Raw genomic sequence first — 119,130 nt, forward strand, 5'->3', positions numbered from 1 at the left:
CATTCTCCCCTAGGTAACGACCAGCGTGGTATAGCTTTGGCAAAGCAGATTGAAAGCTCCACCTTTTGCACGGTGAATGAGGATGTCCCCACTAGGATTACGAGGAGGTGCAGCAGCTCGCCAGACATTTCCATTGCATCCTCTGATCTCCTGAGTGATGTATCCTGGCAAGCCGTCATCTCTTAGGGATCAGACCACCACTCCATAATGCTCACCATCGACAGACCACCCGACTTCATAACCTCTGAGCGCCGGACGTTTATCAATCAGAAGAAGGCCGATTGGGCTGGCTTTAGAGAGTATACCAATCGCCGCTTCACAGAACTGCCATCCCCTCGGATGTGCTTGTGGCCGAGAGGAAATTCCGAGACATCATTAACGCAGCAGCCGCTCGCTTTATACCAGCCGGTCGAATACCCCAAGTGCGGCCCAATTTCCCGGCGCAGGCAGTGGTACTCGCAGACGAGCGTGATGGGATTTGTGGTATGGACCCCACTAACCCCAAAATCAGCGAGCTGAATCTGGAAATAAACAGGATAGTCAACGAACATAAGCGGAATATGTGGCTGGAACACTTGGAGCAATGTAACTTAGGCATCGGTGTAGGCTACTGTTAAGTCGCTCTCGAACTCCGGTAGACGGGATGACAGGACCTTAGTCACTTTTGGCGAAATAACCGTGACTCATCCGAAGAGATTCGCCAGGTTGTTCAACCGTCAATTTATTGTGCATCCCGACAGTGACAGGGCAAGGAGGAGAACCATTTGGCGTATTCGTGGTCTCCGAGCCGATGAACAGCCATCACAATTTACTGTGGGCGAAGTTACGTATGTCATCCGTGCCGCCAAATCATCTAAGGCGTTGGGCCCCGACGGAATCTCTACATTGATGTTGAAGAATCTGGATTCACCTGGAGTTGAGTACCTTACTTCTGTCCTTAACCTGCCTTTGAACACTCCTATAGTTTCCGATGTCTGGAAAATGGGCAGAGTTACCGGGTACTGAAGCCTGGAAAGGACCCGATTTTGGGGGAGTCGTACAGACCGATCTGCCTTCTCTCACCAGTAGCAAAGACGCTTGAGGCATTACTCCTCCCAAGCCTCGTAGGAGAATTTCTATTCGCCGAGCATCAACATGGATTGCATAGTATTTACAACAACAGTTTTGCATGCCATCACCGCATACATTTGCCGTGGCTTCAATCAGCCCAGGTCATGTCAGCCATGTCAAATTATTTGAGGACATCGCCAACACGTCCCTCCAGCCAGGCCTAAAACGCTGGGAGGTATTTGGGGATAAGAAGTCGAAGCACCTTAGAGTGAAACAGGGAGTTCCCCAAGGTGGGGTGTTATCACCGGCACTGTTTAACCTCTACCTATCCTACATTCCACCCCCTACAGACGGCATAGAGATCGTATCATATGCGGACGATTGTACGATCATGGCAACAGTCCCCCACCCATTGTTGACATCTGCGATAGGTTGAACGTCTACCTCAACGAATCTGCATCATATTTTGCTGCAAGAAATCTGAAGAAATCTGCCACCAAATCTTCAGCCACATTGTTCACTACAACTACAGATGTATGTCCCAGGGAACGCAAGATACACGTCACCTGATTAACTGCCCAGCCAGACGCACTCGACTCAGACCAAGTCCCCTGTGAACGCACCCCATCTTAGTAGCAGTGTTCCTGGGTCTTGACACTCAACAGAATCAAGCACATGAAAGATAGTACACAACAAACTGCTACAACAACAACAACAAGGACATACATCTAAGTCAGTAATCGGCATGGTGTGCGCTCTAAATACTAAAAAATATCCTTAAAACAAGTAAAAGTGTGCTAAGTTCGGCCGGGCCCGGTAGCTCTTTATAGGCAAAATAAGTAAAAAGGCATTTAGTTCGGCCGGACCGAACTTTGGATATTCACCACCTCGTATATATATATTAACCACCTTTCGTCATAATACGGTGAAAAATGCATCATTTATAAACCCATGGCAACTATATCGAAATATAGCCCGATCTTGACCATATTCGGTACGTATGTCGTAGGGCCTAACGGAACTCATTGTGTTAAATTTGAACGAAATCCGGTTATAATTTATGGGCTTAAAACCTTAAATCGGGAGATCCCTAAATATGAGCCATATTGAATTGGGATGTCGAGGAGCCTATGACATTTCTATATGCCTAGTTTTGGCGAAGTCGAACAGTAAATACGCCTATTATGAGCTCAAGACAAAAAAATCAGATTTCGGTCCATATAGCAGTTATATCAAAATATAGACCGGCAGCCCCTGGGTTTTCAAATTAGATCCCTAGGCGCACTCTGTCATCTAGCTTTGATCCATACGTGTAGCATGCACTTCTAGATGGCAATACTAGATTTCCGGCAGTCCAAGGCTGTGCCGAAAGCAGCAGTGCTTCAAATGTTGTCCCAAGCATCCGATCCTACTTCTCTTCCATTCCCTCCAGGTTTCCTATCGTCGCACAGTGGGATAAAACCAAAAAGCTAGTAAAAAAGATGCTGTGTGAAAACGGGTAGGGATATGTAAAAATATCAAGGACCTAGGCTGTCCGGGCAGCTTTTGGCAAACCGCTAAAGTTTGTACCTCGGTATTTCAAACATTTTTGCCAAAGATTCTAATTTTTTGTGCCTGGCCAACGCTTGAGGCCTACAATATATCTCTGTCCGTTCTCACTCGGCAAATTTTTACTAGTTTTTTTTTCTCCTATCCTCTATCTATTTCCGCATCACCTTAAGATTCATAGCAGCAGTGGCTCCCTCACACTTAATCTGTATGTGTATGGGTCAGATATCTAGAATAGTCTCCAGTGCCCTAATGAGTGAGGTCCTCATCTTCTTGCCTATGCCAAGACAACATGTTCTCCGAACCTGTCCGGGCGGCTTTTGGCAATCCCCTAAAGTTGGTTACCTCGGTATTTCAAATAATTTTGGGGCTGCAAAATATTTGTTTATGGTCCGATTTCCATTTTTCCATTGGCCTACGCTTGAGGCCTACAATATATCTCTGCCCGTTCTCACCCGGTAAATTTTTACTATTTTTTTTCGGTCCTACCTCACTGTGCATCGCCTCGTTTTCACCTCGTTTTCCGCATCGCCTTAAGTTTCATAGCAGCAGTGGCTCCCTCACACTTAATCTGTATGTGAATGGGTAACATATCTAGAATAGTGTCCAGTGCCTTAGTGGGCGTGGTCCTCATCGCTCTGCCTATGTTCTCTGAACCGGTTGTATTATCCTTACGTTGCACTTTTTATCCATCGCAGTCCACCAAACTACTGAGGCATAAGTAAGTATTGGTCTAACAACGCTCCTATGGAGTCAGTGGACTATCCTCGGAGTCAGGCTCCATTTCGAGCTTACGGCCCATGTACATAGTGCCCGACATCTGTGAGCCCTCTAGGTAAGCTCCCGAATGTGCCAATGTGACACATCCAGTTCAGTTTCCTATCCAATATCACTCCTTAGTAATTGATATTGTCAGATATCGAAATCGAGGAAGCGTGGCGCGTCAAATTTTCCCAGCTTCTTCTTCCTTGTGAACTAACAGATTTCAGTCTTCTCTAGGTTAACATTCAGATCCCTAGGTCTAGCTCAGTCGTATGCCATATCAAAAATATTTTCGGCCTTTCTGCATAGCTAATTCGCATCCCTACCACCCTACCCAACCCTACCTGCCCCCTGTGTCGTGTTCTGTGCCACTTCTTTGTTCATCTTTATGTCATGCGACCCACAATTTATCCACCTGTTCGTTAGCTTATGGTTTATCACGTCTCTAAGGTCCAGATCCACCTGGTACTGGTCTAAGAATTGGATCAGCGTGTCGGTACCTACATTGACAAAAGGCTACTCGATGCCATTACATACCATCAAAGTGTACGTCTTTACATTGAATTATTCTTCTTTTTTATGCCCAGGACAGTCTCCACCGACCTTTCCTTGACATAGGCGTGTTGTTTGTATCTGATCAGTTCGATGGATGTCCTACTCTTTATCATGGTATTCACAATACGTTCCATGCTATTGTTGTCGACCTGTTCGCAGAGAAGCTTTCAGGAGGCACGTTTCGCGGCATTTTGATTGCCATTGCGCTGCTATATTAATTTTGTATGCAAACATGTTATCTTGCGGAACAGTGTAGTTAAGATAAACAAGTAAAGGTGTGCTTAGTTCGGCCGGGCCGAACTTTACATACCCTCCACCATGGACCGCATTGTCAAGTTCTTTGCCCGGTATCTCTTTGTAGGCAAATAAAGGATAATGGATGAGAATTGCTATGCTATTAGAACTATATCGGACTATGAACCGATTCGCGCCTTGGCTTGAAGCACCATCTAGGTGCTCAAGAAGTAAAATCGGTAGATTGGTTTATATGGAAGCTACAATATGTCAGCTTATGGACCGATTCAGACCATATTTGGCGCATATCTTTAAGACCACAGAAAAAGTTCCTGCGCAAAATTACAGCCAAATCGAAGAAGCAATATACTCTTTAGAGGCTCAAGAAATAAAATCGGGAAATTGGTTTATCAGCTTATGGACCGTTTCAAACCATATTTGGCACGTATGTTGAAGTGAAGTGGTGGTGCAAAATTTCAGCCAAATCGAATAATATTTGCGTTCTCTAGAGGCTAAAGGAGTCAAGATCTGAGATCGGTTTACGTAGGGAGGCTATATCTAAATATGGACCGATATGGCCAATTTACATTCCCAACTGACCTACATTAATATGAAGTATTTGTGCAAAATTTCAAGCGCCTAGCTTTACTCATTCGAAAGTTAGCGTGCTTTCCACAGACGGACAGACGGATGGACATGGCTGGACTGACTTAAAATGTCATGGCGATACATTTCGATGGGTTGCAAACTGAATGACGAAGTTAGTATATCCCCACCCCATGGTGGAGGGTATAAAAATTTTGTTTTTATAGGTTATTGCAAGTGTTAATCTGTTGGTATCAAATGGAAGTATTAACTGGGATTATGTTGACTATGATATATTTTTCTTTTGACATCTATTTTGCCTTTATTGACTTGTTTTTCATACTTAATGAGACTTTACTTTGATCTTTGTGCAGAGATTTTAGTTCTGTTTTATGAGAGCTAATAATATGACAAATCTTGATGGCAATGAGTAAAGTCAGCATATCGTCATGGCTGATAATATAATGCTACTGGGGTAGTGGTAATAATATTGCGCCTTTATGACCCCAAGACTTGAAATCGGGAGATCGATATATATGAAAGCTATATCCGAATATAGGCCGATCTGGATCATATAGGGCACGCATAAAAGCCTAACACAAATCACTGTGCCGAAAAAACTTTTCCGAGAGATGCTAAGTCCAAACCCATAAATCTTTCTACGCTGGCAATATATATATATATATTCCAATATGGTCCGATCTATGCCATATCTAACAGGTATGTTGATGAGCCTTAGACAGCTGTGCCAAATTTCAGCAGAATCGGTTAATAAATGCGACTTTTTTGGGCTCAAGAACTTAAATCGGAAGATTGATATACATTAAAGCTATTTCCAAATATAACCCGATCTGAATCATATTCAGTACGAACGTCGAGGGGCCTAACACAACGCATTGGGCCAAACTTCAGCGAAATGGCATAATAAATGTGGCTTGAATGGGCCCAAGACCTTAAATCGAGAGATCGGTCTACATGACAATAGGTTAGGCGGGGTTTAAAAGAGGTTGCGGATATTAATCCGCCCCATACCACTATGGACTTGTACCTAATAGGCTTGTTGTGTGCTGTCAATACTATAAAGTAATCTTGAGAAAATATCTAAGCAAGGAATTCCGTACAATTAACAAAATCCATAGTTATTCTTCATTCCACGCCCCTAAGTCGGTTTAAGTCTAGTATTGTGTTCCCACCTAAGTGTTGTTGTTTGCCGCGAAAACTGTTAATGACTTAGGAAATGCTCCAGCATTTCATCATCTTCTCCACATGCCAGAACTTGCCGCACCTATTCTGCATAAGTGAGCTCTTTGTCCTATGTATCCCTACCAAAAACTATACTGATCCCTTTCACTTCAGTATTAATTTCGCCTTGTCAATCTCTCCATAAGGTTTTCATCGCCCCACCAACAGTTTCACTGTCCCACAGTGCTACATGCGAGTGGGCGACGAACTCCCTTAACTCGGATTTCGCGGCCCGGAAGGTTTCGGATTCACCAAGTTTACTGATGACAATCCACTGAACTTCACGGCAAAATCGTCTGCTATTTCATTGCCCATTAATCTGCACACAAACAATGCGGATCGTGACATCCTTAGAGAGGGCGTTGATCTCATTCGCACTCTCAAGGAAAGTTCGTGAGCTTACCGTCCCAGTTGTTTTTATCCTGATGGGCAGTTTACTGTTCGTAATGATGTTCGCACTAGTCATTCTCGCATTAACACCATTCCACCAGACCACCTCACGCATTCCGTGATCGCCGGAACTCCGCCTGCAGGACCGTTTTATAGTCAGACAATCGAAAATAGATCTCTGTCCCTCTGTTCTCAATGTAGACCGCTAGGCCAACTCTGTCCTCTAGCTTTGATCCATCCGTGTAGCATTGACTTCCAGATGGCAATATAAGACTGTGCCGCTGGCAGCAGTGCCCCACACTCGACTTTAAGTGCCTTCTCAGTTATCTGTTTGGAAATCTCTTCCATTCCTTACAGGTTTCTCATCGTCGCCTCGATTATACCGCGATGATGGGATTAGCTCCTATCCTCAATTCACTCTTCCATTAAGTTTCGTAGCCGCAGTGGCTGCCTCACACTTGATCTGCATTTCTAGGAGACTTATGTTGGAGTCACCTAGATGTACCTAGAGGACAGGGTGAGATTCAAATGAATCATATACGGGTCATACGAGAGGAGACTATCGAGATATGGCAACAAAGGTGAACGAATGAGAATCGGGCAAGGTGGACGCGACGACTAATATCCGATGTACAGATGTGGAGAGATACGGCGACAGATACGCACGGCGACGTCAATTATTACGTCACACAGCTGTTGACAGGCCATGGTTACTTCCGGAAATGCCTGCATCGGATGGGCAAATTCTCCTCAAGCAGGTGCATTTATGACGAGTTAGAAGTTGCATACAATGTGGAACACATATTCTTTCACTGTGAGCGCTGGCCTGAAAGACGCAGGGAATTGGAAACAGCGATTTGTGGCGTTTTGCCTGAGACAATAGTTCAGAGGATGCTGGAAGACGACAGGAAGACGGAGGCGGTGATGAGATAAGCCGAACAAGCATTGCGCAGGAAGAAGGTAGACCTAGGCGCAGTGGCGTAGAGTATGAATGCGGAGGTCTGGACGCAGGCACAATGAATATGATATGGCTAATCCCCAGATATGGGGTCCACCTAGAAGTAATGCGAAAGCGGTCCCGGAATTATTCCCCAGCGAAGACACAGGGTGGGTTTTTAGCCGGTACCTTTGATAACGAAGTCCGGCATAAGGCGACAGACGTAGTCGTCACATGTGTAAAGCATTTACTCATCCTTAACCGCAAAAAAAAAAAACAAAAACTAGTAAAAGCGTGCTAAGTTCGGCCGGTCCGAATCTTATATACCCTCCACCATTGATAGCATTTGTCGAGTTCTTTCCCGGTATCTCTTTTTAGACAAACAAAGGATACAAGAAAAGAATTGCTATGCTATTTGAATTGAGTATTGGAGACCACAGTATGTGTAAAATTTCAGCTAAATCGAATAAGAATTGGGCCTATTAGGGGCTCAAGAAGTAAAATTGGGAGATCGGCTTATAGGGGAGCTATGTCAGTCTGAAGACCGATTCAGACCATATTGGACTCGTATATTGAAGGTCATGGGAGAAGTCGTTGCACTAAATTTAAGCCCAATCGGATATAATTACGGCTCCTTGAGGGCCAAGAAGTCAAGATCCCAGATCGGTTTATATGGCAGCTATATCAGGTTATGAACCGATTTGAACCATATTTGACACAGTTGTTGGAAGTCATAACAGAACACCTCATGCAAAATTTCAGCTAAATCGGATAGGAATTGCGCCCTCTAGTGGGTCAAGAAGTCAAAATCCAAGATCGGTTTATATGACAGCTATATCAGGTTATGGACCGATTGAAACCGCACTTGGTACAGTTGTTGGACGTCATAACAAAACACGTCGTGCAAAAATTCAGCCAAATCGGATAGGAATTGCGCCATCTAGAGGCTCAAGGATAGCTTTACTCCTTCGAAAGTTAGCGTACTTTCGACAGACAGATGGACGGACATGGCTAGATCGACTTAAATTATCATGACGATCAAAAATATGTATACCTTATGGGGTCTAAGACAAATATTTCGAGGAGTTACAAACAGAATGACGAAATTATGCCCAAAAAGTAATTGCGAATTTTTTTAAAGAAAGTAAATGCATTTTTAATAAAACTTAGAATGAACGTTAGTCAAATATACTTTTATTACACTTTTTTTCTAAAGCAAGCTAAAAGTAACAGCTGATAACTGACAGAAGAAAGAATGCAATTACAGAGTCACATGCGGTGAAAAAATTTGTCAACGCCGACTATATGAAAAATCCGCAATTACTTTTTGGGGTACCCAATAGTATACCCCCATCCTATTGTGGAGGCTTTAAAACGCAGCAAACTTATCTGCTTATAGTCAGTAGACAGTGTTTGCTATTTTCAGCAGCCTTTTTTCTTAACGTGTTGCAATATTAGTTCAAATCGGACGAGCAGATATATGGGAGCTATATCCAAATATGAACCGATTTTCAATAGACTTCGTCTCTAGGCCGAAAAACATGCCTGAACAAATTTTAAGACGATCGGACGAAAATTGCGACCTGTACTTTGTACATAAATTAACATAGACAAACAGATGGACGGACAGGCAGACGGACATAGCTAAATCGAATCAGAAAGTAATTCTGAGTCGATCGGTATACTTATTAATGGGTCTAGCTCTTTTCCTTCTGGGTGTTACAAACAAATGCACTAAGTTATAATACCCTGTATCTGTAGAGGTGTAAGTTTTAAATAGTTACTATAAAAATATAACTAATAAAACCGACTTGTTTTCCGGAAAAATATTTCAAACGTTTTATTTTTCACGTGTGTGGCAATAGTCGGGGGGGTGGCTTTGATATCAGTGTTCCTAACGTCCTTTCTTGCATTCTCAGTAACGATTACCAACTTAAAATATTGAATGAAATAATCACTTCCTTGTTTCAATAACCCATGTCCATCTGTCTGTCTGGTTGTCCGTCTGTTAGTTCAAGTATTCTTGTGATCAAGGTACGTGTCGTATTTCTTTGTCGGAATGTTATGAAACTTGGGAGCTATTACTACGAACGCCCTAATTTCATCGAAATTGCTTGAAAGTGTACCCTCTTTGAGCACAAGAAGTTAAATCGGAAAAAAATCTTAAAGGGGGTTATATTGTCGTAGGGGCTTATATCATATTCCATTAAATTGTTTCGTAAATTTTTTTATAAAGATAATAGACAGAAGTCCAGAAAGAGAAACTGATATCGCTAAATCTTCTTACAATAAGAAGAAACATACATACTGCATTGAGTGCGAGATGAATATGTTCATTCATTACAAACGGAATGACGACATCGAAAAACTCCCTCATAGTTTGTGGGTAAAAATATACTGCTATTACCAAATTTATGGACTTTTGTCCTTGAAAACCCTTCGACCCTGAATCCTATTAACATAACAAATATTATTATTTTGACGGCGGCCATATCTCTGGTTGTGCAAGCGTGAACATAGCTTAATGCAAAAGATTTGTTTTGGTAAATTACGTAAAAATCACTGTTATCAAAAAGTTGCGTCTCAAACATTCTACAGTATACAAAAAGTTCTCATAAAATTTCGTAGCCTAATCTTTACTGTTTAGAGGTAACTAAAACAATAAAGAGCTTCTACAATTGTTTGTGAATGATACACCTCCTACAGTTGGTTTAGACACATTTTATTAATGCAGACAAGAAGGTGTGATGATAAGAAAATGCACTTAGCAAAAAATTGTCCTTATCTCATATATAAAAGTCAAAGTGTTGAGCTTTGTTTGTATGTATGTAACCTATAGTTCAGCGATGCCCAAAATGAAATTGAGATTGTATGTGTGAAATACTCTCTTTTTTTATACCCTCCATGGTGGAGGGTATAAAAAATTCCGTTTGTAACTCCTCAAAATATTTGTCTAAGCCCCATAAACCATGTGGACTGAAAGGAACAATAGGCTATATAACTTCATATCGAAAGCGCCATCTACTGGTTGTTTTCAATTAGATTTAGTTTATCCAATTGTAAATAGCCAGTAGATGGTGCTAATTTGAAGAAGCCAACATGAACTGAGAGAGTGCAGAGTGGTCAAAATTGATCATACAGCATTTATCATTGTTATGACAACCTATCGTTCCTTTGAATAAAGAGAAATAAAATATAGGAATTTCGTTGCGGTATTATTTTTTAACTTTCCCAACCTAAGACGGGCCTTAACAATAGGTCTTGAAAGTAGTTTGAGTGTCAATCTTGCCAAAGATAAAAATAGTTAGAAATACAAACAATTTCTATTGAAAAAAGAATTTTGGAAAAAAAAACCTTATTAGTTAAGATGTTGTCAAAATTTTAGAAAAGGAAACAAATTTTTTTAAAACAAAAATTTGGTATCAAAATCTGGGATGAGGTGCCTGGGTCGCCAAACGGATTTATAGACCTATCACTACAATATGGGAATCAAGTTAAAGGGATTTGAGAGTTGAAACCGAATCTGATGTCGAATTGTGGCACCAAGTATTTCATGGGTCAGCCCACTTCCAATCCTCAAATTGGACATATTTATCGACCATGGCAATATGAATCTTAAATGTAAGATCTTTAGGAGTAGAGCAGGAAACTGTCTTTCGCTTTTGGGGCCAAGTCTCTTGGGGTCCATCGCACTCTCAAACAGGACTTTTACTGACCATTGCAATGTGGGGTTTAGAATTTGCTACACGGCACGAGATAGCTGTGAGCACCACACAGGCTGGAACATTGAGGTCCGATCTGTGTGGTGTTACGGATGCGGATAGTGGAATGCTGCATACGGAGTAGGTGCAACGGCAGTCGCGGACAATCAGCGATATCGAGCGGAGAGTTTCAGTGAGAGGCCGGACGGCACCGGCTCTTTCACAAATATTGAGTGCCTACGATGCTTAATATGACAATGCTGGTTATTGGCGCCTTTAAATAACCAATGGCCACGTTGTTCCCGTGGGCGTCGGTCCTTTGGACCGGGACGAGCTTGCTTCACATCCACATGGAAATATGGCTACAACAACAACAACAAAAATTTTTTCCCATACAAAATTCTTTTTTGGTATGTCCCAGATTACAATTTAGGATGCAATTTTCCCTTGATTTTTGAAATTGAGTTAAAATTTTTTTTTTCAACTGGTTGTAAGGAAAAATGTGTTAGCAAATTTACATACCCACTTTAAATATATGAACTAATGCAATTTCTTTGATAACAGGATATGTACCCGTAAATTAGAAAATTTTTATAGTAGAAGAGAAAATCTGTATAAAGCGTAATAAAATTTTTTAACATATTTGAGTACATATTTTACTACATAATACGATACTCTTTTTCAGTGTAGTTTCTTTCTCCTACACGTCTTCACAGCTCCTGCAAAAGTCATTACAGTCTGTCACCATGTTTTCCGATCACACAGTGTACTGTCATGACACACACAATGACTAAGACATCTGTTCCAGCCAGCTACAGTAAGGATAAATTAGGGCACATAATGTTGGAGTGTGTACAACCCTCACTTTGTGATCATCTGACATACGTTGCCCTTCGGGCTAGATCCTGAAGGCTTAGCTTACATGTCGTTAGATGTATACCCACAGACCCCAGTTCCCCTGGGATGTGTAAGATAGTTCATTAGTCTTACAAAGTCGTCTGCGTTACAATTCCTTGGGATATCTCTGTAGCTCGGCACCCAGAACATATGAATTTTGAACTGTTCAGCCGTCTAGTTGAGAACTCTGGGACAGTTTTCGAATTCAGAAACATGTTCCCCAGAGATTTAATGGCTGCCTAGCTATCTAAGAAGATTTTTATGGCAATCGTCGTTATGACATTGTGTCTTAGCCATTCCATCACTTCTTTTTTTGCAAGGATCTCCGCTTGATACACACTACAGTGGTTCGGGTAAACTTCTTGATACGACCAGAGTACTCATAGCACACTGCAATGCCCACCTTGTTATCTAGTTTGGAACCATCCGTATAAAAGTCTATGTAACTTATATTACCGGGGATATCGTAGTTCCAATCTGTTCCATCCGGCATAGTAGTACAGTACTTTTAATCAAAAAGCGGCTCAGGCAATGTGTAATCCACACTGCATGGAACATCGGGCTTTTTATCAAGTATAACATAATGTCCGTAGCCGCCGTATGGCCAAAGAGAAAGTTCCCTTAGTTTTACAACAGTGGTGGCAGCAATTTGTCTAACCACAATGTCCAGCGGTATTAGGTGTAGCATTACATTCAGTGCATCGGATAGACTCATCCTGAGGATGAGTACTGCTTTCATGTAAAAGCAAGCCATCCTTTGGATCCGACTGAGTATTGAAGAGTGGGTGGATTTTTGACGCTACGTGCAACAGACCACAATACCATATAGCATTATAGTAGGATAATAGCAGTATATACCCAGAGCATGAGAGGCGGTTTAAAATCCCCAACTTTTGCTAATCTCTCTCTTGCAGGTGTAAAGGGCATGGTTTGCTTTTCTTTCCCTTTCAAAAATGTTTGATTTAAAGTTCAATTTCTCGTCCACCTAAATACCCATGTATTTTGCACTTTCAGTAAATGGAACATTCTTTCCTGCCAAGGAGACATACTGTGCCAATGTGGGTAACTTATATTTCCAGCCTTAGTACTTTAGTTTAAATTTCAATTCATTTCAAAATATGTTTTGATTAAAAATTTTGGGTTGGAAAACTTTCCTCGACACATAAACTATGCAGAATTATTCATATCTGAAAATCTCTTTTAACGATTTATGTCCGTTGCAATATTTTTAAGCACATTTTGCATAACAATTACGGTTGGCTGTTAGTTATGACTTCATTTGAATGACGTGAGATACTATAATTCGGTCACTTCCCCTAGCAACACCGCAGCTCTTCTGCGTATTTAAGCGCATCTGATGAAATTGAAGAATTCACTTTATAGACGGTGTTAAATTACATGTTATCTAAATTTCATTGAAGATAATAAAATCTGAGAGAAAAACAATTGTGTGATAACATCCAGTAAAAGAGATTACCCTGACATTGGGCGAAGGAGATTTGCCCTCTGAGCTGTGATGCGTAATCGCTTAGAACATATAAAGGGACCGTGTTAGTTTGGGAACATAATCAGTCTTCGACTGAGTTGAAATAGTTCAAACTGTGCGCTCCAATTGTAAAATCAGAGCCGGTACTCCTTAAGTCGGATTGCAAAACAGCTACATTTGAAGTAAGGAATACAAAGGATTTTCTATCGCCGGCAAAATGTTCGCTCGCCCACTACAAAAGCCAACAGGAAAAGGCAAAAGCTTCCACGATAGCGAAGCACCACATCAGTATTCGATATCCGATTATGGATATGGCAAAGATGCTGTCAAAATTTTGCATGTTCAGAGGAATGGCGCAGTGCATTCGATAAAGGAATTTGAAGTTGGAAGCCATTTGAAGTTGTATAGCAAAAAGGATTATTTCCATGGTAAGTAGAGGTCGTATGTTACTGGCTGAAAATTCACCACTAGAATCAAAATGTTGGACTTGAATTTCATTTCGGGAGCCCTGTCTCCTGTACCTTGTGAAAATTGTGAAATTTTTTGTTACAATTGTGGAATTTTAATGTTTTTACTTACTCTTTCATTTCATCAGGTGATAACTCCGATATCGTGGCCACCGATTCGCAAAAGAACACCGTTTATATATTAGCCAAGAAATATGGTGTTGAGAATCCTGAAAAATTTGCTTTGCTTCTTGCCAGGCATTTCCTACAAAAATATGCCCATGTTGAGGAAGCGCACATTCATGTAGAGGAATATCCCTGGCAAAGAGTCAGCGCCGAACAAATGGGTTGTGTTGGATCCAACGGTCAAGATTGCAATTTTACCAAGGCCAAACACAATCATGCATTTGTGTTCACTCCCACCGAAATCCGCTATTGTGATGTGGTCCTAAGGAGAACTGGTAGGACAATAAGTTTTCTATTGAAGAATTTGTAGGCTAACATTATCTATTCCTTTCTATAGAACCCAAACAGACTGTCATAAGTGGCATTCGTGGCTTGCGGGTCCTGAAAACCACCAAATCATCATTTGTTAACTTTGTGGATGATGAATTCCGTTCCTTGCCCGATCAACATGATCGCATTTTCAGCACAGTTGTCGATTGTTCCTGGGAGTACTCCTATACTGATAATGTGAAATTCTGTCATTCATGGAATGTGGTTAGGAATACCATCATGAGGAAATTTGCTGGCGATACAGAAGTGGGCGTTGCATCACCCTCTGTCCAACATACCCTTTATTTGACGGAGAAAGAGGTTTTAGACACACTGCCCCATGTATCGGTCATTTCAATGACTATGCCCAACAAGCATTATTTCAATTTCGATACTAAACCCTTCCAGACTGTGGTACCCGGTGACAACAACGAAGTCTTTATTCCCGTAGACAAGCCACATGGCACCATTTATGCTCAATTGGCTCGCAAAGATCTTGTCAGCCATTTGTAGATGGTTTGGTTGGCATTATGTGATGGAGTTGATGAATTGTCTTCCTCGTTAGCAAGAGAAATATTTAAGTATTATTTTGGTTATGAGTAAGAAATGATTGTTAGTCTCTGGGTTGAGGAGTATACAATAAAGAAGTCTTTAATGGTATGTAAAGGTTCTTTCATTTGCTGGGTAATGTTGTTCGTTTGCAAATTAGCACCTTTTTGAAGTGGACTTGAATTAAATGCTAGTTGAACGAACTTTTCTATGAATAGTAATTCTATGACAGTTGCCATTGTACGTTGCCATCAGTGAGAAATTCTGGCAATGAATTGCACAACAACAACAATTAAAAATTAAAATTTTTTAATACAGTTTAAAATATAAGAAAAAAAATAATAAGAAGAGACCATGATAAATGAAATTAAAAAAAAAACACTCATATAAATGCAGTATAAAAAAAATTACAGATTAAAGTTTAAAATTTAAGGCTAGGAGCTAAGAACAAAAAGTACAACTCAAAATATAAAGTGAACAGCTCGGGACAATATGGGACTCAAATGAAAGGTATTTTAAAGTAGAATACGACATTTGTATGAAAATATGGGGTCAGGTCTTAGGGATCTGCCTCAAAAAAGGAACAATATGAGACTCAAATAGGAGGGTATTGGGAGTAGAATACGAATTTAATCTCAAAATTCGCCGCAAGGTCTCGGGAGGGCCGACCTTTCTCAAAAAACTCGTCAAAGGGGGCAGGTTTCGGGGATCTGCTGCTTAAAAATCCTCCTCGCCTAAAATTCCTCATCACCAAAAAGCAAATAAACTTAGCTAAGGCCAAATTTATAAGGGTACCTATCCTCACTATAAACGGAACGAAACGTTCTGATTCGATTTAGCCATGTCCGTCTGTCCATGTTAATTTGTGTACAAAGTACAGGTAGCAGTTTTCATCCGATCGTTTTGAAATTTGGTGCAGACATGTTTTTCGGCCAACACTTGAACTTGGAAAAAATCGGTTCAGACTTGGATATAGGTCCCATATATATTTACGTTCAATTTGCAGTAATAATGCAATAAAATGGTCATTTGTAAACCGCTTCTCTTGAAATTTGGCACGAAGGATTTTCTCTCGACTCTCGACATTACTAGTGCATTTCATGAAAATCGGTTAAGATTTAGATGTAGCTCCCATGTATATATATCGCTCTTTTTATTTTAACTTTTGGAGTCACAGCAAGCGCATTTATTGACCAATCTTGCTAACATTTTGCACAACGGTTTCATCGACGACTACTACAATATCTGAGAAGTTTGCTCGAAATCGGTTCAGATTTAGGTATAGCTCCCATATATATGGTCGTCCGATTTTAAGAAATATTTGTTCCCCGATTCTCTCGTGATTTGGCAGGAGGAATTTCCTCCTGACTCTCGACATTACTGGTTAGTTTTATAGAAATCGGCCCAGATTTAGATATAGCTGCCATATATGTATATCGGCCGATTTTCACTCCAAGAACCACTGCAAGCGCATTTATTGACCAATCTTGCCAATCTTGCACAACGCTTTCCTCGACGACTACCACAATATCTGATGCTCGAAATCGGTTCAGAATTAGATATAGCTCCCATATATATATTCGTCAGATTTTGGCTGATTTGCCTTAATGTTCTCATTTGTCAACCGTAGTTATTACAGTTTGAACATATTTGCTCGAAATTTGATACGGATTGTTTAATAAACCATCTGAATTGTTTAATAACCCATCTGAAAATTGGTTCAGAATTGGATATAGCTCCCACATTGTACTTATAGGGTAGGTGTAGGGTATTATACAGTCGGCACCGCCCGCCTTTTGTCCTTCCCTACTTGTTTTGTAATATATTTACGATTATTATCCTTCTTCAATTGCATAGTAGCTTCTCTACTCTGCATGTCCTCATCCATCACCAAGATCAGGTTTCTATGAAAGTTGGTGTAGAAGAAATGTCCGTCCTTTCTAAGAATTAAAAAAAAAAAGAAATTACCCTTTTTGTATATGATTTGTAAACATTTTAAAACATTAGTTCAGCCGTTTTTAAACCTGTAAGAGGACACAAAAAAATAAAATTATTTGCAAAATTCACACAAATTTATAGAAAATTGTGTTGAAATTTTAAATTCTACAATTTGTTTCCATGTTAGCTTTTTTCTTAAATATTGCTCCTCGCTTGAATGACTCTCCACCTATAACATTGATCATAAAATCTGATCACTCTAATCATCACACTGTAGTTAGTTAATTTTCTTAAATTTTTCGTTGAACTGTAGCTTATTAATTGGCATTATTGTAAAATGTATTGTCCATTAAATATGATAATCTTGCATAATACTAATATGGTAATAAGTTGTTCTCCAATTTAGTTTATCAATCTTTCAATGTGTCTCATTTTGTTTTAAATAAAACTCAGTCAATATATTACTTAACAAAAAAATAAAACAGCAACAAAAAATCAACAAAAGAATCACCAAACAAATTATTCAACGGATATTGCAGTCAACAACATGTACATACATCTGAAGTGCATACAAATTGTCAATGGGCCAAAAGCGAAAGTGTTTATTTGTTTGTAATTGTGGGATGGATCATGACTCCTCCGTGACTAATAAACCAATGGCGCTTGGCTGATTAATTGCATGACGCTGAGAAATTCAAGAGCTGCTGGAACACTTGAGGAGAGGCGGAAAAGCTGTAACATTTGTGATCAATTCGGTGAAGATCATTGATTACTATTATTCAATACAGTAAAAAAAGTGTCGGTGTGAGTATTTATAATGCTGTTAAAATCCCAGGCTAATAAAATCACCAATCTACTGAAAATAAGCAGACCTTGCTTATTGAACTTGTTGGAAATAGTTAGATGGTAAGAACGTTCAACCTCACAAATCCCAAAAACAAAAGGTTGGGGCTTTCATTTAGATCTCCAAATATTTTGTATTATTTTGAAGATATGTATAACTATGTGTTATGCTACAACTTGGTAACCAGCACCACTGGAATGATGCACACAAACCTAGTCATTTCGACTGTAACACGATATAATCAATATATGATTCTACCATGGACTGTAACAACTCGAAGTATTGACATTAGACCTTATTCAGTAAATACAGTTATTAGGTTGCTTAAATATCATACTGTCCGCCCTTCGGTCAGCGGATCTTGTATATATTCTTCTTGTTGGTTAGGAGCAATGAAGAATACAATGAGGCCAACTCAAATTTCCCATGTTCCATTTTACAATTTTTAATCCTCTAGCAAATCGCTCTTCAGATTAAGTGGAAAGTCTGCACATACATTTTCATAATGAATTTCAGAATTTTGTCTCTTGGACTCGTAATCATTTGATCAAGGAAACAAATTGTATATTGTTTACACATTTTGTGGCTTAGATCAAATGGGTTCATTATTGGATATCCTCTATATTAACCCTTTTCTTACGATCCATTTAAACATCTTAACTACTTTAAATGCAAATCTTCATCAAAATTTTCCTTTATTTTGAAAGGGTGTACAAAATTCGGCCAGTTCAAACTAAGTGCCAATATTCTTGTTTAACTCTTAATTGGCCGGAAATATGAAGTTGTTATAAGGCAAGTAATTGTTAAGTTTCATTTCATAAAACGTGCAATATTGGAGATGAATCGAAGCATTGTTGTCAACGCACAGTGGGTATGGCTTCAATAAGTACGGAATAACGTGTCGATCAATTGCATTTTACTAAAACTAGTAAAAAGGCAATCAGTTCGGCCGGCCGAACTTTACACCATCTCGAGTATTTATATAAAAATCATTTCGTCAAAGTCTGGTGATATATGCTTCATTTATTAACTCCGTAGTAGTTAAATCGTAATATGCACTGTTCCAAGTTCTATTGAAGTCCACCGTAGCGCATAGGTTAGCATGTCCGCCTATGACGCTGAAATTGAATCCTGGCGAAACCATAAAAAAAATTCATCGGTGGTTTTCACTGCGCCACGCCCTTCGGACTTGGCCATAAAAAGGTGGCCCCTTATCATTAAGTTTAAACTTGAATCGGACTGCACTCATTGATATATGAGAAGTTTTGTTAATGGGCAAAATTAGCAAGTTCCATTGAAATCGGGTAATTGATGGGTCTTACATAAGTTCAAGACCGTAAATAGGGAGATCGATATATATTTGACAGTTATATCCATACATGATCATATTTGCGCGATATTTGCGATGGATGTAAAGGGATTCAATATAGCTAAGTAATAGGCCACTTATGGGAGAAAGACCTTCAACCGGGATATCAGTTTATATGGGGGATATTCTCAAAAATGGTCCGCTCTTTACCATATTTGCCAAACAGCTCACTGTGTAGAATTTCAGCAAAACCGGGCAATAAATTTGACTTTGTGGGCCTAACATTTAAAATCTGGAGCTCGGTTTATATGGCGGCTCTGATTAGATATAGACCATATTCGACACCAACATTCGGATAACGCGGATCTTAACCCAACTCAATGTGCCAAATTTCAGCAAAATCGGGTAATAAATGTGGCTTATACGGTCCTTAGACATTAAATTGGGAGATCGCTATATCGAAATATACAATAGTTCAATCTGGAATATATTCGGCCTAAATTCAAGCGAAATCGTGTTATAAATGAGGTTTTTATGAACCTACGACCCTAAACCCGGAGATGGGTACATATCGGCTAAATCATGATATAGTACGATGTAGCCAATCTTCGATATAGCCAATCTATAGGCAAAAAAACCTGTGCAAAGTTTCAACTAAAAGTCTTCAGTTTTAAAGACTGTAGCAATATTTCAACAGATAGATGAACAGATGCATGAACGGATATGGCTAGATCATCTTAAACTTTTACGACGACAAAAAATATTTACTTTGTAAGATTGAAAATGAATATTCCGATGTGTTGGAAACAGAATGACAAAATAAATACAACCCTTCTTTCGGCCGGGCCCTCCACCAAGGATCGCATTTGATACGTTCTTTGACTTATTTTTTCAAATATATAGGAGATACATCTACAGATACAGATGGATAGTACTTGTCATTACTATTAGAAACCATAACAAGTAAAAGCGTGATAAGTTCGGCGGGGCCGAATCTTATGTACCCTTCACCATGGATATAATTTGTCAAGTTCTTTGTCCGGTATCTTTTTAAAGGCAAACAAAGGAAAATGGATAAGAATTGCTACGCTATCGGAGCTATATCAGTTTATGGACCAATTCGAGCTTACATGATTTGGATGATGGAGATCTTAGGAGAAGTCATTGTGCAAATATCAGGAAAGCGCTATAGAGGCTCAAGAAGTATAATCGAGAGATCGGTTTATATTGGATCTGTGGCAGATTATGGAGCGATGCAGACCGTTTTAGGAGAATAGGTTGAAGGTCATAGAAGAAGATGTTGCGCAAAATTTCAAAATTTCACCTCTAGTGGCTCAAGAATTGCATTACGTTAGGTTAGGTTTAAGAAGCAGTCTGCCATCAGACTCACTTAGACGTTTTCGTTCATTGTGATACCACAGAAATAGAAGAAGGAAGATGCCTTCTAGTTCATACCGTTGAACCATCCAGATCGTTTTAAAAAGCCCAATAACAGACAGGTTCTCAAAGAAATGAAAACCTTAAGTGGAACTCCTTCTGACTGCTAGTGCGGGACACACACATAGTCTCTTCTTCTTCGATGTTCTCACAGCTTCTGCAAAAGTCATTGCAGCCACCCTTCAGTCAGTCAGCATATTTTCCGATTAGACAATGATCTGTCATGACGGATACAATGACTTAGACGTCTGTTTTAGCCAATGACAGTGGACATTAAACCTCTTCAGGTCTAAATTAGGCCACATAGTTTTGCATTGCTCACAGGCCCCTCTTTGTTAAGAACTGCATAGGGAAATCGAGACCATACTTGGAGCGTATGTTGGAGATCATTGAAGAAGTCATTGTGACAACTTTCTACCAAATCGGATAAGAATTACACCCTACAGAGGCTCGAGTAATCAAATCGTAAGAACCCTTTATATGGGAGCAATATCAGGTTATGGACCATTTTAGATCATACCTGTCACTGTTTTTAGTCAAATAGGATAAGTATTGCGTCCCCTAGGGCCTCAAGAAGTCAAGATCCGAGATCGATTTATATGGTAGCTATACGAAAACATGAACCGATTTGGCCCGTTTACAATCTTTACCAACCTGCACTAATAAGAAGCATTTGTGCAAAATTTTAAGCACCTAGCTTTATTCCTTTGGAAGTTAACGTGCTTTCGACAAACGGACGGACGGACAAACGGACATGGCTAAATCGACTTAGAATGCCAAGACGATCAAGAAAATATACATATATACGTTGTTGGGTCCCAGATTAATATTTCGATGAGTTACAAACGGAATGGCGATTGGCCTCCATTCAATGGTGGAGGTTATAAAAAGCTCATTTGATGGGCTTCAGACCCTAATCGCAGATCTTTCTGTATTTAAAACATGCTTCCAGGAGGCTCGTTTTGCCGCTCTGGTAATCTTATTGTATTCCTTGAGCGGTGTGTAATACACATCCCAATAAACTTCCGTTTTTTTTACGACTTGCTCTCTTATAAAGACTGCTCTTACCCAATGTTGCAAATCTCCCCGGTCATGCAGGATTTTTCTTCGGCCGATTGCCTCGATTCTCGAATATGACAACTATCTTAGAAAGACCCCACAATTGCAGTTGTTTTCTGTTGACATTGCGTAGACATGTTAATGCATATACCTATCTTCGTGACACCGTCGGTCTTAAATACTTCACTCGGCAATCCATCGGCTCCTGTTGCCTTGTTGTACTTTAGCCATAGACCTCATTCTGAGTATGCAGAAGGAGGATACCAGCATAATCAGATATCAATCGCTGGGCACACAATTTGCATCTGTTTCCAGATTCTTTCTTGTGCAGTGACTTTTCCAAAGTAATCGGTTTGATGGCCTTAGAAATGGATTTCTCTGAATGGGCTCAAAATGTTGTAGGTATGACCTCTGAAACTTCTACTAAAAATTATCCACTTAAGTCCATAAGAATTATAGTCGTCTTATTAGGTATGGTGAAATAGTGGTGATAGGTGTAGAAGGTTTGGATTGAATTTAACCCAACCTATTGTGCGATATAAAATACATGAAAAATTGCGAACCAATGCATATGTTAGGGATGAACTTCTCACTACATTGCCACCTGAATAGATTTTGAATCAAGCTTGGTTGCAATTGTATTTTTTTTTCTCTTTATACTTTTTTTTTGAATACAAACAGCAATGCTTTCGCTTTCGTTTACAAGAAGGCTTATATTTCCAAGTTGACCTCTTAACGAAGTTCAAAGCCAATTCTTAATCATATCGAGAGATTCGTTTGCCATTTCCCCATGTGTTTGATGTGAATATCAAACACATGGGGAAATGGCAAACGAATCAATCAACTTTTATAGAAATCAGTCGTATAATAGATTCCATGGTGGCTCTTTTGATGCTTTGGAATTGCTTCCTACTGTGCCCAGTGTTCAGCAACATTTCTGTATCTGCCCTCGAGTATTTTTGAGCAGTTTTTTTTTGTTTTATTTTAGTAAAACAAAACCCTAAATTGTTTTCGAAGATGTTTTTTGATGGAATGTGTGCATGTATGCCTTGTTTTCTTTCTTAAACACAAAGGCAAACAAACAATTTCACACCTTAGTGGACAATATTGGCGCATGGAAAAAAGGCGGCTACACTCAATGACCCGAAAATTGAATGAAACTTTAGACCAGTCTCTTTCCGGAATTCAGAAACGAAACACTTGAAACATCGCAGCGCTTCTTCTTGTTTTTGTTTTACTTCTTTCTCAAAGTCCAGCGCTAAACTTTAAAAGTGAAATCTTGGCGAGAAAGAAAGGTTGAAAATGAAATTTTTGCTTTACCATTTGGCAAGCATATGGTGGATATCCTTAGCATGGGGCCATACCCATGATGAAATACCCAAATGTGCTCTCACGGGTGTCTACAAGACGCGACAAACCATTCTGGAGTCTCCCAATTATCCGGATAATTATCCAGCTGGCACCTGTTGGGATTACGTAATACGCTCTCCATTTCGCTGTCCCACCAAGTTTCATGTACAGTTCTTGGACTTCTATTTGGAGGCTTCCAAGGATTGCCAGAATGATTATTTAGCAGTGGGCTTGGAAAATGTCGATGATGATATGGATACTTTATGTGGCCAGGTGGTGGGCATTAAGAAATATCACACGCCTGATGGCATATTGCGTCTGCGTTTCTATGCTGATGAATCACCTTGGTCTACGGGCAAGGGCTTTAAGCTGTTGATTACACGACTGGCCTGCGAAAAAGAGGAGGTGCAGCGTCAACTGGACGACAATGAGGATGATGATGACACGGTGACGGTGACTGCCCCAATCAATCACCTAAGGCCACCTCAAACACAGATTATGGATTTATTCCGGAACTTTACAGGTCAGGAGCAACATCAAGTGTATCCTTTGCCTCCGGTATTTGCTATAAACTATGCCACACCCCTACCTTCGCCGCCTTATCCTGCAATAGGTGGCTACTATTTGCCCTCAGCGCCAGCAGTACAACAGCAAAATTATTTGGCCAATACACAAAACACATTGGAGAAACCCTGCACCACTAACAATGAACAAAAGCAGCTGCAGCAACAACAGCAGCAACAGCCACAATTGCTCTACCCCACTCAGCCTTCCTATGTAGTAGGCAGCAGCAACAATTACTTGCCCATTTCCAGAGATCAATATGTGGGTTCTTGGCCCACCAGCAGTTATCTGCGTGCCATTGATGGCAATGGCCGAGCTTTGGATGAATGCTGCACTTCGGCATTTCAGCAAAAACGGTTCTATCTTTCCAGTCCCGGATTTCCTCGCACCATTTTCAGCAATCTCTTGCCAGTGAATAGAAGAGATTGTGAATTCCGCATACAAAAGCATTCTGGCAATGTCTGCCGCCTTAGAGTGGAATTCAAATTTTTTGATTTTGGACAAAGTTACCATGGCACCGGTTCGGTGGAGGGCAATATTGGCCTACCGGCCATCGCATCTTCGCGCAACACTTGCACCGATGACTACATTGAAATTGACAATCAGCGTTTTTGTGGTTGCCATTCGGACAATGTTTACACGGGATTTTGGAATTATCATGGACACAAGAAGATACGCATGAGAATGGGTTACTCTGGCATACCATCCAGCGGTTTTCTTTTGGAATTGATACAAGAAGAATGTTCGGAGACACAATTTTCAACCTCCACCTTAAGGCCAACCAGGCCCATTGCCCCCACTCCCACTTTGCCCATTGAGAACGGTCACAATTATTTGGATCAACAACTGCAACATGGTGGTGGTCATTATACAGGAGGTCTGACACAACAACAATTCGGAGGCTTAGCTCAAAATATTGAGGGACAAAATCCATTTCCACTGCAACCCAACTATCAGGGCCAACCAGTATTGCAACCCTTCATAAATCCAGGAATTCCACAAAATCCTCTTTTCGGACAACCACAAATTTCTTTGCCCTCAAATGGAGGATTATATCAACCAGTGCCAGCCCAGCTAGGTGGTGGCTATCAATATACCAGCCCTAATCCTTTGCAGGTGAATCCCTTTGGTTTACCTCAAATACGTTACGCCCGTTCGTTTGGTGATCAACAGCAACCTGTGACAATTGTTGAGACAAATTCCACCCGAAAGGAGTACTATTTCAATGATAATGGTGATACTACCACCTCCGGCCCATATGCCTCCGCTCTCCGTGCCGAACCTCAACTCAGTATTGCCATGTCACGTTCAAGCAAGGCAGAAGGAGCCACCCGTTGGGAAGCCGAGGATTTGAGAGCAAATAAAAATCGCGCTCAGGTTCGACGAAAGTGCTCTTTCGATATGGGTGATATTTTGCGATTATCTGTTGATGTTTTATGGATAACTAAGCCAACATGTTATGCTCCGCAGAGAAATTGGTTTTCCAATTTACTAGGTTAGCACCGTTCGAAGTGAAATTAATGGTAATGTTAGTGAATTGTAAGCAAATAAGATCAAACAAAGCAATAAACGAGAGAAGTGTAAGAAAATTTATGGTATTTAAAAAAAAAATAAAGTAAAAAGGCATTAAGTTCGGTCGGGCCGAACTTTGAATTACCTGCTCTTCATTAACGCGGTTGATATCCTGATAGCAGCCGCATGTCCGAGGGCCAAAAGCAGAGCAAGGCCCTGTCCTATTTAATATCAACTTAGCAGATATACCCGTATTGGCAGAGGATGACCTATTCGTCATTTACGCGGATGACATCCTGATAGCAAACACACATTCAAGGGCTAAAGTGGCAGAGCGCCATTTGAACTCGTAACTCGAGGAACTGTCCGGCTATTTGAATAATGGCGACTAGATCTGAATGTCGGTAAATGCCGGTCAATCGTTTTCAAAGGCAATAAGAACGACATCAGCATCGACGATGACCATATCCACAGCACTGAAACTCTGAAGTAACTAGGGGTAGTATTTTAGGAAAATATGCAACATGTGGACGAGATCCTTCGAAAGGGTAGAGCCGCGCTCCACTTGGTGCTCTGGACGCTCGCTAAGAGAGGGGCCTGAGCAAAAAAGACAAACTTACAATTTACAATCAGATCTGGCTTCTTTGGCATATGCTTTTCCCGTTTGGTCCACGATATCGTCTCACCAGATGGAGAGAACCAGGGTGCTGGAGAAAAGGATACTGGTGTACTGCCAGGGTCCTAGGAGGCAGAGAACAGACGAGGGATATTTTAAGAGACAAAGTTGCCGCGCAGTCTATGATGGTGCCTGCGTGGCTCGCATTGACGGCTTTATGACGGCATAGGCCATCAATCACCTCCTGAGATATCAGGAACATCCGAATCGAATATTCCGGGCCTACCCGATGACGGAGGAGTATTCGTCACGACTTGAAGAGACCGACAGTCATCGGAGCCCTATGTGCCTTCTGCACCTGAGGCGGAATGGCATGGCAAATGACGACGGCGGTAATATGCTGGTGTAATATCCTCAGAGATCGCACTATACGATTTGGTGTAGATGAGTATACATTGACCGTGTGCCACAAGGCTCTGTCTTTTCCCCTTCCCTTTTTCTTATTTTCATTGACGATCTTTTAGGTCAGAATTCGAATCCAATCTACTCATTTGCAGATGACAGTAGTCTGTGTCATTCATATTCATTCGACCATAGTCCCAGTCCTCAAGAAATTGTGGACAAGAGGCGCATTATGGATGAGACCCCCCCCAGGATTTGTTGGCCATTTCCGAGTGGGGTAGAATGAACAGAGTAGACTTTAACACTCAGAAGACGCAGTGGTGTTTCTTGTCTCACAAGCGATTCACCGATCTACTTCAATCGACTTCAGTCGATATCTATCGACGGTATAGATATTGAGCAGTCAGATGCTCTTGATGTTCTGGGCATGAAGATACAATGTGATGTCCGTTGGTCAAAACACGTATTCGAAGTGTCGAAAGAAGCATTCAAGTGTTTGGGCTTTCTTAAGCGGTGCAAGAAATATTACACCCGTTCTGATCTTCTCAATATCTATACTACCTATATCAGGCCGAGGATGGAACATAACCCTCATATATGGGGAAAAATCATCCTTGGAGCTAGTTGACCAGGTTCAACGGAGAGCGATGGTGTTGATTGGGGACAGTAGGGTATCCAACTCTATTGCTTCCCTTGAACATCGTCGGAATATGGGTAGCGTTGTATTGCTCTATTGTTTTTTTCATGGCGTGTGTTCCAGGGATATTCGTCTTCTTATCCCTGACGTTAGGATGTTCACCAGAAGCTACTTGACCGGGTTCAACGGAGAGCGATGGTGTTGATTGCGGACAGTAGCGTATCCAACTCTATTGCCTCCCTTGAACATCGTCGGAATGTGGGTAGCGTTGTATTGCTCTATCGTTATTTTCATGACGTGTATTCCAGGGATATTCGTCTTCTTATCCCTGACGTTAGGATGTTCACCAGGAATACAAGACTTTCCAGGAACTCACACCCGTTTGTAATCGATTGGCCAGTCGACCGGACCATGCATTACCGAGAAAATTAATTTTTCGCCCGTACCATTCATATGTGGAATCGACTTCCGGCAAATGACGTTCAGCCGACCGACATTGGCGTTCAGAAATTTAAGACTAATATCAATAAACACTACTCCCTCTTTCCCCGCTCCAACCCTTAACTTTCCTAATTGCCAACGCAATGCACTGCATATATAGGGGACATCCCCTGCGTGTTGGTTACGTGAAAAAAAATATGCAACCGTAGGGGTTCGATAACTTGGTGTATAGTCTGGAAATTTGCCCATGAACATTCCATTAAGGAAATGGGGCAAACTTCTTACAAATCAATGAGTGCTTTCCGATTCAACTTTAAGCTCAATGATAAGGAACCTCCTTTTTATAGCCGAGTCCGAACGGACACCTCTTTGGGGAAAAGTTTTTACATGGCAAAGTACCTCACAAATTTCGCCAGCATTAGGAGGGGATAACCAACGCTGAAAATTTTTCTGATGGTCCCGCCAGGATTCGAACCCAGGCGTTCAGCATCATAGGCGGACATGCTAACCTCTGCGCTACGGTGGCCTCCACCGTAGGATGGGGTATACTAATCTAGTCATTCCGTTTGTAACACCTCGGAATATTGATCTAGGACCCCATAAGGTATATATATTCCGGATCGTCTCGACATCCTTAGACGATCTAGCCATGTCCGTCCGTCCGTCTGTTGAAATCACGATAGCGGTCGAAAGCGTAAAGCTAGCCGCTTGAAATTTTGGGCAGATGCTTGATATAGATGTAGGTCGTTGGGGACAGCAAATGGGTCATATCAGATTTGGATATAGCTGCCATATAAACCGATCTCCCGATTTGACTTCTTTATCCCATGGAAGCCGCAATTTTTGTCCGATTTGGTTAAAATTTTGCACATAGTGTTTTGTTATGACTTCCAACAACTGTACCAAGTACAGTCCAAATAGTTCTATAGGCTGATATAGCTCCAATTTAAACAGATCTCTTGATTTGACTTCTTGAGCCCCTGGAAGCCTCCATTTTCATCCGATTTGGCTGAAATTTTGCACATAGTGTTCTGTTATGGCTTCCAACAACTTTGCTAAGTATGGTTCAAATCGGTTTATAACCAGATATAGCTTCCATATAAACCGATCGATCGATTTGACTTCTTGAGTCCCTGGAATCCGAATTTGGCTGAAGGTTTGCATTGTTAGACAAAGAATAACTTGGGATATAAGAATGTAATATATTGGATAATACCAGAGTCCTATCCATCTGACATGGGACAAAGAATTGAATGAGTGTCTTGGTTCTTACATTGTAAATCGCCCGCCCCCTCAATTGCATCAACGTATCTATGTAATTCCAGATGCGGCACAGTTTCTTATGTTGCGTAGTGTATGGTGGCATAACATAACGTGATTAAGTAGTCTGTACTTGAGGAGCTACACTTTACAAGGGTGTCCTTAAATAACCTCAGATTAAACACATTTGATTTGATTGGTTACTGAAGTAAACATTTTATTTAAAAATATTATTTTATTCTGCAAATAAAAGTGTATAAAATTTTTGGGCAAACTACATTTCAAGCACATCGAGTAATCTGCAAATGGGTTTGTGTTACAAAAGCCAGATAGACTATGATTAGTTGTATCCTGCAAAGAAACGATAAAAGTAAGCAATTTGGTATATCATCCAAAGGAGTGGGTAGGATAATCTCAAGGGGAGAAGAGTGCAGGTGCTTATTTACAAGTGCCAAACAATAATGTACAAATGTAAGTGTAACCTATTTGATCAAATTTTAATATTAATTTTATATATCTAAGGGCATTAGCATATTTTAAGTGAGTTTTTGTTATAGAATATCAATTTAGTAGTTCCAATCGAAATAGAAGTATATAAGGGTAGTTAGAAGTGTTATTAGACCCATATTACCATACATATGACCACAACCACTGGCAACCTGAATGCCTGATGATTTAGAAATTATAGCTGATGTTTGTCTATTAACATAATAATCACCTGGCACTCTTATAATATCTGGCGCTGATGAGGGATTGTATGGTGCCAGAGCCACTGAGCCCTCTGGTACTGTAACGGGTGTAGTTTGAAGCGGAGCCAATGCTACACCTTGGGCCATGGGTTGTATTGGCGCCTCGGAGGCAAGTGGTGTGGCACTTGTGGGTATCGCACTGGTGGGTGCTGCAGTCGTGGGTGCATCTGTTACAGTAGCGGCAGCTGGAACTGGGGTTGCCTCTGGTGGAGGAGCATTATAGCAGGCAATTTGTTCAACCTCTATAGTTTTTGTGCTGTCTTTGGGATCGGGTTCGAGTGCTTTAATGGGAACGCAAATAATACCTCCAGTTGGAGGTGGTTGTTCACCAGCCGCAGGGGCACCTGGAGCAGCTGCGACTGCTGGGGCTGGCGTAGCTTCTGGTGTACCACTTGCAGCAGCTACTCCGGCAGCAGCAATGGCCCCAGCAGCAGCACCCACAGCTACAGGAGCACCTTCAGCTGGAGCGGGAGAATTAACCGGTGGCACATTCATGGCATTTATGGGCATTGTTCCTGGAGCAGGATTGTTAGGATCGGGATATGTGGGATTCAAAGGAGCCAGATTGGCAGCAGGCTGTTGATAATAGTTGGGTGCAGCTGCTGCTGGGGCTTGTGCTGGAGCCGGAGCTGCCGCAGGTGCTTGACCTCCACCAGTAGTTATAACAGTGGCGCCACCTACATCTGTGGTGGTAACCGAGCCTGGAGGACCATTATTGATAATGATAATCTTGTCATCGTTTTGTGGTGCAGATCCACCGCCACCGCCGCCGCCTCCATATCCGCCGCCACCGCCATAGCTTGGAACGTGTTCAACGACTTTGGTGTGAGTGGGTGTCAGGGCATGACCCAAAATGGCACCAGTTAAGCCGCCAGCAAGTAATCCGCTTCCTGAAATATACAACAAGAGAAAGAATATGATATGACAAAAACATAAAAAGTTAGATATAAAAGTAAGCAAGTAAAAGACCTTTAAGTTCAATAGGGCCGAATCTAATATACCCTCCAACATGGATCGCATTTGCCAAGTTCTTTGAATGAGGCTTTCATATATATAGATACAGGTACAGATGCGCCATATTTGCCATGACTATTAGAAGTCATAAAAAATACCAAGTATAAAATTTCAGCCAAATAACACACAAATCAGATAAGATTAGCGCCCCCTAGAGGTTGAAGAAGTCAAGATCCGAGATCTGTTTATATGCCAGCTACATCAGGTTATTAACCGATTTAGACCATTCCTGGGACAGTTATTGGAAGTCGGAACAAAACACCTCGTGCATAATTTCAGCCTAGCCTGATAAAAATTGCGTCCTCCGGTGGCTCAAGAAGTCAAGATCCGAAATCGGTGTAAATGGCAGTTACATCAGGTTATGAACCGATTTGGACCATTCTTAACAGAGTTATTGAAAGTCAAAATAAAACACTTTGGGAAAAATTTCAGCCAAATCGGTTAAGAATTGCGACCTCCAGAGGCTTGAAATGTCAAGATACAAGATAGGTAGCTATATTAGGTTATATGGCAGCTATATAAGGTTATAAACCGATTTGAACCATTCTTGGCATACTAAAACGATATGTTAAAAATTTCAGCGAAATCGGATAAAAATTGGGCCCTCTGAAGGCTCAAGAAGTCAGGATCGGAAATCGGTTTGTACATCAGGTTATGAGCCGATTTAGACCATACTTGGTTCAGTTATTAAAAGTCAAAACCAATCACATTATGAAGAATTTCAGCCGAGTCGAATAAGAATTGCGCTCTCCAGAGACTCAAGAAGTCAAGACCCAAGATCGGTAGCTTTATAAGGGGATATGGCGGCTATATTAGATTGTTAACCGATTTCTTGACACAGTTAGTGGAAGTCAAAACAAAAAAATCTCGAGCGAAATTTTAAGCCAAATCGTATAAAAATTGCGCCCTTTAGAGTCTGATATAGGTTTATATGGCAGCTATATCAGGTAATGAAGCGATTTTAACCATTCCTGTGACAGTTATTGAAAGTCAAAACAAAACACCTCGTTCAAAATTTCACCCAAATCGGATACCAATTGCGCCCTCTAGAGGCTCATGATGTATATATCCGTGATCACCTATAAGAGGTTATGAACCGAATCGAACCATTCTTGGCACGGTTATTTAAAGTAAAAACAAAACACCTTATTCGAAATATTAGCCAAATCGGAAATGAATTTTAGCCAAATCTGATATGAAAAGGCTCAAGAAGTCAGGATCCAAAGTCGGTATATATAGCAGCGACATCAGGTTATGAAAGTACTTGGACCATTCTTGGCACAGTTATTGGAAATCAAAACCAAATCACATTGTGCGAAATTTCAGCCAAATCAGGTAAGAATCGTGACCTTTGGAGGCTCAAGAAGTCACAACCCGATCAGCTATAAGACGTTATCAATTGATTTGAACCATTTTTTGCGCGGTTATTGGAAGTTAAAATAAAACAACTCATGCGAAATTTCAGCCAAATCGGATAAGAATGTCGCACTCTACAGGCTGAAAAAGTCAAGATCCGAGATCTGTTTATATGGCAGCTACATCAGGTTATGAACCGATTTAGACCATTCTTGGCACAGTTATTGGAAGTCAGAACAAAACTCTTCGTTCATAATTTCAGCCTAGCCGGATTAAAATTGCGTCCTCTGAAGGCTCAAGAAGTCAAGACCGAAGATCGGTAGCTATATTAGGCTTTATTAGGTTATAAACCTATCTGGACTGTTTTTGACACAGTTTTTGGAAGTCAAAACTAAACACCTGGAGCGAAATTTCAGGCAAATCGTATAAAAATCGCGCTCTCTAGAGGCTCAAGAAGTCAAGAAATGAGTAAGGTTTATATTGCAGCTATATCAGGTAATAAACCGATTTTAACCATTTCTGGGACAGTTATTGAAAGTCAAAACAAAACACCTCGTGCGAAATTTCACCCAAATCGGATACCAACTGCGCCCTCTAGAGGCTCAAGACGTATATATCCGTGATCACCTATAAGAGGTTACGAACCGAATCGAACCATTCTTGGCACGGTTATTGAAAGTAAAAAAAGTAGCCAAATCGGATATGAATTCCGCTCTCTAAAGGCTCAAGAAGTCAGGAACCACAGTCGCACTCTTGTATGAAAATTCAGACAAATCTGGTAAGAATCGTGACCTCTGCAGGCTCAAGAAGTCACAATCCGAGATCAGCTATAAGACGTTATGAATTGATTTGAACCATTCTTTGCGCGGTTATTGGAAGTCAAAACAAAACACCTCATGCGAAATTTCAGCCAAATCGGATATGAGGTTCAACAAGTCAGGATCCAAAATCGTCATATATATGCAGTGACATCAGATTATGAACCGATTTGGACCGTTCTTGGCACAAAGGAGGCGGAGGCTCACAAAGTCAAGATCCGAGATTGTTTTATATTGCAGCTATATCTCAACATGGACCCGTATGGCTCATTTACAATCCAAACCAAACTACACTAAAAGGAAGTATTTGTGAAAAATTTCGAGCGATTAGCCTTACCCCTTCAAAAGTTTGCGAGTTTTTGACAGACAGTATGGTGGATGGTATAAAAAATTTAAAAATCGACCATAGTTGGTAGATTTGCTGGCAACATTTGTGAGGTACTATGCCATGTAATACTTCTCTCCAAAGAGGTGTCACACTGCGGCACGCGTTCGGACTCGGCTATAAAAAGGAGGCCCCTTATCATTGAGCTTAAACTTGAATCGGACTGCACTCATTGATATGTGAGAAGCTTGCCCCTGTTCCTTACTGAAATGTTCATGGGCAAAATTCCGTTCCGTTTGTAACACATCGAAATATTGATCTAAGACCCGATAAAGTGAATACATTCTAGATCGTCTTGACATTCTTAGTTGATCTGGCCAGGTGCGTCTGTCTGTCAGTCGCAAGCACGCACTTTCGAACGAGTAAAGCTAGGTCCTTGAAATTTTGCACAAAGACTTCTCCTATAACCTTAAGCATATGTGGCAAGCATGGTCTTAGTCGGTCTGAGACCTCATATATTGGGTTGCCCAAAAAGTAATTGCGGATTTTTTAAAAGAAAGTAAATGCATTTTTAATAAAGCTTAGAATGAACTTTAATCAAATATACTTTTTTTACACTTTTTTTTCTAAAGCAAGCTAAAAGTAAAAGCTGATAACTGATAGAAGAAAGAATGCAATTACAGAGTCACAAGCTGTGAAAAAATTTGTCAACGCCGACTATATGAAAAATCCGCAATTACTTTTTGGGCAACCCAATAGCTCCCTTATAAACCGATCTCCTGATTGAGCCTCTAGAGGGCGCAGTTCTTGTCTGATTTGGCAGAAAACTTGCACACCAATCCTCCTGTGAGCTGTGACATAGGTGCCAAATATGGTCTGAATCAGTACTTAACCTGATATAGCTCCCATAGTTGACTGAAAATTTGCACAATGACTTCTCCTATTACCTTGAATATACGTGCCAAGTATGGGCTGAATCGGTCAAAATCGGTCAAAATCGTATATATCTCCCATAATAACCGATCTCGCGATTGCACTTCCTGAGCCCCTAGAAGCCGCAATTCTTATCCGATTTTGCTGAAATTTTGAGCAATGACCGATGACTATGGTCTCCAACATCCAAACCAAGTATGGCCGAATCGGTCCATAACCTGATATAGCTTCAATAGCATAGAAATTCTTATTCATTATCAGTTTTTTCATGGTGGTGGGTTTCCAAGATTCGGCCCGGCTGAACTTAGCACGCTTTTACTTGTTCTTGTTAAAGTTAAACAAAGTTTTAAAAATTATTATAGAAAACCCAAAATGAAAATTGTTTATGCTTTCTACTACGAAATAGAAAATTGTATGGCACTGTTTCATTCAAACCTTAGTGAAAATCAAAATAATTTATTTTCAATTATTTTTTTTAAATGCCTTTTTTTTTTGCTAATTTTAACAAAAACTTACCAAATCCTAGACCCGATGACGATTTCTGTGGCTGCTGTATGAAGGTGGCACCTGCCGGTATAGCAGAACCAGCTGGCAAGAAAGTAGCTCCAGCTGGCAAAGCAGCAGCTGATGGATAGTAAACCGGTGCTGGCGCTCCCATGGGAGGAGGTGCTGGGTAATAGGTAGCACCTGGAGGCAAAGCACCAGGGCTGTGGTAAGTAGCACCAGCAGGCAAAGCAGATTGCGAAGGATAGTAGCTAGCTCCCGCTGGTAAATGACCAGGCTGATGGTAAGTAGCCCCCGCAGGGAATTGTCCCGCCGGATGGTAAGTGGCACCGGCAGGAAACTGTCCAGCTGGATGATATGTAGCTCCGGCAGGCAATTGACCTGATGGATGATAAGTGGCACCAGCAGGTAATGAAGAGCTTGAAGGATAGTGTGTGACAACTCCTTGCTGTTGACGTGGATAGCTAGATTGCACATTATTGACATTGGTTGCCGTTATGGGGGTATGCATACCCCCTGAGCCAAAACTACCGGTGGAGTTATAACGATTGCGATTATAATTTGACGACTGCTGATTGTAGGTGGTCGCCGGTGTTATGGGTCTATTGTTTGTGTTGGTAGGAGTTTGCGGATAGCTTGGCCTATTATTTGTGTTGGTTGGTGATGAAGGGTAACTGGGTCTGTTATTCGTATTTGTGGCTTGAGAATAGCTGGGCGGTGCTGCATAGTTAGGATTATAGGCTGGCGACTTTTCATTAATATTGGTCCTGGCTCCACCCACAGTATTTGTTGGAGAATAAGCAGGTGGTGGCCCTTGAGGCTTGGGAGGAACATTCCAACCTACCGGTGTTACTGTAGGACGAGCTGGGGAGGCATGAGTGTTACTGACATGGGTGTTTGTCACATGGGTATTAGTAGAGCTGGGTCGCTTATTTGCCTGCTGATTGTAACCGGCATAGCTGAGGGAAGACAAACCCGTGTGGGACAGCGAGGGATTGGAATGCGTATTACTGCTACCTCCACTATACGAGCTAGGTCTACTGTTGTTATTGTTGCGTCTTACACTGGAAGATGATGAGCTCGAGGAACGCCTGCCACTGCTGGAACTGTAGATACGCTTGGCCTCTACACTAAGATCATGGCTAAGCAGCAGTATGACAATTGCAAATAACATGCAATTAATTTTATTTCTATCATTCGTAGCCATCGTGGCTGATGGGGTGTAATTCCCTGATCACCTTGTTGTGGTTGTTTTTGGTGTCTTCTGTCGCTTACTCTTCTAAAGAAAATAAAAAATTAATTCAATTATTTTCGTGTTTTTGTTTTTTTCTTTCTTTTTGGAAAACATTTTAAGACAAAGTGTATAAATCAGCCACCATGGAATTGACTCGATTGTCTACATCCGGTGGTTAAATTACAGAGTATATTTTGTCATAATTGACTTGAGATAGATTTACATGCCGTAGAAGAAATGGAATTTCTAGATGAGAAAATTAACACTGATAATAGAAAGAAATTGCGATGCAAACTATTTGCAAGTTTTATTTTATGTGTGTAAAGAAAAAGTTCCCAAGATATGGCGTTTAGTCATTCAAAAATCACATATTGGAAAGTGGATCTCCTCCAAGAGATGGGCAGCTTATATTACTAACCCCTTAACGCAGTAGTCCTTGCCAAAACTTAAATATGCCCCTTTTTTTGATATGATAACAGTGAAGTCATATGAAACTTGTTTGGTTTCAAAATCCAGCTCTAAGATCAACTGAGGTACCACGATGAACTAGTTATATTATTATATCAGGGAATCGGTATTTAAGGGGCCTTTATCAGTATGTAGACCGATTCGGATCATACTTGGCACGGACGCTGGAAGACATGGCAGAAGTTTCTGTGTCAATTTTCAGCCAAATCAGGTAAAAATTAAGGCCTCTAGAAGCTCAAGAAGTCAAATCCGGGGAGCGATTTGTATGGGGTCTATATCAGTATATAGACCGATTCTTATCATACTTAGAATGGATGTTGGCAATCGTAGTAGAAGTCTTTGTGCAAAATTTCAGCCAAATAACATGAAAATTGAGGTATTTAGGTGCTCAAGAAGTCAAATCCGGGGATCGGTTTATATGGGGGCTATATTAGTTTATACACCGATTCCGATCATACTCGAGGATGAGAATGTTGGAAGTCAAACCAGAAGTCCTTGTGCCAAATTGTATGAAAGGTCGAGGTCTCCAGGGGCTCAAGAAGTCAAAATTGGGGATCGGTTTATACGAGGGTTATACCAAAATCTGAACCGATATGGCCCATTTGCATTCCCCAATGAACTACAGCGATAATGAGTATTTGTGCAAAATTTCAAGTGGATATCCTTATTCGTTTGAACGCTATCGTAATTTCCACATACAGACAGATGGGCATGGTTAGATCGACTCAGAATTCCAATACAATCAGGAATATATATATTTTATAGGGTCTCAGGTCAATATTTCGAGGTGCTACAAACGGAAAGACTAAAACTAGACTAAGCCCCCATCTTATGGTGGTGGCTATACAAATATCGATTCGATGAGTCCATAAATTTTACCAAGTCGAACAGACCTGACTCCATTATCTCAACAGGGGCTTGAAGGTACGGGCGACATAGGCCTCCTCGTCTACGTTTCATTACTGCAGAGCAAAAACAGGGAAGATTCTCAACAGTATCCTTCTCCTCTTCATCATAACAACAAGGACCATCCATCACGAGTGTACGAAGGTGTAAGCATCGATTTGAGAGCTACCTCGAAATAAAATGAAATTGGTGTCGTTTTTCAGTCGGTAAGGCGGAATGCAGCGTCTAGCGACATCTACATATATAAAAATTAATTTGTGTTGGTTTGGTTGGTTGTTTTTTTGTTTGTTTAGTTTGGGAATGAACCTATGTTTGTTCCTTATAGACTCAAAAACGGTTGAACCGATTTCCTCGAAATTTTCACAAATTGTGGGCAGTGGTCTGGAAGGAACAATAGGCTACATATTTTTTATACCCTCCACCATAGGAAGGGGTATAAGTCGATCTAGCCATGTCCGTCCATGTCTGCAATTCTCATCCGATTTGGCTGAAAATTTGCATGAGGTGTTTTGTTATGACCTCCAATAATAACCGAACTGGGATTTTGACTTCTTGAGCCTCTATAGGGCGCAATTCTCGTTCGATTTGAATGAAATTTTGCACATGGTGTTTTGGTATCACTTTCAACAACTGCGCTAGGTATGGTTCAAATTGGACTTCATGAGCCTCTAGAGGGAGCAATTCTCGTCCGATTCGACTGAAATTTTGCATTAATATGATTCAAATCGGTTCATAATCTGGTATAGCTGTCATATAAAACGATTTGGATCTTGACTTCTTGAGCCAATAGAGCGCGCAATTCTCATCAGATTTGGCTGCAATTTTGCATGTGGTGTTTTGTTATGACTTCCAATAATTGTGCTAAGTATAGCGCAAATCGGCACATAACCTGATATAGCTGCCATATAAACCGATCTGGGTTCTTGACTTCTTGAGCCTCTAGGGGGCGTAATTCTCCTCCGATTTGGAAGAAGTTTTGTACATCGGCTTCTCTCATGACCTTCAACATACGTGTCCAATACGGTCTGAATCGATCAATAGCTTGATGCAGCTCTCATTTAAACCGATCTCCTGATTTTGCTTCTTGAGCCCCTTCCAAGTGCAATTCTTATCGGAATGAACTGAAATATTACACAATGACTTCTACAATGTTCAGCATTTATTTATGGTCCCAATTGGACTATGACTTGATATAGCTCCAATAGCATAACAGTTCTTATTCTATATTCTTTGTTTGCCTAAAAAGAGATACCGCGCATAGAACTCGACAAATGCGATCAATGGTGGAAGGTATATAAGATTCGGCCCGGCCGAACTTAGCACGCTTTTACTTGTTTTCTCCATCTTCTTCTCTTTTACTTTCTTCCAGTGTAAACACAATGGATCTTAGGTCTCCGAGTGTAGCGCCTAGTAGCCGAGGCTGCTGGTCGCGTGCCCTCCAACCAAAACTAATCTAACGTAACTTTGTCATTCCTGATTTTGCTTCTTGAGCCCCTTCCAAGTGCAATTCTTATCGGAATGAACTGAAATATTACACAATGACTTCTACAATGTTCAGCATTTATTTATGGTCCCAATTGGACTATGACTTGATATAGCTCCAATAGCATAACAGTTCTTATTCTATATTCTTTGTTTGCCTAAAAAGAGATACCGCGCATAGAACTCGACAAATGCGATCAATGGTGGAAGGTATATAAGATTCGGCCCGGCCGAACTTAGCACGCTTTTACTTGTTTTCTCCATCTTCTTCTCTTTTACTTTCTTCCAGTGTAAACACAATGGATCTTAGGTCTCCGAGTGTAGCGCCTAGTAGCCGAGGCTGCTGGTCGCGTGCCCTCCAACCAAAACTAATCTAACGTAACTTTGTCATTCCGTCTGTACTACCTCGAAATATCGGCTTAGTCTAATCAAGTTTTCAAATTCTCTTCTTAAAACACGAAGGGCTCCTTAATTGAATTTCTATGAAATTTAGAACGATAGTTTTATTGGTGCCCCACAAACAACCCAATATGCTAAATACTGTTTGTTTAACCCTACATATCCCTTTTATTCAATATTAGAACCCATAATGTTTTTTATGCCAAAGTTGGCCCGTTCAAATATAATTTCGTTTTTATGAATAGTTATTGATGAATGTTAAAAAAAAACATTTTTCAGAAATAAACCCAAAAACCATAATTTCTCGGAAATTCAAATATGATGACGTTCTTATTTGCATTACCGAGAAAATTCTATAAATGTTTACATTTTCTTATCTCTTATATGGACAGCAAAAACCAAGTGTTTGACATTTGATGACCGTGTCTGATAATTATGGCTGAAAAACAATCGATTAACAAACAAAATTTGCTGTACACACAACTGATGCGACTTTTAGGAATATGAGATGTGACTAATGACAAGTAAATTAATGCAAGAGCTCTATTGTGAACCTTAAAATTCGTATTTATAAGAGCTTATACGAAATGTATTTATTATTTATATAACATTATATAGATAAATAAAACCACACATAATTTGGTTTTATATGTGAAAACAAATGATTATGATTTGATGCGAGATGTCATTAAATCACAATGTTATATTTATAGAACTGAAGATGAACACCGGCTAATCGAAATATTGGTAAAAATTGCAATTATGATTACAAGTTAAAACACCAACACCTGCATTTATAATTATTCGAGCACCTGGAGCCAAATAAATCATAAAAACTTATAGACTTACATAAATTAAAACTTAAAACTTTATGTAGCTCCCATAACAAACGATCTGTTAGGTTCGATTTCTTGATCCCTTGAAGGTGCTCTTTTTCTGATTGAAAAGAACCTAGGCAAGTGTACTGTAATGACTTTCAATAACCATATTTTCAAAGCAGAATTTTTTGGGATTTTTCCGAACCAGTTCCATGGTGGGACCTGTATACGATTAGACCTTTCCAACTTAAAGTTTTTTTTATACTAATTTTGTGATTCTGTTTGTAACACCTCGAAATATGCGTCTATGACCCCACAAAGTATGTATATTCCGTCTGTCCGTCCGTCCGTCCGTCTGTCCGTCCGTCCGTCTGTCTGTGTGTCCGTCCGTCCGTCTGTCCGTCCGTCCGTCTGCCCGTCCGTCTGTCCGTCTGTCAAAAGCACGCTAACTTTCGAAGGAATAAAGCTAGGCGCTTGAAATTTTGCGCAAATACTTTTTATTAGAATAGGTCCGTTGGGATTGCACATGGGCCAAATCGCTCCATGTTTTGATATAGCTGGCATATAAACCGATCTGGGGTCTCGACTTCTTGAGCCTCTAGGGGGCGCAATTCTCATCCGATTTGACTAAAATTTTGCACGTGGTGTTTTGGTACCACTTCCGACAACTGTGTCAATTATGGTTGAAATTGGTTCATAACCAGATATAGCTGCCTTATAAACTGATTTTGGGTCTTATACTCTTGAGCCTCTAGAGGCGCAATTCTTATCCGATTTAACTAAAATTTTGCACGTGGTGTTTTGTTATGACTTCCAACAACTGTGCTAAGTATGGCGCAAATCGGTGCATAACCTGATATAGCTGCCATATAAACCGACTTGGGATCTTGACTTCTCAAGCCTCTAGAGGCCTCAATTTTCATCCGATTTGGCTGCAATTTTGTTTGAGATATTTTGTTATGACTTTTATAAGGGTAGGTCGATTGGAATTGTAAATGGGTTAAATCGGTCCATGTTTTGACATAGCTGCCATATAAACCGTTGTTGGGTCTTAATTTCTTGAGCCTCTAGGGGGCGCAGTTCTCATCCGATTTGACTGAAATTTTGCACGTGGTGTTTTGGTACCACTTCCAGCAACTGTGCTAAGTATGGTTCAAATCGGTTCATAACCTGGTATAGCTGCAATATAAAACGATCTTGGGTCTTAATTTCTTGAGCCTCTAGGGGACGCAATTCTCGTCCGATTTGACTAAAATTTTTCACGTGGTGTTGTGGTACCACTTCCAACAACTTTGCTAAGTATGGTTCAAATCGATTCATAATCTGATATAACTGCCATGTAAACCGATCTGGGATCTTAACTTCTTAAGCCTCTAGAGGCCTCAATTCTCATCCGATTTCGAAGCAATTTTGTACAACGGCTTCTCCCATTATCTTCAATATACCCGTCCAATATGGTCTGAATCGATCTATAGCTTGATGCAGCTCCCATATAAACCCATCTCCCGCTTTTGCTTCTACAGCCCCTACAAGCCCAATTCTTATTCGAATGGACTGAAATATTACCAAATGACCTCTACAATGGGCTTTAACGTTCAATTCATTTATGGTCCGAATCGAACTATAACTTGATATAGCTCCAATAGAATAACAGTTCTTTTTCATTATTCTTGGTTTACCTAAAAAGAGATACTGCGCAAAGAACTCGACAATCGTGATCTATGGTGGAGTGTATATAAGATTCGACCCGGCCAAACTTAGCACGCTCTTACATGTTTTTGCTGATTAATTCTGAATAAATTTCATATATATTGGTTTACATTTATTTATTGAGGCGGAGGCCACCGTAGCGCAGAGGTAAGCATGTCCGGCTATGACGCTGAACGCCAGGGTTCGAATCCTAGCGAGACCATCAGAAAAAAATTTCATCGGTGGCTTTCCCCTTCTAATGCTGGCAACATTTGTGAGGTACTATGCCATGTTAAACTTCTCTCCAAAGAGGTGTAGCACTGCGGCACGCCGTTCGGACTTGGCTATAAATAGGGGGCCCCTTATCATTGAGCTTAAACTTGAATCGGACTGCACTAATTGATCGGTGAGAAGTTTGCCCCTGTTCTTTAGTGGAATGTTCATGGGCAAAATTAGCATTTATTTATTAACTGAAGCTTTCCTTTAATGCAACCACATGTATAATTCTTAGAATATTGTAAAGAGTTTATATGAAGGGAGTTGAAGAATTATGCAAAAGCAGATAACCATTTACCTAAAGAAACGCTCAAATTTCTAAAGCCACACATATTTCTGATCTGAATTTATTTTAAGGTCATATTCCAAAGTCCGTTTTCCCTTTGCCGCAATCTTCTAAATACATTTAATCGACTGGGCTGTACAATAAATAAACGACGATTTTATTCGGTTTTCCGCGAAGCATTTAAAAACTCATCTGAATTATTCATTGAACTTGTATTAGTAATTCAACTTTTGCCAAAAACAAATGAAAAAAAAAAAATATTTTTGCATTGTTTTTAACAAAATTTTCGAAGAATGGATTTTGTTTTGTTGTTTGTCAACCAAGCGAATGAGATTTTATTTTGTATTTTTTCATTTGCTCTAAATGTAAATGACAATGTATTAGAATTCATCTGAGAGGAACGGTAAAAGATGACTCACATACAACAAACGAGTATTTTTTACAATAATAGTAGGTTAAAGATGGGGTAAAAACAAAAATTACATCTTTTCTTCTATTTCTAAATACATTTTGTACCGTATTATATGTAGGAGAAGAACTAAAATCATCAAGGACTCATACGCTCAAATTTGGAAGGGGAGCTGCCCCTGGCTTAATACAGTTGTAAGAGGTTTTCGGGAAATCGTTCGGTATAGTAACCGCGTGCCATGCACCGACTGTATACTGCAGTTGTCAGATCTTTAAAGCTATATGGTGTAGTGATCTGGTGGACGGCACTTTAAAAATTCTCCCCTTTGTTTAATACTCTGAGGCATCCATAGGATGGCTTGTTTTTGTATCACAGTTGAGGACGAAACACAGTGGGTTGGGGGAAAAAATAAGTGGGAATAAGTCTGCCATTTTTGAAGGAATGAAAATATCTTCCAGTTGACGTGTAAAATTTCAGGGCCCTAGAAGGCATGGGAGCTCATTGGTGGGCGTTCAAAGTTTGTTACCTCGGCTCTATAAAATTGTTGAGATGAAAAAAAGAAGACAAAGATAGCAACATTCACCAACCACTATGGGACTCGTTTGGTCTTTGGTTAGAAGACTTTTCAACCATATTAGATGTGATGGATGCATGGGCCGTGCGTTGGTATGTTGTATTTGAATCGTATTAATTGCGAAAACGCATCTATTATACAATTACCACATTAACCACGCTCGACAACCCTGTCTATTAGCTGTACTTTTTCCCAATGCATGCATTTTTGTGTAATGAAAGACTTTTTTTCTGGGGCTATTACACTTCTTCCGTACTACCCATGATTTTGTGCATCTGTTGGAAGTTGTATTGATGGCTTCGAAAGCTAGACAACGGCAACAGCTCTCGATGTGCGGAATATCTTTTATTATTCAAGAAATTCCGTAATCAATTTTTTTTTTTGGAAATTTTTGCTTAGGCATGTCCTTCATTTTTTTGCTTTTGAGGGTATTTCTGAACCGGTTTGGTTGATTATTCAGATATGGTAATATGATGCATCAAAATTATTGTAAATTTTGCAAGCAATCTAAATCTGCAAATCAATTTCAAAATCTTTTCACAAATTTCTTCGCAAATCACAAAATACGAAGTCAGCCTCGGTAAAAATTAGAAATATTTGGCCTAAATTAATGTGTTATAGGTCTTGAGAAATAGAAATAGAAGAAATGAGAAATGAACATTTCGTAGCCCGAACAACCCCCCAACCACCAAATTAAGGACCAGTATCTGCGAATCTGTACCTGCAATATCTAAACTCTAGACATATAAGGTGCAGTACACACACTATACACAGGCGAGTATGTTGAAAACTTACACATCCGAAATTACCGCAGTACACGGAGTGAGATGGATTATGAAAGGCAACAACATCGACAAGTGATGAGCTTGTTTACTGCGGTGGATGAGAAATTAGCCATCACCAGCATAAAAATCAATTTTTCATACCCACCACTAGGATGGTGGATGTACTAATTTAGTAGTTCCGTCCCGTGTAACACCCATTGACTTCAGACTCTATAAAGTGTATATGTATATTCTTGATCGTCTTGGCATTCCGAGTCGATTAAGCCATGTCCGTCCGTCGAAATCACGAAAGCGTTGGAACGATTAAATATATTGGCTTGAAATTGTGCACTGATACCACTTATAAAGTAGGTCGTTGTGGATTGCAAATTTGCTATATCGGTACAGATTTGGATATAGCAAAGATTAGAACCGATCCCCAGTTTTGACTTCTTGAACCCCTACAGACCTCAATTTTCATCCAATTTGGCTGAAAAGGTAAAACAGCCTTTTGCTAAGACTTCCAACGTTAGTGCCAAGTATGAACCGAATCGGTCTATAAACTGAAATATCCCCCATATAAACTGATCCCCGGATTTGACTTCTTGAGCACCTAGAATTCTTGGCTTTGGCTTAAATTTTACACAAAGACTTTTGCTGTGACTTCCAACATCCGTGCCAAGTATGATACGAATCGGTCTATATACTGATAAAGACCCCATATAAATCGTTCCCGGATTTGACTTCTTGAGCATCTAACGGCCTCAATTTTTACCTGATTTGGCTAAAATTTGACACAAAAATTTCTGTTTTGACTTCCAGCATCCGTGCCAAGTATGATCCGAATCGGTCTATATGCTGATATGGCCCCTTATACCGATTCCCCAATATGGCTACTCGAGACCACAGCAGCCGCAACCAATTCTGATTTGATTGTTGTAAAAAAATCAAATACGAACTGAATGTATAAATGCAAATTTTTAGCGGAATTCATGGTGGTGCAAAGACCAAGTGGGGAATGAAATCTTGAACTAGATGTCAGAAATTGAAGAAGGAGCATAGGAGATCGAGGTGCTCAGAAATATAGTCTTAGTTCGGCTAATGAAAACAAGTAAAAGCGTACTAAGTTCGACTAGGTTTGCATTGTCAAGTTCTTTGCCCAGTATCTCTTTATAGGCAACCAGGATAATGGATAAGAATTGCTAGGCTATTGGACCTATATAAAGTTATGGGTCGATTCGAACTACACTTGATTTGCGTGATGGAGAGCATAGCAGAAGTCATTATGCAAAATTTATGCCAAATCGGATAAGAATTGCACCCTCTAGAGGCTCAAAAAGTATAGTTGGGAGATCAGTTTATATGGGAGCTATATTAGCTATAAACCGATTTAGACCATACTTAGCATAGTTGTTGGAAGTCAAAACAAAACATATAAGGTACGGATGTCGAAAAGACTTACATTAGTCACTTTGTGAAATTTTGGAAATCGGATAATAAATACGCTTTTTATGGGCCCAAGACCTTTACTCGACAAATCGGTCTATATGACAGCTATATCAAAATCTGGACCAATCTGGGTCATCTGCAAGAAGCATATCGATGGACCTAAAACAATTCACTGTCCTAAATTTCAGCGAAATCGGACAATCAATGCGTCTTTTATGGGCCCAAGAACTTAAATCGGGAGATCGGTCCATATGACAGCTATATCCAAATCTTCACCGATCTGGGCCAAACTGAAAAAAGATGTCTGGTGGCCTAACACAACTCACTGTCTCAAATTTCAGCAAACTCAGGTAATAAATTGTCGTTTTTATGGGACTAAAACCTTAAATCAGCAGATCGATCTATATGGGGGCTATATCAATATCTAGTCCGATATAGCCCATCTTCGAACTTAACCTGCCTATACACTCAACGAAATTTTTTATTCAAAACAGCAAAAATATTTGCTAAAACAGCAGTTTTTTTCGCTGAAAAAGGGAAAGCAGGCATTAACGCTACATCTAACAAAATCTGCCGTCTTACACACAAATACAATACATTTACGACCGGTCATATGTTTTGATTACTTTTTTACGACAGGAGTCAAGCTAATGATTTTAATTTGTGGAATATTACTGAAGGATTTACCTGATCGGCAAATCCTTGTACACTTAGGGCATTGCTACGGCCATTGGTATACATTGGCGAAAACTCTCTCGTCATTTCTATTGCTCTGCCAATGCCCACATTGTGACAGCTACTGCCTTTGTTGCTCATTTCTATTTATATCGATATTTTATGAAAAACCATATGGAATGTAAACAGTTCCTAAGACGCATATCTCCATTTGCCTACTGGCCAATGACTCACAAGCACTTCCTTAAATCTAAAACGGCAACTTTTTTTTGGTCTACCTATGGGAGACTCACATTAAAAATTGCCCACTGGTCAATATCTCATTTAAGAAACTTTCTTAAATCTGAATGTGCCAACATTTTTGGGTTACCTACATATTGTCCCTTCTTAATCTTCGTTTTTGCTACGAAACCCCTTTTGCCAGTTGTGTTAAACAACAACAACAATCTATATCTCAATATCAATATAGTAGAACAACAACAGTGGAAATGTATTTTAAACAGGGGAATGCAGCATAAGCGCTCCATAACTATTTGAAACTTATGACGCAGGAGTGCTGTGTATTGCTTACAATAACGATGACCCGTTTAACTATACTATAAAACGTACGCCTGCGCACAAAACATCTTTTACAAACAGCGTGTGCAATAAACAACAAAAGGATAACATCAGTGTGGATGTGTGATCAAAACCTTCTTTCCAAAAATGTATCTTCCATTTCTTTTAAAAAACCCATTATAAGTTATGCAGCAGTAATTTTCAGCAAACAACAAACTTTTTAGCAGTACGCCGGCTGTTCTGAAATTGCAGAACTACAGCTGTAATAGCAGCAACATTTACTACTAACAGCCAGCAGACAGCGTTTGCTGTTTTCAGCAAACTTTTATCTATGAGTGTATAAAAATCTCTACTTTTAAAGAATATAGCGTAATATCAACATACAGCCGGACAGTTGGACGGATGAAAAGACGTACGGACGGACATGGCCAGATCGTCTTAGATTTTTACGACGATCAAGAATATATTCTATATTGTGTTGGAAATGGATATTTCGATGTGTTGCAAATGGAATGACAAAATGAATATACCCCATCCTCCGGTGGTGGGTATAAACACTATTAGGGAACTCCCAAAAAACCACTTGTACAAACGCCCCAACAAATATGAACCTATAAAATTATGATTTATGACTTATCATTTTGTAGAGTTGAACTGTTGATACTCGTATCTGGCACTTCATATGCCTTAAGGCAAATTCCACCACAAAATAGTACATTTGGTTTGAGTAATGACTCAAATAACTTTCACCACACATCGAACAGATGTTAACGCAGTGATGTGATGATTGAATGAACAACTTTACATATCAATCTATTTATTAATTTTTTTTTAGATTTTGTCTTTACGTGGGATGTTCGAATGAAACCGGTTTTTAAGGTCCCAACAAAGCCGGCTTTATTCAGAGTTAAATAGATGTTTGGTATTTTGGTTTATTCTAGAGTATTGCAGTATATAAAGCAAAATACGAGGTTTCTTATTGAATAAGATTGAGGAGGGATTGAATTTTTGTAGATTAAATTTTATTTTTAAGGCCGCTTAACGGTTTTATTGGGATTTTTGATGGGAAAAAAGGGTTATTGTGTTCACTGGAAGTTTGTAGTTAGGATGATTGGTAGTATTTGGTCAGATACTTTGGTCAGACAGTATTTGGTCTGGCAGTATGGGGTCAGGTTGTATTATCCCCAAGGTAGGAAAAAACCCTCAGCACAACAAAGCATTACATACCCCTGGCGGGTATATCTGCCATCGTTTCTATTCAAAACACTTAAAAGACTGATAGACGTAAAGGTGAGGAATTGATTGACTCCGAATGCATACTCATACCTCAAGAGAAGGTGTTTGAAAGTCGTACTACAATCTGGGACGATAACCGCCGCACTGGACGGGAGTAATAATCTCAGGAGGAATGTTCCCGCCGATTCTATGAAATCTCGATATAAACGAAGTTCTATTATATCTCGGCGCAGATGGTACGAAATTTATTGAATATGGGGATGATGTCGAGAGGCTGATCCGTATCAAGCTTCAGTTGACGATGTGCGAGATCAATGAAATGCCACCGAAGAGACTGTCGAGATGTAGGTTTTTTTACTGCACTGGAACCCTTTGCAGTTGCCGAAGTAGGTGAAATACCTAGGCCAAGACCTTAAATCGGAAGGTAGCTGTATTCGGCGGTACATAATGCCGACGGATCTATTGCAAATTTCTCCGAAGTCGGATCAAAAATACGACTTTTTTGAGCTCTTTTAGGATTTTCTTATCAAGAGAGTTTTTTCCAGATGGTACCATATTTAGATATAGCTGCCATGTAGACCGATCTCCCGGTATGGGACCTTAAGCCCATAAAAGCTGCAGTTACTGGCCGATTTCGCCAAAACTTGGAAAAGGGTGTTGCACTGGGACATCCAAACGGGATATGGTTCAAATTGAGCCATGTTTTGGGTATAGTTGTCATATAGACCGATTTCCGATTTTGGGTCTTAGTCCCATAGAACCCGCATTTGTTGTCCGATTTCGCTGAAATTTGGAACAGTTAGTTTTATTAGGCCCATCAACAGCCGAACCGGATATGGTTCAGATCGGATGATATTTGGATATGGTTGCCATATAGATGATCTGCCTATTTAGGTCCCTAAGCCCATAATAGGCGCATTTACTGCCTGTTTTTTTATGAAAATCGGAAAAATGAATTTTATTAGGCCAGTCGACATCCGAACCGAATATGGTTCATATCAGATCATATTTACATATAACTGCCGTATAAACTGGTATAGGGTCCTAAGTCCATAAAAGCCGCATTTACTGGCAGATTTGTTAAAATTTAGAAAAATGAGTATGATTAGGTCCCACGTTGTAAGAACCGAATATGGTGTAGATCGGACCTTATTTTGATATAGCTCGCATATAGAGCGATATACCGATTTAGAATCCTTAGTCCATAAAAGTCACATTAATCAAACCCCCCCCCCCCATAACACAATTTTCAAAAACGCCAGATCTCGGAGATACGTGCACCGATTTAGGCGAAAATTTGTATGACTTATGGTACCCCAAAAACACGAAATTGGTAAAAAATTTTTAGGTCAAATAATCTGGGGGGACGCCATATCCCACAACCCACCCGAACGGACATGTGTACCGATTGGGACAATATGGGTATCAAATGAAAGGGATTTAAGAGTAGAGTACGAACTGTTATACAAATTTCACTCTTAAATTTCACTCTTAAAACTCGCAAAAAAGCCCAAAGAGGACACTTTCAACACTTTGAGCAATGTGGGTACAATTGAAAGGTATTTTACTTTGCACTAAAATGTAACCGCAAAAACGACACCCAACCGGACACTTTAACCGCTATGATTAATATGGGTATCAAATAAAAGGTATTTAAAAGTAGAGTACAAATCTGAAACAATATTTTTTTCTTTGTGTCTGAGGGCCCTCCCCACCCCCGGAACCCCCCGGCAGGACAAATTTACCGATTGGAAAAATATGGATATCAAATGAAGGCTATTTAAAGGTAGAGTCTAATGCTGATATAAACATTTATTCTAAGGCGCCTCACCACCCCCCCAAAAATCGTCAACAGGACATGTTTACCGATTGGGACAATATGGGTATCAAACGAAAGATATTTGGAAGCTGTGTACACATCTGTTATAAGAATTTGGTCCAAGGTGTCTACGGGGTCTCCCCAACCCAAAAAACCCCCAAAACAGGCATAAATGTCTAACGGCACAAAATGAGTATCGAATGAAAGGTCTTTGACACTTGACTACGAATCTGGCATGCACAATTAGGACAGAGTGTAGTTCGATCGGGATAATATGTCAATTAAAAGAAAAGTCTATGACAGTATATTTCGAATCTAATGTTGGTATAAGGATTCAAGTATCTGGGTCACGTCCCACCGTTTGCAGGACAATATATCGCGACAATAAAAGACTCAAATAAATTGTCGTTTGTTTCTTAGCGTCGGGGGGAGCGACCCTCTCCTCCCAATTATTGCAACGCTAAACTGTCATGTAGGATGACGGAGAAAATATTGTACACAAATGAAAGGATTTGTCAGAGGGCAATCCCCCTCCTACCCAAAAAAAGGAATTAAAAATAATATATGAATAATATGAAATATATATGTAGGCCGACAGAAATAAAAGGTCTTTGGTAGTAGAGTACAATTTTTACCCTCAAATTGGGATGGACACAGGAGGACACCCGGATCTTTAAGAATGTAGTATCCCAAGTGGTTGCTTTGAAATATGATTTTGAATGTAGGTAGCCAATACAAAAAATTTAACTGGCGCGAATCTGAACGAGACCCGTATCCCTGAATATCTTGATAGCCTCCTTCAAAATGCTTGACATTAAGGGGGTCAAACAAAATCGTGGTGTAGCACGATGCTGATATTACTTCAGGGTCCGCTTCTATGGCGATAAATAATAGTTTTTTTTTGATAGTAGAACACGAATTTGATATCCAAGTGTGAGGCCAAATGTTTGGGGGTCATGCCAACCCATAAACTCCCTCTAAAGCAATGGCAATTGGGCCTCAAAGAAATTTGAGAGTAGATCACGACGCTGATATTTTTTCAGGCCTAAGTACTGGCTAATGCTGGCAACATTTGTGAGATACTATGCCATGTAAAAAATCTCTCCAAAGAGGTGTTGCACTGCGGCACGCCGTTCGGACTCGGCCATAAAAAGGAGGCCCCTTATCATTGAGTTTTAAACTTGAATCGGACTCATTGATATGTGACTCATTCCTTAGTGGAATGTCTATGGGAAAATTTTTTTGTTTGTTTGTAAGTACGTGAGTGGCCGCCCGACCCTGCAAACCCCTCAAACTGGACATATTTGTGGATTATGGCTCAAATCTGTATCTGTTTCGTTGCCAAGAGTTTCAGGGATGCCTCATCTCATAAACTCCCCCTAAATCACACATATATACCGACTATAGCAATATGTAGCTACAATGTGATTTTCGGGAGTGGAGTATGAATCCGATATCCAATTTTGGGATAAAGAAGTATATCTAACATCCAAACCTTTACGGGCGGACCCTCCCCTCTCCTCATTTCCAAAAAGGTCAGATCTCAGAGATGGGTGGGATATTTAGGGGGTCGCCCCGACTCCAAAGCCACAAGCTAAATGGAATATAAACAAATAATGGCAATATGGGACTGAAATGAAAGGTATTTGAGACCAGAGCACGAATCTGTTATATGGGGATCCGCTCACTCTCAAAAACACCCCCATACAGGACATATTTACCGACCATAGCCATATATGGCTCCAATGAAAGGTATTTGGGAGAAGAGCACCAATATAATATCCACATAGGCGCGAAATATCTGAAAGGCCGTACCAGCACCCCCCAACAGGACTAATTTCCTGAAGTGGCCGTAGAATGAGACGCAGCGGAGCGGGACCTGTCCAGTTGGTCCAAAATAAGTATGACCTGGTCTATAACCTAATGTTGCTCCAAGGGCATAGCAATTCTTATCCATTATCCTTTGTTGTTTGTTTGCCTAATAGAAATGCCGGGCAAAGAAGTTGACAAATGTGATCCACGGTGGAGGGTACATAGGATTCGGTGTGGCCGAGCAAAGCACGCTTTTACTTGATTATGATTAAAGTATAAAACTACAATACTAGTATGACTTTCAGCAATTATTCTATTCAAGTAGAATCCATGCAGCAATTATTGCATTAATCAGTGAGTCTTGATTTAGTTCCTCTTATTGTCATTGTTAGAATTAAGATTTTTAATCCAAAAAAGATTGGTGATCTTTCAACCTTTTCTATGATTGCTCACATAAATACTAAGATTAAGTGAACAAATTTTCCTAAAATCTCCTATTTATTAATAACCACAATTCTCTTTGCATCGTTGTATGCGTAAGCATGCATCATGAAAACAGTATATTTTGTTTTTTTTTTGTTTCATTCAAAATGACATTTTATGTTATTGTGGACAACATTTATTGTCGTTTCTTTCATGGTTTTGACGCACTGTGTGAATCACTCGACAGACACTCGTGTGGTCTTTTTTTCTAAAATATTTATGTTTGCTTTTTGTCGTGTTTTTTAGGGGGGATATTTTCATTGTTTTGTTTTTATTTTTGTTGCGTTTATTTATTGTATTGTATAATACATAAAATTTATGCATAAGTGGGTACCTAATTGATAAATTTTGTTTTGAACTCTAACCGTGGGTATGTTATTTGTTCACTACCAGTTTGCTCGATCGCTCGCTTGTTTTGTCGTGTTTCGCGCTTAACGTTTTTAAATCAACTGAATTTCGTCAGCGTTTGTTCGATCTGTTTTGTTTGTTGTTTGAGCACTACTACTACGCATGAGAGTGAGAGTGAGTGCTGATCAATCCATAAATCTATCTACCCTCAATGGTTTGTGCATCAGAGATGATGAAGCACCAAATATGGTGCCGAGTACATTATTTTGTAATTTTGGAGTCATTGGAAATTGAGCGATGATGCATAACAATAACAAAGTAAAGGGTGATTTTTTTGAGGTTAGGATTTTCATGCATTAGTATTTGACAGATCACGTGGGATTTCAGACATGGTGTCAAAGAGAAAGATGCTCAGTATGCTTTGACATTTCATCATGAATAGACTTACTAACGAGCAACGCTTGCAAATCATTGAATTTTATTACCAAAATCAGTGTTCGGTTCGAAATGTGTTCAAATTTTGACAAATTTTGTTCAGCGATGAGGCTCATTTCTGGTTGAATGGCTACGTAAATAAGCAAAATTGCCGCATTTGGAGTGAAGAGCAATCAGAAGCCGTTCAAGAACTGCCCATGCATCCCGAAAAATGCACTGTTTGGTGTGGTTTGTACGCTGGTGGAATCATTGGACCGTATTTTTTCAAAGATGCTGTTGGACGCAACGTTACGGTGAATGAACACATTTCGAACCGAACACTGATTTTGGTAATAAAATTCAATGATTTGCAAGCGTTTCTCGTTAGTAAGTCTATTCATGATGAAATGTCAAAGCATACTGAGCATCTTTCTCTTTGACACCATGTCTGAAATCCTACGTGATCTGTCAAATACTAATGCATGAAAATCCTAACCTCAAAAAAATCACCCTTTATTATTGTATTGGGTATGTCATTCGAAGAGTTGTGGAATTAGTTGGCAAATTTGGATATTGGGGATATTTAAAAATGACCCTAGCTAGTGAAAAATGTTTGCCTACGGTGGATTCAAATGTAACATTAAAAAAAACATGTAAGAGCGTGCTAAGTTCGGTCAGGCCGAATCGTATATATCCTCCACCATGGATCGCATTAGTCGAGTTCTTTGCGCCGTATCTCTTTTCAGGCAAACAAAAAATAATGTATAATAATTGCTTTGCTATTGGAGATATATCAAGATATAGTCCGATTCATACCATTAGTGAATTGAATGTCGAAGACCATAGTAGAAGTCATTGGGTTATATTTCAGTCCATTCGGTTAAGAATTGCGCCTTGTAGGGGCTCAAGAAGCATAATCGGGATATCGGTTTAAGTATGAGGCCATATATCGATTTTGGTCTTATTGGACACGTATATTGAAGGTCAAGGGAGACGCCGGTGTGCAAAATTTCAGCCAAATCGGATAAGAATTGCGCCCTCTAGAGGCTTAAAAAGTCAATGAGAATTGCGCCCTCTAGAGGCTAAAGAAGTCAAGATCCCACATCGGTTTATATGACATCTATAACAGGTTATGAACCGATTTAAACCATACTTATTACAGTGATTTGAAGTGATACCAAAACACCGCGTGCAAAATTTCAGCCAAATCGGATAAGAATTGCGTCCTCTAGAGGCTTAAGTAGTCAAGATCCCAGATCGGTTTATATGGCAGCTACATCAGGCTATATACCTATTTGGTCCATATTTATCGCAGATATTGGAAGTCATAACGAAATACTTCATACTAAATTTCAGCCAAACCGGATAAGAATTGCGCCCTCTAGCGGCTCTAGAAGTCATGATCCAAGATCGGTTTATATGGCAGCTATATCAGTTTACAGACCGATTTAAACCATACTTAGCACAATTGTTGGATGTCATAACAAAACACCACGTGCAAAATTTCAGCCAAATCGGATGAGAATTACGTCCTCTATTGGCTCAGGAAGTCAGAATCCAAGATCGGTATATATGGCAGCTATATCAGGTTATAGACCGATTTCAACTATACTTAGTAGTCAAATCAGATGAGAATTGCGCCCTCTAGGGGATCATGAAGTCAAGACCCAAGATCGGTTTATATGTCAACTATATCAGGTTTTGAACCGATTTGAACCTTACTTAGCATAGTGATTGTAAATGGTACCAAAACACCTCGTGCAAAATTTCAGCCAAATTGGATAAAAATGGCGCCCTCTATTGGCTCAAGAAGCATAATTGTTGGATGTCATAACAAAACACCACATACAAAATTTCAGCCAATTTGGATAAGAATTGCGTCCTCTATTGGCTCAAGAAGGCAGGACCCAAGATCGGTTTATATGGCAGCTATATCAGGTTATGAACCGATTTGAACCATACTTAGCACATTTGTTGGAAGTCATAACAAAACACGACGTGCAAAATTTCAGCCAAATTGGATAAGAATTACGTCCTCTATTGGCTGAAGAAGTCAGAATTCAAGATCGGTATATATGGCAGCTATATCAGGTTATAGACCGATTTCAACTATACTTAGCACAGTTGTTGGAAGTCATAAAAAAACACTTCATGCTAAATAGCAGCTAAATCAGATTAGAATTGCGCCCTCTAGTGGATCAAGAAGTCAAGACCCAAAATCGGTTTATATGGCAGCTATATCAGGTTATGAACCGATTTGAACCATACTTAGCATAGTTGTTGGAAGAAGTACCAAAACATTTCATGCGTTATTTCAGCCAAATCGGATAGGAATTGCGCCCTCTAGATGCTCAAGAAGTCAAGAAGTCAAGACCCAAGACCCAAGATCGGTTTATATGGCAGCTATATCAAAACATGGACCGATTTGGCCCATTTAGCTGCCATAAAGACCGATCTGCCGATTGAGGGTCTAAGGCCCATAACCTGTATTTATTGCCCGATTTCGCTAAAATAGTGAGTTGCTTAAATCCTCCCGACAGTATAGTAAAAACTGTCATATGTTGCAATTTAGGGTCTCAATTTCATAAAAAAAAAATTTATTGCCCAATTGCGATGAAACTGTTACTTGTATATGATCAAGACCAGCCCCTATTAAGATATATCAATGGATATAGTAGTGAAGTTATAATAAAGTAGAACGATGATTACATCCTTGGTGGTGAGTATCCACGGCCGAACTTAGCACATTTTTACTTGTTAAACATAAATCATAAAAATATTTTCGGAACTTACCATGACTTGATTAAGTCTTTTAAAAACTCTATATCCAATTATTATTTATTTTTTTTATTATTAATTAATATTTTTTTAATAATTTTTTTATTATACCCTTCACCATAGGATGGAGGCGGTCTAATTTCGTCATTCTGTTTGTAACTCCTAGAAATATTCATCTAAGACCCCATAAAGTATATATATTCGAGATCGTCATGACATTTTAAGTCGATCCAGCCATGCCCATCCGTCTGTCCGTCTATCCGTCTGTCCGTCCGTCTGTCCGCCCGTCTGTCCGTCCGTCCGTCTCTCTGTCGAAAGAACGCTAACTTTCGAAGGAGTAAAGCTAGCCGCTTGAAATTTTTCGCAAATACTTCTTATTAGTGTAGGTCGGTTGGGATTGTAAATGGGCTATATCGGTCCATATTTTGATATAGATGCCATATAAACCAATCTTGGATCTTGACTTCTTGAGTCACTAGAGTGCACAATTCTTATCCAAATTGGCTGAAATTTTGCATGATGTATTCTATTATGACTTCCAACAACTGTGCTGAGTATGGTCTAAATCGGTTCATAACCTGATATAGCTGCCATATAAACCGATCTTGAATCTTGGCTTCTTGAGCCACTAGAGGGCGCAATTCTTATCCAATTTGGCTGAAATTTCGCATGACGTGTTTTATTATGACTTCTAACAACTTGATGAGTGTGGTTTAAATCGGTCAATATCCTGATATGGCTGTCATATGAACTGATCTGGGATCTTGACTTCTTGAGCGTCTATAGAGCGCAATTCCTATCCGATTAGGCTGAAATTTTGCATGCGGTGTTTTGTTATTACTTCCAACAACTGCGCTAAGTATGGTCTAAATCCGCCCATAACTTGATATAGCTGCCATATAAATCGATCTGGGATCTTGACTTCTTGAGCCTCTAGAGGGCGCAATTCTTATCCAATTTGGCTGAAATTTTGCGTGAGGTGTTTTGTTGCGACCGCTAACAAATATATTAAATATGGTTGAAATCCGTCCATAACCTGATATAGCTGCCATATAAACTGATCTGGGATCTTGATTTTTGAGCCTCCAGGGGGTGTAATTATTAATCGATTTGGCTGAAATTTTATATTTATAAAATCCCTTAGATTAAGACGGATGTACGGACTTTGTCTTGTTGTGCAGGTATAAATAAATATCATACCAAATCAAAGTTCTTGATTGCATATTTTGTAGCACTTTGTGTCAGCTCTGATATGAACGCAAGTAAGTCATTCATATTTTTGATGAACATTGAAGAGTACATAGCGTTTAAACTATGTACCGACGTTACTTCGTTATTCTCATCCATTAACAAATAGCAAAGGGAGGTAATCATATTTCTTGATCTCGAATCAAGCTTTTTTGCAAGAGGTTTGTTTATTCTCATGAATTTCTCGTAAGATATTTCAAGCTCAGTTTGAGTGTCAGCGCGACGCTTGACGCCGGTTTTTATTGTTTTTAATCAATTTCATCATCGCTCATATCACCAATCTGCGTTGATTACAAATTATTTAGAATATGGTGGGGAACATTGTTCTTAGCGGCGATTTTATGGGTCTTTCAACCATAAGATTTTGCTTTTGTTTCAACCATTTGTACTTGGCGAAAGCAACTACAGTTTTCAATTATATCCATTCCATTGTTTTTGGGGGGGTTAGCAATCCTTTTCTTTGTCATTGTCTTCTTGTTAGATATTTCATGGAAATGTCAAGGTTTTCGTTAAAATTAAGATTCTTAATATCACTGAAGGAAACTTAGAAGTGGAAGTGTCACATTCCGGCGCGTACCGAGAACAGATGTTCGGGACTATGCAGACGGGTCGTAGGCTCGAAATGAGGCTTGAATCCAAGGATAGTCCACTGGCTCTACAGAAGCGTGATTAGACCAATACTTTCTTACGCCTGAATGACTTGAGAACTGTAATGGAGAAAAAGTGCAATGTTAGGACCATACAACAGGTTCAAAGTACATGTTGTCTTGGCATGGGCGGAGCGATGATGGCCACGCCCACTATGGCACTGGAGACTATTCTAGATATCCGAAATTTTTGACATACAGATTAAATATGAAGCAGCCACTGCGGCTATAAGACTTAAGGCGATGGGAGAATGTATTGAGGATGGAAGCAGCTCAATATCATCGAGGTATAATCGAGATGACTATAGGAAACCTGGAAGGAAGGGAAGAGGTTTCCGATCAAATAGCTGAGACTACATTTGAGGTCGAGTGCGAGGCACTGCTGCCAGCGGCACCGTCTTGGACTGATGGAACCCTAGTCTTGCAGTCTGGAATATCATGTTACAGGGATGGATCAAAGCTAGAGGACAGAGTGGGCCTGGGGGTCTATATTGAGAACTCAGGGACTGAGATCTGTTTTAGACTGTCAGACCATAATACGGTCCTGCAGGCGAAGATTCGGGCGATCACGGAATGTGTGAAGTGGTGTGGTACTAACGCGAGGACATCGAGAGGGAACTTCTTTACGGACAGTAAAATGGCCATAACGCCAATAGCAACCAGTTTTGGAGTGTAAGAAAGAGATTAACGCCTTCTTTGACACAATTCGCATCGTTTGGGTGCCGGGCCAAAACGGACTGAGGAGGAATGAAATGACTGATGATTTGGCAGTGAAGGCCACAGAACTGCCTTCGATAAACTTGGTTAACTTGAAGCCGTTCTAGTCGATGCAGTCCCGTCCGGCGTTTGGTGCCCACGCACTCAACACCGACTTTATCGGTATTACGGCGAAAATCCTATGGGGTGATCGGGATCGTGAGAGCATGAGGCTATTATTGAAAGGAAGTAAGAAGGAGGTCAGTATAGCTTTTGGTGTCGTAACGAGACACATAGGACTACGAGCTCACTTATGCAAAATCAGTGCGGCAAGTGATAGCAAATGTAGGGCATGTGGGGAAGATGTTTGGACGTTGGAGCAACCTGAATGTATTATTCAAGTTATTCAGAATTCTTTGTGTCGATACCTTAGATGGTACTTGAAACCGAGTGCGAGACACTGTAGCCAGCGGCACAGCCTTGGTCAGCCTTTTTTATACCCACCACCGTAGGATAGGGGGTATATTCATATAGTCATTCCGTTTGCAACACATCGAAATATCAATTTCCGACCCTACAAGGTATATATATTTCGGATCGTCGTAAAATTCTAAGACGATCTAGTCATGTCCGTCCGTCTGCCCGTTGAAATCATGATACAGTCTTTAAAACTAGAGACATTAAGCTGAAACTTTGCACAGATTATTTTTTTTTGTCCATAAGCAGGTTAAATTTGAAGATGAGCTATATCGGACTATATCTTGATATAGCCCCCATATAGGCCGATCCGTCGATTTAGGGTCTTAGGCCTATAAAAGCCACATTCATTATCAGATTTTGCTTAAACTTGGGACAGTGAGTTGTGTTAAGCCAGTCGACATTCTTCTTCAATTTGGCCCAGGTCGGTTCAGATTTGAATATAGCTGATCGTACAATCGTCTGCATATGATACGATCTCTATACCGAGGGGGTGAAATGGAGGTTAAACAGTGCCGAAGATATCACCCCATCTTGGGGAACTCTCTGTTTCAATCTAAGGTGCTTCGACGTCTTATCCCTAAATTCCACAAATGACTGGCGACCACACAGATAATTCGCCACTCAGCGTTTCAGGCCTGGCTGGAGGGACGTGTTGGCGATGTCCTCAAATAGTATGGCATGGCTAACCGTGTCGAATGCCTTCGATAGGTCCAGTGCCACGAGGACCGTCCTATCACATGGCCTGGGCGGATTGAAGCCAGGGCAAATGTGTGCGGTGATGACATGCAAGTCTCGAAATCCGTTGATGCTCGGCAAATGAAAATTCTCCTATGAGGCTCGGGAGAAGTAATGCCTCTGGAGGAGAAATGCCTCAAGCGTCTTTGCTACTGGTGTGAGAAGGGAGCTCGGTCCGTACGACTCCCCCAAACTCGGGTATTTTCCAGGCTTCAGTAGTGAGATCACTGTGCCCATTTTCCGGGCATCAGGAACTGTAAAAGTGTTCAAAGACAGGTTGAGGACAGTAGTAAGGTACTGAACTCCAGGTAAATCCAGATTCTTCAACATCAATGTAGAGATTCCGTAGGGGCCCAACGCCTTTAAATGATTTGGCGCCTCGGATGACATTCGAATACGTAGACCACAGCTTGCCTAAACCGGTGCCTAAGATACATTGCTTTAAGTGTTCCAGTCAAAAATTCCCCTTATGTTCGTTGACTACCCTGTTTACTTTCAGATTTAGTTCGCTGATTATGGGGTTAGTGAAGTCCATACAACGAATCCCATCACGCTCGTCTGCGAGTACCACTGCCTGCGCTGGGAAATTGAACCGCACTTGGGGTATTCGACCGGCTGGTATAAAGCGAGCGGGTGCTGCGTTAATGATGTCTCGGAATTTCCTCTCGGCCACTAGCACATCAGAGGGGGGTGGCAATTCACTGAAGCGGCGATTGGTATACTCTCTAAAGCCAGCCCAATCGGCCTTCTTCTGATTGATAAACGTCCGGCGCTCAGAGGTTATGAAGTCGGGTGGTCGGTCGATGGTGAGAATTATGGGGATGTGGTCTGACCCCAAAGAGATGACGGCTTGCCAGGATACGTCATTCAGGAGATCAGGGGATGCGTAATCCTAGTGGGGACATTCTCATTCATCGTGTAAATCGCTGCTGCTGCACCCCTCGTAATCCTAGTGGGGGCATCCTCATTCATCGTGCAAAACGTCGAGCCTTCAATCTGCTCTGCCACGCTGGTCGTTACCTGAGTCTTTGTCTTCTGTATATGCAAATAAATAATTTCCTTAAATCAAATTTTTAAGGTAATCTATCCATGTACATAGAACCATAGGGATGGAGATTTAAGATTCGTCGCGATTGGACTTAGCGTTTCTATATAGCTTTTTATCTTATAAAATTTTACCACGTTTTTTTCTTTAAAAAATTCAAAATTTGGTTTTGTTCTTTCTTTATTGAGTGCAACACCATAACAACAAGATCATATCTTAGGTATATGGTAAAATGCTGGTTTACAATATAGTATATAATATATTGATTGATTTTCTTTTTCTTTATAATGAATGTTAATAGTTTTCAACAGCTTCAACTAATTAATGTAAATAATCAAAAAATACATATTTAGCAAGTTTTGTGCATTTTGACTTTCTTTTTGGAGATATTAGCATTGGCTATGTTTTGTGTGTTGTTGGGTGCCATTGTATTGTCGTTTGTGTAGGGTACATTATTTTTGAACCTTTTTTGAAAAACATTAACCCAAACATCTTTATTTCATTAAGCTTATTTACAGGATTTTTTTCCTGGAAACATATTTCGTATTACATTAGGAATTATTATTGCTAATTGTTATTTTAAGCGGTAATTACATAGTTTTCATCAAAAAAATCTTTGATTATTTAGCTTGTCTCGAAAGAGAAACTAACTAAAAACCACGAAAAAAAAATTAAGTAAGAAATAGCAAATGTTGGGTGGTTCCGGCTATATAATACTCTACAACAAGCCTGTAAAAGTGAATAATGACGATGTACCTGTATTCGAACCAATTTTGATTAACTTCTGCCGAGCTGTTCAGATAGGCAATAAAACAATCCATATCAAATTACTGACTAAAATGCAACCACTACCGCTCAATAAGTGTAAATCGGGCGATGCATATACGTGGCAGATATATCCTTTTCCAAATCCAATTTGAAAACATTTACTTTACATATCGACAGTCATGAGAGTGTGGTATGTTCCAAATTTCACCAGGACCAGTTAAGAAACCAGTAAGAAAAGGCAAAAGTTGGGCGATGCCGACTTTATAATACCCTACCCAATAAGTGGAAATTGAGTGCTACAGGGTTTTTGAACAGGGACGCTTCAACAGTAGACCGATAGGGACAGCAAACCGGAAGGTTTGCCATTTGATGATGGAAAGATATACGAGCCAATAACGAGTCGAAATTATTAATATTTACTACCGAAGTTCGGAGTCAATGGCCTCAACGTTAAGAACCAAAAATCATCTTCAGCGATGAGGCTGACTGACGGACATAGCTAAATCGAATCAGAAAGTGATTCTGAGTCGATTGGTATACTTATTAATGGGTCTATCTCTCATCCTTTTGGGTGTTACAAACTAATTCACTAAGTTATAATACCCTGTACCACAGTAGTGGTGTATAATAAAAGTAGCGACGGTGAGAGGATGCATCCTTGTTTCACTCCTTTGTCGATCCCGAAAGGTCGGCTCTCTTTTCCATTGCAATGGACTGAAACTTCAGCATTCCTATACAGCTGCCTAATTAGTGTCACGATGTTTTCAGGAATGCCCTTATTCAACTGTTTGCTCTACAATGAAGTTCTCGAAACTGTGTCAAACGCACGCTCGAAGTCGATGAATAAAAGGTATTGATGGGAATTAAGTTCTGCAGACTGTTCAAAGATTATACGCAGGGAGTTAATATGGTCGGTGCCTCAAAATACTTTCAAGTGCAGGCGAAATACGCTGCAGAAGGAGACTTGCCATCACTTTATTTATTGCGTTAAGCAATTTAATCGCCCTCCAGTTTTTGCACTGGGTGAGGTACCTTTCTTTGGAATTGTGACCATGATCCCTTTTTTCCATTACGAGGGGACAGCGTTTGTATCAGGCCTCTCCTTTTTTGCAGAAATTGAGACTATTACACCTTTCGGCATCTTCTCCGAATAAGGTCCCGATTTTGTCAGATCGGGATATATTTCGATATACCTACATATATATTGACCGATACCCCATAAAAGCTTCTTGGGTTAACAAACATTGACGAAATTTTAGCAAGATCTACATAGTATCTAAAGTTCTGCTTGGCGCTTTAATCTAAAAAAGGATTCCAACATTTGACGAAATTTTGGGTTATTTGTAAAAGTTTTGTGAACTCTACTTTTTTAATTTCTTTTCAGCCACATTTGGTCCTATAAAGTATAAAAGAATTGTGGCTTTCACCTTATTCTGTAAAGAAAGAAATCAGTCCACAAAAAGCTTTACAATGTTCTTAAACTGCTTCAACGAAATTTTTCAAGAAGAAAAATTGTGAAGCAATTGTACTACGCACTACATGAGATACCTTCATAATTAGACGCATTTTGATAGAGCATTGCAAGCTGCATACAACAGAGAAAGTTAAATTTGGGAATCGGTTAACAACTGAAGCTTTCACAAGCAATTCACAAATTCTAAGCAATTTTTATCTTTTATTGATCAGTTCCTGGAACCACTAAGGTACTTACAAAAGTACACTGCACTATGGGCGGAAATCGCAAAAACAGTGGCACAGAGTCAAATTATCAAAAATAATTTTTTTCCATGTTCTCATTGAAGTTGTTTTAGAACTCCTTGGAGAATAAAACTCACAAGCAATTTTAAAATTTGGCAACCTTGATTATTAGCAAACAGCTGCCAATATTTACAAAATTTAAACAACCAGTAAGCAGCAAACAGAGTTGAAATCTCAAATATTTCGTTGGTTATATATTCTTTCAAGGTATTTAAATTTAATAAACTTTTTTATATGGATTCTAATGGAAGACTAGGATAGGCAAATATCCTCATATTGAGTCATCAGGCGGTGCAGTGGCGGGACGCTCAATACCGCCGACGACGAAACAATCACCGTCTCTCTCAAGATCGTAAAGACTAGGATAAGCAAAGATCCTAATAATGAAACATCAGGCAGGGACGAGAGACCCAACACAGCCTAATGAACAGGGACTCGACGACGGACCCATCACCCTCTTCAAGATTCGGAAGACTAGGATAGGTAAAGATACTATTATTGAAACATAAGGCAGCGCAGCGACAGGAGTCTCAATGCAGCCCAACGAACAGGGAGTCGACCATCACCTGCTCCCAAGAAACCTATTTATTTAAGATTTGGAAGACTAAGCTTAGCAAAGATCCTGGTATTGAAACATCAGGCAGTACAGGGACGGGAAACTCAATACAGTCTAACGAACGGGGAACCGACGATGGAACCATTACCGACTTTATAAAGATTCGGAAGACTAGGATAGGTAAAGATCCTAGTATTGAAACATCAGGCAGTGGAGTGACAGAAAAGTGAATGCAGCCTAATGAGCAGAGAGCAGACGATGACACCATCAACCACTCTCATGAAGTCTATTTACTGGAGAACCAAGTCATCCAAAAAACCTCCACCGCAGCGAGACAGTTAATCACGCTCTGATAGAGAAAATCAGCAAGGACAAAATTCTTTTTGTCTTAATTTAGGAGCAATGGATGACCTGGAACAAAGTTTCTGCACTGAACCATATCAACTACCAATTATTCTATGCTAACACTCGGCCTGGGATCTGCGTTATTTGTCATAAAAAATTGAATTATGTATTTTCCCCAGAGTGAAGGCCACCTTAGCGCAGCGGTTAGCATGTCCGCCTATGACGCTGAACGCCAGGGCCTGTTCATGGGCAAATTTGCATTTTCCCCAGAGTTGTCAACGTCGGTGAGACAGTGATAAGACAGGTAGACGGTGGAGCCATGATTTATGTGCCTTTCGACTCTACGACACAATTACCAACTTTGGAACTGCAACGGCTGGTGAGGAAAGCAAAACAGACAGGTATGAGGTACTGATAGAGTGCGATGTGAACTCTCTCCACATTTCGTGAGGTTGTACCAACAGAATTCTTGAATGCTTATGGCGTAATAACACTTAATATTGGTAACATCGCAATCTATGTTAATAGGATTAGGAAGGAGGTTCTAGATGTGACGATATATTCGGAAAATCGAATCGATAAGCGTCAGGATTGGAGGGTCTCCATTGAGCATTTCTTCTCAGACCATCGCTACTTTAGGTTATATATAGCACGGCCTACACCGAATCCGATAAGCTTTCGTAATAAGTTGCAAGAAGAGAAGACTTGGGCAAGATAATGAAGATTGTCCAAGCATAGAAGACCTTGATGACTATGTCAACGGGATTACGACTACGCTAGTGGAGTCTTTCGGATATATCTTCGAAAAAGGAAATCAGTCCAAGAAAAATCCTGAATGACCGGGAAGATTTGCAATATTGGATGTTTTCTAGTTTTTATAAAGAAACAAAATTCTCCTTAAATCGCCCCACCCATCTCCGATATCTGGTGTTTTTGAATATAGGGTAACGGTTCCGACGTTCCGCCCATTAAAGTTTGAATGTTAGATCTACTTCATTTTCTTGGTTTTGGTGGTGGATTGGAGTAGCCAAACCCTCTGCCCCGAAAGTGGATATCGGATTCATACTCTACTCCCAAAAACTTCGTTTGAACAACACATTGCTATAGCCGGTATATATGTGTGGGTTAGGTGGAGTTTATGAGGTGAGGCGTTCCTGAAACACTTGGACATAAAACATATAGTACATGTGAGTCGCAGTCCTGAAAAAATACCGGGCTCTACTCCCAAATTTCTTTTATTTGAGCCCCAATTTCAATTATGTTAAGGGGGAGTTTATGGGGTGAGACAACACCTAAACACTTGGCCTCAAAATAGGGTTTCTTCTATCAATTAACTATAATTTATTGCCATAGTAGGCTAACATGTCCGGTTTGAAGGGAGTTTAGGGGCGGATCTTGAAATAATAGCAGCAATGTGCTGGTCCACGAATTTTTTTGAGCCCCATAACGCCAAGCTATAAAGGTGGCTATCAAGATATTCAGGTTTACGGGTCTCGTTCAGATCCACACAAATACATTTTTTTGCATTGCTTATCTACATTAAAAAACATATTTCAACATTTTTAAAGATCCGCAGATCCTCTTGTGTCTATCCCAATTTGAGGGAAAAAAGTGTACCCTACTACCAAAGACCTATTCCTGATCGGCATTCATATATTATATTTAATTCCTTTTTTTTGGGTAGGATAGGGGGAAGGGGATTGCCTTCTGACACATCCTTTGATTTGAATACAATATATTCTCGGTCGTCCTACATGACCGTTTGGTGTTTTTTTTTTATTGGAAGGATAAGGTCGGTCCCCCCGACGCTAAGACCCAAAAGTCCTTTATTGTCGCAATATACATGTCCTGCTGAATGGCAGGTCGGCAGGAAGTGACCAGTAAAATTGAATCTTTATATCAACATTAGATTCAAACTCTACTGATATAGACATTTCTTTTAGTTCACATATTATACCGCTCGAACTATACGTCCTATTGAAGTGTATTTACTGGGTCCGAAGTGTATTTACTGGATGCCTTTCCGACCCTATAAAGTATATATATTCTTGATTAGCCTAAAATTCGAAGACGTCTGTCCGTCTGTCTGTTGAAATCACGCTATAGTCTTTAAAAATAGAGATAATGAGCTGAAACTTGCACAGATTCTTTTTTTTTTGTCCATCAGCGGGTTAAGTTTGAGGATGGGTTATAACGGACTATATCTTCATTTAGGCCCCATATAGACCGATTCGCCGATTTAGGGCCTTAGGCCCATAAAAACCACATTTATTATCCGATTTTGCTGAAATTTGGAACAGTGAGTAGTGTTAGGCCACTCGATATCCTTCTTTAATTTGGACTAGATCGGTTCAGATTTGGATATAGCTGCCATATAGACCGATCTCTCGATATAAGGTTTTGGGCCCTTAAAAGGCGCATTCATTGTCCGATTTCTCCGAAATTTGGGACAGTGAGTTGCGTTAGGCTCTTTAACAACTTTCTGCAATTTGGCCCAGATCGATCCAGATTTGGATATAGCTGTCATATAGAGCGATCTTTCGATTTAAAGTTTTGGGCCCCTAAAAGGGGCATTTATTGTCCGATTTCGCCGATATTTCGGACAGTGAGTTGTCTTAGGCCCTTCGACAGCCCTCTTCAATTTGGCCCAGATCGGTTCAGATTTTGATATAGGTACCATATAGACCGATCTCTCAATTTAAAGTCTTGGCCCCATAAAAGATACATTTACAATCCGATTTCGCTCAAATTTCACACATTGACTTATATAAGGCTTTTCTACATCGGTGTCGTATATGGTTCAGATCGGTCTATATTTGGATACTACTACCAAAAAGTCCAACATTTAGTCCTACAAAAATGAACAATGATTTGCACTTATTATACCACTCAATATCCGTGTCGAATTTGGTCCAAATCGGTTCATATTTCGATAGAGCTGCTATGGGTTCATCTTGGAGTAATCTACGACCTCGGTTGAAATCACCATACCATAAATAAACATTGGTCCTTAATGAAGCTTCATCGCCAATAATTGAATTAAGTTCATCGATGTACTATTGTAGAGTTAATCCACGTCGAAAGTTGTAAAAAATAATCGCACGAAAATATTCACGATTTAATTCCATTTTGTTGGCGTGATGAATCTCTACAGTTACTGTAAACAACACAAATAGCGCTCGTATGTCAAAAATTTCTGAGTATGTATAACCTTAAAAATGTCAAGCTTTACGATAGAGCTGTCAGTTGACAGATTGCAACATAAGGGTTTTCCAATCCCGAAATATTAAAGGCAAACCTCGTATGTAGGAGCATATCTATATCTGAACCAATTTTGTCCAAAATCATTTGCAAAATTTTTTGTTAAAAAACACCAATTTATAAAATTTTGAAAATCTAATTTGATTGTAAATAATTTTTGTTGCAAATTTTCGCCCATAGTGCAGTATTGTAAGGTATTTTTATGCAATAAAAATTATATTTGCTATATTTTTTCGATATGGATACACTGTGCAATGTTGCCAGAGCTCTTCCTGCATCTTATTTCTGCATGTTTTTGAGACTGAGCTAATTTTTGGCAAAAGCGGAATCTCTGCCAAATTCTCGGTCAATATCTCTTTTGAACAAATGTTGAAATATCTCGGTTTGCTTCAAAACAAAAAATAAAATAAAAGTCAACTGTGTTCTTTATTTTCTTAAAATGCAAATTTTAAATGTTAACAGAACCAGATAATCCTGGCTCCAACAATTTTAATGATTTAATGTGAATGTTTTTAAAAAATTTTGAACAATAAGAAAATTAGAAAAAAAAAATAAAATTTAGGTAAAATGTTTCAAATATACCTGAGAACTTATCACAATTAAGTGTTGTTATATAAACTCCTACGGAGGAAATATATGCATGCATGTATGAGTATATGCATATAAGAGTATATAAATATATATGTGTTATATATCTTAAGTGATTCTAACATACATTTGATACCAGATTCGAGTAATTATCAGAAATTCTAATTGAAAGCAAATAACAATGCGGCTATGGTAGGTATGAGGCTAAGGCCACTAAAATTTCGCTTAAAATCGAAAGCGGAATTCTTTTCCTGTGTTGCCTGATTAATCTGAGGATACTGGGTGGGAGAGTATTGATTATTTGGATACTTGTCGTATGCTGGATATTGATTAGGATAAGGATATTGGCCATTTGGTGGATACTGATTGGTGGGATTATATTGATTTGGAGAATAATTTTGTGCAGGATCCAATTGGCCAGGTTGATATTGCTGATTGGTGGGAGCGTATTGGTTAGGAGAATAATTTTGCCCAGGCTGGGACTGATTAGGTGGAGCCGCTTGACTAGGTTGATATTGCTCAGGTGCTGGTATGGCGGCTGGGTAACAAACATTCTTTTCTACCTGTATGAGATTTGTGGCATTTTGTGGATCGGTTTGAGTGATGTTCATTCTGTAGCAGTCCACATTACTTGTTGGAAATTGTCCCGGTGGAAACTGCCTTAAGAAGTCAGCTGGATAGCACAACTCCTGGTCTACCTCTAAAAGCTTGGTGCTATCGTTAGGATCCGTTTGGTTTATTTTCATGGTATTACAAACGATTTCATTGCTGGGTGGACTTGCTGTCAAGCTGGAGACTGGTAAACAAACTTCTTTTAACACCTGTATGGTGCTGGTGGCATTTTGAGGATCTGGTTCGGTGACATTCATTTTATTGCATTCCACATCACCTTCTGGAAATTTCCCATCTGGTTGATTCAAAAACGAAGCTGGATAGCAAACTTCCTTCTCAACTTCTATTGTGGTGGTGTTGTCGATGCTCTTGGGGTCTGTTTCATTCAGTTTGACTTTAAAGCAAACAATTTCACCATTGGGTATTATGGGAGGCCCAGTTGGAATTTGTGGAACTGGATTAGATTCAAGAGAGTTTTGTGCTAAAGGAGCATTATAGAGTGCAGGGGGTAACTGTCCCTGAGGATATTGAAGCTGTGGTGGATTCGGTGGTCCTGGTGGATATTGCCCAGGTGGTGGTGGTGCAACCATAGAGGCATTTGTATTTTTCAATTGACAAACCTCTTTTTCTACGATAATTGTATTGGCACTGTTGTTAGGATCAGGTTGACTAACTTGTGATTTGGAACAAACCATATCGTTGGCATTTGGTGGAGCTATGGCATTTACGGCAGTTTTAGTGTAACAAATCTCTTTGTCTATTCCGTTGGTTCTTTCTTGCTTGCAATCAAGTTGGTCGATGGGATAAACTTGTGGATTTACTTGTGGAACTCCATTATTAATTACAATTACAGAGGTCTTGGAATTGTTTGCATCGCTATTGCTGTTCCTGTTATTGGCATTAATATCATCGTTGTGGTAGTGATTGTGGACATGGGTGTGATGTCTGTGATGATGGTGGCGGTGAAGCAGCATATCTGAAAAGGTAAAAATTGTAGAATTTCATCAAAATTGTAACAGAGGAAAACCAAAATTTTTAGTGATGTCAAGCAAAGCTTTTTAGTTGAACTGCCTGTCCCTCTAACTTTGTGTCACTCACGTGAGTGACTCGAGTGACTCAAATATCGGGTTTTCTTTTATAAGATCAGCTGATTTTGACATAAGAGCAAATGAAAATCGGGTCGGAAATAAATGTTAAGTATTTCTGGTTATAATTCAACAGTGAATAAAACCCAGCTGCTTATATTTTTGAAAATCGAATAAAAAATTACCCTTCTGTAAGCTTTAGAACTAAACTCTGTCTGTCGATAAGTACTGATGATGTAATAGTAGCCAGTCAAGAATGGCTGCCCTAAACAAAACTCACGATTTTACAACTTTGGACGTGGATTAACTCTAAAATAGTACATAGATGAGCATAATTCAATTATCGGCGATGAAGCTTCAGCAAGGACCAATGTTTATCAATGGTATGGTGAATTCAACTGTGGTCGAAGTTCACTCCAAGATGAATTTCGTGAAGGTCGTCCAAAATCAGTTGTTCCAAAAATAATCAAAAATCATCATTGTTGTGCGTCTTGTGACCTATCGTGACATTGATACAACCTTGGGCATTAGGGGGACCTGCTTACATTCAATATTTCATGAATATTTGACCGTCAAAAAAATTTGTTCGGGTTGTATCCCACACAATTTGTCAATCGCTCAAAAACAAGTAAAATGGCGTTAAGTTCGGCCGGGCCGAACTTTGGATACCCACCACCTCGGGTATATATGTAAACGACTTTTCGTCATAATCCGGTGAAAAATTCAAATTTTATGCCCTATAGCAGCTTTATCGAAATATGATCAGATTTGGACAAAATTCGACAAGGATATTGAATGGTATAATAAGTACAAGTCATTGCTCAATTTTGTAGAACAAAATATTGGTCTTTTTGGTAGCCATATCCAAATATAGACCGATCTGAACCGTATACGACACGGATATTGAAGAGCCTAACATAAGTCACTGCGTCAATAAATGCGCCTTTTATGGGCATTAAATCGAGAGCTCGGTCTATATGGCAGCTGTATCCAAATCTGAACCTATCTGGGCCAAATTAAAGAGGGATGTCGAATGTTAGGTTTAACACAACTTACTGTCCCAAATTTCGGCGACATCGGACAATAAATTCGCCTTTTATGGGCCCAAGACCTTAAATCGAGAGATTGGTCTATATGGAGCTGCTTCGAACCAAAGGCAAGGCTGTCAGGCTCTGCTGCGTCCCGGGTCCTCAAGAGGTGGCGGAGAACAAGACGGTCGACAAGATGGACAATATAAGATCGCTGTTAGGCGCGGATCGTGTTATGGAATCAGTGTGCCCTATGTGAAAATGGCAAGAAAAGCAACTCTTGCAACAAAGGGGGGTTGTGAACAAAACTATGTGATCTAATGTAGACTTCAAGGCTGGCTAGAACAGACGTGATGGCATGTCACTATGGGATCGGAAAACATGCCTACAGATTGCAGGTTGCTGGTAACGACTTTCCCCGATGCAGAGAGGATGTCGTGGAAGAAGATATTATAGAACATCTGCTATGTGTATGTCCCGCACTGGCAGTCAGAAGGAGTTCCACCCTATATTCTCATTTCGTTCAGAACTTGTCTGATTTAGAGGTGAAGTGAATATTCGAAAATTGTTGGGCTTTTTAAAACGATTTGGATGGTTCAACGGTATGAACTAGAAGGCATCTTTCTTTTCCTGTTGCTGTGGTATCACAATAGATAAAACCGTCTAAGTGAGCCAAGTCTAGTTCATTTAGACTTTAACCCAACTTTTTTACCTATCTTATTTGATTAAGTTCGTAGAATTTGGTAAAATTGAGCTACTTACACATGGCAAGATCGTCACCGAATCGCCTCTTCTCATACACAACGGGTTGTTGCACTACAACGGTGGGTACATGTGGAGTTTGCACATAGTTATGATGTATTATTTGTGGCGGTGCTCCTTGATGATAAGTGGGATGGAAAGTTTGTTGGGGATAACTGGGGTGATAAGTTTGTTGAGGGTAACTGGGGTGATAAGTTTGTTGGGGATAACTGGCGTGGCCATTGTTTGGTGGCGGTCCTTGATGGAAGTTAGGTGGTGGTCCTTGATGGAAGTTAGGAGGTGGTCCTTGATGAAAGTTGGGATGTGAGTTTTGTTGAGGATAACTAGCATGTACATTGTGAGGTGGAGGAACTTGATGCATGTTTGGATGAGTATTTTGAGGAGGATACGGGGCGGAGGGATTGTGTTGACCAGAAGGAGGATAATGGCCTGGTGTATGTCCAGATGAAATTTGATTCTGGTTAACTTTATTGATTGGGTTGTGATGATCGTTTGGCAGGGGAGGAGCAGAGGGTTCGTAGCGACCAGGTTGTTGATGTCCTGGCTGCTGATGATGGCCAGGTTGTTGAAGATGATTGTTCGGCAATGGAGGAGCTGAAGGTTCATAGGGCTTATGATGACTACCAGGCGTTTGGTGGTGATCATTTAGATGTGTTTTTTGTATTTCCGAGTTTTGATGACCATTCGGCAATGGAGGAGCTGAAGGTTCATAGGGCTTATGATGACTACCAGGCAATTGGTGGTGATCATTTACATGGGTTTTTTGTATTTCCGAGTTGTGATGACCATTCGGCAATGGAGGAGCTGAAGGTTCATAGGGCTTATGATGACTACCAGGCGATTGGTGGTGATCATTTACATGGGTTTTTTGTATTTCCGAGTTGTGATGACCACTAGGTAATGGAGGTGCCGAGGGTTCATGAGGTTTGTGATGAGATGAGTGATGGTCGACAGGTGTATTGTGTTCTACAGGTTTGTGGTGTTCTACAGGTTTGTGGTGTTCCACAGGTTTATGGTGTTCCACAGGTTTATGGTGTTCCGCAGTACTCGTTTTCTTTGAACCTCCACCAAAAAGTCCTCCGAAAAGACCACCGCCTTTTGAACCGCTGCTATGACTGCTGCTGCCATGACTGCTACTACCATGACTGCTGCTGCCATGACTGCTGCTACCATGACTGCTGCCATGACTGCTGCCATGACTGCTGCCATGACTGCTGCTATGACTGCTACTATGACTGCTGCTATGACTATGACTGCTTCCGCGGCTGCTACTGCTTCTACCGCTTGAGGGTGATTTATAGCTTGATTTGCGTGATTTTCCAAGTTTGGCCTCAGCTACTGCATCCATACTGGCCATAAAAATGGCCAAGGCCAAAAGCAGAAAATACATTTTATTTCTGCCCATTTTGAAAGGTCAGGATGCTAAATGCAGCTGATCTAAAATTGAAGAATTAAAGAATAAGTTAAATAAATAAATGATGAAATAAAATGTTTTAAAGATCCATACATGTTTTCATAAACTTTAGATATCCGTAATCATTGCCCAGTTGAACCAAATTATTACTAATTGGGATGCTTACACATCAATGATATTTTGAAAAACATTCGCAAACCAGAACCAACCAAATGCGTAATTATTTGTATATGCACATTTTAGAAAAACAAAATTTTTGAATTCTTAATGCCTGTTCTTGAATCACTGACGTAAGGTGGATATATGCATGAAGGCCACAAAGGGAATTGTGTTTTTTTTTTTTTGGAATATTTATTAATGATTAATTTTTTTCGTTATTTATTGTGAAATTTGGCAATAATTATTCTAACAAAGGATATATTGACTTTGAAAAAACCAGACTCCCGCTGTTCATTGTTTTTTTTTTATATGACACGAATGCTTAAACATTTAAAAATTTCAAATCGGACTAACAAACGAAACGGGTTATGTTAGGTTGTAGAGAGACCAGGACTAGCTACCTTACCTTACACATTCTAGGGAAACTGGAATTTTTTCCAGTTTTTTTCAGGACCAGGCCCGAAGAACAACAAATGATAGATGGTCATAAAGAGGGTGCAGTGAGCATTCCAAAACTATGTGGCCTAATCTAAACTAGAGGAGGTCTACCGCTTTGCTGTCATTGGCTAGAACGGACGTCTCAGTCATTGTGTCCGTCATGACGGCCACTGTCCTATAGGAAAACATGCTGACAACGACTTTTGTATCAGCTGTAAGGACATCGAAGAAGAAGAGTCAATAGAACACCTTCTGTGTGCGTGTGTCCCACACTAGTAGTCAGAAGGAGTTCCACTTTAGGTTCTCATTTCTTTGAGAACCTGTCTGATTTAGCGGATGTGAACATTCGCAAGTTATCGGGCTTTTTAAAGCGATCTGGGTGGTTCAACGGCAGGAACTAGAAGGCATCTTCCTTCTTCTGTTCCTGTGGTATCACAATGGATGAAAACATCTAAGTGAGTGTGATGGTAGACTGCCACTTAAACCTAAACTAACCTAACAGCAATATTTATCGATAACTTCGATCTTTAGGCTAGCTCCAAAAAATAACCTATTCAAGTTCAGGTTAGGTTAGATTTAAGTGGCAGTCTGTAATCAGACTCACTTAGACGTTTTCGTCCATTGTGATATCACAGAAACAGGAAAAGGAAGATACCTTCTAGTTCTCACCGTTGCGAATATTCACATTTGCTAAATCAGACAAGTTATTTAAGAAATGAGAACCCAAAATGGAACTCCTTTTGACTGACAGTGCGGGAGACACACACATAGGAGATGTTCTTAAGGCTCTTCTTCCTCAACATTGCCACAGCTTACTAGCAACCTTCAGCCTGTTAGCATGTTTTCCGATCAAACAGTGACCTGTCAGAATGGACACAAAGACGGAAGAGCGCTTCCTGAATTATTTCGCTAACCGCGATTGCCACATTATCAGCATATGCGACCATTTTTGCACCTCTTTCTTCCATAGACAAGAATATAGAGACAGAACACCTGCTTGAGGTGTTCCTCATATTTGTAGATCTAAATATCACAAGCCTGCTGTAATTCGGGCGTCATTTGGCAGGTCCCGAAACTTGGTTACCTCGGTATTTCGAAAAATTATTCAGGCGGCCAAATCTTTATTTGCGATCCGATTTTCAAAATTCTTGTTGGATAGTGTTTAGCAAGCCTTACAAAGCATGAAAACAGGCTCTGTATCTCCCATTTCCCGTACCCATGAGTAGTTTAAACCCAGGAATTCTTAGTCCACAAACCATTCCTCCGCAAACCCATGGTTCCTCGATAAGAATCACGTTTATATCCTCCTGCCATCAGAAGAACTTTTAGTGCTGCTGAAGCGGTTTTGTAATGTTGGGGATTTTTCTGTCAGGCATCAGAATTTCCACCTCTGTTGCATTAGCCTTATCTTCTGAGTCCGCCAAGAGCTTATCCTTAAAAGATTCGTTCGATCTTGTCATGATGAGTTTCCTTACGCATCTAGGGGCAGTCGAAATAGCATTGGAACCACTCTTCTTCAGGACACTGGAATCTTGCGGAGTGGAGGATGCTTTCATAGATGCATCACTAGCTGCTGCTGTCGAAGTACTTTTTGTGTTCCGTCCTTCCCCGCTGGCGCACAACTTAAGCTCAAACTAACCGGATGACCCTCAAACACAGGGATTGTCGGGTGGCGTCTCGATGCCTTACCCTCTTGCTTTGATCTTTCCAGGGGGGTTTTCAGTCCCCTGTACCACGCCAGACTTTAGAGATTTGGTCGATAACTCCTCATGAAAGTGTTCAGCAACACCTGCTGAGTTATCTCCTGATTTCGCAACCCCACCGCACCGCTTCTATACACTTTCAGTTTCAGTTTGTTGAATTTGTAGGATACAACTTCAGACTTGTTCAGGTCTGCGAGACGGTCAGAGTTTAGTACAAATACTGCTTGTCTCCGGTCGTCGTATGCTTCATCCAACCCAATCAATGGGTTTAGCTCTTCTCCTTCTTAGTGTTGAAAACAAATGCACAAAGTTATAATTCTCTGTACCACAGTTGCGGTGTAGGGTATAAATACGGGTTTGTGGAAACATATATCTGTAGTTAATGATTTAAAATATTTGTGACACGTTTCACAATGTTTAGTGATAATATATTCAATTTTAATGGAAATTATTCGTTAATTAGAATTTATTAATATGACAGACTAAATGAGTGAATTTTTTGCTCCAAATAGAATTCATGAAGTATGCGAGATATAGGCATTTGAATATTCATAACATATAAATAGGTGATTCATTAAATGTTTAAATTGCTTACCATAGATTAGGCTTCAATTTCTTTTACGATGACCAAATACAATAAAAAATATATACCTATTTGATACAAATTTTGTTTAAGCTATAAATTTCACACCTGTATCACAAGAATGCTATAACTTGAAAGTTGATTTTTTGTTATGTTTATATGCAACTGCCAGCGGATTTAGTTTTAAGCCACCTAGTAAAAGTGACAACTTTTCTAGACTGGAATTTTTGCAAATTTTGCCCATGAACATTCCACTAAGAAACAGGGGCAAACTTCGCACATATCAATGAGTGCAGTCCGATTAAAGTTTAAGCTCAATGATAAGGCGCCTCCTTTTTATAGCCGAGTCCGAACGGCGTGCCGCAGTGCGACACCTCTCTGGAGAAAAGTTTTACATGGCATGGGACCTCACAAATGTGGTCCCTCGGCTAAACAGATGAAAGGCGGATTGGGATAAATTTCGGCATAAATCCTGCACGTCTATCCCTTCTATACGACAAAAGGTAGTGGAAACTACGGAGGATATAGACATAGGAGTCAAGCGGATCGCAAAGGTCCTGAATGACTCGCTTGTGTCAGCATGTTCTAATGCGGAGCCAGGGGGTAAACAGCGACCGCTATGGTGGACCCCAGAGCTTATTGGTCTAAGGAAGGACTGCAGAAAACTCTTCAACAGAGCAAAAGCCAAAAGAGAACCACACGATTGGGACATCTGTAAGGCTGAGCTAAGAAAATACAAGAGCTAGCTGAGAAAGGCTCAGAACAAATTCTGGGTAGAATTCTGCAGCTCCTTGGAGGATACATTGGAGGCCTCTAGACTAAGAAAGATTCTGTGCTCGTGATCTATTACGGTGGGGTATATTCAGAAGTCAGAGAATGTATGAACAATGTGTAGTGAGGAAACACTAGAACTACTCGTTGATACACATTTCCCGGAAAATTCTACAACGGACAACGTGGCGCCAGAAGAGGTTGTCACTGGTGTGCATTCGTCAGAAGTTATTAGGGAAATTGTGTTTGAGCCGAAAATCCTTTGGGCGATAAGAAGTTCGACTCCTTTAAGTCGCCAGGCCCTGAAGATGTATCACCGGTTGAATTACAAGCAGTGTCTAATAGACTGGTTCCTTGGTTTGGGGAGATATACTCTGCTTGTATCAGAATGTCATATATATCAGTGGGATAGTGGGACAGGAAGGTCATTTTCATCCCGAAAGCAGGAAAACCTTACCACACGAAGGCGAAAGATTTGTTCGTCCCATTAGTGTATCATCCTTTATGCTGAAGACTCTTGAGAGGTTGATAGAAACATATCTAAGGGCAAAGATCCCTGGAGATCGCCTGTCGCGGCAGCAGCATGCATATAGTAAAGACAAATCCACTGAAACAGGCCTTCACGACGTAGTCGGCTATATAGAGGGTTCTGAATCGATCTTTTCCAATTACAATAGGCTTCGTCTCTAGGCCGAAAAATATGTCTGTACCAAATTTGAAGACGATCGGTTGAAAATTGCGATCAGACGGACAGACAGACGGACATAGCTAAATCGAATCAGAAAGTGATTCTGAGTCGATCGGTATGCTTATCAATGGGTCTATCTGTCTTCCTTTTGGATGTTACAAACTAATTCCCTAAGCTATAATACCCTGTACCACAGTAGTGGTGTAGGGTATAAAAAACATGCTCACACACTGAAAGTTGCCAGCAAGGACTTTTGCAGAAGCTGTGAGGACATCGAAGAAGAAGAAACTTTGGAACACCTTCTGTGTGTGTACCGCAGTAGCAGTCAGAAGGTCACTTTATTGTAGTTTCTTATTTCTTTGAGGTTCTCATTTCTGATTTAGCGGATGTGAACATACGTAAGTTACTGGGCTTTTTAAAGCGACCTGGATGGTTCAACGGTAGGAACTAGAAGGCCCATTCCATCTTTAGTTCCTCTGGTATTACAACGGACGAAAACGTCTAAGTGAGTCTGATAGCTTCCGTCTAAAGTAGTCGTACGATTCATGATTGTGAAATACGAAATTTCTTCCGTTTAAAATCAATGCCACTTATTACTTTGTGTCCATTCAAAACACTGTGCATCTGTATTCTATATTCTTGTTTTAGTTAGACGTATAAACCATTATTTGGTTAAATGTGACACAAATGCCCAGTGGAAAAAATGTTCTCAAAAACAGGCATGCATTGATGGTTTTCAAAAATGGGCCAAAACTCAAAAAAAAAAAAAAACTTTTTTGTTTTGGTTTTGAATTTGTTTTTAAAATAGAATGGTCCATACAAAAAATTTGACTTTCGTTTTGTTTTGAGAGACATTCTCAATATATATATAAGGAATGAAAAATTAATTTTAGTATACTAAATATTAGTTAAGTTGAAAGGGGAGAATATATGGACTTAGAAAAATTGAAAAAAAAAATATTGCTTCTGAGTTATCTCTTATCGTGCTGAAAAGAACCAGGCCACTTTATGTTGAGCATATGCATGGAATTTTGATGATTCAATTGTTATGGATATGAACAAGTGGAATTTGTTTGCTTCAAGAGTTGTAGGGCATCAGCATACTCTTTGGCCCATATTGCGAAATATTGTTATTCGCTATACGCCTTCGTACATACATTGAGATATTGTAAATTAATATTTGAATTTTAATTGAATGCATGCTATTCAGAGACTAAACATTTTTTTAAATGTTATCAATTTAGGCATGCTTTTTATGAGAAACATGTGCCGCATTGATAAAAAATTGCCTGTCTCTTGTGTAAAGGCTTTATTTTGAAAATAGTTTTGTTTTTATTTTTGGTATAACAAAAATATTTATATACGATGTCAATGATCATGTCAAAAAATATACATAAAATTTTGCAAAAATGTGAATGTTAATTCTTATACCAGAGATGGTCCGTAAGACGATTTTTTAGGTTTCCGACTGTCAAAAAGTTGTAAAAGTCGAAAACGTCGTATACTTGTATAAAACGTAGAAAAAGTCGCAAACGTCATAAACCTTAATAACTCAGTGTAAAAGTTTGATTTTTAACAAATATTATTGTCACTTATTTGTTGTATATAGAAGAGTTTATATGTAAAAAAAATTTCGCAATAAAAGAAATATTAAGTTTTTTTTTAATTTTTGCATTTACATTTTTCACACAATAAATTGGAAATATACGCAAATTTCAAGTCAATTTATTTGACTTTTTTGTGAAGCAAAAAATCAATAAATTATTAGTTTTCATCAATTATATTTAGAAATTGCAATTATTTTGTATCCTTTTGCAAAATTATTTGCTTCTCCCGTTTTAATTTGCTTTTTGAAAGCTGTTGTAAACGACATATGTTAAAAATGCATGACAACTGAGGAAGTGTCAAGTGAAATGGTACATGGAGTGTTAATTATGTTATTCAATAACAATACTTAAAAATAACATTACTTATTCAATAAAATACTTAACACGCCATCTTCCATTTCACTTGACATTACCTCACATTAGCATACTTAACACGCCATCTACCATTTCACTTGACACTACCTCAGATGTCATTCATTTTATAACAATATTGGTAAAAATCGTGTAAACCTACGGTAGCTTTTTCTAATTCTGAACCGATTTTTTCCAATTTCAATATTGTTCGTCTCCAGGAGGAAAAAATTACTTATGCCAAAATTTTTAGTTAATCAGATCAAAAATTCGACATATTTTCGTTCGAATTTTTTTTTCTGTCAGAAACCTAGTTTTTTGGCTAGGTTTACGACGTTTTCGACGTATGTAATATACGTCGGAAATGTATGTCATATACGTCACTGTTTCTGACAGGCCATCTCTGTCTTATACCCTTCATCATATGATGGAGGTATACTCACATCGTCATTTCGTTTGTAACACATAGAAATAATGGACTGAGGCCAAACAAAGTATATCTATTCTTGTTTTTCTTGACGTTCTTAGTCTATTTAACCCTGACCGTCCGTCCGTACGTCTGTCCTTCCGTACTTCTGTCTGTTATTCTGACAAAAACTTGCTATTTTTCGAAGGAGTTAAGCTAGGTGCTTGATATATTGCACAAATACTTCTTATCAGTGCTGGTTGGTTGGAATTATAAATGCCTCAAATCGGTCCATGCTATGACATAGCTGCCATATAAACCGATCTCCCGATTTGATTTCGAATTGGTTCAAAATCTGATGTAGCTCCTATATAAAAGAGGTCGAGGCGTCTCTCCGACAGAAGGATTACACTTTGGCGGCCTTGTTGGATATTGAGGGGGCATTCAATAATGTGGAGATTGGGGCGATAGTGGCCTCACTGGACCGCACGGGAATTCACCCCTTAATCTCCCAATGGACAAATAATATGCTTTATGGATAATTAATGCAAACTTGGGAAATTGTGTGGTCAGAAGGCGGGTGACCAGAGCCACGACCCAAGTAGAGATGTTCTCGCCGATGATGTGGAACCTCGTAATTAATGAAATACTGATGGATCTCGGTAGGGACGGCACCACCGAGATCCATATCGCTTAATCAGCGAGATCATGGAAGGGTCACTGAGGAAGTTGTCGCGATGGGCTACCAGAAATGGGTTGAGGACCAACCCAAGAAAGACGGAGCTGGTGCTCTTTACGCGTAGATATAAGATACCGGAGTTCAGGCTCCCGTCCTAGGACGGGGCCACCCTGCGGCTGTCGAAGGAGGCGAAGTACCTAGGCATAATCCTCGATTCGAAAACAGCCGTAAGGTACTGTGCGCTTTTACTCCTGCAGGAGGATGCTCGGTAGGAAGTGGGGGGTGACTCCCAAGATGATTTATTGGATTTATTGATGGCTATCGTGAGACCAGTACTGCGTGCGAAGGAGTTCAAGAAGGTCCAGAGACTGGCCTGCGTCCGGATCACAGGGGCGCTGAGATCCGCCCCGCAGGCAGGCCTGGAGGCGATGCAGGATATGCAGCCAGGGTCACGCTTAGGCTGAGTGAGCTCGGCATACTGAAGAAGGATGGTCGCGGCCACAGTTCGCCATAAAAGATCTATTTATTATCCAATTTCGATGAAATGTGATACAATGAGTTTTGGAAGGCCCATACCCATTCCCGACAATTATGATCCAGATCGGACCATATTTGGATATAGTTGCAATGTAGACAGATTTGCCTATATAGAGAGCTGGAGCATTTTTCATCGGATTTCGATGTAATTGCACAGTGAGTTTTGGTAGACTTCTCTCCATTCCAGTGGGATGTGATCCAAATAGGACCATAATTGGATATAGCTGCTATGTAGACCGATCTCTCGATATAGAGTGTTAAGCTCATAGGAGGGACATTTTTCATACGATTTCGATGAAATTTGGCACAGTTAATTTTTTGTAGATCTCTACATATTTTTGTTTATTTGTATAGATGGAACCATATTTGGATATATGCAGTTGTCATACAGACAAATTTCTCGATATAGAGTATTGAGTCTATAAAAGGAGCATTTTTTATCCACAGTAAGTTCTGGTCAACCTCTACCCATTCCTGTGAAATATGGTCCAGATCGGACCAAATTTAGATATAGCTGCCATAGCTGATAACCGGCCGATCTCCCGACTTAAGGTCTTAAGGCAATTAATTATTCATTTTTCATTCGATTTCGATGAAATTCGTTGGCACAGTGAGTTTAAATAGAACTCTGTGCCAAATTCCATCGAAATGCGAAATGATCTGGTCCACATCCAACAGGAATGGGTCACCAAAACTCACTGTGCCAAATTTCATCGAAAGTGGATTAAAAATTCTGCTTTTATGGGCTTAAAACTCTAAATCGGGAGATCAATCTATATGGCAGCTATGTCCAATTATGGTCCGATCTGGACTAAATTTGACAGGAATAAGTAGATGTCTTTCAAAACTTACTGTGCCAAATTTCATCGAAATTGCTTTTAATATGATTAAGACCCTAAATCGAAAGATCGGTCCATACAGCAACTTTGTCCGATATTCACCGTAATTGGCAGGCATGTCAACTCATACGACTAACTGCACAAAATTTAAGCGAAATCTGGTTATACGGTTAACCAAAAATCGGTACATGTGGTAACTATATTCAAATGTGGTCCGACTTAAATCATATTTGGCAAAATTGACAAAGTACTACTGCCAATTTAAAATGGCGTCGAAATTGTGTGATAAATGCGTCTCAAGATCCTAAATCGATAGATCGGTCTATATGACAGCTATATCTAAATACTATTTGATCTGGACCATGATTGATAAGAATGTCTTGGGATCTAAAACAACAAAATGTTCCAAATTTCAGCGAAATTGGCTTATTAATGAGCCTCTTATGGGCTTCAGACGTTTAATCAGTAGATCGGTCTATATGTCAGCTATATCTAAATAAGGCCTAATATGGAGTATATTCAGTTCGGTTATCAAGGATCCCAGTCCAATTTCCGCGAAATCAGAAAATAAATGCGGCTGTAATGGACTTTAAGCGGCCGATCGATATATATGCCAGCTATATCCAATGTGGAGTATATTCCGTTTAGAATGCGAGAGGCTTAGTGCAACTCACTGTTCTAAATTTCTACGAAACCAGGTAATAAATGCGTCTGCTATGGTCTCAAGGTCGGAGACCACCGTAGCGCAGAGGCTAGCATGTACGGCTATGACGCTGAACACCTGGGTTCGAATCCTGGCAGGAACATCTGAAAATTTTTCAGCGGTGGTTATCCCCAAGTTTGCCTCTGTATTTGCTATGGTCTTAAGACCCTGAATAACTAGATCAATCTATTTGGTAGCTATATCTAAATATGGTGCGATATGGACTATATTCGGTTTAAATAGCGAGGGGCCTAGTCAAGCTTACTGTTCTAAATTTCAGCGAAATTGGAAACAAATGCGGCTGTTATGGGCTTAAGACCTTAAATCGGCAGGTCGGTCTATATGACAGCTATATCTTAATAATGTCCGATTTGGCCCAAGAACTTAACTTGTAATATTCAATATTCCCATTTTTGAAGGTTGTGAAGCGTACAACAGAAGGACACACTGGCGGGCGGATAGATACATTGACATCGTCAAATCGTTTTAGAATTTCATGATAATCAGTATAAAAAAAATTAAATATGTATGGTAAACAGCACTTATCATAAATTTCAAAGGCCATCTGCAATTTGTGTACCCATTTGTCCTTGAGTGCAGTAAAATTAGGCATAATGACTTATTTTGCAACATTCTTTTTTTTAAAGAAATGTTTTGCAACCTCCCCTTGCAAACTTCGAGGAATCAAAATCGGTTTTATTATTGAAACAAAACGGTTGAAAAAATTTGTTTGCTGGGCAAAAACCAAACAGAGCGTTAGATAACCATATTAGCAAACATTAGCCATAACAAAGCAAAACCAAAAGTAAATCTGACTTTGAATTGCACCGATATTTTAGAAAAAAAAACAATTGTTGATTTTCTCTCTAATCTAAATCTACTATTGGCGATAGTAGTTGAACGTTTTTTGTTATCATCAAAAAAAAAGTATATAATAAATAAAAATAGGGTTTGAAACTTTGACCGATACATTTTAATACCCATAATTAGGTAAAAATTAATATATTTAGTTTCATTTCTATAGAAAAGTCTGGCGGTTGCTGCAAAATTAATTTCTGCACAGAATTAGGTCATTGGTTCTATTAACTTACAAGAGTTAAGGGCTTAGCTTTGACATCATAGCCAAATGAATTCTTTGGTAGCACCCACAAACCGTTGCGTGTTGCAATGCATAACCGTAGCAGAAGACATTAAATTTTTCCCTGAAAGCTTTCAGCGAAAATTAGATGATTTATTAGATGATCCAAACCATATAGATACAGCAAAAATGGTAGAGAATGTACGACCGTAAGATAACCAGTCGCATATCATCACTCAATTTGTTTATGGAATCAAATGAAGTTGAAACAGCCTTATCTGTTCAGGAATTTTGAGATATGATAGAAAAAGCATTCGAGTACGCCGTAAAGTCAACATTTATTTTTATTCAAAAAGCATCGTACACAGTTACCAATCTCTTATAGAGAAAAATTTTAGGAAGACCTAAAGTTGGGCAAATTCGACTTTTTGATATCCTATAGAACAATGAAGCAACAGTGTGTATGGAAATCATGTATATAGAGGCTTGGACTATATCTTAACAAATTTCTACAATATTAGGAAGGTATATCTCTAATCATAGAAGAATACATTGTACAAAATTTCAGAACAATCTGTTGACAAATGTCTTATGTTTCATAAAGGAAAATAGAGCAATACATATGAATATGGGATATACTAAATCTAAGTCTGAAGCGATGTTGACCCGATTTTGTTGGCTGACAAGTAGCTATTGATGTAAACATTGCACAACATTTTAAGAAAATCAGTAGCAAAATGAGTTTTCTCTAGCTTCCCAAATGAAAACTAAGCAACACATACGTTTAAATGGTTACTATATCTGAACCTTGACCGATTTTCACCAAATGCAGCATAGTTAGTAGAACTAAGAAAAGAAAATTTGTAAAAGATTTTATGAAGATGAATGATAAATGCGCTTGCTATGTTATATCTTAATGTGAAGCTATTTTTATATTATTCAATTACAGAGTTAAATGTTATAAGAGAGTCTCATATGCCAAATATTGTGAAGATTGATTATAAAAATCGGGCGATAACTTAATCTGAAGAAGCATTTTTTATCTTAGGTTAGGTCCTTTACAGACTCACTTAGACAATTTTTTAGGTCCATTGTGATACCACAGTAGCGATAGATCAAAGCTTCCGGCGGGAATCGAACCGCGACCCCTGGACTGGTAATCCAAGCACGCTATCGGGGCACCCTTTCCTCTTCTTAATTCAAGATGATTGAGTAGGAATTGCGATTTGTGATTTGTTTATAATTAACAAGTAAAAGCGTACTATGTTCGGCCGGGCCGAATCTTATTTACCCTTCACCATGGATCGCATTTGTCGAGTTCTTTTCCCGTTATCTCTTTTTAGGCAAACATATGATAAAATAAAAGATTTGCTATGATATTGGAGCTTAAATATCAAGTTATTGTCCGTTTCGGACCATAATTGAGCTGAATGACCATAGTAGGAGTCGTTGTGTAAAATTTCAGGAAATTCTAATGAAAATTGCGCCCTTTAGGCGCTCAAGAAGTAAAATAGGGAGATCGGTTTATATGGGAGCTGTATCAGGCTATAGACCGATTCAGACTATAATTGACATGTATGCTAAAAGTCATGAGAGAAGTCGTCATAAGCGGATAATAATTGCGACCTCTACAGTCTCAAGAAGTCAAGATCCCAGATCGGTTTATATGACAGGTATACCAGTTTATGGACCGATTTGAATCATACTTAGCATAGTTGTTGGAAGTCATAACAAAACACCTCATGCAAAATATAAGCCAAATCGGGTGCGAATTGCGCCCTCTTGAGACTGAAGAAATCAAGATCCAAAATCGGTTTACATGGCAGCTATATCAAAACATGGGCCGATATGACCCATTAACAATCCCAACCGACCTACACTAATATGAAGTTTTCGTAAAAAATTTCAAGCGGCTAGCTTTATTCCATCGGAAGTTAGAGTGCTTTTGGACAGACAGACGGACAGGACTAGATCGACTCAAAATGACATGACGATCAAGAATATATACACTTTATGGGGTCTCAGAGGAATATTTCGAGGAGTTACAAACAGAATGATGAAATTTGTATACCCCCATCATATGGTGGAGGGTACAACAAGTAAGAGCGTGCTAAGTTCGGCCGGGCCGAATCTTATGTACCCTCCAACATCGACCGCATTAGTCGAGTTCTTTGCGCGGTATCTCTTTTAAGGCAAACAAAATATAATTAATAAGAACTGTTATGCTATTGGAGCTATATCAAGTTATAGTCCGATTCGCACCATTAATTAGTTGAATGCTGAGCAATGAAGAAGTCATTGGGTAATATTTCAGTCCATCTGGATACGAATTGCGCTTTGTAGGGGCTCAAGAAGCAAAATCGGGAGATTGGTTTTTATGGTTGTTGGTTTAAAATCCAAGATCAGTTAATATGGCAGATATACCAGGTTATAATCCGATTTGAATTATACTTAGCACAGTAGTTCGAAGTGATACCGAAGTACCACGTGCAAAATTACATCCAAATGGGATAAGAATTATGCCCTCTAAAAGCTGAAGAAGTCAAGACCCAAGATCGGTTTATATGGCAGCTCTATATCAAGTTACGAACACACTTAGCACAGTTTTTGCAAGTGATACCAAAACATCACGTGCAAAATTTCATTTTAATCGGACGTTAATTGCGCCCTCTAGAGGCTTAAGAAGTCAAAACCCGAGATCGGTTTATATGACAGCTATATCAAAACATGGACCGATTTGGCCCATTTACTTTCCCAACCGATCTACCCAAATAAAAAGTATTTGTACAAAAGTTCAAGCGCCTAGCTTTACTCCTTCGAAAGTTAGCGTGCTTTCGAAGGATTAAAAATCTGACTTTTATTTCAAGTAGATGTATACATACCGACCACCCGTAGTTCCCTTCTGATTTCTATGGAAATTTGCCCAAGAACATTCCATTAATGAACAGGGGCAAACTTTCACATATCTCTGAGTGCTGTCCGATTCAATTTTAAGCTAAATGATAAGGGGGCACGAGTCCGAACGGCGTGACACAGTGCGACCTCTCTTTGAGGAGAATTTTTAACGTGGCATAGCACCTCGAAAATATTGTCAGCACTAGGAGGGGATAACCACCGCAAAAAAATGGTGATGTTTTCTCGCAGGGTTCGAATCCAGGCGTCAGGCGTCATAGATGGACATGGTAACCTCTACGCTACTGTGGTCTTCTTCTGATTTCTACTTAATATAAATAGGATATATAACCATAATGGTGGGCATACAAATTTCGGCCCGGTCTAGCTTAATACGATTTTTGTTGTTCGATTTGAGGCAAGGATAACTCTGGAAGATGTTCTTAAATATCTGCAGCCTATTTAAAATATATTGTTTTATTAGAAAACATGAATTATGAGTACATTTTAATCATTAAATTTTCTTAATAAAAAAATATTTTCAAAACTTTTGGAAATTTTTAATTCACATTTTGTGGTGTATGAATTCTTTAAATAGTGTAGCATACAATGTAGTCACCTCCTACCGACTCTACTCTTGTCTTTAGTATTTTATCTCTAATGGCGCTATCTAAGCTACACAAAATGTTTATATTCTTCTTTCAAAGAATACACAGTCTGATATTAGCCAAGAGCCAGTTTAGCAAAAAAAAAAATAATAATAATAATTTGCGTTTTATCTGAATAAAATATTCAACAAATGTAGGTTTGCAACATATTTGTGGGTTCAACGCAATCCGCCATACTTAAAATGGTTTTTTTGGAATTTTTTTTTGCTCCTTTAGGAATATTGGACAGATTGGTTTTTTTTTTGCTATTTTTAGTAAAATTTTTTTTTTTTTAATTTGGTTTGGTTGATGTCATTTCCAGCAATTAAGAGATGAATTGTGTTATATTAACTAAGGCAGATATAAATGAAATTCGATAACTTGGAACATTTCTGCTGAAGATAATCCACATTTCACTGTTGATGTCATTGAAACGCCATGGCGTGCCATTCATTCAACCGGACACTGAGAGACAATTAATTATTTGCATGAACCTATTATTATTTGTTCACATTTGTTATTAGCGCCCATATGGACTTTATCCCAACATTTTTCCAGCCTCTCATACATTTCACTTTCGAACTTATGAACCGGCACTGCAATTTTATTTATGTAAACAACCATACCATCAAAACAATTTTATTTTTTCGCACTTAGAGGTCAAGAATTTGGTTCCTAACTCACTACGTCATATGTTTGCCTCTTTGTGGTGGGTACTGAATTTTTTTGCCGTCGTTCGTTTTTTTAACTCACTTAGCTTTTATATTTCTCGCCGGCGTCGATGTTAAGCGTTTGCAAAATTCGTATAGACTGAATTTTGAAATTTGTTGACAGAGTCTCCCATGAGCTGCTGCTCATGCCTGGCTAGCCAGACTGGTTGGTTGTGCTTGCAAACAATCATCGTCATCGCCATTGCCATTGCCATCACCATCTATCTCTCCCAATCTACACTTACGTTCGGCCAATTATGTTGTTGGAGTATCTATCTGTATGACCGGCTTCTGTCTGACTACACACCCAATTTGTGGTGATTCCGGCAGACGGTCGCCACTCTCTGGAATAGTTTGTTATGGTTTTTTGTTTGCTCTCTTTAGCATTGAATTTTGTTTTTGTGTTTATTTTAGCCATTTTCGCATTTTCTTGTTAGCTTTCTCTGATCCAAGTTGGTTAGCAGAGATTTACACGCTGAGGTTATAAAAACTTGGTAGCACTCTGTTCTTTTGTTGTTACGTTGGACAGTGGTTTGTTGGATTAACTATTGCTAAAGCAAAATTGGAGTCATCATTAGGTTATTTTTTTCAGCCAATTCGAAGTAGAATTGCGTGCTTTAGGGGCTCAATAGGGTGATCGGCTTATATGGGAGCGGTATAAAGCTATTGACCGAGTCAGACTATATTTGACACGTATGTTGAAGGTCCTGGAAGTAGGCGTTGTACAAAATTTCAGCCAAATCGGATATTACTGGCGCCCTCTAGAGGCTCAAGAAGTCAAGATCTCAGATCGTTTTATATATCATGGCAGCTATATCAGGTTATGGACCGATTTCAACCATACTCAACACAGTAGTTGGAAGTCATAACGAAACACGTTGTGCAAAATTTCAGCCAAATCGGATAATAATTGCGCCCTCTAGAGGCTCAAGAAGTCCAGATTGCAGATTGGTTTATAAGGCAGTTATATCAGGTTATGTACCGATTTGCGCCATACTCAGCACAGTAGTTGGAAATCATAACGAAACACGTTGTGCAAAATTTCAGCCAAATCGGATAATAATTGCGCCCTCTAGAGGCTCAAGAAGTCAAGATCTCAGATCGTTTTATATGGCAGCTATATCAGATTATGTACCGATTTGCGCCATACTCAGCATAGTAGTTGGAAGTCATAACGAAACACGTCGTGCAAAATTTCAGCCAAATCGGATAGGAATTGCGCACTCCAGATGCTTATGAAGTCAAGACCCCAGATCGGATTATATGACAGCTAAATCAGGTGCTAACCGATTTTAACCATATTTAGAACTGTTGTTGAAGACCATAACAAAACGCCTCATGCAAAATTTCAGCCAAATCAGATAATAATTGCGTCCTCTAGAGGCACAAGAATTCAACATCCAAGATCGGTTTATATTGCAGCTATACCACAACATGAACCGATAGGGCCCATTTACAATCTCAAGCGACCTACTTGACAAGACAAGTCAAGACCCCAGATCGGATTATATAACAGCTAAATCAGGTTACGAACCGATTTCAACCATATTTAGAACTGTTGTTGGAGACCATAACAAAACGCCTTATGCAAAATTTCAGCCAAATCGGATAATAATTGCGCTCTCTAGAAGCTCAAGAAGTCAAGATCCAAGATTGGTTTATATGGTAGCTATATCATCTTATGGACCGATTTCAACCATAATTAGCGTAGCAGTTGGGAGTCGTAACGAAACCCGTCGAGCAAGATTTCAGCCACATCGAATGGGAATTGTGCCCTCTAGATGCTCAACAAGTCAAGACCGCAGATCGGATTATATGACAGCTATATCAGGTTATGGACCGATTTAAACCATACTTACCACCGTTGTTAAAGACTATAACAAAACACATCATGCAAAATTTTAGCTAAATCGGATAAGAATTGCGTCCTCTAGTGGCTCAAGAAGTCAAGATCCAAAATCGGTTGATATGGCAGCTATATCAAAACATAAACCGATATGGCTCATTTATGCAAAATTTCAAGCTAGCTTGACTCTTTCGAAAGTAAGAGTGCTTTCGACAGACAGACGGACTGAACATGGCTAGATCGACTTAAAATGACATGACGATCAAGAATATATATACTTTATGGGGTCTCAGACGCATATTTCGAGGTGTTACAAACAGTGTGACGAAATTATTATACCCCCTTTTTATGGTGGAGGGTATAAAAACTAATGTTTATTCGAAATAATTTGCTATATTTTGTGCGTTTTAGTCCCCCTCCAAAGACAAATGGGCTATTGACGCTTATGCTCTTACCCTAATCCTTTTGTCATGGGACCTACGATTTATCCAGCTGTTCCACAGCACATGGAAGGCTTGAGGCTTTAAGAATTGAAATCTGGGAACGTTTTACATGGAACTATTTATTAACTTTTGAAATCCCCAATGACGAAGTTTGTATACCAAACATCATTATAATTTTCTCTCGAAATAAAATACTGATTAATTTTTTCTAATTCCAAGAAAATTTAAACAAAAATAAACAAGTTTTTTTTTACCTGTTAGGACGAAGATCATTTTAATTTTACAATTTTTGCTTCTTTCTCTTTCAAGACGAGCTCAATGATCGGAGATTTTGTTTGCAATAGAAAAGGAAATTCCGGGATAATCATACACATCAACCACTAAGCGACAGCTTCCATCATTTGGTTTAAATAACTCATCGGCCATATTAGGTGTGAAGGCCGTACGTATATTGTATTTGTAGCGTATTTATTACGAAAACGCCTCTATGATATAAAAACCACATTACCCATGCTTTACAACCCTGTTTGCTAACTGTTCCTTTCCCAATGCATGTGTTTGTGTAATGGCAAATTTTTTGTCTACACACTTACACTACTCCTACTGGTATACACATGATTCTGTGCACCTTTTGGAAGTTGTATTGATGACTTTAAACGCCAGACAACGGCAATGGCTCTCGCTGTTGCTCCGGGTGGACATGTTCGAATTCCGGCCAGGCTCTGCAGAATTTTATTTTCAAGTTTTTTTTGCCTGTTAGGGCGAAGATCATTATAATATGGGCATTAATAAAATTCGACAAAATTTTCTCTAGTAAAAAGGATTTGTTTTTTTTTTCAAAAAAAGATTAGTATACTTAAAATTCATAAGAAGTCGATAATTGTTTACCAGTAAAAGCCAAGACCATTGTCTTGCCATTACGATAAACTGAAACGTGTTTTATTTTCCGCGTAAACGATTCGAATTATTAATAAAAAGAAATGATAAATGTAGAAATATAGCTGCGAGTGTCTATCGCTTGAAGAATTTATTATTGTTTAATAGCTTTGGCTAATTTTTAATGATTTGCACGTTTTGTGTCTATATGTTAATTTCTTATTAACAAGCCGCTAAATCACTATACGAGACAATGGCAAAAATGTGTTCCCTAAACGACGACACACTGGTGATGTTGTAGTGATAATTAATGCTAGAAGACATTTTATGGTATGTTGCATTGACTCGATTCTGTTGATTATGAAAAAAAAACCTGGAAGAATAGGTAAATATTTTACGGGAAGGCATAATGAACAAGCTTGTTGTAAACATTAAATGCTATTTCTTGGCATAAAATGTATGAAATGTATGGCGTTGTATGTATACATATGGAAGATATAACAAGTAAAAGCGTGCTAAGTTAGGCCGGGCCGAATCTTATATACCCTCCACCATGGATCGCATTTGTCGAGTTCTTTTCCCGCCATCTCTTCTTAGGCAAAAAAAGGATAAAAGAAAAGATTTGCTCTGCTATTAGAGCGATATCAAGATATGGTCCGGTTCGGACCACAATTAAATTATATGTTGGAGACCTGTGTAACATGTCAGCCAATTCGAATAAGAATTGCGCCCTTTTGGGGGCTCAGGAAGTGAAATAGAGAGAACGATTTATATGGGAGCTGTATCAGGCTATAGACCGATTCAGACCATAGTAAACATGTATGTTAATGGTCATGAGAGGATCCGTCGCACAAAATTTCAGGCATATCGGATAATAATTGCGACCTCTAGAGGCAAAAGAAGTCAAGATCCCAGATCGGTTTGTATGGCAGCTATATCATATTATGAACCGATTTGAACCATACTTGGCACAATTGTTGGATATCATAAAAAAAATACTTCGTGCAAAATTTCATTAAAATGGGATAAGAATTGCACTAGATGCTCAACAAATCAAGACCCAAGATCGGTTTATCTGACAGCTATATCAGGTTGTGAACCGATTTTAGCTATACTTGGCACAGTTGTTGGATATCATAACAAAACACGACGTGCAAAATTTCATTCCAATCGGATAAGAATTGCGCAGTCTAGAGGCTTAAGAAGTCAAGACTCAGATCGATTTATATGGCAGCTATATCAAAACATGGACCGATTTAAACCATACTTAGCGCAGTTGTTGGAAGTGATATCAACACACCACGTGCAAAATTTCAGTCAAATCGGACTAGAATTGCGCCCCCTAGAGACCCAAGAAGTCAAGACCCAAGATCGGTTTATATGGCAGCTATATCACAACATGTTCCGATATGGCCCATTACAAGCCCAACCGACCTACACTAACAAAAAGTATTTGTGCAAAATTTCAAGCGGCTAGCTTCACTCCTTCGAAAGTTAGCTTGCATTCGACAGACAGACAGACTGACGGACGGACATGTCTAAATCGACATAAAATGTTACGACGATCAGGAATATATATACTTTATGGGGTCTTAGACGCATATTTCGTGTTACAAACAGAATGACGAAATTAGTATACCCGCATCCTATGGTGGAGGGTATAATACATTTAGTTGAATGGCATAATTTTATTCTACATACTAAACTTCTGTTAAACCAGTTAAAATGCTTCTAGGAACCGAACAAGAATGATTGAGAGACCGGTTTATATGACAGTTATATCTGGTTATAGACTGATTTGGACCGTATTTGGCACAGTTGTTGGAAGTCGTAATAAAACACCGTATGCAAATATCAGCCAAATCGGCCAAAAATTGTGGCTTCCAGGAGCTCAAGAAGTCAAGTCCGGAGATCGGTTTATGTGGGAGCTATATCGGGTTATAGACCTATTTGGAACGTACTTGCCACAGTTGTTAGAAGTCATTACAGAACACCACAGGCAAAATTTTAGGCATATCAGACGAAAATTGCTGCATGTAAGGGCTCAAGAAGTCAAATTTATGTTTATATGGGAGCTATATTAGGTTTTAGACCAATTTAGACCGTACTTGACACAGTTGTTGGAAGTCATAACAGAACACTACATCTAAAATTTCAGCCAAATTAGACAAAAACTGCTGCTTGTAAGAGCTCAAGAGGTCAAATCGATAGATCGGTTTACATGGGAGCTATATCAGGTTATAGACCTAATCATAGCGTACTTGGCACAGCTGTTGGAAGTCATGACAAAACACTACATGCTAAATTTCACCCAAGTAGGAAAAAAAACTGCTGCTTGTAAGAGCTCAAGAAGTCAAACCGGGAGATCGGTTTAGATGGGAGCTATATCTTAATCTCAACCGATAAATCCCATTTGCAATCCGCAATGACCTACATCAATATTAGTTATGTGTGAAAAATGTCAACCTGCTAGCTTTAGGCGTTCGACCGCTATCGTGTTTTGGACAGACGGAAGGACGGACGGACATTGCTAGTTCGAATCAGAACTTCGAGACGATTAAGAATATATACAATATATACTTTCTGGGACACCAGATCAACATTTCTAGGTGATACAAACGGAATGACTAGATTAGTATACCCCTAAGTATTTCTAGGGTGGTGGGTATTGAAATTGTAGCTAAGATAATAATTAAGAACTCTCTAGTAAAATTGCAAATTTTTGCAAATTTTGCCCATGATCATTCCACTAAGGAACAGGGGGAAACTGCTCATATATCAATGAGTGCAGTCCGATTTAAGTTTAGGCTAAATGATAAGGGACCCAATTTTTATAGCCGTGTCCGAACGGCGTGCCGCAGTGCGACACCTTTTTGGAGAGAAATTTTACATGGCATAGTACCTCACAAATGTTGCCAGCATTAGGAGGGGAAAACCACCGCTGAACATTGGAACGCTCCTTCAGGCAGTCTATATATATGTAGAGAAAAAATTTGGTAAGTATATGAAATTCCAAAATCATGACCAATATGTCAATATTTTCACAATAAACAAGAATTATAGCGTATTAGAGATAGATCACTCACAATTTCTTATCAATCGTGTTTGATAAGAGTCTTTCTAATTTCGAAAGCAATCGTTTGGATGGTCAATATCTAAATCGCTAATAAACCAGCATTGTTTTATTTTGCTTACATAAAGCAACACATTATTTTAATCTCTTATCTTTAAAGCTTATTCGTCATTGCAACTTTATTTTGTATCGCTGGAATTATTTTCTTTCTATGACATCAATGACTTATCTTCCGAATACCAAACTTCTAAGAACGACTTTGCGATTAAAATGTGACGCAAAATGCATTGTGTGTCTTTAGTGTAGGACAGACAAATTGATGTTGCTGCAAGGCGAAAGATCACAGCCTGTGGAAGGAGCTAAGCTGAGTATGATATTGAAGAACAACGGACACGAAACATGAAACCAAAATCTTTTCCACAATAAAAGACTTTTGCCCTGCTGACTCTTTGACTTACAAAAATAACAACATTGACGTCAATTTGATTTTTTTTTTAATTTACAAACATGCGTACAGACTCGATGATGATGAGATAAATCTTCTGACTCAACTTATTTTTTTTGCTGGCAAAACTTTCGATTTACAAGAAATATCTCCATTGCTGGGATAAAAGCAAAATTAGCTTCAGCATTGGAATGGGTTCGTTGATCTTGAATACCTATAATGGGATCATAGGGAAGATCATATATGCTTCTTAAACAGCACTAAGTAAAACTGTATTGATAGTTGATAATTAACCTTTGAATGCCAAGCGCATTGAAAGTGTGCTATTTTTTTACCCACCACCATAGGATGGGGGTATACTAATCCAGTCATTCCGTTTGTAACATCTTGAAATATTGATGTAGAACCCCATAAAGTATATATATATTCTTGATCGTCTCGACTGAGTCGAACTAGCCATGTCCGTCCGTCCGTCTATCGAAAGCACGATAGCGGTCGAACGCGTAGATTAAGCCGCTTGAAATACAGATATTTTCTATTGATGTAGGTCGTTGGGGATTGCATATGGGCCATACCGGTTCGGATTTGGATATAGCTCCCATATAAACCGATCTTACGATTTAACTTCTTGACCCCCTAGAAGCCGCAATTTTTGCCCGATTTAGCTGAAATTTTGCATGAAATGCTCTGTTATGACTTGCAACAATTGCCCTTAGTACGGTCTAATTCGGTCTACGACCTGATGTAGCTCCTATATAAACCACTTAGTGTTCTGTTACGACTTCCAACAACTGAGCCAAGTACGGTCCAATTCGGTCAAGAACCTAATGTAGCTATCATATAAACCGATCTCCCGATTTGGCTGAAAATTTGCATGAGATGATCTGTTATGACTTCCAACAACTGTGCTTAGTACGGTCCAAATTGGTCTATAACCTGATGTAGCTCCCATATAAACCACTTAGTGATCTGTTACGACTTCCAACAACTGAGCCAAGTACGGTCCAATTCGGTCAAGAACCTAATGTAGCTATCATATAAACCGATCTCCCGATTTGGCTGAAAATTTGCATGAGATGATCTGTTATGACTTCCAACAACTGTGCTTAGTACGGTCCAAATTGGTCTATAACCTGATACAGCTCCCATATAAACCACTTAGTGTTCTGTTATGACTTCCAGCAACTGTGCCAAGTACGTTCGAAATCGGTCAAGAACCTAATGTAGGTACCATATGAACCGATCACCCCATTTGATTTCTCGAGCCCTTACAGGCCACAATTTTGGTCCGATTTGGCTGAAATTTTGCACCTAGTGTTCTGCTATGACTGCCAACAACTGTGCTTGGTACGGTTCAAATCGGCCAGGAACATGATATAGCTCCCATATTAACATATCTCCCGATTTGACTTCTTAAGCCGCCGAAAACCTCAATTGTTGTCCGATTTCAACAACTGTGCTTAGTACGATTCAAATCGGTCAAGAACATGATATAGCTCCCATATAAACCGACCTCTAGATTTGATTTCTTGAGGCTTTACAAGCCGCAATTATTGTCCAATTTGGCTGACATTTTGCAAGAAATGTTCTGTTATGACTTCCTTACTTGACTGTGCCAAGTACGGTCCAAATCGGTTTTAATCCAGGTATAGCTCCCAAATTTTAACAGAATCCATGGTGGTGGGTTCCTAAGATTCGGCCCGGCCGAACTAAGCACTCTTTTATTTGTTAATATTCATAATTTAACAGTGGTCTGCAAATCAAATTTCCTTTGTCGACCTCTTAATACCCTTAAACACGGTGTGAAGTTAAAGTCCAAAGTAGTTTTAGAGCTACCGAATTCCAGAATATTTTACAGAAACTACAAATAAGACACTGCAAATATGTATGATATTACCAACATATATTACAGACAAATGTATCAACTTAACAGAAACTTTAAAAGCGTGCTATGCCGGGCCGAATCTTGGGTATCCACCACCATGGCTTCCGCTAAAAATGTACCCTTATTCACTGAGTTTGTATTTGAATTACTTTCATCTCAGGAAGTCATATCAGGACATCGGTACTTAGGGGTACCTATTCAATCATATTGACCGATTCGGATAAAACTGATGTTGTAAGTCATAAGTTAGGTTTTTGGGTCAAATTTCATCCAGGCATGGATGTTGAAAGTCATTGTTCCAAATTTCAACCCCATTAGATGAAGCTGAGGCTTCTAGGGCCTCAAGAAGTCAAATCCGGAGATCGGTTTATAAGGGGGTTATATCTGTTTATAGACCGATTCGGATCCTACTTGGCATGGATATTGTTCTCAACTCAAGTCTACCTTTCAAAATTCAGCCAAATCGGATGAAAATTGAGGCTTCTACGTGCTTAAGAAGTCAAAACGGGGGATCGGTTTATATGAGGGCTATATCTGTTTATGGATTTTGAAAGTCATAATACAAGTCTTTGTTTGAAATTTCAGCCAAATCGAATGAAAATAGAAGCTTATAAGGGCTCAAGAAGTCAAATCTGGGGATTGGTTTATATGGGGGTTATATCTGTTTATAGACCTATTCGTATCATACATGGCAATGTTGTTTGAAGTCTTGAAGTCATAACTCTAGTCATTGATCCAAATTTTAGCCACATCGGATGAAAATTGAGGGTTCTAAGGGTTCAAGAAGACAAATATCGAGGGATCGGTTTATAAGGGGGCTATCTGTTTATAGGCGGAATTGGGTCATACTTGGTATGGATATTGAAAGTCATAACTCCAGTCATTGTTCTAAATTTCAGCCACATCGGATGAAAATTTAGGGTTCTAGTGGCTCAAGAAGACAAAAATCGAGGGATCGGTTTATATGGGGGCTATATCAGTTTATAGACCGATTCGGAACATACATGGTATGGATAATGAAAGTCATAACATAAGTCTTTGTTTCAAATCGATTCATAGATCGATTCGAATCATATTTGTCATGGATGTTGGAAGTCATAACTCTAGTCATTGTTCCAAATTTTAGCCACATCGGATGAAAATTGAGGGTTCTAAGTGCTCAAGAAGTCAAATCGGAGGATCGGTTTATAAGGGGGCTATATCTGTTTATGGACCGATTCGGATCATACTTGGCAATGATATTTGAAGTCATAACATAAGACCGATTGGGATCATACTTGGGATGGATGTTGAAAGTCATAACTCTAGTCATTGTTCTAAATTTCAGCCAAATCGGGTGAAAATTGAGGCCTAAGTCAAAAAGAAGTATATGTGCAAAATTTCAAATGGCTTGCTTTACGCGTTCGACCGCTATCGGGATTTCAACAGACGGACGGACGGACGGACATTGCTAGTTAGACTCAGAATGCCGAGATCCTGAATATATATACTTTAGTAGGGTCGCAGATCAATGTTTCGAGGTGTTACAAATGGGATGACTAGATTAGTATACCCCTATCCTATGGTGGAGGGTATAAAAAACGAGAGTCGGACATATGTAACTCACGAAATTTGAAAATAACGGTTATTTCTTGATCAGACTTCGTAAATGGCAGCTTCATATCATCTTGTACAGTTGATATCAGTACACAACGGCAATCCTTTGGTCCCGTTTGCACAGTGTAAGACGTTGGAAAATCTATGCCTGGATAAACCTGAGACGCTGCAAATCTATGCTTGGGTGCCAAAACACTCCACAAAGAATCCATGTTACAAACAGGATCTATGCGGTAGTGTTATTGAGGCTAAGTCTCTAGAACATTGGAAAAGAAAAACGAATTTTCCATACAAAGAAGAAAAACATGAGTTGACAACTCATCGAACTATCCATTTTATGACCATAAAAAGTGTATACATTTGTAAACCCTCCACCATGGGATTGGGGTATACTAATTTTGTCATTCCGTTTGTAACATATCGAAATATTGATCTGAAACCCAACAAAGTAATCTTTATCGTCTTGACATTCTTTGTCGATTTAGCCATTTTCGTCCGTCTGTCGAGTAAACTTTCAAAGGAGTAAAGTTTGGTGCTTGAAATTTTGCATAAAAACTTCTTATTAGTGCAGGTCAGTTGGGTTTGCAAATGGACCAAATCGGTCCATGTTTTGTTATAGCAGCCATATAAACCGATTTTGGATTTTGACTTCCTGAGCCTATAGAGGGCGCAATTCTTTACCGATTTGACTGAAATTCTTTACCAAGTGCTTTATTTAGACTTCCACCATTTCTTCCAAGCATGGTCCAAATCGGTTCATAACCTGATATAGCTCCCATATAAACCGTTCTCGGATCCTTATATCTTGAGCCGCCAGAGGGCGCAATTATTATCCGATTTTTCTGAAATTCTTCATGAAGTGTTTTGGTTTGACCGTCAATAACTGTGCCAAGTATGGTTCAAATCCGTTCGTAGCCTGATATAGCTCCAATATAAACCGATCTCCCGATTATGCTTCTTGAGCCTTTAGAGGGAGCAATTTGGCGGAAATTTTGCACCAAGTGTTTTATTTGCACTTCCAACAACTTTACCAAGTATGGGCTCAAATCGGTTCATAACCTGATATAGCTGCAATACAAACCGATCTCCCGATTATACTTCTTGAGCCTCTAGAGGGAGCAATTCTTATCCGATTTGGAAATAGAAATTTTGCACAAAAACTTTTTATATCACCTTTAACATACGTGTTGAATATGGTGTGAATCGGTCCATAACCTGATATAGCTTTCATATAAGCACATCGATAAGTATACAGATCGACTTAGAATCACTTCCTAATTCGATTTAGCTATGTCCATCTGTCCGCCTGTCCATGTATTCTTGTAATCAAGGTACAGATCGCATTTGTTGTTCGACTGTTACAAAATTTCGCAAAAATCACTTTTTTGGTCCATGAACAAACGCAATTGAAAATCGGTCCAGATTTAGATATAGCTCCCATGTATTTCTTTCATCCGATATGGCCTATTAAGGCTGTATATGCCACAATTTTGATCCGATCTTTACAAAATTTGTGAAAGTTAAATTTTTTTTGACGTCTTAATACGAAATTTTATAAAAATCGGTTTAGATTTAGATATAGCTCCCGTATATATCTTCCATCTGATATGGCCTCTGAAGGCTATAGAAGCCACAAATGTCGTCCGATCTTTACAAAATTTTGCATGAGATGTTTTATTTGACATGCCAATGCGTGTGCATCAAAGTCGGTCCAGATTTAGTTCCGATAATATATCTTTCATCCGATATGGCCCTTTAAATCTATAGTAGCCACAATTTAGGTCCTATCGTAAGAAAGTCTTATAAGATTCTATTCAATATAGCAATAGGTATGCAAAATTAAAGTCTGAATAGATTTCAACATAGGTTTCATGTATTGAAAGTAATATGTATTCTCGGTGGTGTAGGGTATTATATAGACGGCCCCGCCCGACTTTTGTCTTTCCTTACTGGCTCTGTGTGTCCGTCTATTATAATCAAACTACAGCCTTCAAAAATTGACAGATTGAGCAAAAATCACACAGATTCGTATATTGCACATACGCAGGTTAATTGGATATAGCTGTTATTTAGTCTTATTTAGGGTCCTTAACCCATAACAGTCGCATTTCTTATCAGATTTCGTTTAATTTTAGAAAAGTGAGTTCTTCTATGGTCCCCATATCCTAATCGAATATAGTCCAGATCGGACCATATTAAGATATAGCTGCCTTCAGACCGACCTCCCGATTGAGGATCTTGAGCTTATAAAAGACGCATTGATTGTCTAATTTCGATGAAATGTAGAACGTATCCAAACTGTATATGGTCCAGACAGAACTGTCGATTTAGGGGCTTAAGCTTATAACAGCAATATTTATTCCCCGATCTCGATGAAATTGTAAACGATATGTTGCAGTAGGCCTCCAACTATAGTACAGATTAGGGCTGCAGAGTCGACCGGAGTCAAGTTTTTGAGCGCGGAATCGAAGTCGTTGGCAATCCTTTGGTAAACGAATTTTTATTGAAATTTATTTTTTTGGAAATTTTCGAAATTTCGAAGACCGAAAAATTTGTCGGGAAAGTAGTCAAAGATTCAGCTAATGCCTCAATTATGCTGATGAGAAGGGAAAATTCAATTTTTTCTTTGAAAAGAGAGACCAAAACTCGAAAATATTTTTTCGTAGAAATTCAAATTTTTAAGTTCGAAAATGGCGTAACTTCTTCAAATCTTCGAATTTCGAAAATTCAAGGGCATCAATGGGTTCAGAACACCGTTGGCAATCATTTAGCAAACGAATTTTTATTGAAATCCGACTTTCGATTTTTTGTCAATTTTTTTGGAAAGGGTATAGCCCATTAAAATTTTCGAAATTTCGAAGACCGAAAAATTTGTCGGGAAAGTTGTCAAAGATTGAGCTAATGCCTCAATTATGCAGATGAGAAGGGAAAATTCAATTTTTTCTTTGAAAAGAGAGTCTAATATGCGAAAATATGTTTTCGTAGAAATTAAAATTTTTTAGTTCGAAAATGGCGTAACTTCTTCAAATCTTCGAATTTCGAAAATTCAAGGGCATCAATGGATTCAGAACACCGTTGGCAATCATTAAGCAAACGAATTTTTATTGAAATCCGACTTTCGATTTTTTGTCAATTTTTTTGGAAAGGGTATAGCCCATTGAAATTTTCGAAATTTCGAAGACCGAAAAATTTGTCGGGAAAGTAGTCAAAGATTGAGCTAATGCCTCAATTATGCAGATGAGAAGGATAAATTCAATTTTTTCTTTGAAAAGAGAGTCTAATATGCGAAAATATGTTTTCGTAGAAATTCAAATTTTTTAGTTCGAAAATGGCGTAACTTCTTCAAATCTTCGAATTTCGAAAATTCAAGGGCATCAATGGATTCAGAACACCGTTGGCAATCATTTAGCAAACGAATTTTTATTGAAATCCGACTTTCGATTTTTTGTCAATTTTTTTGGAAAGGGTATAGCCCATTGAAATTTTCGAAATTTCGAAGACCGAAAAATTTGTCGGGAAAGTAGTCAAAGATTGAGCTAATGCCTCAATTATGCAGATGAAAAGGGAAAATTCAAATTTTCCTTTGAAAAGAGAATCTAATATGCGAAAATATGTTTTCGTAGAAATTCAAGATTTTTTAGTTCGAAAATGGCGTAACTTCTTCAAATCTTCGAATTTCGAAAATTCAAGGGCATCAATGGGTTCAGAACACCGTTGGCAATCATTTAGCAAACGAATTTTTATTGAAATCCGACTTTCGATTTTTTGTCAATTTTTTTGGAAAGGGTATAGCCCATTGAAATTTTCGAAATTTCGAAGACCGAAAAATTTGTCGGGAAAGTTGTCAAAGATTGAGCTAATGCCTCAATTATGCAGATGAGAAGGGAAAATTCAATTTTTTCTTTGAAAAGAGAGTCTAATATGCCAAAATATGTTTTCGTAGAAATTCAAATTTTTTAGTTCGAAAATGGCGTAACTTCTTCAAATCTTCGAATTTCGAAAATTCAAGGGCATCAATGGATTCAGAACACCGTTGGCAATCATTTAGCAAACGAATTTTTATTGAAATCCGACTTTCGATTTTTTGTCAATTTTTTTGGAAAGGGTATAGCCCATTGAAATTTTCGAAATTTCGAAGACCGAAAAATTTGTCGGGAAAGTAGTCAAAGATTGAGCTAATGCCTCAATTATGCAGATGAGAAGGGAAAATCCAATTTTTTCTTTGAAAAGAGAGTCTAATATGCGAAAATATGTTTTCGTAGAAATTCAAATTTTTTAGTTCGAAAATGGCGTAACTTCTTCAAATCTTCGAATTTCGAAAATTCAAATTCAATTTTTTTGGAAAGGGTATAGCCCATTGAAATTTTCGAAATTTCGAAGACCGAAAAATTTATCGGGAAAGTAGTCAAAGATTGAGCTAATGCCTCAATTATGCAGATGAAAAGGGAAAATTCAATTTTTTCTTTGAAAAGAGAGTCTAATATGCGAAAATATGTTTTCGTAGAAATTCAAATTTTTAAGTTCGAAAATGGCGTAACTTCTTCAAATCTTCGAATTTCGAAAATTCAAGGGCATCAATGGGTTCAGAACACCGTTGGCAATCATTTAGCAAACGAATTTTTATTGAAATCCGACTTTCGATCTTTTGTCAATTTTTTTGGAAAGGGTATAGCCCATTGAAATTTTCGAAATTTCGAAGACCGAAAAATTTGTCGGGAAAGTAGTCAAAGATTGAGCTAATGCCTCAATTATGCAGATGAAAAGGGAAAATTCAATTTTTCCTTTGAAAAGAGAATCTAATATGCGAAAATATGTTTTCGTAGAAATTCAAGATTTTTTAGTTCGAAAATGGCGTAACTTCTTCAAATCTTCGAATTTCGAAAATTCAAGGGCATCAATGGGTTCAGAACACCGTTGGCAATCATTTAGCAAACGAATTTTTATTGAAATCCTACTTTCGATTTTTTGTCAATTTTTTTGGAAAGGGTATAGCCCATTGAAATTTTCGAAATTTCGAAGACAGAAAAATTTGTCGGGAAAGTAGTCAAAGATTGAGCTAATGCCTCAATTATGCAGATGAGAAGGGAAAATTCAATTTTTCCTTTGAAAAGAGAATCTAATATGCGAAAATATGTTTTCGTAGAAATTCAAGATTTTTTAGTTCGAAAATGGCGTAACTTCATCAAATCTTCGAATTTCGAAAATTCAAGGGCATCAATGGGTTCAGAACACCGTTGGCAATCATTTAGCAAACGAATTTTTATTGAAATCCGACTTTCGATTTTTTGTCAATTTTTTTGGAAAGGGTATAGCCCATTGAAATTTTCGAAATTTCGAAGACCGAAAAATTTGTCGGGAAAGTAGTCAAAGATTGAGCTAATGCCTCAATTATGCAGATGAAAAGGGAAAATTCAATTTTTCCTTTGAAAAGAGAATCTAATATGCGAAAATATGTTTTCGTAGAAATTCAAATTTTTAAGTTCGAAAATGGCGTAACTTCTTCAAATCTTCGAATTTCGAAAATTCAAGGGCATCAATGGATTCAGAACACCGTTGGCAATCATTTAGCAAACGAATTTTTATTGAAATCCGACTTTCGATTTTTTGTCAATTTTTTTGGAAAGGGTATAGCCCATTGAAATTTTCGAAATTTCGAAGACAGAAAAACTTGTCGGGAAAGTAGTCAAAGATTGAGCTAATGCCTCAATTATGCAGATGAGAAGGGAAAATTCAATTTTTCCTTTGAAAAGAGAATCTAATATGCGAAAATATGTTTTCGTAGAAATTCAAGATTTTTTAGTTCGAAAATGGCGTAACTTCTTCAAATCTTCGAATTTCGAAAATTCAAGGGCATCAATGGGTTCAGAACACCGTTGGCAATCATTTAGCAAACGAATTTTTATTGAAATCCGACTTTCGATTTTTTGTCAATTTTTTTGGAAAGGGTATAGCCCATTGAAATTTTCGAAATTTCGAAGACAGAAAAATTTGTCGGGAAAGTAGTCAAAGATTGAGCTAATGCCTCAATTATGCAGATGAGAAGGGAAAATTTAATTTTTTCTTTGAAAAGAGAGTCTAATATGCGAAAATATGTTTTCGTAGAAATTCAAATTTTTAAGTTCGAAAATGGCGTAACTTCTTCAAATCTTCGAATTTCGAAAATTCAAGGGCATCAATGGATTCAGAACACCGTTGGCAATCATTTAGCAAACGAATTTTTATTGAAATCCGACTTTCGATTTTTTGTCAATATTTTTGGAAAGGGTATAGCCCATTAAAATTTTCGAAATTTCGAAGACCGAAAAATTTTCGGGAAAGTTGTCAAAGATTGAGCTAATGCCTCAATTATGCAGATGAGAAGGGAAAATTCAATTTTTTCTTTGAAAAGAGAGTCTAATATGCGAAAATATGTTTTCGTAGAAATTCAAATTTTTAAGTTCGAAAATGGCGTAACTTCTTCAAATCTTCGAATTTCGAAAATTCAAGGGCATCAATGGGTTCAGAACACCGTTGGCAATCATTTAGCAAACGAATTTTTATTGAAATCCGACTTTCGATTTTTTGTCAATTTTTTTGGAAAGGGTATAGCCCATTGAAATTTTCGAAATTTCGAAGACCGAAAAATTTGTCGGGAAAGTAGTCAAAGATTGAGCTAATGCCTCAATTATGCAGATGAGAAGGGAAAATCCAATTTTTTCTTTGAAAAGAGAGTCTAATATGCGAAAATATGTTTTCGTAGAAATTAAAATTTTTTAGTTCGAAAATGGCGTAACTTCTTCAAATCTTCGAATTTCGAAAATTCAAGGGCATCAATGGATTCAGAACACCGTTGGCAATCATTTAGCAAACGAATTTTTATTGAAATCCGACTTTCGATTTTTTGTCAATTTTTTTGGAAAGGGTATAGCCCATTGAAATTTTCGAAATTTCGAAGACCGAAAAATTTGTCGGGAAAGTAGTCAAAGATTGAGCTAATGCCTCAATTATGCAGATGAAAAGGGAAAATTCAATTTTTCCTTTGAAAAGAGAATCTAATATGCGAAAATATGTTTTCGTAGAAATTCAAGATTTTTTAGTTCGAAAATGGCGTAACTTCTTCAAATCTTCGAATTTCGAAAATTCAAGGGCATCAATGGGTTCAGAACACCGTTGGCAATCATTTAGCAAACGAATTTTTATTGAAATCCGACTTTCGATTTTTTGTCAATTTTTTTGGAAAGGGTATAGCCCATTGAAATTTTCGAAATTTCGAAGACCGAAAAATTTGTCGGGAAAGTTGTCAAAGATTGAGCTAATGCCTCAATTATGCAGATGAGAAGGGAAAATTCAATTTTTTCTTTGAAAAGAGAGTCTAATATGCGAAAATATGTTTTCGTAGAAATTCAAATTTTTAAGTTCGAAAATGGCGTAACTTCTTCAAATCTTCGAATTTCGAAAATTCAAGGGCATCAATGGATTCAGAACACCGTTGGCAATCATTTAGCAAACGAATTTTTATTGAAATCCGACTTTCGATTTTTTGTCAATTTTTTTGGAAAGGGTATAGCCCATTGAAATTTTCGAAATTTCGAAGACCGAAAAATTTGTCGGGAAAGTAGTCAAAGATTGAGCTAATGCCTCAATTATGCAGATGAGAAGGGAAAATCCAATTTTTTCTTTGAAAAGAGAGTCTAATATGCGAAAATATGTTTTCGTAGAAATTCAAATTTTTTAGTTCGAAAATGGCGTAACTTCTTCAAATCTTCGAATTTCGAAAATTCAAATTCAATTTTTTTGGAAAGGGTATAGCCCATTGAAATTTTCGAAATTTCGAAGACCGAAAAATTTATCGGGAAAGTAGTCAAAGATTGAGCTAATGCCTCAATTATGCAGATGAGAAGGGAAATTTCAATTTTTCCTTTGAAAAGAGAATCTAATATGCGAAAATATGTTTTCGTAGAAATTCAAGATTTTTTAGTTCGAAAATGGCGTAACTTCTTCAAATCTTCGAATTTCGAAAATTCAAGGGCATCAATGGGTTCAGAACACCGTTGGCAATCATTTAGCAAACGAATTTTTATTGAAATCCGACTATCGATTTTTTGTCAATTTTTTTGGAAAGGGTATAGCCCATTAAAATTTTCGAAATTTCGAAGACCGAAAAATTTGTCGGGAAAGTTGTCAAAGATTGAGCTAATGCCTCAATTATGCAGATGAGAAGGGAAAATTCAATTTTTTCTTTGAAAAGAGAGTCTAATATGCGAAAATATGTTCTCGTAGAAATTCAAATTTTTAAGTTCGAAAATGGCGTAACTTCTTCAAATCTTCGAATTTCGAAAATTCAAGGGCATCAATGGATTCAGAACACCGTTGGCAATCATTTAGCAAACGAATTTTTATTGAAATCCGACTTTCGATTTTTTGTCAATTTTTTTGGAAAGGGTATAGCCCATTGAAATTTTCGAAATTTCGAAGACCGAAAAATTTGTCGGGAAAGTGGTCAAAGATTGAGCTAATGCCTCAATTATGCAGATGAAAAGGGAAAATTCAAATTTTCCTTTGAAAAGAGAATCTAATATGCGAAAATATGTTTTCATAGAAATTCAAGATTTTTTAGTTCGAAAATGGCGTAACTTCTTCAAATCTTCGAATTTCGAAAATTCAAGGGCATCAATGGGTTCAGAACACCGTTGGCAATCATTTAGCAAACGAATTTTTATTGAAATCCGACTTTCGATTTTTTGTCAATTTTTTTGGAAAGGGTATAGCCCATTAAAATTTTCGAAATTTCGAAGACCGAAAAATTTGTCGGGAAAGTTGTCAAAGATTGAGCTAATGCCTCAATTATGCAGATGAGAAGGGAAAATTCAATTTTTTCTTTGAAAAGAGAGTCTAATATGCCAAAATATGTTTTCGTAGAAATTCAAATTTTTTAGTTCGAAAATGGCGTAACTTCTTCAAATCTTCGAATTTCGAAAATTCAAGGGCATCAATGGGTTCAGAACACCGTTGGCAATCATTTAGCAAACGAATTTTTATTGAAATCCGACTTTCGATTTTTTGTCAATTTTTTTGGAAAGGGTATAGCCCATTGAAATTTTCGAAATTTCGAAGACCGAAAAATTTGTCGGGAAAGTAGTCAAAGATTGAGCTAATGCCTCAATTATGCAGATGAGAAGGGAAAATCCAATTTTTTCTTTGAAAAGAGAGTCTAATATGCGAAAATATGTTTTCGTAGAAATTCAAATTTTTTAGTTCGAAAATGGCGTAACTTCTTCAAATCTTCGAATTTCGAAAATTCAAGGGCATCAATGGATTCAGAACACCGTTGGCAATCATTTAGCAAACGAATTTTTATTGAAATCCGACTTTCGATTTTTTGTCAATTTTTTTGGAAAGGGTATAGCCCATTGAAATTTTCGAAATTTCGAAGACCGAAAAATTTGTCGGGAAAGTAGTCAAAGATTGAGCTAATGCCTCAATTATGCAGATGAAAAGGGAAAATTCAATTTTTCCTTTGAAAAGAGAATCTAATATGCGAAAATATGTTTTCGTAGAAATTCAAGATTTTTTAGTTCGAAAATGGCGTAACTTCTTCAAATCTTCGAATTTCGAAAATTCAAGGGCATCAATGGGTTCAGAACACCGTTGGCAATCATTTAGCAAACGAATTTTTATTGAAATCCGACTTTCGATTTTTTGTCAATTTTTTTGGAAAGGGTATAGCCCATTGAAATTTTCGAAATTTCGAAGACCGAAAAATTTGTCGGGAAAGTAGTCAAAGATTGAGCTAATGCCTCAATTATGCAGATGAAAAGGGAAAATTCAATTTTTTCTTTGAAAAGAGAGTCTAATATGCGAAAATATGTTTTCGTAGAAATTCAAATTTTTAAGTTCGAAAATGGCGTAACTTCTTCAAATCTTCGAATTTCGAAAATTCAAGGGCATCAATGGGTTCAGAACACCGTTGGCAATCATTTAGCAAACGAATTTTTATTGAAATCCGACTTTCGATTTTTTGTCAATATTTTTGGAAAGGGTATAGCCCATTAAAATTTTCGAAATTTCGAAGACCGAAAAATTTTCGGGAAAGTTGTCAAAGATTGAGCTAATGCCTCAATTATGCAGATGAGAAGGGAAAATTCAATTTTTTCTTTGAAAAGAGAGTCTAATATGCGAAAATATGTTTTCGTAGAAATTCAAATTTTTAAGTTCGAAAATGGCGTAACTTCTTCAAATCTTCGAATTTCGAAAATTCAAGGGCATCAATGGGTTCAGAACACCGTTGGCAATCATTTACCAAACGAATTTTTATTGAAATCCGACTTTCGATTTTTTGTCAATTTTTTTGGAAAGGGTATAGCCCATTGAAATTTTCGAAATTTCGAAGACCGAAAAATTTGTCGGGAAAGTGGTCAAAGATTGAGCTAATGCCTCAATTATGCAGATGAAAAGGGAAAATTCAAATTTTCCTTTGAAAAGAGAGTCTAATATGCGAAAATATGTTTTCATAGAAATTCAAGATTTTTTAGTTCGAAAATGGCGTAACTTCTTCAAATCTTCGAATTTCGAAAATTCAAGGGCATCAATGGGTTCAGAACACCGTTGGCAATCATTTAGCAAACGAATTTTTATTGAAATCCGACTTTCGATTTTTTGTCAATTTTTTTGGAAAGGGTATAGCCCATTAAAATTTTCGAAATTTCGAAGACCGAAAAATTTGTCGGGAAAGTTGTCAAAGATTGAGCTAATGCCTCAATTATGCAGATGAGAAGGGAAAATTCAATTTTTTCTTTGAAAAGAGAGTCTAATATGCCAAAATATGTTTTCGTAGAAATTCAAATTTTTTAGTTCGAAAATGGCGTAACTTCTTCAAATCTTCGAATTTCGAAAATTCAAGGGCATCAATGGATTCAGAACACCGTTGGCAATCATTTAGCAAACGAATTTTTATTGAAATCCGACTTTCGATTTTTTGTCAATTTTTTTGGAAAGGGTATAGCCCATTGAAATTTTCGAAATTTCGAAGACCGAAAAATTTGTCGGGAAAGTAGTCAAAGATTGAGCTAATGCCTCAATTATGCAGATGAGAAGGGAAAATCCAATTTTTTCTTTGAAAAGAGAGTCTAATATGCGAAAATATGTTTTCGTAGAAATTCAAATTTTTTAGTTCGAAAATGGCGTAACTTCTTCAAATCTTCGAATTTCGAAAATTCAAGGGCATCAATGGATTCAGAACACCGTTGGCAATCATTTAGCAAACGAATTTTTATTGAAATCCGACTTTAGATTTTTTGTCAATTTTTTTGGAAAGGGTATAGCCCATTGAAATTTTCGAAATTTCGAAGACCGAAAAATTTGTCGGGAAAGTAGTCAAAGATTGAGCTAATGCCTCAATTATGCAGATGAAAAGGGAAAATTAAATTTTTCCTTTGAAAAGAGAATCTAATATGCGAAAATATGTTTTCGTAGAAATTCAAGATTTTTTAGTTCGAAAATGGCGTAACTTCTTCAAATCTTCGAATTTCGAAAATTCAACGGCATCAATGGGTTCAGAACACCGTTGGCAATCATTTAGCAAACGAATTTTTATTGAAATCCGACTTTCGATTTTTTGTCAATTTTTTTGGAAAGGGTATAGCCCATTGAAATTTTCGAAATTTCGAAGACCGAAAAATTTGTCGGGAAAGTTGTCAAAGATTGAGCTAATGCCTCAATTATGCAGATGAGAAGGGAAAATTCAATTTTTTCTTTGAAAAGAGAGTCTAATATGCGAAAATATGTTTTCGTAGAAATTCAAATTTTTTAGTTCGAAAATGGCGTAACTTCTTCAAATCTTCGAATTTCGAAAATTCAAATTCAATTTTTTTGGAAAGGGTATAGCCCATTGAAATTTTCGAAATTTCGAAGACCGAAAAATTTATCGGGAAAGTAGTCAAAGATTGAGCTAATGCCTCAATTATGCAGATGAAAAGGGAAAATTCAATTTTTTCTTTGAAAAGAGAGTCTAATATGCGAAAATATGTTTTCGTAGAAATTCAAATTTTTAAGTTCGAAAATGGCGTAACTTCTTCAAATCTTCGAATTTCGAAAATTCAAGGGCATCAATGGGTTCAGAACACCGTTGGCAATCATTTAGCAAACGAATTTTTATTGAAATCCGACTTTCGATTTTTTGTCAATTTTTTTGGAAAGGGTATAGCCCATTGATATTTTCGAAATTTCGAAGACCGAAAAATTTGTCGGGAAAGTAGTCAAAGATTGAGCTAATGCCTCAATTATGCAGATGAGAAGGGAAAATTCAATTTTTCCTTTGAAAAGAGAATCTAATATGCGAAAATATGTTTTCGTAGAAATTCAAGATTTTTTAGTTTTTTGTCAATTTTTTTGGAAAGGGTATAGCCCATTAAAATTTTCGAAATTTCGAAGACCGAAAAATTTATCGGGAAAGTAGTCAAAGATTGAGCTAATGCCTCAATTATGCAGATGAAAAGGGAAAATTCAATTTTTTCTTTGAAAAGAGAGTCTAATATGCGAAAATATGTTTTCGTAGAAATTCAAATTTTTAAGTTCGAAAATGGCGTAACTTCTTCAAATCTTCGAATTTCGAAAATTCAAGGGCATCAATGGGTTCAGAACACCGTTGGCAATCATTTAGCAAACGAATTTTTATTGAAATCCGACTTTCGATTTTTTGTCAATTTTTTTGGAAAGGGTATAGCCCATTAAAATTTTCGAAATTTCGAAGACCGAAAAATTTGTCGGGAAAGTTGTCAAAGATTGAGCTAATGCCTCAATTATGCAGATGAGAAGGGAAAATTCAATTTTTTCTTTGAAAAGAGAGTCTAATATGCGAAAATATGTTCTCGTAGAAATTCAAATTTTTAAGTTCGAAAATGGCGTAACTTCTTCACATCTTCGAATTTCGAAAATTCAAGGGCATCAATGGATTCAGAACACCGTTGGCAATCATTTAGCAAACGAATTTTTATTGAAATCCGACTTTCGATTTTTTGTCAATTTTTTTGGAAAGGGTATAGCCCATTGAAATTTTCGAAATTTCGAAGACCGAAAAATTTGTCGGGAAAGTGGTCAAAGATTGAGCTAATGCCTCAATTATGCAGATGAAAAGGGAAAATTCAATTTTTCCTTTGAAAAGAGAGTCTAATATGCGAAAATATGTTTTCATAGAAATTCAAGATTTTTTAGTTCGAAAATGGCGTAACTTCTTCAAATCTTCGAATTTCGAAAATTCAAGGGCATCAATGGGTTCAGAACACCGTTGGCAATCATTTAGCAAACGAATTTTTATTGAAATCCGACTTTCGATTTTTTGTCAATTTTTTTGGAAAGGGTATAGCCCATTGAAATTTTCGAAATTTCGAAGACCGAAAAATTTGTCGGGAAAGTAGTCAAAGATTGAGCTAATGCCTCAATTATGCAGATGAGAAGGGAAAATCCAATTTTTTCTTTGAAAAGAGAGTCTAATATGCGAAAATATGTTTTCGTAGAAATTCAAATTTTTTAGTTCGAAAATGGCGTAACTTCTTCAAATCTTCGAATTTCGAAAATTCAAGGGCATCAATGGATTCAGAACACCGTTGGCAATCATTTAGCAAACGAATTTTTATTGAAATCCGACTTTCGATTTTTTGTCAATTTTTTTGGAAAGGGTATAGCCCATTGAAATTTTCGAAATTTCGAAGACCGAAAAATTTGTCGGGAAAGTAGTCAAAGATTGAGCTAATGCCTCAATTATGCAGATGAAAAGGGAAAATTCAATTTTTCCTTTGAAAAGAGAATCTAATATGCGAAAATATGTTTTCGTAGAAATTCAAGATTTTTTAGTTCGAAAATGGCGTAACTTCTTCAAATCTTCGAATTTCGAAAATTCAAGGGCATCAATGGGTTCAGAACACCGTTGGCAATCATTTAGCAAACGAATTTTTATTGAAATCCGACTTTCGATTTTTTGTCAATTTTTTTGGAAAGGGTATAGCCCATTGAAATTTTCGAAATTTCGAAGACCGAAAAATTTGTCGGGAAAGTAGTCAAAGATTGAGCTAATGCCTCAATTATGCAGATGAAAAGGGAAAATTCAATTTTTTCTTTGAAAAGAGAGTCTAATATGCGAAAATATGTTTTCGTAGAAATTCAAATTTTTAAGTTCGAAAATGGCGTAACTTCTTCAAATCTTCGAATTTCGAAAATTCAAGGGCATCAATGGGTTCAGAACACCGTTGGCAATCATTTAGCAAACGAATTTTTATTGAAATCCGACTTTCGATTTTTTGTCAATTTTTTGGAAAGGGTATAGCCCATTGAAATTTTCGAAATTTCGAAGACAGAAAAATTTGTCGGGAAAGTAGTCAAAGATTGAGCTAATGCCTCAATTATGCAGATGAGAAGGGAAAATTCAATTTTTCCTTTGAAAAGAGAATCTAATATGCGAAAATATGTTTTCGTAGAAATTCAAGATTTTTTAGTTCGAAAATGGCGTAACTTCTTCAAATCTTCGAATTTCGAAAATTCAAGGGCATCAATGGGTTCAGAACACCGTTGGCAATCATTTAGCAAACGAATTTTTATTGAAATCCGACTTTCGATTTTTTGTCAATTTTTTTGGAAAGGGTATAGCCCATAGAAATTTTCGAAATTTCGAAGACAAAAAAATTTGTCGGGAAAGTGGTCAAAGATTGAGCTAATGCCTCAATTATGCAGATGAAAAGGGAAAATTCAATTTTTCCTTTGAAAAGAGAGTCTAATATGCGAAAATATGTTTTCATAGAAATTCAAGATTTTTTAGTTCGAAAATGGCGTAACTTCTTCAAATCTTCGAATTTCGAAAATTCAAGGGCATCAATGGGTTCAGAACACCGTTGGCAATCATTTAGCAAACGAATTTTTATTGAAATCCGACTTTCGATTTTTTGTCAATTTTTTTGGAAAGGGTATAGCCCATTGAAATTTTCGAAATTTAGAAGACAGAAAAATTTGTCGGGAAAGTAGTCAAAGATTGAGCTAATGCCTCAATTATGCAGGTGAGAAGGGAAAATTCAATTTTTTCTTTGAAAAGAGAGTCTAATATGCGAAAATATGTTTTCGTAGAAATTCAAATTTTTAAGTTCGAAAATGGCGTAACTTCTTCAAATCTTCGAATTTCGAAAATTCAAGGGCATCAATGGGTTCAGAACACCGTTGGCAATCATTTAGCAAACGAATTTTTATTGAAATCCGACTTTCGATTTTTTGTCAATTTTTTTGGAAAGGGTATAGCCCATTGAAATTTTCAAAATTTCGAAGACCGAAAAATTTGTCGGGAAAGTAGTCAAAGATTGAGCTAATGCCTCAATTATGCAGATGAGAAGGGAAAATTCAATTTTTTCTTTGAAAAGAGAGTCTAATATGCGAAAATATATTTTCGTAGAAATTCAAATTTTTAAGTTCGAAAATGGCGTAACTTCTTCAAATCTTCGAATTTCGAAAATTCAAGGGCATCAATGGATTCAGAACACCATTTGCAATCATTTAGCAAACGAATTTTTATTGAAATCCGACGATCGACTTTTTGTCAATTTTTTTGGAAAGGGTATAGCCCATTGAAATTTTCGAAATTTAGAAGACAGAAAAATTTGTCGGGAAAGTAGTCAAAGATTGAGCTAATGCCTCAATTATGCAGATGAGAAGGGAAAATTCAATTTTTCCTTTGAAAAGAGAATCTAATATGCGAAAATATGTTTTCGTAGAAATTCAAGATTTTTTAGTTCGAAAATGGCGTAACTTCTTCAAATCTTCGAATTTCGAAAATTCAAGGGCATCAATGGGTTCAGAACACCGTTGGCAATCATTTAGCAAACGAATTTTTATTGAAATCCGACATTCGATTTTTTGTCAATTTTTTTGGAAAGGGTATAGCCCATTGAAATTTTCGAAATTTCGAAGACAGAAAAATTTGTCGGGAAAGTAGTCAAAGATTGAGCTAATGCCTCAATTATGCAGATGAGAAGGGAAAATTCAATTTTTTCTTTGAAAAGAGAGTCTAATATGCGAAAATATGTTTTCGTAGAAATTCAAATTTTTTAGTTCGAAAATGGCGTAACTTCTTCAAATCTTCGAATTTCGAAAATTCAAGGGCATCAATGGATTCAGAACACCGTTGGCAATCATTTAGCAAACGAATTTTTATTGAAATCCGACTTTCGATTTTTTGTCAATTTTTTTGGAAAGGGTATAGCCCATTGAAATTTTCGAAATTTCGAAGACAGAAAAATTTGTCGGGAAAGTGGTCAAAGATTGAGCTAATGCCTCAATTATGCAGATGAAAAGGGAAAATTCAATTTTTCCTTTGAAAAGAGAGTCTAATATGCGAAAATATGTTTTCATAGAAATTCAAGATTTTTTAGTTCGAAAATGGCGTAACTTCTTCAAATCTTCGAATTTCGAAAATTCAAGGGCATCAATGGGTTCAGAACACCGTTGGCAATCATTTAGCAAACGAATTTTTATTGAAATCCGACTTTCGATTTTTTGTCAATTTTTTTGGAAAGGGTATAGCCCATTGAAATTTTCGAAATTTAGAAGACAGAAAAATTTGTCGGGAAAGTAGTCAAAGATTGAGCTAATGCCTCAATTATGCAGGTGAGAAGGGAAAATTCAATTTTTTCTTTGAAAAGAGAGTCTAATATGCGAAAATATGTTTTCGTAGAAATTCAAATTTTTAAGTTCGAAAATGGCGTAACTTCTTCAAATCTTCGAATTTCGAAAATTCAAGGGCATCAATGGGTTCAGAACACCGTTGGCAATCATTTAGCAAACGAATTTTTATTGAAATCCGACTTTCGATTTTTTGTCAATTTTTTTGGAAAGGGTATAGCCCATTGAAATTTTCAAAATTTCGAAGACCGAAAAATTTGTCGGGAAAGTAGTCAAAGATTGAGCTAATGCCTCAATTATGCAGATGAGAAGGGAAAATTCAATTTTTTCTTTGAAAAGAGAGTCTAATATGCGAAAATATATTTTCGTAGAAATTCAAATTTTTAAGTTCGAAAATGGCGTAACTACTTCAAATCTTCGAATTTCGAAAATTCAAGGGCATCAATGGATTCAGAACACCATTGGCAATCATTTAGCAAACGAATTTTTATTGAAATCCGACGATCGACTTTTTGTCAATTTTTTTGGAAAGGGTATAGCCCATTGAAATTTTCAAAATTTCGAAGACAGAAAAATTTGTCGGGAAAGTAGTCAAAGATTGAGCTAATGCCTCAATTATGCAGATGAGAAGGGAAAATTTAATTTTTTCTTTGAAAAGAGAGTCTAATATGCGAAAATATGTTTTCGTAGAAATTCAAATTTTTAAGTTCGAAAATGGCGTAACTTCTTCAAATCTTCGAATTTCGAAAATTCAAGGGCATCAATGGATTCAAAACACCGTTGGCAATCATTTAGCAAACGAATTTTTATTGAAATCCGACTTTCGATTTTTTGTCAATTTTTTTCGAAATTTTCGAAATTTCGAAGACAGAAAAATTTGTCGGGAAAGTAGTCAAAGATTGAGCTAATGCCTCAATTATGCAGATGAGAAGGGAAAATTCAATTTTTTCTTTGAAAAGAGAGTCTAATATGCGAAAATATGTTTTCGTAGAAATTCAAATTTTTAAGTTCGAAAATGGCGTAACTTCTTCAAATCTTCGAATTTCGAAAATTCAAGGGCATCAATGGATTCAAAACACCGATGGCAATCATTTAGCAAACGAATTTTTATTGAAATCCGACTTTCGATTTTTTGTCAATTTTTTTGGAGAGGGTATAGCCCATTGAAATTTTCGAAATTTCGAAGACCGAAAAATTTGTCGGGAAAGTAGTCAAAGATTGAGCTAATGCCTCAATTATGCAGATGAAAAGGGAAAATTCAATTTTTCCTTTGAAAAGAGAGTCTAATATGCGAAAATATGTTTTCGTAGAAATTCAAGATTTTTTAGTTCGAAAATGGCGTAACTTCTTCAAATCTTCGAATTTCGAAAATTCAAGGGCATCAATGGATTCAGAACACCGTTGGCAATCATTTAGCAAACGAATTTTTATTGAAATCCGACTTTCGATTTTTTGTCAATTTTTTTGGAAAGGGTATAGCCCATTGAAATTTTCGAAATTTCGAAGACCGAAAAATTTGTCGGGAAAGTAGTCAAAGATTGAGCTAATGCCTCAATTATGCAGATGAGAAGGGAAGATTAAAATTTTTCTTTGAAAAGAGAGACCAAAACTGAAAAATATTTTTTGTCGAAATTCAAGATATTTTAGTTTGAAAATGACGTAGTTATTTCAAATCTTCGAATTGCGAAAATTCAAGGGCATCCATGGGTTCAGAACACCGTTGGCAATCATTTAGCAAACGAATTTTTATTGAAATCCGACTTTCGATTTTTTGTCAATTTTTTTGGAAAGGGTATAGTCCATTGAAATTTTCGAAATTTCGAAGACCGAAAAATTTGTCGGGAAAGTAGTCAAAGATTGAGCTAATGCCTCAATTATGCAGATGAGAAGGGAAAATTCAATTTTTTCTTTGAAAAGAGAGTCTAATATGCGAAAATATGTTTTCGTAGAAATTCAAATTTTTTAGTTCGAAAATGGCGTAACTTCTTCAAATCTTCGAATTTCGAAAATTCAAGGGCATCAATGGATTCAAAACACCGTTGGCAATCATTTAGCAAACGAATTTTTATTGAAATCCGACTTTCAATTTTTTATCAATTTTTTTGGAATATAGCCCATTGAAATTTTCGAAATTTCGAAGACAGAAAAATTTGTCGGGAAAGTAGTCAAAGATTGAGCTAATGCCTCAATTATACTGATGAAAAGGGAAGATTAAATTTTTTCTTTGAAAAGAGAGTCTAATATGCGAAAATATGTTTTCGTAGAAATTCAAATTTTTTAGTTCGAAAATGGCGTAACTTCTTCAAATCTTCGAATTTCGAAAATTCAATGGCATCAATGGATTCAGAACACCGTTGGCAATCATTTAGCAAACGAATTTTTATTGAAATCCGACTTTCGATTTTTTGTCAATTTTTTTGGAAATTTCAATTTTTTTTTGAAATTTTCGAAATTTCGAAGACAGAAAAATTTGTCGGGAAAGTAGTCAAAGATTGAGCTAATGCCTCAATTATGCAGATGAGAAGGGAAAATTAAATTTTTTCTTTGAAAAGAGAGTCTAATATGCGAAAATATGTTTTCGTAGAAATTCAAATTTTTTAGTTCGAAAATGGCGTAACTTCTTCAAATCTTCGAATTTCGAAAATTCAAGGGCATCAATGGATTCAGAACACCGTTGGCAATCATTTAGCAAACGAATTTTTATTGAAATCCGACTTTCAATTTTTTGTCAATTTTTTTGGAAAGGGTATAATAGCCCATTGAAATTTTCGAAATTTCGAAGACCGAAAAATTTTGTCTGGAAAGTAGTCAAAGATTGAGCTAATGCCTCAATTATAATGATGAAAAGGGAAGATTAAATTTTTTCTTTGAAAAGAGAGACCAAAACTGAAAAATATTTTTTGTCGAAATTCAAGATATTTTAGTTTGAAAATGGCGTAGTTATTTCAAATCTTCGAATTTCGAAAATTCAAGGGCATCAATGGATTCAGAACACCGTTGGCAATCATTTAGCAAACGAATTTTTATTGAAATCCGACTTTCGATTTTTTGTCAATTTTTTTGGAAAGGGTATAGCCCATTGAAATTTTCGAAATTTCGAAGACAGAAAAATTTGTTGGGAAAGTAGTCAAAGATTGAGCTAATGCCTCAATTATGCAGATGAGAAGGGAAAATTCAATTTTTTCTTTGAAAAGAGAGTCTAATATGCGAAAATATGTTTTCGTAGAAATTCAAATTTTTTAGTTCGAAAATGGCGTAACTTCTTCAAATCTTCGAATTTCGAAAATTCAAGGGCATCAATGGATTCAAAACACCGTTGGCAATCATTTAGCAAACGAATTTTTATTGAAATCCGACTTTCGATTTTTTGTCAATTTTTTTGGAAAGGGTATAGCCCATTGAAATTTTCGAAATTTCGAAGACAGAAAAATTTGTCGGGAAAGTAGTCAAAGATTGAGCTAATGCCTCAATTATGCAGATGAGAAGGGAAAATTCAATTTTTTCTTTGAAAAGAGAGTCTAATATGCGAAAATATGTTTTCGTAGAAATTCAAATTTTTTAGTTCGAAAATGGCGTAACTTCTTCAAATCTTCGAATTTCGAAAATTCAAGGGCATCAATGGATTCAAAACACCGTTGGCAATCATTTAGCAAACGAATTTTTATTGAAATCCGACTTTCGATTTTTTGTCAATTTTTTTGGAAAGGGTATAGCCCATTGAAATTTTCGAAATTTCGAAGACAGAAAAATTTGTCGGGAAAGTAGTCAAAGATTGAGCTAATGCCTCAATTATACTGATGAAAAGGGAAGATTAAATTTTTTCTTTGAAAAGAGAGACCAAAACTGAAAAATATTTTTTGTCGAAATTCAAGATATTTAAGTTTGAAAATGGCGTAGTTATTTCAAATCTTCGAATTTCGAACATTCAAGGGCATAAATGGGTTCAGAACACCGTTGGCAATCATTTACCAAACGAATTTTTATTGAAATCCGACTTTCGATTTTTTGTCAATTTTTTTGGAAAGGGTATAGCCCATTGAAATTTTCGAAATTTCGAAGACAGAAAAATTTGTCGGGAAAGTAGTCAAAGATTGAGCTAATGCCTCAATTATGCAGATGAGAAGGGAAAATTCAATTTTTTCTTTGAAAAGAGAGTCTAATATGCGAAAATATGTTTTCGTAGAAATTCAAATTTTTTAGTTCGAAAATGGCGTAACTTCTTCAAATCTTCGAATTTAGCCCATTGAAATAGCCCATTGAAATTTTCGAAATTTCGAAGACAGAAAAATTTGTCGGGAAAGTAGTCAAAGATTGAGCTAATGCCTCAATTATGCAGATGAGAAGGGAAAATTCAATTTTTTCTTTGAAAAGAGAGTCTAATATGCGAAAATATGTTTTCGTAGAAATTCAAATTTTTTAGTTCGAAAATGGCGTAACTTCTTCAAATCTTCGAATTTCGAAAATTCAAGGGCATCAATGGATTCAAAACACCGTTGGCAATCATTTAGCAAACGAATTTTTATTGAAATCCGACTTTCGATTTTTTGTCAATTTTTTTGGAAAGGGTATAGCCCATTGAAATTTTCGAAATTTCGAAGACCGAAAAATTTGTCGGGAAAGTAGTCAAAGATTGAGCTAATGCCTCAATTATGCAGATGAGAAGGATAAATTCAATTTTTTCTTTGAAAAGAGAGTCTAATATGCGAAAATATGTTTTTGTAGAAATTCAAATTTTTTAGTTCGAAAATGGCGTAACTTCTTCAAATCTTCGAATTTCGAAAATTCAAGGGCATCAATGGATTCAGAACACCGTTGGCAATCATTTAGCAAACGAATTTTTATTGAAATCCGACTTTCGATTTTTTGTCAATTTTTTTGGAAATTTCAATTTTTTTTTGAAATTTTCGAAATTTCGAAGACAGAAAAATTTGTCGGGAAAGTAGTCAAAGATTGAGCTAATGCCTCAATTATGCAGATGAGAAGGGAAAATTCAATTTTTTCTTTGAAAAGAGAGTCTAATATGCGAAAATATGTTTTCGTAGAAATTCAAATTTTTTAGTTCGAAAATGGCGTAACTTCTTCAAATCTTCGAATTTCGAAAATTCAAGGGCATCAATGGGTTCAGAACACCGTTGGCAATCATTTAGCAAACGAATTTTTATTGAAATCCGACTTTCGATTTTTTGTCAATTTTTTTGGAAAGGGTATAGTCCATTGAAATTTTCGAAATTTGAACACGTGAAAAATTTGTCGGGAAAGTAGTCAAAGATTGAGCTAATGCCTCAATTATGCAGATGAGAAGGGAAAATTCAATTTTTTCTTTGAAAAGAGAGTCTAATATGCGAAAATATGTTTTCGTAGAAATTCAAATTTTTTAGTTCGAAAATGGCGTAACTTCTTCAAATCTTCGAATTTCGAAAATTCAATGGCATCAATGGATTCAGAACACCGTTGGCAATCATTTAGCAAACGAATTTTTATTGAAATCCGACTTTCGATTTTTTGTCAATTTTTTTGGAAATTTCAATTTTTTTTTGAAATTTTCGAAATTTCGAAGACAGAAAAATTTGTCGGGAAAGTAGTCAAAGATTGAGCTAATGCCTCAATTATGCAGATGAGAAGGGAAAATTCAATTTTTTCTTTGAAAAGAGAGTCTAATATGCGAAAATATGTTTTCGTAGAAATTCAAATTT

The 119,130-nt window shown here is 38.2% G+C and overlaps 4 protein-coding genes across 7 annotated transcripts; 2 read left to right on the top strand and 2 right to left on the bottom strand.

The window, feature by feature from the left end:
- Window positions 1–13,461: 13,461 nt before the first annotated feature.
- On the top strand, window positions 13,462–14,988 carry LOC106083689 (uricase). Its single transcript, XM_013246857.2, has 3 exons — window positions 13,462–13,815; window positions 13,983–14,294; window positions 14,357–14,988. Exons 1-3 carry the CDS (start codon window positions 13,605–13,607, stop codon window positions 14,839–14,841), a joined length of 1,008 nt encoding a protein of 335 aa, XP_013102311.1. The 5' UTR covers window positions 13,462–13,604; the 3' UTR covers window positions 14,842–14,988.
- Window positions 14,989–22,657: 7,669 nt separating this feature from the next.
- Window positions 22,658–24,934, top strand: LOC106083692 (uncharacterized). Its single transcript, XM_013246861.2, has one exon. The coding sequence runs from the start codon at window positions 22,767–22,769 to the stop codon at window positions 24,876–24,878; it is 2,112 nt and encodes a 703-aa protein (XP_013102315.2). The 5' UTR covers window positions 22,658–22,766; the 3' UTR covers window positions 24,879–24,934.
- Window positions 24,935–28,437: 3,503 nt separating this feature from the next.
- On the bottom strand, window positions 28,438–51,769 carry LOC106083709 (nascent polypeptide-associated complex subunit alpha, muscle-specific form). Of its 2 annotated transcripts, none has more exons than XM_013246913.2 (4): window positions 51,648–51,769; window positions 33,958–35,224; window positions 28,965–29,885; window positions 28,438–28,597 (listed from the first exon to the last, which is right to left on the bottom strand). In XM_013246913.2, exons 2-4 carry the CDS (start codon window positions 35,150–35,152, stop codon window positions 28,587–28,589), a joined length of 2,127 nt encoding a protein of 708 aa, XP_013102367.2. In that variant the 5' UTR covers window positions 35,153–35,224; window positions 51,648–51,769; the 3' UTR covers window positions 28,438–28,586. The 2 variants fall into 2 exon arrangements, with proteins under 2 accessions (XP_013102367.2, XP_013102368.2); XM_013246914.2 differs by having other exon boundaries at window positions 51,617–51,769.
- Window positions 51,770–66,766: 14,997 nt separating this feature from the next.
- On the bottom strand, window positions 66,767–86,806 carry LOC106083711 (transcription factor mef2A). 3 transcript variants are annotated; one of them, XM_013246917.2, is made up of 3 exons: window positions 86,685–86,806; window positions 70,437–71,873; window positions 66,767–68,537 (listed from the first exon to the last, which is right to left on the bottom strand). In XM_013246917.2, exons 2-3 carry the CDS (start codon window positions 71,839–71,841, stop codon window positions 67,111–67,113), a joined length of 2,832 nt encoding a protein of 943 aa, XP_013102371.2. In that variant the 5' UTR covers window positions 71,842–71,873; window positions 86,685–86,806; the 3' UTR covers window positions 66,767–67,110. The 3 variants fall into 3 exon arrangements, with proteins under 3 accessions (XP_013102371.2, XP_013102372.2, XP_013102373.2); XM_013246918.2 differs by having other exon boundaries at window positions 86,616–86,806; XM_013246919.2 differs by lacking the exon at window positions 86,685–86,806 and adding an exon at window positions 71,944–71,964.
- Between the last annotated feature and the right edge of the window lie 32,324 nt (window positions 86,807–119,130).

Source organism: Stomoxys calcitrans, chromosome 3 (assembly GCF_963082655.1).
Source record: "Stomoxys calcitrans chromosome 3, idStoCalc2.1, whole genome shotgun sequence".
NCBI lineage: Eukaryota > Metazoa > Arthropoda > Insecta > Diptera > Muscidae > Stomoxys > Stomoxys calcitrans.

What these genes read in the sequence shown, in the direction of transcription:
- LOC106083692 (XM_013246861.2), top strand. Translation starts at nt 22,767, where the DNA reads ATGAAATTTTTGCTTTACCATTTGGCAAGCATATGGTGGATATCCTTA.
- LOC106083711 (XM_013246917.2), bottom strand. Translation starts at nt 71,841, where the DNA reads ATGGGCAGAAATAAAATGTATTTTCTGCTTTTGGCCTTGGCCATTTTT. An exon ending in CGGTGACGATCTTGCCATGT is followed by an intron (nt 68,538 to 70,436) that starts GTAAGTAGCTCA and finishes TTACCTTTTCAG; the next exon opens with ATATGCTGCTTCACCGCCAC.
- LOC106083709 (XM_013246913.2), bottom strand. Translation starts at nt 35,152, where the DNA reads ATGGCTACGAATGATAGAAATAAAATTAATTGCATGTTATTTGCAATT. An exon ending in GTCATCGGGTCTAGGATTTG is followed by an intron (nt 29,886 to 33,957) that starts GTAAGTTTTTGT and finishes TGTATATTTCAG; the next exon opens with GAAGCGGATTACTTGCTGGC.
- LOC106083689 (XM_013246857.2), top strand. Translation starts at nt 13,605, where the DNA reads ATGTTCGCTCGCCCACTACAAAAGCCAACAGGAAAAGGCAAAAGCTTC. An exon ending in CAAAAAGGATTATTTCCATG is followed by an intron (nt 13,816 to 13,982) that starts GTAAGTAGAGGT and finishes TCATTTCATCAG; the next exon opens with GTGATAACTCCGATATCGTG. An exon ending in TGTGGTCCTAAGGAGAACTG is followed by an intron (nt 14,295 to 14,356) that starts GTAGGACAATAA and finishes TCCTTTCTATAG; the next exon opens with AACCCAAACAGACTGTCATA.